Source organism: Euprymna scolopes, chromosome 39, assembly GCF_053919585.1.
Source record: "Euprymna scolopes isolate OS-2025 chromosome 39, ASM5391958v1, whole genome shotgun sequence".
Taxonomy (NCBI): Eukaryota; Metazoa; Mollusca; class Cephalopoda; order Sepiida; family Sepiolidae; genus Euprymna; species Euprymna scolopes.
Genome location: NC_136520.1, coordinates 31,125,081 through 31,251,846, shown reverse-complemented (window position 1 = coordinate 31,251,846; position 126,766 = coordinate 31,125,081). Strand labels below are relative to the sequence as shown.

Genomic DNA, 126,766 nt, shown 5'->3' with positions numbered 1-126,766 from the left:
TAAAATGGTATAAAAGTTTTAGTATTTTTATATTGTTGTTTTCTTATTTTCTTTATATATATATATATATATATATATATATATATATATATATATATATAATATAAAGCTGAATGTGTGTGTGTGTGTGTGTGTGTGTCTGGTCACGAATAGGCTCCTATATGGTTGACTATTTTAAAAAACTGATTACATATAATGATAGAAGATGTATCGAGACACAGGAAGGGGTATGTTTGATCTGGCAGAATGGTGGTTCATTAAAATTGTGGGGTCTGCGTTCGCGCCTGGTCCAAAAGTATGGAAATAAAAAATTTAAAAATTAAACAAAAAACGTTTACAAGTGTTTTTGATAGAGATGTACATAAAAATACTTTGATAAGTATGTTTCAACTTAAATAGGGATGGTATAATAAAATTGTGGGGTCTGCATTCGCGCCTAGCCTTCATAGAATGGAAAGAGGCACAAACTTTAATAAAGACTTTTCATATCTATCTGCGTAAGTATACTTTGATAATTATGTTTCAGTTTGAAGAAATATGGTATAATAAAATTATGGGGTGTTTGTTTGCGCCTGATCTCCATAGAATGGAAATATGTCACAAAGTTTAACAAGGTTTTTTAATATAGATCCACAGAATATTGTGATAAGTGTTTCAGTGTGAACAGGTATGGTATAATAAATTATGGGGTTTATCTATTTTATTTTTACTTTCATCATATTTTGCTTTGGTTTTGATACCCCCAAACTCGAAGCTATCTCTTTACAACCCTTCCTTTTCATAACCTATCATACTTTCATAAATCAGAGTCCATTTTCTGTAGGCTGTTTTTGAACCCAGTCAACGACAGGTACTTTTGCTAGTATATATATATAGATATATATGACTTAAAAACATTATTACAATGATCCAAACATAATTCTCAATGAAAAACCAAGATACGGAATAATAAAATAATGTTAAAAAATACACATTGTTGGTGACTACTCCCTTATTTAAATATATATATATATATATATATATATATATATATATATATATATATATATATAAAGAGGCAGTATTTCATGTTTTAATGAACGAATATATTGATTTATTTACAATTCAATTAGGTACTTCGTTTAGTTTTCATGTATTGTTATCGTAGGATCAATGTGAGTGTAGATCAATTATACTTCAATATATCTGGTGGCAAGGGAGATATTTTAGGGTACCAAGAGTTATTGCCCTTTAAACATAAACTTAGTTATCCGTCTATAACAGTCCATTAACGATTTAATTTGTTTTTTGTTTTTTTTTTAGCTTCTCTTAAGTTTTGATCCCTGTAATAACTATACAGGAAGCATGCGTATTCCTGTTTACGCATATGAACTAAATCTCAAAGCGTAACCATTCCCAAATTTTAATTTTACCTCTTCAACAATTGTTTCCTTGATCAGGAGAAAGTTACACAAAAAATATGGTAGAAAATTGACTGAAGAACAAATACAAATTTGGTATCTTTAAACTTGTGGGCTGAGTTTCCAATGTCTTTGTGAAAGCAAAAGTATTAATGGGCAATAAGACTAATGTATATTGTTTTTTTTTTTTAATAAAAAAAAATGCTCTTACATAATTGAACACGCTGAAGCAACAATGAGCCTGGCCAGTACTAAATGGGTGACCATGTGGGACTTTCAGGTGCTGTATGTGCTTTCTGCTTTTCTTGGCATTGTTTCCAGTCATCCTGGACTTCTAGCCACTGGACTCAAACAATGCCGATTCAGGAGATGTGTGGTTAGGGTAGTGCAAGCCTTGCCTCACAATCACATGCGCAGCTGCCTCTACAGGGAGCATCCTTTGTCTTTCAAGACGGAACAGAGGCATCGATACATGTATACACATACATAGTCTAAAAAAAGACTTTAGTATTTTATAAAAAAAAATATAAATAAAATTAAAAAAATTTTTAAAACGCAGTTTCATTAAGTTTAGCATATTGCAAGATTTACCACTAGAAAATTTTTAAAAACTTAAATTGTGAAATAGAAAATCGGGATCAGCTATTTAGCATGTACCTATTTTGATGATTTAAAAAGGTACAGCTGTTAAATACCTGGTTCTCTATTGGAAAATATGATTTCCAAACTGTAAAGTATACACACAATCCAGTTAATATTTCACTAATATATAAATTTAAAATTCATATATATGCAGTGATGATCATATTTATTGGCACGGTAAAATAAAAGTTAAATTTTGTCTAATAAATTCTAAAAAAGGGATTAAATTAAAGAAAATAACAAAGTATATTATGTATTTTTAACTGGCCTTTCCGATGCAGCAATCGGATTTTAGAAAAAATAAATAACAAAGGAACAACAAACATAATTGCAAAAAACCCTTGTTCAAAATTATTGGCATGATTTATTTAATAATCAATTGTATAGCCTTTGGCCTTGATTACCTTCCTCAGTCGCTTTTCATAGTTTACAACCAAGTTGTTGCACTCTTCAGTAGTAATTTTAGCCCACTCTTCCTGACAATAATCCTCCAATTGAATAAGATTCTTAGGCTTCCTTTGCATTACCCTCAATTTTAATGTTCTCCATAAATTTTCAATTGGATTAAGGTCTGGGCTTTGTGATGGCCACTCCAAAACATTAATATGATTGTCCTCAAGCCATTTCTTAGTCAGTTTAGCCGAATGCTTTGGGTCATTATCTTGCATGAACCACCAACGACGACCAAGTGAGAGCTCTTTAGCAGAGTCTTTCAGGTTTTCATCCAATATTTTAACATAATCTTCCTTTTTTATGCTACCTGTGACCTTAACAAGTCGCCTTGGTCCAGAGGCAGCAAAGGATCCCCAAAACATCAAACTGCCTCCACCGTGCTTCACTGTGGGTATGGTGTTCTTAGGCAGGAAAGCTTCACCAGATTTTCTGTAAATATAAGACACTTTATTATGGCCAAATAACTCTATTTTCGTTTCGTCAGTCCATAGAACACGTTTCCAGAATGCAACATCTTTATCAATATGACGTTTTGCAAAGGCTAGCCTTGCTTTCAGGTGCATAGGCTTCAATAAGGGAGTCTTTCTCGGACGACATGCTTTTAAACCAGCTCTCTTCAAAACTCTACCAACTGTATGTCGAGATACATTCACTCCAGAGGTGCTCTGTTCATCAACAATCTCCCCAACAGAGATCCTTGGGTTTTGTTTTACTTGTCGAACAATTTTCCGTTCATCTCTTGGGGAAAGAATCCTTTTTCTCCCTCTACCCTCTAAACTCATAACGTGGCCTTGCGATTTGAACTTGTTTATTATGGCTCTAACAGTGGATTTGGGAAGGTTTAGCTTCTTTGAAATCTTATCATAGCCCTCCCCATTGGTATGGCATGCTACAACAAGCTTCCTGACGTCTTCGCTGTGTTCCTTAGTTTTAACCATGGCGATTGAAAATTATAATTTAGTCACTTATAATAGTTTAAATAAATCGCTATCTAAAAAAAATTATTCACTGAATTAGCGTTAAACAAGCATAATATGGCTATAAAAAAGTTCAGAAAGCACGTAAACCGGAAATTGATTGATATTATACTGATACTAAAAGAAAAACAAAGCCGTGCCAATAATTTTGAACAAGGGTTTTTTGCAATTATGTTTGTTGTTCCTTTGTTATTTATTTTTTCTAAAATCCGATTGCTGCATCGGAAAGGCCAGTTAAAAATACATAATATACTTTGTTATTTTCTTTAATTTAATCCCTTTTTTAGAATTTATTAGACAAAATTTAACTTTTATTTTACCGTGCCAATAAATATGATCATCACTGTATATATATATTATTAAAAAAATTTACTCTGTTATATTAATTAACATAAAATTATATAAGAATGAAGAAGCATAAAAAAATAAATAAATAAAAAAAAAAGAAGCTTTCTGAATTTTTTAGATGAGGATTTGTTATCCGTATTATTTGGACTACTGTTCTCATCTTGAGTGTCATCTTGATTTTGATCGATATAACCTCCAACCTTCTTCAGGTGTATCTTGTCGAACACAGAAATGTTTCTGTTGAACTTGGGAATGCTTTATTTACTTTATGGGGATAGTATGTTATCATTTCATCAGCCATGACTCGATAGAGGTTCTAAGTAATTCACAATTGTATTTTTCGGTCGTCCATGTTGAGAATTAAAGCTTGAAGCTTCAGGAGAATATTACTTTTATAATTGAGTTTGACAAGATACACCTGAAGAAGGTCAGAGGTTACATCAACCAAAATGTTAAAATGGCACTCAAGATGAGAACAGTAGTTTGAAGAATCCAAATAATATAATAAAAGCAAAAAAAAAGACTTTCAGTACCTTTGGTATCAGACAGACAAATAGATAAAAGAAAGGAAACCCAATATATAGTCTAAATACACTTTTAGTATTTCCTAAAAATATGAATAAAATTTTTTGTTAGTTCAAGCATACATGTATAATATTATAAGGTGATATATAAAGGGGCTCCTTCAGTCTTTGACAGACTATGGATACCCACGAAGGAGTGCCTGCGCGTGAAATTTTTATGACAGGAGGTACACAATCTCCAACCACACCTTTCCTGAGTCGACATTGCTTAATATCAGTGGCTAGTGAAGTGTGTACAAAAAGACTGGAAACAAATGCCGAGATAAGCGGAGAGCTCATACAGCGTCTAGAATTCCCAAATAATCACTCATCTGATACTAACCAGGCTTGACATTGCTTAACTTCGGTGATCTGATGAGAACCGGTGTGTCAACACAATTATGCTGTATATATATATAAGTGATATCTATTATGCATAGATTTAATATTTACTTCAACAGTGCTCAACATGAGAACAGAGCTTAATAATAAAGTATAAAAATATATTTAGGGCAGTTACTCTGCCAGCATGGAGCACATATGTTTCTATGTAGCTTAAATGCAATATATATATTACTGTCATTGGATACTTTACCTTTCACCAGACTATCCATTAACGTGAAATCACCTTTTTCTTCACCATATTCCCTCTGCTTCACTTTTTGTTATCAAGTAAGATCTTTGACTTACTTGCAGTTTCATCAAATACTTTTGTATGCAAAATCCGACCCCGCATTTTGCTAATTCCTACCCTCTGATGAAAAGGAAAGTATTTCTTCGAAACTCCACAGATTAAGGACTATCCACTTATTAAGTGTTACCTTTTCAGATTAAATATGTTTTTAACTCTTTTTCAAAGTGTTTTTTAACATGTTTTATTAACTATTTGCTCTTATATATATGGCTCGGCTTGTTTTCTGAGTACTTAAAGAAATTTGGTTCTGATGCTATTTGAAAATGTTGCATTATATGACTTAAATAAACATCACTTTGAAACAACTGTAAACAACTTTAATACATTTCTGGTATATTCTTCATTTGGAATATGATTTGAAAATCATATAAATCTTCACAAACACAGATGTGTGTGTGTGTGTGTGTTCGCATGCATGTGTGTATAAATAAATACAAAAATACAAGTACTTTTAAATTAATTTATTCATCATTAATTCGACTTCAGGTTTTCTTGATGTAAAAAACTTTCAAAATGATTTTTCAGAAGTTTAATACTCTTCACCTTCTTCCTCTTCTTCAGCTTCGACTGAATCAATGCCAACCTCTTCATAATCTTTCTCCAAGGCAGCCAAATCTTCACGTGCCTCAGAGAATTCACCTTCCTCCATACCTTCTCCCACATACCAGTGGACGAAAGCACGCTTGGCATACATAAGATCAAATTTATGATCAAGACGAGCCCAGGCCTCGGCAATGGCCGTGGTGTTGCTCAACATGCACACGGCACGTTGTACCTTGGCCAAATCACCACCAGGCACAACGGTTGGCGGCTGATAATTGATGCCAACCTTAAAACCGGTTGGGCACCAGTCGACAAATTGGATTGTGCGCTTTGTCTTGATGGTTGCAATTGCAGCATTGACATCCTTCGGTACTACATCACCACGATACAACATACAGCAGGCCATGTACTTTCCATGACGCGGGTCACATTTTACCATCTGATTAGAAGGCTCGAAACAAGCGTTTGTGACCTCAGAGACTGTAAGCTGCTCGTGGTAAGCTTTTTCAGTAGAAATAATAGGTGCATAAGTAGCCAGTGGAAAGTGAATACGTGGGTAAGGTACCAAATTGGTCTGAAACTCAGTCAGATCCACATTAAGGGCCCCGTCAAATCTCAGAGAAGCTGTGATGGAGCTAACAACCTGAGCAATGAGACGATTCAAGTTTGTGTAGGTTGGACGTTCAATATCGAGATTTCTTCTGCAAATGTCATAGATGGCTTCATTGTCGACCATAAAAGCGCAGTCGGAATGCTCAAGTGTGGTGTGGGTAGTCAGAATTGAATTGTAAGGTTCGACCACAGCCGTTGACACCTGGGGTGCTGGGTAAATAGAGAATTCAAGTTTGGATTTCTTTCCATAATCAACGCTAAGACGTTCCATCAAAAGTGAAGTGAATCCGGATCCGGTTCCACCTCCGAAACTGTGGAAAAGTAAAAATCCTTGAAGGCCTGTGCATTGGTCAGCAAGCTTGCGGATACGGTCAAGGACCAAATCAACAATCTCTTTCCCAATTGTGTAATGACCTCGAGCGTAGTTATTGGCGGCATCTTCCTTCCCAGTGATGAGTTGTTCAGGATGGAACAGCTGTCGATAAGCACCAGTGCGGACTTCATCTGAAAGACAAAAAGGTTTCAGTTATTTTATAAAAATAAAAGCTGAAATACCGATTTGTAACAGTTATACAAATAAGATCTATTTCTTTTGAACTAACATGTAATCTATTGTGCATGGTGATTGGTATATGGTTCAGTTGGACAACACAGGCATGTTCAGACTTGCATAGTGATACATGGGTGATTAGAACACTTGGTGCATACATTGTGCTTAGAAAAACAAAATAAAAAACAGACAAAACTAATCAATAAAAAAACAGACAAAACTAATCAATAAAAAAACAGACAAAACTAATCAATAAAAACAGACAAAACTAATCAATAAAAAAACAGACAAAACTAATCAATAAAAAAACAGACAAAACTAATCAATAAAAAAACAGACAAAACTAATCAATAAAAAAACAGACAAAACTAATCAATAAAAAAACAGACAAAACTAATCAATAAAAAAACAGACAAAACTAATCAATAAAAACAGACAAAACTAATCAATAAAAAAACAGACAAAACTAATCAATAAAAAAACAGACAAAACCAATCAATAAAAAACAGACAAAACTAATCAATAAAAAAACAGACAAAACTAATCAATAAAAACAGACAAAACTAATCAATAAAAAAACAGACAAAACTAATCAATAAAAAAACAGACAAAACTAATCAATAAAAAACAGACAAAACTAATCAATAAAAAACAGACAAAACTAATTAATAAAAAAACAGACAAAACTAATCAATAAAAAAACAGACAAAACCAATCAATAAGAAAACAGACAAAACTAATCAATAAGAAAACAGACAAAACTAATCAATAAAAAAAACAGACAAAACTAATCAATAAAAAAACAGACAAAACTAATCAATAAAAAACAGACAAAACCAATCAATAAAAAAAACAGACAAAACTAATCAATAAAAAAACAGACAAAACTAATCAATAAAAAAACAGACAAAACTAATCAATAAAAAAACACAAAACTAATCAATAAAAAAACAGACAAAACTAATCAATAAAAAACAGACAAAACCAATCAATAAAAAAACAGACAAAACTAATCAATAAAAAAACAGACAAAACTAATCAATAAAAAAAACAGACAAAACTAATCAATAAAAAAACAGACAAAACTAATCAATAAAAAAACAGACAAAACCAATCAATAAAAAAACAGACAAAACTAATCAATAAAAAAACAGACAAAACCAATCAATAAAAAAAACAGACAAAACCAATCAATAAAAAAACAGACAAAACTAATCAATAAAAAAAACAGACAAAACTAATCAATAAAAAAACAGACAAAACTAATCAATAAAAAAAACAGACAAAACCAATCAATAAAAAAAACAGACAAAACCAATCAATAAAAAAACAGACAAAACTAATCAATAAAAAAAAACAGACAAAACTAATCAATAAAAAAACAGACAAAACTAATCAATAAGAAAACAGACAAAACTAATCAATAAAAAAAACAGACAAAACTAATCAATAAAAAAACAGACAAAACTAATCAATAAAAAAACAGACAAAACTAATCAATAAAAAAACAGACAAAACCAATCAATAAAAAAACAGACAAAACTAATCAATAAAAAAACAGACAAAACCAATCAATAAAAAAACAGACAAAACTAATCAATAAAAAACAGACAAAATCAATCAATAAAAAAACAGACAAAACTAATCAATAAAAAAACAGACAAAACTAAGCCTCTAAAAACTCTGATTAAAGAAGGAACAGGCCGATTTTGACTAAAGTTAACGCAGCTTAACATCATACGTTCATTTTAGAAGTTTTATCATTGCACAAACAAAAAATCAACAGTATGTTCTTTGATAAGGCAGAGGCGTGTTCGAAATGAATGTTTCTGTTTAGAGCACAATTGAACCTTGATACTTTACTTTTGCATTTTAAACTTTGCCATCATATAAAAATAATTTTATAAAATCAATATTAGGTTCTCTACAGTGCAATGTAGACTACAAAGTATTGTGGACTAAGTCACTTCGAGGAGGTATGTGAAGCTTTCTCTTGGTGCACCACAGTGGGTCCCCAACTAACAGTCAATCTATTTGATTAAAAACAATGGGTGATTTCACCAAGCTGGTGGAGGAAGACCCCAAAAAACATAAAAGGAATTAATAAAGAGGGATAAATAAAGACTTGACCAGAGATAAGTTAATTTGGAAGCCAATTTCTAAAAGCTGTCCAACACATGTCAGCAGGTAAAATGGACATTGAACAAAACATTGATAAAAGAATGGATTAGAATCCTTGTATTACAGTTTAGATTGCACGGCCAATTGGCAGGCATTAAGCCAAATATAGAGATAGTCACTTAGCTTCAACCAATGAAAATGCTCTTTGACTCCCCCACTCCTTCTCTGGGCTATATATTAAGAAAAAAAAAAAAAACTGTCTGAAGGAACAGTTACTAATTAATTATGTGCCAATGTCAAGGTCGAATCACCAGTGTTAGTTGAAATGTGCGCCGGTCACCGCCAGGCGGTGGCGTCTGCTACAGGGTATCTATTCTTTACTTGATCCTAATATTTTAACTACAAAATTGATTTGCTTATCTAACTATAAATTAATTATACTTAAGCTCATATTTTGTTTCAGTAATTAGTAACTGTCCATTAAGATTTGACAAACAATAACAAGCAAATTTTATGTCTACACATTTATGAGCAATAAAATTTCCAGTAATTCTAGCAAGGTTTCGTAGTCGAATGGTATGGCCACCAGACAATGAGTAACTGTGATCACAGTTTGTAATTTTGCCAAAATTAATTTAGCCATACTGAAGAGCTGTAAATGACAAAACGTACGTCCATGGATAAGTATTTTATATAGATATATATTTCACAATTTCCCATGTCATCCCATACTGATGATTGCGTAAATTTCCCATGCCATCCCATACTGATGATTGCATAAGAATGAAATACTAGTGTCTGTTGGATAAAGAAATTAAGTCATAAAAATGTACCTGAAAAACTGTTGCGTTGAGAAAATAAATTATAGTACAAATAACTTAAAAATATATATTTTAACTTTATTCTTGCTCTATATTGCATCAAGCTCATTACACAATCTCCTACCAAAAACACTCCGCCCTTCACAGATCCATATATATATATATACATATATATATATACATATATATATATATATATATATATATATATATATATATATATATATCTCACAGATCTAATATATATATATATATATATATATATATATATATATATATATATATATATATATATATCACAGATCCAACATATACTAATATATCACAGATCCAACATATACTAATATATCACAGATCCAACATATACTAATATATCACAGATCCAACATATACTAATATATATATATATATATATATATATATGAACAAATGATTAATAAAACATGTTAAAAAAAACATCTTGAAAAAGAGTTAAAAACATATTTAATTTTAAAAAAGAAGCACAAGATAAGTGGATAGTCCTTAATCCGCGGTGTTTTATTTATATATATATATATCAATCACAGATCCAACATATATATATATATATATATATATATATATATATATATATATATATATATAAGCGAGATAAGACACAGATTAAAAATTCGATGAAAAATCCTGATAGATATTACTAGAGGTAAATACTTTCAGGGTGATCTTAGCCAAAAAGGAAAAGCTCAATATTTAAGAATAGAGCAATATATAAGTTTAGTGGTTAAATTTAAATTCTGAAAATAAAAATATGGACACATATATTCGAGTTAAGAATTTATTGTTTGACGAAAGGAATATATTGGTTAAAAACATTATATTAATATAACCCCTTCTATATATTCCTTTTGCCAAACAATAAATTTTTAACTCGAATATATGTGTCATATTTTGATTTTCAGAATTTAAATTTAACCACTAAACTAATATAATTTTGTCATCCACATACAGTACTATTTCGTTGTATCACAATTCATCAGTGTGGCTAGACATACACCTTTCCCCAGCCGTGGATCGAACCTACAACCGTCACATTGACAGTCGGCAGCTCTCACCATCAGTCCACGAATCAGTGCCGTAAATATTTCTCCTCGAGTGTGTATTAAATCTCCACCCACCTGTTGCAGACAGTGCTCTAACCATCAGCTTGTTTACAATCAAATTAATAGTGGGCTTCGCTTAATTGCTTGAATATGCGTTGGGTGAAAATATATTTACAAAGTGCTCAACCCAAAGAGGGGGGGGGGCTTTAATTGTCATCCACATACAGTACTGTTTCATTGTATCACAACTCATCAGTGCGGCTAGACATACACCTTTCCCCAGCCGTGGATCGAACCTACAACCGTCGCATTGACAGTCTGCAGCTCTCATCATCAGGCCACGAATCAGTGCCGTAAATATTTCTCATCGAGTATGTATTAAATCCACACCTGCTTGTTGCAACAGTGCTCTAACCATCAGCTTGTTTACAAACAAATTAATAGTGGGCTTTGCTTAATAGCTTATATATATATATATATATATATATATATATATATATATATATATATATATGACTGAGTTTGAATCTGATTACCAGCAAGAATTGTTACTCTACACTGATAATTGCATAAGCATGAAACACTAGTGTCTGTCGGTATAAATGAATAATTATTATTTACTTATAATTATCAAGCCGCTTTTAGAATGCTTAAGAATGGGCACTATCTGCAGAATTATAACCAAGGCAGTTTACTAGCGTCTATGCAATGTTCACGACTTTTGCTCGTGTGAACACTCTAGATTGTCATTGAATTCAGTGTTTAATAGTTCTTAATTCCCTTCTTTCCGGTGACAGTTGTTTGAGGTAGAGGCTTGACAGATGGAGCAAAATGCGATTTTGTGGTTGGGTTCGAATCTCATGACTGGCAGGAATTGTTACCCTACACTGTTGATTGCGTAAGCATGAAACACTAGTGTCTGTAGGTATAAATGAATAATTATTATTTAATTATATATATGTATAAGACATATAGAAACAAGAAAAACTGGTAATGAAAATAAAATTGAATAAATTGCAATATTTATTGATCCATCAAAACTTCAAACAAGGAATTATAATAATGAAAAATCCTTAACACATGGATTTTCAAAGATAAGCTCTTAGTAGAGAAACATTAATCTATATTATAAATCTCACCTGTCTGTTTAAATGTATGTATGTATGTATGTCTAAAACTTTTGACAGAGATGACAGATTTTCATGAGATCAGTATCGTTTTGAAGCTTGACCCTTCGAACGACAAATATTGAAAAATTGGTTAAAAATATTAATTCCTTCACTCTCAACTGGGCACTTTTCTACAGGGAGGGGTCGTTTTCTTTGCAGATATTTTCGAAAGTCATCCCTCTTTTTGATTGACTAGCCTTAATTTAAATCTTCGTTACTTCCGGTTTGGCATTTTTTTAACGTTCTTTTCCTCCTTCGAAGTATGGATTCGAGCCTGCCTGACTATTATCACTTTTTTTTTTTTTTTTTTGCTCAGCACACACCTTTAAACACCCGGGCATAAGTAATAAATATTTTAAGATAATATTTATCCTTATAATTGTAGTTATTTATTTATTTATTTTTTTAGACAGTGGTCACCACTTATCAAGGCCCGGAAGCCACTCAGGGATAAGGGTTATTGCAAGTACAGTACGTTAGTGTAGAGTTTATATGTATAACATCAATTTCATGCACTTAGCCTGACGATTTCCTAGTTTTTTTTTTAAATCATATTTTTTGTATCTTCCAATGGCTCTGCTCTTACCAAACAGAAACATATGGACTCCACTACTAGGCTTCAAACTAAAGATGTAATTTTATATTATCAATGAAAATACTTAAAGATGACAACTTACCAACGACTGTTGGTTCAAGATCAACAAAGACCGCCCTGGGAACATGTTTGCCTGCTCCAGTTTCCCTGAAGAATGTATTAAAAGAATCGTCACCACCAGGCATCAGTATATCTGTTGGCATCTGACCGTTGGGCTGTATGCCGTGTTCCAGACAGTACAACTCCCAACAGGCGTTTCCAATCTGGACACCAGCCTGGCCAACATGGATACTGATGCATTCACGCTGAAATATACAAAAAAGATAATTAAATAGGTTTTATAAAATAAAAGTAAAAAAAAAAGATATCCTAAATTAAAATAAGTAATATGATTAATAATAGATATTCTGAAATCCTATTTTACATTTCAGTTTAAGATTCAAAATGTATTTCAAAGGATTTCCGAGTTTGATAAAAACACTCTCCGAGTTCGGCAGAAAGATTCTCCGAGTTCAGCAGACGATTCTCAGAGTTCAGCAGAAAGATTCCCCAAATAATACGAAACAAGTGCTATTTCAAAGTTATGCGTAATGGACAAAATAAATGCTATTTCCAAAAATATTACTTCAAACATAATTGTAATAGAACTAATATTCCAGTTTCTGTCTGTTTATTAACAATCGAAGATAATATTAGATTTGGATTGATTTTCGGGTTATTTAATGCCAAATCCATTAATTTTGGAAAAGCAGTTCTATGCTTCAAGTTATTTATATCTTCAAATATTTATTCATGGTGTTTAGTTTGGTTGAGTTTCACAAAAAAATTGTTTTGATTTTGGCTTTGAAGAACAGGAGTAAGTTTTGCTAGGGAAAGGAAAAAAAAACCCATCAATGTTTATTGTATTTAAGTCAGAGAAGCCAATATCTTCAGACAGTATGATTTAGTAGCAGCAAATATAGGAAGTATCACAAACCGGCTAGCTTAGTGTGCAAAAAATGGGTAAATATAGTGGAATTTCCTTCAATTTATATTTATTTTTGGGGTTATTTTGATAAAATTTAGATGTGAACAAAATTTAATCTTTTCTCTTTATAAATGTACAATTTTTCTCTTGTGTCATTGATAGTCCCCCACCCCAAGTTAAGTTATTTCCAGTCACTGACGATTTATTTTTTAATACTGATGCTTTCATCAGTATTTCATATATATATATATATATATATATATATATATATATATATATATATATATATATATATATATATATATATATAATGACTACTTCATTTAATCACATAAATTAATATACGAAAGTATAATTTTATGCATAAACTAAGTATTTACTTCAATAGTGCTCAATACATAGGTAGATCTAGGTAGTAAGTTAGAATGGCATATCTATATATCTATAAAAGTGAAAGTGTCTGTCTGTCTGTGTATCTGTGTGTGTACATTTCCCTACGCAATAACTGTCAATTTTAAGTCTACAGACTCGAAATTTGATATACAGGGTACTGAGATTTGGGAAAATTGATATGATCAGTTTTCGACCAGAAATTTGGTGATTAAGGGGTCAAAGATCAACGATTTGATCTTTGAGAACTCTACCAAACTCCTCCGACAATTTTGGGTCTAAACACTTGAAATTTTAGATATAGGTTCATTGGAAATGGATCTAACTTAATAACTTGATTCGAGCCCAAAACAATAAATTTTAAGGAGTCATAATAGGAGTCAAAGTTAAAAAAATTAACCACTTTTTTTTTTTTTTTGCTCAACATACATCTCCAAATACCTGGCCAATGTCGGGCACCCATGCTAGTAAATATATATATATATATGACAGGCTTGCTGCAAATGAGAAACATTAAACTTGTAGCGCAATCACACAAGAAATTGGAAATGTGTGCAATTTTCAGGTTGACCATCCAGAATTTGATTTGTTCACTTGAAAAAATAATTGTTCTACAGATATGAGGTTCCCTGCTGTGATTATGATCCACCCTAGGGTCTTCCAAATGTAACATGAAACTAGTAAAGCAGTAATTTTTGTTATGTGCATAAATAAGGTTGACCATTATCTCAAGTGGTCTTTTTTGGTTGGTTCCAATGATATATATAATCTAGCAAATGGGCAGGGGTAATTAGTTGGTTCTTTGGGCATCAGCATGGTCAAGTTGAGGTTTGTGTGCCTCTCAGAAAGCGAGAGAGAAAAAGAGAGGCCATTGAACTAGGAGCTAATGAATTATTTTCAGTTAGACTGTGTTTTGATTTGGTCAGGCTAAGAATTCTCATTGGCAGTCTGTTTAGAAGAGGAAAAACGAGTATCATTGTGACCTCCAAAAACATAAAACTTTGTTTCTTGTGCAGTGTCGGAGTTTGTGAGCAGAATGTTCATTTTTAAAAGACTATCACAATAGCACCAGCTTCACTAATTACTAGTGTTGAGACGATTAATAGGAATCAGAATTTAAAAAAAAAAAAAACAAACAAAAAAAAAACAGAACTTTTTAGGTTATCAAAATTGGTATTGGAAAAATTTTGTGCCTATTTTTAGATGCCCAAAACGATCCTTTTTATTAGTTTTATTTCTTTGTATTTGTTTAAAACTTAATTTTCCATGGCTCGTATTAATGATGAAATGATATTTTTTTTTCTTATTTTTACCACAGGAATCACCACTTATCAAGGCCCGAAGGCCACTCGAGGATAAGGGTTAATGGGTATACATTTGTCAATGTGATTATAACATAGTAAACATAAGTAGTGGGAATTTTGTAAATTGGATTACTTAGGGGGACGGTTCATCAAGAACGTGTTTACATTGGACTTGAAGACAATCAGATTGTAGTCAGCTGGAAAGCAGGCAATCGGAAGAGAGTTCCATAGGCATGCAAGAAAGAAGATTTGTTCATGGAATCTACATTTAGGTTTAGGCACAGATAAAGAATGTGGGAAATTATTGATAGTGGTTTTGGCTAGATGAGTGTTTTTCGTGAAAGTTTGGCAAGCTGAGCATTTGCCATAAAAACTAAAATCTGGAGGTCACACCCATGAGTGTATTTTTACATTTATGAAAATATATGCATATTAGCAGGCTGCCCGGCATTACCTGGTTGTAAAATACGCTATGATATTTTGATTAATGCAGATTTCGTAATTATTATATTATATTGGACCCAATATATAATAATAATGTAAAAAGTTACCACAAAAATGACTCATGCGCCACCACCAAGAATTGAAACCAAAACGTTTAGCTTACGATTTACTTTTTCCTTTGACGTTAATGCCTGAACTATGAAGACATGTTTGCTGCAAGGCTAAAAATTAAAACATGAACCAACAGTTATTACGTTACGCATGCATATGTAATGCTGTCATTCGACCTTGACCTGGCAAATTCCATTTTTTTTAATTTTCACTTTTGCACCGATTTTCCTCGGCTAAAACCCAAATATAAAGTTTTGTATAGGTTCGAATACCCTATATATTAAGTTTCATGTCTAAAGACCAAAAACTGACAGAAGAGTTTGGTAGGAAACATTTAAAAAAAATATATATATATATGCATACAGAAATATATATAGAAAGAGTTTTTTGTTTCCTATAAACTTTTTATGCAACTATTATGCAAGTATAAATCATGTAGACAATCTGCATGAATATAATTACATGTAATAGTTAACTAAAGATGATCATCCCATAAGAAAACTGAAAAAACTAATAGGGAATTAATTAAAATGAATGTTTAAAAAAATATGCAAATTAGCTAGATCGTTTGTCAAATGAAGGCAATTCCATAATCCATATATAACAAAGTTGTATTTTCTTTTTAAATAAATAGTAAAAAAGAGTTTTTAATATGAATATTAATACACAAAAAAAAAATAACAAATGTATAGGAGTATAGATATAACATGGTTACCCCCCCCCCAAAAAAAAAAACAAAACATCTTTATATATAAAAATTTATAAAGAACCAGAATTGGAATCAGTAATTGTCTCAGAGTTTGGGGAAAATATTGAAATCGTCCCATCACTATTAATTATTCTTTTCCTTCATAAGATTCTTTTGTTTTGGATATTTATTTTTTTGTCCAGATGTAAACATGTACTATGCAGTTGCAGGTTTAGTGAAATGCATATGAATAACAGACTTCCTACAAGTGAGAGATGTTTGGCTAAGAGAAAAAAAAAGCTACACAAGAAATTGAAAATATTTCTGATTTTGGATTTGATTACCCAGAATTTGATTTCTCTTTGAAGAAAAGTTTCTCTTTAAACCGGAGTTCATACTGAGAGTTAAAACTCCCAAAAAGTAATGGGTTTTCAGATAAAGAAGTTCCCTATTGTGGTTATGACCGAACAAAGGACTTCCAAATTTAATGGTTGTCTAGAAACGAAACCTCTAGGCAGTAGTGGTCAGTTTCTGGGTGGTCAGATGGGATGACTGAGAAAAAGATAGGACATCTGGGATTTCCAGTCAAAAGTATCTATATTCAAATAGGTGAACAGGGGAGGCTAGTAAAAGATGCCCCTCCCCCTCTCCCGGGAGTGGGGTGTCATACTGTCAGTTTTGGTTTTCTGAGGTCTAACAGTCAGTTGGTTTTCAGTGGCCCTCGGCAGCAGATGCTCTGTGTTCACCTGAACTTATATTTGGATTTGTTCCGATTAAGAATTCTCATTCACAAGTTAGTTATACAGTAGAGGAAAACCTTTGTAATCATCAGAAGTAGAAAACTTTTTTATTTTAATTGTTTACTGCAAATAATGACTGTGACTCTCTGGGTATTGGATTTTTTGATATTCACAGATAAGGCTGGATATTATCTCAAATAGTTAGTTTCTGGGTAGTCGAATGAGATGATTGAGAAAAAAAAAACCAAAAAAAAAAAAAAACCCGGACATTTAGGATTTCCAGTCGAAAGTGCATATTTCAGCAGACGGGCACGGAAGGTCAGTGTGAGGTTGTTTTTTCTGGAGGTCTGACAGTCAGTTGGGTTCTAACATAGCACGGATGCATGCAAAATGACGTCATCAGTAGAGAAAAATAAAGACTTTAAAAAGATCATGTTAGAGATGGAAATAATGTGAATGATGCTCGAAAAGACACTAATGTGAGAGACATCATAGCGGTAACGAGAAAATGAGGTAATAAATGTTGTTGTACAACAAAAAAAAATGCAACTTTAAGTTCTTTTATATTCTTGATCTCTCCTGAGCTTGAGGTTTACAGGATCTGTGTGTCTCTCAGAATGATGGGCAATTAGGCTCTTGAACTTAGTGGTCAGGGTGAGACTTATTTGCAGATCGTTGTTCAAAGAACGAGTACTTTTGTAACTTACAAAAAATTAATCTCGGTCACATGTTTTAAATTGGCGTGTTGGTTTTATTTGGAGGGTCAATTCTTCCGTTGCAGCACTGACTAAAACAACAAAGCTAACACTGCAAGTGAACAATCACAGCCTGAGCAGTGAACGTACACAGAGCTCATCCACACTAGCATTAGGAATGTTAGTTCCTTCTTTAATGCCTTATTCTATGATATGGTCAGACTATCCATAACATAAAACGCAACTTAAGATGATAAAACAAAATTTAAAAAAAAATGAAATTTAAAATAATAAAATGAAATTTAAAATAATAAAATAAAATAAAATTTAATGATGAAATAAAATTTAAGATTATAAAATAAAATTTAAACAGATAAAATTTAACATGATGAAACAAAATTTAAAATGATGAAACTAAATTTAAAATGCTAAAATAAAATAAATTTTGATATGATGAAATAACATTTTAAAATGATAAAATAAAATTTAAACCGTTAAAATTTAACATGATCAACCAGAGTTTAAAATGAAACTAAATTTAAAATGATGAAATAAAATCTAAAATGATACAATGAAATTTAAAATAATAAAATAAAATAAATTTTCATATGATGAAATAAAATAAATTTTAATATGATGAAATAAAATTTAAGTATAATAAATGTTGGACTATTCGTTTTACTCTTGGACCGTATTAACATATGCTGTAGCTGATCCAAAAACCATAGTCTCCCTAGTAAATCCCCTCGCAAGTCTTCGGTGCCCTAGGCGGTCCTATTTATGATCTTAAACTGTATTTGGTGGTGACAACTCAATCTGGAAAGTGTAGCATCATTCTTTAATTATTATCCTTCCTAGGTCCACTTCAATGTTAAGTCGAAATACTTAAGTGGAAGGTTAAGGGTCCCATCTATGGGACATTTAAAAAATCTATTGTTTACAGACCACTTTTTACAAATTATACTCCTGGCCAGTGTGAGTTGAGGATATTGCATTGCATGGAGAGAAATGATATGAGAATGATGCGTTGAATGTGTAATGCGAGTCTTAAAAACAGGCTCAGATCTGATGACCTCAGAGGAAGATTAAGTGTGGACAGTATAAGGAGATTTGTGCAGGTTTTTTTTTTTTTTTCACACAGGCATCACTACATTATCAAGGCCAAGAGGCCACTCGAGTATAAGGGTTAAAGAGTGTACAGTAGAAATTGGACAATATAGTAATCATTAGTAATGGAAATTCGGTAAATTTGTTAACTTATATGGAACGGCTCATCAAGAACTTGTTTACGTTAGACTTGAAGACAACCATATTGTACTCAGTCGGAAAGCAGGAAAACGGAAGACAATTCCATAGGCGTGCAGTTCTAAGAAAGAAGCTTTGTTCATGGAATCTATGTTTAGGTTTAGGCACAGATAAAGAGTGGGGGGAATTATTGATAGTGTTTTCAGCTAGACGAGTGTTTCTTGTGAAAGTTTGGTGAGGGGGGACCATAGACTGAAGCTCAGTTGAACACTTTCCATGAAAATAACGATACATCAGAGACAAACTCGCAACATCTCTTCTGTGAGATAGAGGTTGTAGGTTGTATAGTAGGTACTTGACTGAGTTCAAACACTTGATACCCCCATAAAACATTCACAGCAAGAACTCGCCTGACCTTAATTGCAGGAGAGAAATTTCCTTTTCCTTTCTCTTTATTAAAAACCAAAAGAAACCTCTATGAATAAAGGATACCACGAGCCTGCTGCCCAATCGATTTCTAGTGGGGCCGGTTATCTCAATATTCTACAAGAATCTATCCCTTAGTGATACAAGCACCAAGTGAAGATTGTTTCAGCAATCTGCTCCACTATTTAGCATGATCATCTTAAAGCCAGTTGTTAAGCTGTCCCCTTTGGATAATTCAATTCCTCTTAAGTAATATGTGTTACTGTAAATGTTTTTGCTGTCCTGTTTATTATTTATTTATTACTATTATTATTAAACGTTTCTGTTTCTAATCGTTCTACTTTTACTTGTTACTATCTTTTTACGATCGCTTTTACTTTTACGGGTCTGTGTGTTTATCACCGTTCTTACATATACAGGTGTATGTGTGTATGCTCTTACGTATGTTACATGCAGTTCACTGTTATATGTGTGTGTGTGTGTGCTCTTATCCTTACACCGTTTCTTGCCTTGAAAATCTTCGAGACGTGTACGTGCCATGTATAATGCGTACATACCTGGTTGCCTTGGCCAGCGGATGATATCTTCTGGTCGCTGGTCTGCCATCTCGTTGGGAAGTGGTCACTGCACACAGATGCATCGATAAACAACAAGATGGATTTGAAGCTTCAATCTTTTATTTCAAGGCAAGCCTATCATCTCGGACCCTGATTGTCGGGAGAGACCTGAAATCTCCGATCTGCTTCCTCTGCTGCCTAAACCACTCTCTCCCATGTGGTTGTCAACCAGAAGCCTACAACCACAATTCCCGTGTCACCCTTAATTTCCGGTGCATTCTCTTTAGGTTGATACCTGTCAAACCTAACCTTTTGTGACCCTGCCAACTCGCTGATGGAAAATGAAAATATACTTACATAACTTTCTATTTCTAATATAGCAATTAAGCTGGGATTCCCAATACGACATATGCTCGAATGGTTTTTGGCTTTGATAAACGGTGAACACTTTAGTAACAATAAAAATATCAATTGCACAATGATTATGTTTTGGTAAAACCATCACTTTGTCATTGATATATAGGGAATAAAAGAACAACATGAGAAAAAGTGAAAAGAATGATTTTGAGAGAAAGAGGGATGAACAAAGACCTGGGCAGAGATAGTTTAGTTTAGAAGTAAACTTCTAAAAGCCGTTCAACATATGCCAGCATGTAAAACCGATGTTATGATGAAAATGATGATGAGGATAATGATGACAGTTCATCATCATAGCCTCCATTCAATCTCCAGAGACAGTGGATACTCCTGTAATGGTGGCTGTCATGTAATTGTAAAGCAGAGGTTACACAATCTCCAACCACACCATTCGAGTGGGCACTGCCTGATTCCAGTGGCAAGGAGCAGTTCCAGACGACTGGAAATAATAATAATAATAAGTGGAAAGCACATACAGCACCTGGTATTCAAAATAGTCACCTATTTTAGTACTGACCAGGCTCAAGCTTGCTTAACTTTGGTGATCTAACAAGAACCGGTGTGTCAATGTGGTTATGCCGAGGACTAGAAGACAAATTAATCTACAAACCATTTGTATGTGATATGAAAAGAGAGAGATAGAGTAGTATGAAAAGATTATATATATATATATATGAGCAAACAGTTAATAAAATATGTTAAAAACACTTTGAAATGAGTTAAAAACATTTAATCTGAAAAGGAAACACTTGATAAGTGGATAGTCCTTAATCCGCAGAGTTTCAAATAAATATTTTCCTTCTCATCAGAGGGTAGGAATTAGCAAAATGCGGGATCGGATTTTGCATGCAGAAGTATTTGATGAAGCAACAAGTAAGTCAAAGAACTTACTTGAAAACAAAAAAAGTGAAGCAGAGGGAATATAGTGAAGAAAAAGGTGATTACACATGAATCTGGTGGAAAATAAAAAATCCAGTGATGGTAAAATCCAAATGTAAAACTTCAAGAAAGTTAAAAGAATTTCCATTATATATATATATATATATATATATATATATATATATATATATATATATATATATATATATATATAGAGAGAGAGAGAGAGAGAGAGAGAGAGAGAGAGAGAGACAGACAGACATATATATATATATATATATATATATATATATATATATATATATATGGAGAGAGAAAGATATATATGGAAAGAGAGATATGGAGACAGAGAAAGAGATATGGAGAGAGAGAGAGAGAGAGAGAGAGAGAGAGAGAGAGAAAGAGGAGTGAAGAAAAGGAAAAAATGAGAGAGAGAAAGAGAGAACATTTTCTCTCATAAAGTTCCAACATCCTCCTAATCTCCTGAACACGAGCCAAATTTAAAAAATAAATAGAAAAGATAAAAACATCTAAGCAAATTATGTACCAAAAAACATTAGAACTAAAGCTGTTTCTTGTTTTCTTTTAAATAATTGCAGAATATCCATGCCCCACCCCTGCTAGTTGCCCCCCCCCAAAAAAAAACAGCAATACAAATCAAAAGTAAAAAAAAATCCAATATTGAAGTAGGGGCGAGGATAGTCTCCTCCCCACTACACACAGACTGCAGATTCCTATGGAATCAACTCTTAACAGTTCATTCATTACTTTAGTGTGTGTGTGTGCGGGTGGTGGGGAGTCACTTTCCATATTTCTTGTAGAAAAAGCTACCTACCCAAAATAGGCAAAAAAGCTATGAGTCAACCCATAGAATAACCTACCCCTAAAACATTTATTAGTCAGCCTTTTACAAAACTGGTAAACACGAGCATCTCTTAGAGCTGTTGCCATCGGCGACAGACTGGGATGAAAGGCTAATTATTATGCATAAAACGAAATGGAAGATCACCTTTGTTATTAAAAGTTAGCAAGCCCTGCCTCCATAGTTACCAAGCGGTTGCGGATCAGGAGAGAGAGGGGGCTGTACAAATGGTTAAACTAAACTGTCTGTCTGCTTGGGTATCTTGATTGAACTAGGTAACTCCACAAAATTATACTTTAACAATCGCGACAATCGGTAAACAAGACCGTGTTCAGAATTCCACCTATATCAAAGGAAAACAAAAATAAAGATAAAATCTGTATGATGCATGTTACATACGACGAAAAGAAAATATCATACACCAAAAATCATGTAAATTGATCAAGTAGTTTTATTTTTTATAAAGAAAATCATTTGTAATCAAATTTGAATTTTTCTGGTGTCCTTATGTTAAAATCTCACTAGTTTGAATTAGTTGGAGTTCTGTCTCCTGTTTTCAAGATGGCGCTGTGACATCACTGTTCACTTAATTACAAAATTTGGTTTTCTTCAATTTTTGCTTTTAATATATAGGGGAATTCTGGACAGGCACCATTAATAAAATGAATAGAATGTACAAGGATTCAAGAAAAGGAAAAAATGTATAGTAATCGATGTTTACACATCGACATAAATCAAAATGCATAAACTCATTTACATGCATATCGTCTGTGCATACACTATCCTAAATAAAAAACAAATAATTATATTTTGGACCAATAGGGACTGCCAAAATTCACCACAGAATTACCCCACCCTATATGTAACATGATTTAACTTTATAATAAATCAATATTATCAGTAATAACTTTTGTACCATTTAAAAGAAGAAGGGCAAAATAAACCAGCAATAATTAAAAAAAATTTTTTTCATTCAGCGAAAATAATGAAATTGCGAGATGAAAATCGTGTTTACATAATTGGTGCTTTAAAATAACGTTCCCATGTAGTAAACATTCTGAACGTGAAAACATACCCGTGTTTAATAAATCTAGCAAAAATCAACTAATGGTCAGATTTTCGTGAAATTTTCGATACTTATTCATTTTAGAATGCAAAAATGCAGTTTTCGTAAAATATACGAGGGGAAATATTTTTTTAGTGCGTGTCCCCACCCCCCATATTTATTTTTTTTCGAAATTTGAACAAAATATATTTAAATCTATCGAAATTTCTATTTATTATGAAATATAAGAGTTCAAATAAGTAAAAAATATTTATTTTTTTAAATTTAAATACACATATTGAACAAAAATTTACCTTGAAGTTGCAATTAAAAAATTGATATAAACTTAATATTATGTTTTTTTTTTTTAAATAGCGTTTTTTACGAATTAATATATACTATAGTCAGTTGAATTGCCAAGAAAAAGAAACTTCGTAAACATTAATTCATTTTTAAAAGATTAAAACGATTAAAATTCCATTATTTCAAAATGTTCCGTTACAACATAGATTTTTGATTAATTGTGTTTAATTTTTTTTTAAACATTAAGTTTTAATATAAACATGACTCTTGTCACCTATTTTATCGCCAGATTAAAATCAATTTGAAAATATTATTGCACAAATATTAAGCATTTTGTAGCCCCCCCCTCATATTTTGTTTGTCTCTTTTTACCGAACAAAATATGGAACCCCGTAGGTAACCAGATAAACATTCAGTAAAACCGTATTTCATATTTAATATACAAATGTTTATAATATTATTAATCGTTAAACTGTAAATTTTAAAACCTAACAAAATTATAACCAAGATTAATTATTAATTGCAGTTTGAAGAAGATAAACAAAGGTATTAAAAAGTCATTAAGTCGCTTCTGCTTTTCCATAGTTCGTATAGTTAACAAATCTGACGTCACGGAAACATGCGGTCCATTTTTCACAATCGTTTGGCAGACCCTATGGACCAATCAGAAAACTTTCTGAATTTATTTGAAATGGTCTCTTTGGGAGCTACATATAAAAGCCAAACTTTTCTTCATCAAACCAGTAGAACTCAGTTGACTTGAATCTACCAGTGTCGCTGGGCGCTCCACTATGGGCGCGCATCTCTGCAGCATCTCTTTCGACTCAAACATAGACATAACTCATGGTCTCATTATCGTCTGCCAATCTGTATAAACTATTTATTGAAACATTTCTAAACTTTCTCACTGAAATATCTGAATACAAAAACAAATGAACATTGACTCTTATAAACAACTTTTAATAAATCATAATTTATAAAATGAGCAGAGAAGTTTTGAAAGCAATTTTCCTGAACCCCGAAACTCACAGCTCTTAATTCATTGATCAAGACTTCTTTTAATGTCTCAGGTAATGAACATCCCTTGTTTTTACAAGAACTCTAAAAATATTTGCGAACATTGTTTTTATTATTGCTCTAAATCTTCCATTTTAAACATTTATAAAACGTCTCTTTTGCTTTTATAACTCACTAGTGCGGGTACCCGGCATTTCCCGGGTGTTTGGAGGTGTAAAAGAAAAAACAAAGTTCTTGTAGGTAGGTAGGCACAAACCCGAAGCCTTGGAGTAAATAGCCTGATAACTTACCACCATGCTACGCAGGCAGAGAACTGAGAATGGGTGAAATTAAACGATTAAAAAGTCAAACGATTAAAAAGTTATGTGACAGGTGTGTAAATTTAATGAGGTCAATCATCATGCCATAGGGGAAATGATATCCCGCACTTAACTTTGGCTGCGAGGCAGTTTTTTTGGTTCCCCCAAGTTGTAGGGCGAAAACCAGCTCCCCATAAAAAGGGGAAGTGTCCAAATGAATAGCAATTATCTGATATAACAGTTTTCACTGCATTGATCAAAGCTGATTTGCTTTCTGGACGTCCCCAGCACAAAAGCCGAGGAAGAGTGTCATCGTTTCAATTTAGTTTCACTTTATTTATACTAAAAAGCTGAACAAACATGTGACACAGTGAAATAGTGCAAATTTTATAAAAGTCAATCAAAATAAATCTAGATATAACGTCCTTTCGCAAATCGTAGATATTATTATCTAGGGGGTATATAAACAGTTCTAAGAAATAGTACCCCCCCCAACGAAAAAAGCCTTTGCTGGACATACAAAAATGCGTGCGCCGCTTTTGTCTTTCATATATATATATATATATATATATATATATATATATATATATATTTCCTGTCTCGGTCATTTTGACATTTGTTTTTCTATTTTATATTTAATTCTATCACCATTTAATTTTTTTTTCCTCCTTCTTCTTCCCTGATCCTTCTTATTTATATTTATGTCTTAGCAGCAGTGATAAAAGCATATCTTATTTTTCGTTTATTAATATTATTGAAATTTTTCTCCTTTTCCCTTGTACATATTTGTGAATTATTCCATGGATTTCGGCCTTTGGATTATTTTGGACCATCTTCCAATTATGGGATTCCCTTGGATTTTACTTGTGCGAATGGAAATTCAATTAACTTTCTTGAAGTTATATTTTTGGATTTTACCGTCATTGGATTATTTATCTTTCACCAGACTATCCATTCACCTGCAATCACATTTTTCTTCACCATATTCCCTCTGCTTCACTTTTTTGTTATCAAGTAAGATCTTTGACTTACTTGTTGTTTCATCAAATACTTTTGTATGCAAAATCCGATCCCGCATTTTGCTAATTCCTACCCTCTGATGAGAAGGAAAGTATTTCTTCGAAACTCCGCGGATTAAGGACTATCCACTTACCAAGTGTTTCCTTTTCAGATTATGTTTTTAACTCTTTTTCAAAGTGTTTTTAACATGTTTTATTAACTGTTTGCTCATATATATATATATATATATATATATATATATATATATATATATATATATATATATATATTATTTTGTTTTCTTTATGACTATGTCTCTCGTATTCTCACTTTGCTTTGTTTATAAATCCTGCAACCTTTTTCACTGAAAACATTTTCTCTGAATCCATCTCATCACTCCCCCCAAAAAACAAAAAAAAAACTTCTCCCATTATAAACACCTGAAAATAAAACCTCAAAACTGGCGTGAACATATCCCTAAAAACTACTGACTGCCTCCCATAAATGAATCAATTAAAACAAGATTTATTTATGCAATTCCATAAAACTAATGTGAAAAAATAACCATGTGAAAAAGAAAACATAGAAAAGAGTTCAATATTGTCTCAATTGATACAATATTAATATTAACTCTAAGGAATCCTAAAAAAAAAGAAAAGGAGACTTTGTTAGTTTGGTCACATTGGAAGAACGGCGGAGAATGCTAGGGTTAATAGATATAGAATATCAACTCTTTGATCCAAAGGGGATATGTTTATCGTTTAATACCCGGGAGGCTGGTTGCTGTGTCCAGGACATAACAGCTGTTCCAGAAATATCACTCTCCGGAAAACAATTTTATCATAATATTGAAAGAATGGATGAGAGTATTAGGGTTAATAGATATACAATAGTTGAGGTAGCAGAGTCAGTTGACCAGGGAAGGTCAAGAAAAAAATATAGGAGGAAGTGTTAAGGATGGACTTGATAGAAAGACGGATAAATGACTAGAGATAGATTAGTGTGGAAGTCAATTTCTAAAAGCTATCCAACATATAGCAGCCTGTAAAACAGATGTTAAAATAATGATGATGATGAATGACGATGACGAGGATAATGATGACGACGATGATGATGATGATGATGATGATGATGATGATTGAGCTTGAGGCAAACCAAACATCTTTTGTGTTTGTTGTTTATTTTGTCTGCAAGGATCCATGGTGTAACAGAAAAAGTGCTAGGTAAAATTCAATTGTAAGTGACACTCTTTTGGAGGTTGAAGGTTTAATTTTCAGTGCAAGCGATAAAATTGAAAATTTCTTAAGGCTTCTACCCGATCATGGCTGATGGAAAAAGAGCATACTACCACTGTGGGTTAAATAAAGGGTTGCATTCAAAATTCTGTAAAGATTTTCCTAGTTTGACAGAAAGATTCCCGAGTTTGACCTGAAGAAAGCAGGGTGGGGAGAGTTAAATGAGCTGAAACGTTTTGTGAATAACATGCAAGATGAAAACAATAACCCAAATAATTGGATTCTCACTTTTTGTTATGAATCATTTTCAGTGCATGTACCTTCATATGTGGCCAACTAAAAGAAAGTGAACTGAATTCAAACATGGCTTGATAAATGTTTTTTTTTTTTTTACAAGGAGGGGGGGGGTCATCACTTATCAAGGCACAAAGGCCACTCGAGGATAAGAGTTAATAAGTGTACGGTAGTCATCAGAAAAACAGTATAGTAATCGTTACCAATGGAAATTTGGTATAATTTGATTATTGAAGAGGACAACTCAACAAGAACTTGTTTACATTGGACATGAAGACCATATTATAGTCAGCTGGAAAGCAGGCCAGCAGAACAGAGTTCCATGGGCGGGCAGTTCTAGGAAAGAAGCTTAGTTCATGGAATCCACATTTAAATCTAGGCACAAGCAGAGAGTGGGGGCAATTGTTGATAGTAGTCTTAGCTAGACGAGTGTTTTTTGTGAAAGTTGGACAAGGCTGGGGGAACTATAGATTAAAACTCAGACAAGCAGTTGCCATGAAAATAACTTGTGATGTTAGGCTGTGAAACTTTGGTCAAAACCGTCTGTTCTTTTTTTCATTGGATTATTTTGATTCTTTATACTTATTGAAGACATTCTGATACAAAAACTATCTAAGAACACCGCCGGGCAGATGAAGTATCTTTGTGTGAAATTTCATAGAAATCTGCCCAGCCGTTTTAGAGTCCATAGGGAACAAACTCACACAGTAACAAAGTTCCTTTTACTTAAAGATATCATAATGTACAAATCTGTGTACTGCATGATTGCTTGTATGCATAAAATACAGGTGAGACAGTAGATAGCTATCTAGGAGATATGCTGAGTGCAGGTGGTAGATATAAACTCGATTCAACTACAAGATATTTTAAATTAAGGCAGTAGTTAAATCCGGTTTAATTACAAGATATTTTGAATAAAGGCAGCAGTTAAACCCGGTTCATTTACAACATATCTATAATATAAATCTCACCTGTCTATTTAAATATATGTATGTATGTATGTTTGTATGTCTGCTTAAAACTTTCAACACAGGCGATGGATTTTCATGAGATTGGTATCCTTTTGAAGCCCGATCCTTCAGACAACAAATATTGAAAAATTAGCCAAAAACATTAATTCCTTCACACTCAACTGGGCAGTTTTCTACAATGAGGGTCGTTTTTTTTCGCTGACATTTTTGCTAGTCATTCAAACCTTACGTCAACGCCGTCACAGAAAAGACGTTATTTCGACCGCCCGTGACGTCACAATCGCGGTAGGTGCATTGATAAGACCGTTTTTTTTTACACCTCTTTTTCCTCTGGCGCGTTACGTATTCGAGCCTGCTTACTACTCCTATTTTTTTTTTTTTTTTGCTCAACCAACACCCTTACAAACACCTCCACTTTCTTTTCCGCCTTCGCATTAAGGGTTCGAACCTGCCTGCCTACTACAACGTTTTTTTGTTCAACACACACCTACAAACACCCAGGCAAGTTTTAAATAAAGGCAGCAGTTCAATTACAAGATATTTTAAATAAAGCCAGTAGTTTGGGCCAAATTTTGTGAGCTGTTGCCTCTGATAACATTGTGAACTGGTCCTCTCTATATCCAGGTTAAGTAGTATAGAAGCTATGTCAGCAACGTTGTGTTATATGGCAGCGAAAAGATAACGAAATACCATGGTTTTATATATGACATGAAAAGAAACTGAAATCTTAGGAAGATTTCTATCATTCCAGTAATTATAGAAGCAACTGGACTCAGGAAAACGAATTTAAAAAAACTATGTGGCAAATATATCCGGTTAACCAAATGCAAGAGAGATTCAAACAATTGCACTGAAAGGAATTGTCAGAATCGTAAAAAGATCTCTTGGTTGGAATATATAAGATAGTGGGTGAATGTTTGGCATCCGATAGGATACCCCATCACCAGATGGAGCAAACTGATAAGAAAATTGAAAAAAAAAAAAAAAAAAAAAAAAAAAAAAACTGACCAAAGCCAACACATTAAGTTGGAGGATTTGCTGAAAGTACTACATTTGCGTAGCATAAGTTATTACGAGGGTGAATCTGTTATGCTGGTATGGTCATGTGAAGTATTGATCCTTTTGAATAAACTGTTGTAGACATGAACATCTTGAACTGCAGGAAGGCAAACTGCATTTCTGCTCCTAGCCCTAAACCATATATTACCTTTTCTTCTTTATTTACATCTTATTTTTCTTTCCTTATGCTTTTACTACTACTACTACTACTACTACTACTACTTTAGACCTTTCTTTTTCTTTATGTTATTCATATATTTATATCATCTCTTACTCTCTTTCTCTTATACTTCTGCTGCTGCTACTAAAAAATTTTTCTTCTTTATTTATGTCATTCTCTTACTCTCCTTTTCTTACACCTCTGTTGCTACGTCCTCTATTATCCTCCTTCTGCCATTTCTCATCTCATTTGCTCTTCCTTCCATCTTCTATGTGAAAAAACAAAAAACAAAAAACAAAAAAAAAAACAACAACAATAACAAATAACCAACAGAAAATTATCCCAATTTCAGTAATTATATCATGTCATTCTGTACCACAAGCCAACCAGACTGAAATTCCATAAAGCGATTTGTAAAAGGAAGATTAAATCTGGACAGTATAGGGAGGTGTGCAGAACAGAAGACTAACGTGATTCGGGATGTTAGCCTCTTTTCATCCCCCCTTTCTTACTAATCAAGGCCAAAAACTATTTAAGGATAAGGGTTTATGAGGTATATAGATTGTCAGTTGAATTATCAATATTATGAGAGGATTGAAAATAATATATAGAATGAATAAAATTATGAAGACAGATTATGAAAAAAAGATTACCTCCCTTTTACTCTTAAAATAATTATCTCCCTTTGTCTACTGTGGCAACAAACTTTCTCCCTTGTATTCTCCTTGATCAATCAGCAGACACTTATATTGGCAGAGAAAGCCTTTGCCCAGTTTTGAATACAGCCTCTGTTAAGATAAGATGCAAAAGGAAGAACTTACTCTTTCCCTGAATTTTGAATCGGACACATTTGGAGAGCCGTCGGGTTCAGGCTTAAATGAACACATTTTTTCAATAGTTGGTTTTTTAAGTTGTAAACACTTAGTTTTGCAAAAGACATTTTGCACCTCATATGCCAATCACAAATAGAAATTTTGTTACTGCACAGCCCCCGCCCCACTCTCAAAGAGGAGGTAATGCCTGGAAAGATGGTCTCATGACAGCAGAATATATACTACACTATTCCTTTTGAAGGAGAATGTAATGCATGAGAGGATGGTATCATGATTAACGAACATATACTACACTACCCTCCCATAAAGGAGGAGATAATACTTGGGAGGATGGTATTATAACAGAACAGATACTATACCCCCCACCCCACCCCACACACACCCATCAAAGGAAGGGATACTGCTCTGAGGGATTGTATTTTGTTTAATTCTCTCCCACAACAAGAGACACCAGGGGCGGAAGTGCCTCAGGCGACGAACAATAAACTAACCCCTTTTCAAAGAGACAAGGAAAGGCCTGATAGGATGGACCTCCTAGAACTGCATAAAACTAAACTCCCACTGCCATCATGGAGGCATCCAATATTATAGGTATGAGCATAGTTACCAAAGCATGCAACTCATTTCACGCCCACCTTGAGATGTTCTCCACCGGCAGAGTTCATGAGCTTTTTGGCTAGGAACAAAGTGTAGTATCTGTTCTGATACTATATTTCACCTTTTCAACAGAGACCGGATCATTACAGGAATGCTCTAATCTCTTGATTTTGGAGACCCAGGATAAAAAGGATTGTATTATGACAAATTAATGGAAAAAATAGCATGGGACAAACATTAAACAGAAAAGACTTGACATTTCTTGTATCATAATTTCAGTACACATATTCTCATTTGTAGCAAAAAAAAAAATATATATATATATAAGGTTTAAAAGCCTGACAATTGTCTGTCACACAAAAGGTACAGTTTTGTTACCACTACTCAAAGTTAGAAAAGTGGAACAAGAAGACATTAAATGAAATCCTGGCCGAGAAGATCTTGTGTCTTCTTCTCTACCATTTATTCCAGCTTTCTTTCAATGTTTGGCAGGCAATAAGCAAATTATTCTTCATTTCAAGTTCATCCTTATCATTTACTCCCATATTTTAATTAGCTTTCCTCTGTCAACTGACTTGCTACTTCAACTGCCTTTCAATATGACCACACCAAAAGTCTCCTGTTCCACATTTATCTATACTTTTCAGATTTAATCTTCCTTTTTATTATGGGGACCTACTCATTCACTCATAATGGACTCTACTAACCATTATATAAATTACAAGGTTAATACTCTCGTGGGGGAAAAATATTGCAACATTGCATGAGACCACAGACTGTCTAACTGTCAGAAATACAGACAATCTTATTTACTTTTTTGTACAATACATTCGTTTTACCTAAACCTGTTGTTCAAGTTTCCCTTGTATAACCCTTCTTTAGGACCACAACACTTTTACAAATCGCTTTTTGGAATTTCAATCTGACTGATAATTATATATCAAAAATGGTGTACGGTCTTTTCATCACCAACATTACATCACCTGACTATTAATCACGTTTTTTCATTACGTGAACATTTAATCACAGCGAGACATTTCATCACTTGGTGATTTCCGAAAGCGCATAAAAGGTATTATTTTTTCAACACATTATATTTGTCTATTTTTGTAAATAAAATAGTTATTTAAAAAAGTTTATTTCATAATATTCTGTATTGTTTTTTTTAAGTTCGGTATTGTTTTTTAACATTAAGTAAAAAAAAAAAAAGAAAATGAAACTATTTGCACAAGTTTGTTTACATTTTTAAATGAAAAATAAATTAATTAAAATAAATGTTTATTGTTTATTTGTTAAAAAGTTTTTGAAAAAGAGGGTGATATTTACTTCAAGCGAACAGATAGCCCCTCCTCTAACCCATTGCATGATTGACGGGGAGGGGGGAAGTTTTACCCTATAGATTTTAATCTCTCATAAAAATAACCCCAAAATTGTCAAAGGGGTTAAAAATTTAACGTAATGAAAACATAATCACATAACATTATTATATAAATAATTTTTTTTTTCCTTGGGAGGTGATTAATAGTATCGATGTTGAGTGATTAAGTATCCACGTGATGAAAAAAACCATGTCATTAAATATCTAATGATTATATGTCCGTGATTAATAGTCGGGTGATTAAATGTCAGGTGATGAAATATCGGTAAACCATTAAAAATTACATTCAAAACTGATCTGTCATCTTAAAATTAAACACTAAGCTTTAAAATGAAATCATTAGTAGATGTGTGCACATTCTTTTTTTTAAATTAGTTCCACTTTTTAAGTAAATATTTCGACACTATTGTTGCATACACATTTTTCTGAGATGATTCAATAGAAGAATAAAACAATTTTTACTTTGGGCCTAAATTATTGTTGACTTACTCCTAACCCCAGCTTCCTTTATTGATATTTTGAATAGAGAAAAAACATGTTTTTTCTCAATATGTTTGGCACTCAGGCAGTAGTCCCTTAACTCTCCACACTTAACATAAAGTAAACGAAATACCAAAAGATGCTGAGAAGTGTGGTGAAACCCTGGATGGATAAGATTAACATCCGCCTTTACATCTTCCAGCAGAACTCTGCTCTTGCACATGACCAGTATCATCCAGGTGTGGCTGCTCAATAAGGTTTCTCACCACTGGTCATTAAACTAAATCCCCCTGACTATTTCTTCTGAGGCATGGTTGAGGTCAAGCCCAACAAGCATGCCCACAATATGGTAGACACTTTGGCTGCCTTCATGGAGGCATCCACTATTATAGATATAAACATGGTCACCAAAGACTGTAACTCATTTCATACCCGCCTTGAGATGGTCTCCACCGGCAGATTTCTTGAGCTTTTGGCTAGGAACAAAGTGTAGTATCTGTTCTGATACTATACTTCACATTTTTTGTCCTTGATCAGTGGAGACAAAAATCATTCAAGTTCCTATCAAAAGAGCCCCTTTTTGAGGAGCTGGATTTTCCTCCACATTAAAAACTGACCTTATGTTTAACTTTGCCCTCGTGGGGAGGCAAGGAAAATTGGAACTCTAAATATAAATGTAGTATTTAATGTTAAATAAACTATTGGATCTCTGGGTGTACAGCTGTTGTTTTTATTCGTTATTTCGTTTTTTTTTTATTATTATTATCATGTGTTGGATTGTGCTGCAACAATGTATATATGAAGGTAGGTATTGTAATTAAGCTTCCAAACAAATGAACACATATCTAAGGAAATAACAGAAACACTAGAGGATGATCTCCATTCTGTAGTGGAATAGGGACAAAAATGGATGGTCACATTCAATGCTGCCAAGACTAAGCTTGTTTCCTTCAATAACTATAAGAAACCTTCTCTACCACCAATAGCAATAGCCAAGAACACATTGCCTGAAAGCACTTCTTTTAAATTCCTCGGCCTAACGTTTACAGGGAACATGAACTGGAATATATACATTGAGAGCATTGCCAAGGCTGCTGCAAAGAAGGTGGGCTCTCTCTACCGTGCTAGAAAATTACTTACACCTGAAAGTATTCTGTACCTCTATAAGGCCACCATTCGCCCATGTATGGAGTACTGTTGTCACATTTGGGCTGGTGCATCTGCTGCTTGTCTCTCACTCCTGGACAGGGTTCAAAAGAGAGTTGCCAACCTGATAGGTCCTGAACTGTCACCTAGGCTTCAGCATCTGTCCCATCAACGAAATGTTGCATCCCTCTGCCTGTTCTACAAACACTTTAATGGTGAATGCTCTGACGAACTGCAAGCACTTGTACCTCCTCGATGTGACTACCCCCGACAAACCCGACAAGCAACTAAGTCCCACCCCTTTACAGTAGAGATCCCTAGGTGTAAGAAAGCCTTTTACTCCAATAGCTTATCCCCAGAACTGCAAGTTTTTGGAACTCCCTTCCGGGATTCTGCTTTCCCAACTGTACTGATATGCAGAAGTTCAAGTGTAATGTGAACAAACATCTTTCTACTCATCTCCCTTCATAATGCCCCTGCAAATTATGTCCCCGATAGTAGCCCCCTACTTCAAAGTGGCACTGTGCCTTGTTTGGGGTGAAAATTGAATTTAAAAAAAAAAAAAAAAAATAAAAAAAAAGAAAGTTTTATGTTTCTGTATTTTTAGGATAAGGATTAACATTTGTACAATGATCAATGTAACCTTCGACCTTCTCCACGTGTATCTTGTCGAACTCTGGAATCTCTGTTGAACTCGAGAATCTGTACGGAATTTCAAACAGAACCCTTATTTAATCTATGGGTGATAGCATGATCTCGTTCCATGACTAGGTAGAAGTCCTAAGTAATTTGAAGGACCCATGATGTAAGAGATAAAATAGATGCAATCGTCTGGATAAAGTACTTGATAAAATTTAGTTGTAACAGACACTCTTCTGGAAGTTGAAGGTTCAATCTTCAGTGTGGGCAATACTTAGAATACAATTATGAATTACTTAACACTTCTATCTGATCATGACAGACAGAATGAGGGCATGGTAGCCCTCTGGATTAAATAAAGGGTTCCATTCGAAATTCCGAGCAGATTCCAGAGTTTGACCAGATAAATCTGAAGAAGGTCAGAGGTTACAATTGTCGGAAATGTGAAAATAACACTTGAGAACAGTAGTCCAAATAATTACGTTATTTTGTTTCTGAAATTTTGAGATGAGGATTAATAATCTAAATATTAATTTACTTGTCTGTATGTACAGTGTCAAAAAAAAAAAAAATCTTTGCAAACATTAATTAGAAACGAATTACCTCCCTTTATAGTTGCTTTTTATCAGTTAAAAATCATTAAAACCATTTCCTCTCCAAAAATTAAAAAAAACAAAACAAAAACCATGGCTGTCTGTTTACGGTTTCAAATTGCCTATTTTATTATATAATGTTTTAAAACGTCATGTTGAGAGAAGACTAAGATTTTTTATTATAGCTTATTTTTTTAATAAAAAAAAAAACGTGTAAGTGAATTGACATCTGTTCCTTCATAATTTATATAAAAAATATTCAGAAAAAAACAAAACAAAAAAACAATGTATTGTGTGTTGAATTTTCATTCAAAAGAAATCTAAATTTTTTAAATAAATTATTTTAGTTTTAAAAGGTTACAACAATTTGCTAAAAAAAAAAAATGGCTGTAAATTCATAGTGATTCGTTTTATTTTATTTTTCATTCATTTTATTTATAATATGTTTGAAAAATTTTCAACTACCATGGAATTTCTACATGTTCTGCTAGTTTATTTTATATTATTCTTACAGTGAAATAATAATTAATGTACATGAAAAAATAGAAGGCAGATGGTAGATTTGAGACCATTTATTGTGAAGGTTTTAGCTCTCAACTCCATCTTTCAATTTGGTACCATGTTGCTAGCAGAAGATCTGAACTTGCACCAGTCAAGAACGTTCAATAATACTCTAGAGTTTGTAAATGAAAAATTCTTTTCACATCCCCTTCCCCGTTCATGCTTGTGTGTTTACTTGAAATATTGTTGTAGTACAGACCCCACTTTCTTCCTTTTTCTGATTAAGTGAGAACTGTCTGAAAAGATGTGTGCGTGCATAAGCTGAACAGACATTGGATATTTTTTGTCATGTTGCCAAAAGACACCCGTCCTTCTCTTAATAAAAAAAAAGTGAGATAAAAAGAAAAGGCATTGAATATTTGCTTTGTTGCCAAAAAAAAAAAAAAAAAAAAAGATAAATATAAAAGATATATAAAAGAGGAAAAAGAAAAGGGCGGAAAGGAAGAAAAAGAAAAAAAAAACGACAGATAGGAAAAAGATAAAAGAATATGAAAATAAAACGATGGGAAAGTACAGGGGAAAAAAAGAAAAAAGAAAATAAAGAATGAAATAAGCAAAGAAACAACATATATAAAGAGATAGAAAGGAGATGAGTGATGGACGGAAGGGATAAATAAAGAGAGGGGAGAATGAGAGAGAGAGAGAGAGAGAGAGAGAGAGAGAGAGAGAGAGAGAGATTTGTGGAATTCTGACTCTCATGTTTTGGGAATATTTGTTTTTTGCTGATAATGTGAAGAAGTTCTTTCTAGCGAAATAAGATACTTCCAAACTTAGTTATGGCGGCAGAAAATTTGCAAACAGCGAAAGGGAAAACATTCGACAAAATTCTTAATTCACAGAGAAGTCAATCCACAATATATATATATATATATATATATATATATATATATATATATATATATATATATATATATATATATATATATATATAAAGATATATTATTGTAAATTATAAAACAGCTTCAAAAGGATGAATAAACAAAATCAAATTGAAACTTATTCATAATTTACAATTATCAATCTTTTTACCCAATATTAATATAGCTCTAGGATAAATATATTGAGCTTATTATATATCTACAGTACTATGAGCTCTGTCCTTTTAAAGTATTAATACATTAAAATAAACTTTGCTCTTTAGACTCCAGGTCTAATTCCCTCTATAAAATATGAAAAAAAAAAAAATGTAACATATATATATATATATATATATATATATATATATATACACACACACACACACACACACACACACACACACACGGTGAAACAATAAAATTGTCAGCCTAGAAAAGACATCATTCAATTTCAGTTTGATGAAAACCGGTTTTCTATTGTTGCAGAATATCTACTAGTTGGCTAGTTGTGTACAAATCCCAAGAGCGATAGGAGCCTTGCTCAATATATGTTACTGTGACATGGGCTGACATATATTCGGTGGGTTTTTAAACAGTATTTTGTATAGTTTTTTATTTTTAACTCATTTTCCCAAACTTAACGTGTTCAGCAGAAAGTTCAGTGCCATTTTAATTTTCCCAATACAACGGTAAACACTGTTTTTTGAGCTGAATAAACATGTTACATTAAATAAAAACACTAAAAAATTATCCAGTTAGGTAGAAAAGTAACTTATCTTACCTTTGATAACATTTATTTGTCATATATTTGTTTTTTGACAACTTTTTCGAATCTATGTGTATAGTAATACAAACCCAACTTTTTTTTTCTAAACAACCTTTTTAATGAACAGTCTCTTTAAGAAAATTCTAAAACGAATGAAAGTTGTTATTATATGAAAATGCATGACTTTTAAATAAAAATCCCCCCCCCCCCCCAAAAAAAAATCAAACATGAAAATAATCATTATTGGAAAGTGTGCAATGTGAATTGTCTCCCCTGTTCTGCTGGAGTTCTTCAAAAATGAATTATCCACAATAACTAAAATTAGAGAGCGGAATGGGTTGGGCAAAGAAAAATGGAACTAATCTCCTAGAGGGCGTTGCTTTCAAATAATGCCCGGTATTAAACGTAACGTTAAATTCCTTGAAAAAAAACAAAGTAAAAAAAGCAGAAAGAAACTGAGACATGCGCATGCAAGTATTATGTTTTTTTTTTAAACAGTTAACTTCTTGTAAGTAAAAAAAAAATACTCAAGCTGAGATCAAAACTTAAAGACAGTGAATAAAGTATGATAACCATTAGGTCAGCATGACACGATCTTTAAAAAGTATTTTCAACCTACTTATTCTTAACCTAATGTGAACGATTCATGCATGGGTAGTCGTGAAATAGTTGACAAATAGATAAAAATCTGATGATCCCCCAAATTCCAATTTTGACCTCTTAACAGCCCTTTTTTTCCGGATGAAAACTGATTAAAAAGTTTTCCACATGTGTGAATACTCTATATACCAATATTTCAAGTCTGTAGATCAAAAATTTGTTGAGTATATAGGTTGAGAAGTGTCCTCACACACATGCATATTCTCACTTTTATAAATATATAGAATTTCATCGATTAGGACTTGGGGTACTGAAAATAACCAATAATTACCGAAAAAGAAATGAAACTCAATAAAATGCTAAGTGTGGTGGTTAGTAAGACTCTCGCAAATCTAAATCACTCTTTTCGAAGTTGTTTAAAAAGCTAAAAACAAGCAAGTAGTTTTAAAGTGGAACTATTGATAAAAAGAAAAAAAATCTAGATGGGTTTTTTTATGTCACATCTCCCTGAAGTCGTAGGGTTTTGTTGCAGACCATCTACTAGTTGACCAGTTGTGTACAAATCCCAAGAGCGATAGAAGCTTTCTATCATGTCTGAAAGTGCCACAATGTTCAACAAGTGAAATCAGAGACGCGACACTGTACAATGCATGCTCTCTATCGATCCAAGTTATGACAACAGGACCATTGCCAGCACCCTCAAAACGCAAATCTGGATTGTTCAATGCTTGAGGGCACAGCTCAACGAAGTTTCCAGCCACAGTTATGGTCTTTGGTATGGTTTCAAGTGAGGGCCACATCATGCCACCTCACATTTTCGAAGTCTGCTTGAAAGTCAACACCAAAGTGTACTTGAATATACTGAAAAATGTGGAAATCCCCTGGTGCAATCAGGTGGCCGCTGGCAGACCCTAGGTGCGGCAGCCTACAAGTCTAAAGAAACCCAGACTTGGCTTTAGAAGGAGCGCTACGACTTTGTACCCTTCTCTCACTATCCCTCCTCCTCCCTTGACATAAACCTGCTGGACTATTCCGTTTGGTCATACATTGAGAACATCACTAATATGACCTCCCACAACACTAAAGCTAGCCTGATCGCTGCCATCTGCTGAGTATTTGCTGAGCTTCTGCTGGCACTTGTGGAAAAGGCATGCTCCCAGTTCCGGACCCGTATCAAGGTGGTGATCGAGGCTGAAGGCATGTACTGCATAATCAAGTTACCTGAATTGATTTTTTTTAAATAAAAGTTTTAAAATTAAGTTGTAGAGTTGTTTTCTTTAGGGCGACACTTATCCTTCCACCCTGTAAACTGAATGAACCCTTCTCAAAAGGAGAAACAAAGACTGGAAGAATAGACCTTAAAGAACTATATATATATATATTATTTTATAGCGAGAGTTAGACCTGGAGTCTAAAGAGCAGAGTTTATTTTATTTTAATGCATTAATAAATGTATTAATACTTTTAATAGACCAGTGCCCATAGCACTGTAGATATATAATAAGCTCAATAGGTATATGTATCCTAGAGCTATATTAATATTGAGTAAAAAGATTAATAAATGAGTTTCAAAAGGAAAAACAAACAAAATCATGATGTTGTTTGTTTCTTTCATTTTGAAACTCATTTATAATTCACAATTATTAATCTTTTTACTAAATATATATATATATATATATATATATATATATATATATATATATATATATATAATCTTCTTTATTTGTTTTTGTTTTTGCAGTATGTTTTGAATAAATTCAATTATTTATACGAAAGTGCATTTTTACCTAAATGCGAGTTGGGAATAATTTTCCCTTTTACCAATTTGGTACCCCCCAATGGGGAGCGGCATATATATTGTTTTTAAAATATAATTATCCATCTCACACGTCCAGTGGTAGGAGTTTAGGCTTCTTACCATGGGGTCCCGATTTCGAATCTTGCTAGATTCAGCCACTTTGATGAGTCGTAGACGATGAAACACGTGTCAGTGGATAATTATATTTTAATGAATGAAAAGGATATTGAACTTCATATCCAAATTGTATAGTAAATCCTGAAGTGCGAGTTTTTGGTAGCAGTAAAAAGATCATTCTGAACCAATATCTAATTTCCCTTATTCTAAAACATTAAAAACTTTTAATTATGATTTTCTATGTTTATTGTATTTAGCAAATTAGGTATAAACCATTTATAATATTTGCTAATATTTTTTCCTCTGAGGAGATGGGTAGACATCGAAAACCTATAGGTTAAGGAGATATACTTATTGACATGTCTTCTTTGTCATGCATATAATAAAATTTCTAGATTTGAAATTTAACCGTTTCTACACCATAAAATTTAAAATCACTAAATTGTGATTTATTTGCTCTATCTGGTATATTGAGCAATTTTCATTTAGTTGGGATTTTTACCTTTTCTCCACGTTAAAAAACGACCCTGGTGTCTAACTCTGTCCTGTGGGGAGGCATAGTAAACAGGTACATTATTCTGAAAAACGACCCTGGTGTCTAACTCTGCCCCGTGGGGAGGCATAGTAAATAGGTACATTATTCTGAAGTGGCCTTCGGGACAAGATCAAAGTGTAGTATCTGTTCCGGCAGATGCTGCAAGCTATGACTAGCTATGACTAGCAAAGACCAGATGTGGGGGCAACCCCACATGCCTGACCTTTAACCAGCTCCCATTTCCCACCTCTCGGGAGCTGGCCCCCTTTTTCCCTTCCCCCTCCCTTCACTCCTCACATTAAAAATTGGCCTTGTGCCTAATTTGCTCGGTGGGGGAGCAAATAAATACCATCTGTTCTTCAGATGCTGCACTTTTATTTCTTGTTCTCTTTCAGTGGAGGAGAAATCCTTCACAACTGAGACAATTTTTATTTTTGTACCTTTTCTCCACGTTAAAAAACAACCCTGGTGTCAAACTCTGTCCCGTGGGGAGGCATAGTAAATAGGTACATTATTCTGAAGTGTGTGTGTGTGTGTGTGTGTGTGTGTGTGTGTGTGTGTGTACATATATATATATATATATATATATATATATATATATATATATAAGTAGGTTGTAGTTTGCTTGAAGCATTGTTGAAGAAAATTATAAGATAAAATTAAAAGCCAAGAACAATGCGAGATTTTTTTTTTAGATAGAGTAAAATTAAATGCAAACAAAAGAAATAAATTTCTTTTTTTTTTGTTGTTTGTTTTTTCTTTTTCACACAAATTTTAACTCTAAACAACAGTAATTTTTTTTTTTCTGTTTACAACAACTACAACACCATTGAATACAACAGAAAAAAAAAATTACTGTTGTTTAGAGTTAAAATTTGTGTGAAAAAGAAAAAACAAACAACAAAAAAAAAAAGAAATTTATTTCTTTTGTTTGCATTTAATTTTACTCTATATATAAAAAAAAAATCTCGCATTGTTCTTGGCTTTTAATTTTATCTTATAATATATATATATATAAACAAAAGTAATCCAAACTAGATGTTTATCAAAATAAAATCCGTGAAGAGTATCCTGTGAGCTGCATATGAGGCCAATGATAAAAACAATCTTTGGTGAGTCTTGAATTGAGATATCGTTAATAGAATCTTGCGGATTAGCAATTTAACCATTAGATGTGGATATGTACGTTTATATATCAGTGTGAAAAAGTATGCAATAGATGATACATAACAAAACAAAAAGCTGGATTTTTGAGATGAGGATTAGTTATTCGTATCATTTGGATTCTTCAGACTACTGTTCTCATCTTGAGTGTCATTTTCACATATTCCCGAGTTTGACCCGAAGAAAGTCAGTGGTTACATCGACTGGAACGTTGTGAAAATCACATTCAAGATGAGAACAGTAGTCCAAAGAATTCAAATACAAAAAAAAAAAAAAAAGCTGAGCAGTGAGCACATAAAATTGTGATTCCATAAAGTTTTGTTAATTCAGAAAGGGATTGTCCAAGAGTTCGAGTTATATATCCAACTCACAACGGATTGAAAAATGAAATGAAATAAAGGATCCAAACGGGTAGCAGTTAGTATTTTTTTTTTTTTTTTTTTTTAAATTTAGGCAAGTGATTCCCAAGATAGAAGTTACCATGCGACAAAATATCCGGATGTGAAATTATGCGAAATAGAAAAATATTAGAGAAATTAAGATAAAGTTTGTTTGCTTAAGGATTATTTGTATCTTTATCAAGTTTATTTATTATGTGTGTGTGTGTGTGTGTGTGTGTGTGTGTGTGTGTGTGTGTGTGTGTGTGTGATGTTGGTGCGTTACTTACGGAAAAACGGTTAATTAAACTGCAGAAGCACTTGTTATAAACTATACAACTTCTATAATTGATTTCTCGACTTTATTTCTTACTAGCTGGGCGCCCGGCGTTGCCCCGTCGTACAATACGCTTAAACATGATATTTTAATTTATGCAGATTTCATATGAATTATCATAGAATCAATCCTCTATTGATTATTATATAATAGCAGCGGTGGGGGGTACGGCGCACAGCTTTGTCCAGTTGTAAAATACGCTTAAATATGATATTTTAATTTGATTAGATTTCGTATACGTTATTATAGTCATGATTTCGATAGTAAAAAAAAAAAGAAGGTATTTGGGTGCCATCAGCTAGAATCAAAACCGAAAGCAAACCTAGCATTCAAAGTTGGTGACGTTACCACTGTACCAAACTGACACACAGATGAACTGATTAAAAATTTTAAATCATAAATAAACTAAGATGAATGTACAAAATATAAAACGATTTTTATCAATTTTGATTTCTTAAAAACTATTTTAACCAGCTAAATACCTATAAAAGAACGGTCCATAAAAAATACAATCATTTGAGGCCCCTAGCAGCACTCTGCGACTTAGTTTCGGAAGAGATAGGGTTTAAAAATATGAAGACAGACAGACAGAGATTATGCCTTTTTATATATTAGATTATGAGGAATAATTTTCTCGATGGATTAATTTCTAAAAAATAAAAATAAATTAAAATAATAATGTTGTTCATCAAATTCCATCTGCGTTTGTTTACAATATCACGTCAGCTAATATTTGGATTTGACGATGAATGCCCTAGAAAGTCATTTCTGATTAATGTTTACTTTTAAAATATGCAAATGAAGAAACGATTTGCGGCGACTTTGAATGGTAGCTCTTCTTTTATAGTAAATTGAACTCATTAATAAGAAAAAATTAAAATGGTGAGGTACACCCGGGCTTGAACAGGGGATCATTCGATCTGTAGTCGAATACTCTACCACTGAGCTATATTTTTAGATGTCGATAATTCTGTTTTTTTTTGTGTTTTTTTTTAAGAAGAAATGATTTGTTTGGATTTTATTATCTCCCTTGCCAGTGTAACGTAAAATATTACCATGTAAAAATTCTTTTTATCTATAAGAAAGACTTTTTAGGTTTGGATATTTTCGATTTTTGATACTTATCGAATGAATTTCCATACAAAACATATCTAAGAACACTGCCAAACAAATAAATTACATTTGCGTGAAATTTGCAAAAGATAGGCTCAGCCGTTTCAGAACCCATGAGGAACGAACTCATACAAAGTGACTTTTATATAATAGTAGAGATTGCTAAAAGTATTTCATGTGATTTTAATGATAAGTTTCCAGTAAATGTGATATTCTAATATTTCCGTTGTACACATGAAAGTGGAAATATTTATTTCATATAATCTTGAATGCAGAGATTTTCTTTTGGTCCCCTGACAAAAGGAGGGTGGACCTGTAAATTCACCCTTGTCCGTTTATCTGTCCGCATTTTTCTCAATAACTATGCCTTGGAATTTTTTGAAATTTTTCACAAACATTAAACATGATATGAGTAAAAAGGTAACAGAATGGATTTTCCAGCAAAACTAGGGATGCCTTTCGGATTAAAATGGCTAAAATTGACACTTTTGTGCTTTTTAAAAAAAATTGATGCCTTGGATTTTTATAAAACTTTCTATTTCTATATAATTTTATTTGTCTATACTTCGCGATAACTCTTGGGTGTGCCTCAGGGGCTCTTTTAGGGTTAATAAAAACACTCCATTTTTTGGACTATTTTACCATATATGCCCAAAATTTTCTGTGTAGGTCTATTTAGCATGGTGCAGAACTCAAATTTAGAAGTCTGTATAGAGCCGTGCGTTGTATCTGGCGGTTGTATTTTGAATTGCTGAAATATCTGATTGGAGAGGTTGTCGCCTACTTCTTTTTTTTGGGGGGGGGGGGTGATTCCGTTCTTTTATTTTTGAAATTGTTGTGGGGATAACGATAAAAGTGCTCAATATCTGTAGTATAGCAGGTCAGGTGTGTCCAAACTGAACTTCATGTCCACCCAGGTAACGCCGGGTATCCATGCTAAATACTTTCGACAGCCACATTGGACTGGACCGAAACCGGTACTATCTGAAAGAGCAATGCCTTAGATGAATATGTGAAATAAAAGAAAAAAGATTAATTCTGTAGTGGTTAACTGGACCATTTTTTGGAAAGGGGGAGACGTCAGTTTTCGTGTCGCGATTTTCATAAGTCACACACACGTAACAAACTGAAATTATATTTAAAAACGTTATTTTGTAGTGTCATGACGTCATAAGTTTTTGTGGCCGTGACAGCTAGTGCGTTAGCCAGTAACTTTTTCTGTTCTTTTCCTCTTTCACATTTCAGGTTCAAACCCAGCTGCCGTGGTTCATTTTTTTTTTTTTTTTCCTCAGTCACATGGGTACTCGCTGCTATTTTGATTGAAAGAAAAAAATGTGTTGATTCATATATATATATATATATATATATATATATATATATATATATATATATATATATGTTTTTTTTTTTAAGTTGGGGGGGGGGGATCTGGAGAATAGCTACTTCTCTGCCGAAATATTTGATCGGGAGGTTGTTCTCTTTTTGTGCGATACCATTCTTTTGTGGAGGTATTGATGAAAGTGCTCAATATCATTATCATGGCAGCTGTGTCAAAACTGAACTTCATGTCCATTCTGGCAACGCCAGGTTTCCATGCTAGTACCTATATAAAGTCAAGGAAATCTTTGGAAGTAATTTTCCTCAAATTATATTTACAAAATATTTTTGGTAATAAACAAAAAAAAAAAGATCGGGCACTAATGGGTTAATATAGCCGTTGGGCCTTTTTATTTTTTTTTGAAAATAGTTGACAGGGGAGGGGGGGGGCTTACTACCCAAAGAGATAGAATCGGTACTCGTTTACGATGAGTAATACTTCGGTATGTATTCAGGTCGTAGGTAATAATCACGTGCTTGTCTTTCTATCCCCCAAAGGTACCCATTTTGCTGTCAGACGTGGCCTTCTTTCTCTTGTAATAACACCCTTACTTTCGAAGTTAGATAATTTAAATTTTCTTCTTTTTTAAGTTGCCCCCCCCCCCTCATTCCCGCCTCTAAGCATTTGTCGGCGCCAGTATCCTCACGTATAAGCCAATAAGTTAAAAAAAAAAAAAAAAAAAAGCAGTACCGAGTGGGTGGAATGGGAAGCTTCATATATATCAAGAAATTGAAATTATTTATATTTGTCAAAACGAATACCACACACGGGGCCAACAAAATTCCATATATTTAAGGTACGAGGCTTAATTTGGTACTAAAGAAATTCATGCATAAAGACATCATACATTAATTTTTGCCCCCCCCCCTAAAAGAAGGGTGGACATGTAAATTCACCCTTGTCCGTTTGTCTGTTCGTTCGTTTGTCCGCACTTTTTTTTTTTTTTAATAATCACGTCTTGGAATTTTTTGAAATTTTGCACAAACATTAAACATGATACGAGTAAAAAAATAACAGAACAGATTTTCCGGGAAAACTCCGGTTGCCCCCCCCCCTAGGGGTGCTTTTCAGGTTAAAATGGCTAAAATTGACACTTTTGTACTTATTAAAAAAAAAATTGATACCTTGGATTTTTATAAAACTTTCTGAAAAGTTGTAACTAACTGATTTCTATATAATTTTGTTTGTCTATACTTCGCGATAACTCTTGAGTGTGTCCCAGGGGCTCTTTTAGGGCTAACAAAAACACTCCATTTCTGGGACATTTACCATATTTGTCCAAAATTTTCTGTGTATGTTTATTTAGTAGTTTTGGATTGGTGCTCAACTCAAATTTAAATATGTTAAGGCCTTGGGGACTTTTGGGGCTAAATGGGGAGAGGGGCAAATGATGGACTTAATCATTTCTATTGTTTGCATGGTGCAGAACTCAAATTTACATATGTTACGGCCTAAAACTGCACCGTTTGTTCATTTTCACCAGGATTTGACGTCCCCTGGGGACTTTGGGGGCTAAATGTGTGTGTGTGTGTGGGGGGCAAATGCTGACCTTAATCATTTTTTTTATGCTTTGTTCACTTTGCACTCACGGGAGACCATGCATGCTTCACTTGTTAAACTAGCAGGGAGACCCAACGTTGCTCGAGATTGAACGAGGATCAACGAATGTTTCATCCCATATTTTTATTGTCATTGAAATTGATGAAATAATCCATTTTTCAATCAAATCCATTGATTACCTGCTCTAGTTGGGGACCCATCGTGGTGCATCGGGAGGAAGCTTAACATACCTCACTGCAGTGACTTAGTCCACAATACATTGTAGTCCGCATTGCACTGTAGAGAACTTACTATGGATTTTATAAAATTATTTATATGTATAATGGCTTGAATTAAAGTTTAAAATGTAAAAGTCAAGTATCATGCTTCAATTGTGCTCTAAACAGAAACATTTATTTTGAACATGCCCCTGTCATATCAAAGAACCCACTGTTGATTTTATATATCGAGTCTTTCGGTTTGTATGGTAATAAAACTTCTCAAATGCACTTGTGATGTTGAGTTGTGTACTGCAAGGTCTTTGGTCAAAATCGCCTGTTCTTTTTTTCATTGAATTATTTGGATTATCGATACTTATCGAAGATATTCAGATACAAAACCTATTTAAGAACACTGTCAGGCACATAAAGTATTTTCATGTGAAATTTCATAAAAATCGGCCCAACCGTTTCAACGATTTAACAGTTTCAGTTACTGCTTATTTTAAAAGTGTTTAAGTTGTCTTCAGATACCTTACGCACCCTGTATATTACAGGGCTCTACATTGCAAGTGAAACAGTCGCATTTTGGACTTATTTTTCAAAGTGGCGACTAGAAATAATGAAACGCTTATCTTTTGTCGATTGCATTTCTTTCACTGACAATCTTCCAAAGCTCACTACCGAGTGAAAAATATCTTTTTAACTTTTTTTTTAATAAAACGAACAAAGTTACATTATTAAAACAAAAGTTTAATAGAATAATATACTCTTTTTTTTTTAACAAAAAAAAAAAAAACATCTGAAGAAATCAAAATGTTTATACTTTCAAGTATCAACATAAAATTTGCTGTATATTTAGAATTACACTTATTAAAAAAAAATACAGAAAAATATTTATGATGTACATACTCGTCACAGAACGAAGATGTCATATTCTAAAAATCATGTGGGTTTGACTAGTAACTTTTCTATTTGGCTAGTAAACGAAAATATTTCGTTGTCAAAGGTCAACTAAAGAAATTTGTCCGTATCCGTAGAGCCCTGATATTAATTATTTTTACCTACAGACGCTAGTGTTTTATGCTAACACAATTTTCAGTGTAGAAAGTGATAATTACTGCTGGTCGAAGTCACAAAGTCACTTTCAATTCTTCAACCCAAAATTCAAGTTTTCGGCCATCAAGAATGATCATAGGAAAGAGAATTAAATTCTATATATAACATCGAGGCAAGTGGACAAATACAGAAAGTTAGTCAAACTGTGTTCAACAGCAGATACTGGAACATTACATTATGCTAAGGTTAACAGCTTATAACTCTTAAAATGAGGCCGAATCCTGTTTGAAGAGTGACGTAATGAAACAAAAGTAAAGTTACAAACTTTACAAGTTTATTATAAATAATCAAATGTTTAAATAAGGAATAAAATATGTAACTTTACTTTTGTTTGTCATTTTTTCTATAATAATGCTCTATCCTCAATATCGAACATATTTCTATCACAATACGATCTAATAGAAAGCATTTATTCCATAAGACACACACACACACATATATATCAGCCCTTTAAGAACTCGGTTCTTATTGTTCAGCACTTTAAGTTGAAGTTAAAAGTCGGTCACTTCAGCTTACATGCACAGATCATGTCATAATCATCTTGAAATTTAAAAAATGTTTAAATTTCAACTGTATTTCTCGTGATTAACGGTGGCCGTATGGGTTTGTTTCTTGCTAATGGAGTCAAAGATGGCTTCGTTGCCGGGTTCAAATCGCCTGACCGGCAGTAATCATAATACCCTGCACTGATGATTCCTGAAAGGATGAAACACTAGTGTCTGTTGGTATCAAAAAAAATAATTATAGTAATATTTATATATATATATATATATATATATATATATATATATATATATATATATATATACTCGATACTTTCTAGTTCTTATTCTCTTTATAATAACCATTTATATCTTTTTTCTTTTCTTCTCCATATCATATATATATATATATATATATATATATATATATATATATATAGCCAGTAGAGTTTAGTTTCCTAGAAGTACATCCAATGAAACAACACGTGTCTACCAAAATAGTGCTCAATGAGTGAACAGAGCAGGTATATTAATTTTATTTATACAAACATGTATGCACATATGTAGCCATTAATGTTTGTATATATATATATATATATATATATATATATATATATTTTCTCTCTTCTTTTTCTCTCTATTTTGTTTTCTCTCTATTTTCTTTCTCTATTTCTGTCTCTATTCCTTTTTTTCTCTTCTCAATCACTCTCTCCCCATTGTAATCTTTTAACTTTATTTAAATTGCCTCTCCCTTTTTACTTTTTTATTTAATTAAAGTTCTGTGTTTTAAGTTTTTTAACTCCAACTTCTAAAGAGTTCCTACCTAAAATAAAAATCCATTATTCATCGAACTTTTAAATAGTCAAGTCGCTGCCTGATGATATCTGTTGTTTGATTGAAACAAGTGGCTATTTGTAGCAGCGGGATGTGAGCATGTTTATATAACAATAAACAAGTATATATATATATATATATATATATATATATATATATATATATATATATATATATATATATATATATATAAATAAGGTAGATCAACGTTAAAAGATTTTCATATCAGGACTTTCAAATGAATCTTGCAGATTTTGAGATTCATTTGGGAGTCCTGATGATGACATGAAAATGTTGAAACGTTGATTAATCCACAGAGTCCTTATAATTTTATTCATAAAATGTCTACACATGTACTGAGCACTTTTGTAAGATCAATTAATTTCAATTCTAAACTTAAAACCAGATAAAACTCCAATAAAATTTGAAAATACTGTTTATAGAATATTGTTAACCTTAAAATTAAAGAATAATCTTTATAAACTGATTATTGAATGGCTAGATACGAAACTACCATTAGTTTGGGAGGTTACTAAACATGCCATGTGCTCTCTATAGCTTAGATTTTTGTGTAATCACTATGTAAATAACCCCAACCTTGAACAAATATGTAACAGATATTCTACCAAAATTAAGCTTACGATCGTAGATAATAAGATTTTCCCGAATTTGGAGACTTGGGTAGAAAGAACCAGTCAAGAATCCATTCTGGACAATCAGCCAGACAGGTTATGGGCCAGGAACTGACCCAGTACCTGTTAGACTGAGGTACGCTGCCTGAGTATTACCTCAGAGGTCCACCCTTCCAAGCCTTGCCACCTGACTTTCGGGTGGGGTAAGTTTATTGCTTGCTGCCTGAGGCGCCCCGACCAGAGAATGCCGATGGGAATGCCCAGGCATCAGTAGCAGATGCACTAGCCCAAATGTGACAACAATACTCCTTACATGGGCGAATGGTGGCTTTGTAGAGATACACTTTCACTCAATAAGTAACTTTCTAGCTCGGTAAAGAGAGTCCACCTTCCTCGCAGTGGTCCTGGCAATGCTCCCAATGTACCTGTTCCAACTCATGTTCCCTGTGAACGTTAAGCCGAGGAGTTTGAAAGAAGTACTTTCAGGTAGTGTATCCTAAGCCATAGCTTTGGCTTATTACATGTGCAGGTAATTTTTGCTAGGCAAGAGCGCCCCTCTTTTCGGGGAGCTTGCTTAACAGTCTCACTTTCTCGAACATGCGTCACATCTTGCTGAGGTGGGCAGAAAGTTATTATCTATCCTCAAGTAAATATCTACCCTCTCATTATATCAAAAATATTGCAACATCCTTCCTTTTTTTTTTTTTTTTTCAATTTCCACTAATTTTTATTAAAAAAGAAGAAAAAATTCTTACTATTTTCTACCAATTATTTCCAATTCAATTGAATTCCTATATGTATGTTGCCAGGTCATCTATAACCCCCCCCTCCAGAACAACTACTTGGAATAGATTGTTACTCTTAGAAATTTCTCTCCATTAGTCATCTATATCACTACCGATCTCCACTAAACATTTGCCCATTAAGCCGGCCCTGTCGGTGGGGCATTAGAATACGCCAACTGCCCTCCTGCAGAGGGTAAAAGTCCCTCAATGGGGGTCCTGGATATGACCTTAAACTATATCCAGTGGTGAGGCCCCAGCTTGTGGGCTTTGGGGAGTGTGGAGCCACCCTTTAATTACCATTGCTCCCAGGTCCACTCTGACCCGCAGTGGTAGTACCTGTTAGGGTCCCAACTATGGGTTAAATAGAAACCGACGTGAAAACAACAAATATATTCTATTAAATAAAATTTTTCTTCAAAATCTTTGGATTCGGCATTAAATAACCCGAAAAGGGTTGATATGCCGTAAAACAAAAACAACCAACCAACCAAACAATCAACATTTGCCCATTAAGCTGTGCCTTAATGAAGTAAAGCATTTTCATTGATGTTGTACCAATTTATTCAAACCCTTCCAATGTAAACCATTCTTAATCTATGTTCTTCATTTTTAACTAACTGTTTTTAACCCTCTCCCTCAACCAACCAACATGTAGTTTATTTTGATCACTTGAAAGATTGGTAATTGTTTTGGATACAGCGTTTCCAATGTAACCCAATCATATTATCTATTTAATTGGGAGGAAATATACTACAACCGCCTCTACCTCACTGAAAAAAAATACCCTAAAACTAATCCCCTTTTTTCCTTAGGATGTAGAGTATGCTATTAAGCATTTAACCTATCTTACTAATCTCTATGTTGCCGTTCTGCATCGCCCCTGGAAAAATTTTTTAGATATTATATAACTATACCCTACTGGATATCAGTTTATGTTTACATAAAAAAAAAATCCATTATTATCTATGCATTTAAATTATTTAAAACTTTTTTACAATTTGTAATTTAATGAAGTCATTTGACAACTTCACTTAAAAATTAATGGATGTGGATTAAAACTTCGAACCCCCTTCAAGCTATTAATTACAATTTGGTAAATTAAAATGAAAAACTGTCCTTCCATAGTGATCTCATTTTATCCTTCTAATGCAAATTATCCCAACAAAGTATCTATCGGGTTAAGCACAATCGAAAACAACCCATCTTAAATTATATAATATCTTAATTATATCACTCATGCTAATTAGATAATTGAAGCAGGCGATAGTAATACCTCTTTATGGTGGATATCTTAGTAGTACAAATCAACTATTTGGAAATCGACACTGCACTGAATATGTATTAGTTCTAAATTTAGTTGTATTTGTTCTATTTAATTCTCTAATTGAGGGTAATTTTAACTTATTTTTGTAACGTTTAATAAGAAATAAAGTGAGAGAGCATATACCTATTTTGTTGCTGACAATTTTGTAGAATTTCCTGTCTTCGGTTTAATATATTATACTTAGATGTCACTAATCTTACTCAATTGCCTTTTTTAAAATTTTATTGAATCGGGAAATATTCATTAAAAAGTACACATACACACTCACAAAGTTGTCGCTAAATTTTATGTATACAGAAATATCTGGCCTTGTCAGTTCGCTATATTTTTTGCAAACATTAATTTAAAATAAAACATTTCATTCATAACTTTGTTGTAAACGCAAAACAAAATTTTTCTTATTTATGCATATAAATTGATAACCGTTAATATTTTAATAATTTCCATACCCTTTTATTTATTTTTAAAATGTGACCGTAAAAGAAAGGTGGAAAAAAAGAAAGAAATCAATGTACTTTTTCATCATTTCATTTCAATTCAGAAATAGACCGAAACTTTATAAAAATCAAGTAAGTCCCTCTAAAGAAATGAACACAAATGCTAAATATTTCTTTGGGAATTAAAACAATATTGTGAAACAGAACTATTTGTTATATTAAAATCAAAACGATTATTGAAAAATAACAAATGATAATTAATAAAATGTCCTTTTTCAAAACCATTATGTTAAAATTAGTTAACCTTGCAACTGATATTGCATATACATAAGATAAAATGCATAAAATGAAATGCCGCATAAAGGAAAAGGTTTATTGATCTGAATGAAACTGGTAAATCTCGAATTTTTATGATTTCTTTAAATGTTTAATTTTTTTTCTTAATTTCAATTTCAGACATGAGCACTATATAATAAAGTGGTGCAAAATAGAATGCGCTCATGCAAAAACAAACATGGCCACCAGTGAAAACAATAGGAAATACATCGGATAATGAAGATCTTAATATCATAAAAACTGCTTGTCGCCGACAATTTTAAATATGATATATGTTCAAAACAATTTGGAATACCCCTAAAAAAAATTCAACCTTTTAAAGGTGAGTCTTTAGTTAGTATTTTAGCGTATATTGACCAAAAATTATTTTATTTTTCTAAAATAAAGATATAAAGGAATAAATAAATCTACATTTCTATAAAAGTGAAATTGTGTGTATGTGTGTACATTTCCCTACCAAACAACTGTCAATTTTCAGTCTAGACTCGATATTTGACATAAGGAGTATTGCGATTTGGGAAAATCTTTTTAATCAATTTTCAGCTAGAAAACCGGCTGTCAAGGGGTCAAAGTTCCACGATTTTACCGTTGAAAACTCTACCAAACTCCTCAGTCAATTTTGGGTCTAAACGCTTGAAATTTTAGATGTAGGTTACTTGGATATGTATCAAACTTTTTAATTTGATTTGAGCACAAAACAATAAATGTTAAGGGGTTAAAATTGAGGTCAAAGTTTAAAAAAAATTTGCCTTCAGCGGTCTCTACCAAATTACTCAGCCAATTTTTGGTCTAAAATTTGAAATTTTACATAAAGTGTATTCAGACATAGGGCAAGCTTTTTAATCGTTTTTTTTGGGCCAAAATTTGGCTGCCAAGGGGTCAAAGTTCAAAAGATTTGACCTTTGTGGTCTCTAGCAAACTATTCAGCCAATTTTGAGTCTAAACATTTGAAATTTTACATAAAGGGTATTTGAATATGCAGCAAGCTTTTTAATTAGTTTTTGGGCGAAAATTTGGTTGCTAATAAGTCAAAGCTCAAAGAGTTGACCTTTGCAGATTCTACCAAAGTCCTCCGCCAATTTTAGGTCTAAACACTTGAAATTTTATATGTAGGTTACCTGGACACCAGTCAAACTTTTTAATACAGGGTGACCCCCAAAAAACGGGCCTCAACTCTAATTAGGCCCTGTTTCTTAGTGTTTTGTCCGAATGAAATTAAACTTTGGTTATAACTAGTTTATTATATTCAAAACATCACATCAAAACAATAGGGTCTTTGGCCTTTTTTCTCCGTTCTACAGCATATGTTCTAGATGGCCTCCATTTAGCTTTTGTTTTTTTTTTTGGTCACCCTGCATATATATATATATATATATATATATATATATATATATATATATATATATATATATATATATATGATTAGTTTTTTTTGGAAAAAGAATTCCAGCAGAGTGCTCAATTAAAAGGAAAATCCAAATTTTAAGAGCGTACTTATATTTTGTGTACAGAAAGTTGTTAGTTGAGACGAATATTGGCTGAAGAGAGCTTGATAAGGATACCTTAAACGGGCCTTATTATCGGGCTTGAAACCGACGGTACCAATGACCTGTCTCAACTAACAACTTTCTGTACACAATATATATATATATATATATATATATATATATATATATATATATATATATATATGTACATAAAGTTATGACCAGTACATAGGGCCCGAGCAAAGCCGGGCTGAACTGCTAGTATTTCATAGAGAAGTATTTGTTTTATAATACTAAAAACAAATTCAAAACACTGGAACAATAGCATTTTATTTTATGCAAAAAATAATTAGTTATAATGTGAATATTTCATCTGCCAATGTTTTCTGCAGACTTAGAGTCGCCTATTTTTTGTCATCACTACTACTACTTAGAATTCAACTTAAAGAAACAAAAATACAGAAACATCTTTATGGTGTACGTACCTGTCACGGAACGAAGATGTCATATTCCAAAAATCGATAATGTAGTTTTATTTTTAATTAATAAATCAAATTTTATGAGTAAGCAAAAAGGGACCATTTCGCGTTGTTATCTTGAAAGAAAAAAAGCAGATAAGTCTACAATAATTAAAACTTGAGAGATCAGCCTTATGAGCTCAAAATCGCTTGAAATTGTTTTAGAATGGTAAAAAAAAAAAAATTAAATTACTTGATCAATTTACATGGTATTTGGAATATGATTTTTTTTCGTTTCATAACGGGCACATACATCATAAAGATTTTTTGTATGTTTTTTTTTTTTTTTTTAAATTAGATTGAATTTTAAATAACCAAAAACTTAAGTTACGATTAATGTGGGAATTTTAACAATATCCAACAGATCGAAAAAGCGGTGAACAAAAGCCAACAAATATTACCAAAGGCAAGACAAGTTGCTCTTCTATACTTTTATACCCGGCATACGGATAGTTTTTCGAGTATTTTAAGTTATTTTTTAACAGGTTTTAGTTCGGTTCTACTGTAGCTGATGTCTCCCTGATTCTACTTTCGCTTTTCTTGCTCACATTCCCCTATTCCGCATTCGCAGCACTCAGCAGTGATATCAGTGGACATTTTTTTTTTTATACCAAAACTGTCATTAAAAATGTTTTTGCATTTTTTATGTTTAACATATTTCAAAATGATATAATCGCACAAATTAAAACAAATCCTTTTTCTTATTTTGAAATATTTAATTAAGTAAAAATTCCATTGTTTACTGGATTACTAAATTTTAAAAAGTTATTGGCACTCATTGGGCGTTGAGTGCCATGGCTACCAGCAGAAAAATTTAATGGGTAACCACCAATACAATTTGAAATAATTCGAAATAAGAAAAATTATTTTTTGTTTTAATTTAATTATTTTTACTGTGCAATCAGTTTGAAATATATTAAACATTAAAAAAAAACAACAACATTGTTCCACTGCTACCGGCCTGCTGCTACGAATTCGGAATAGGGCATGTGAGCAAGAAAAAGCGAAAGTAGAATCATGGAGACATCAACTACAAGAGAATCAATCACTATTAACGTGACATGTCTGTTGTAGGTGTTTTAGAAAGAGATGCGACAAATCGATTTTAAAATATGCCTTTTTAAGCAAAAGCAATATTACTTACTTACTTCATATGTCCAAAATAGTAATATATCCCAAAATTACGAAAATTCATCAACTGTTTTTAGTGAAAAAAAAAAATCTATCGCCTAAACATGTTGGACGCCAGTACGATGTAATTTAAAATATGCATTCTGAGTTATGTCCTGTTTTTGCAATCTTCACGGTCTACGAAAAATGCAATTTTCCCCAATTTTCAGTAATCATTATTTTTAATTATTTATCAAACGTCTAAATAATGATTTTTTTGTGTTTTATTTTTGATAATCTGGTAGATTAGTGTCCAATCGATAATAATTCGCTGAAAAAAATTTAAAAAAAAAAAACGAAAAGAAAAAAAGGCGCTTCAAAAGAATTTGGACGAGATTTTGTAGTCGATAAATGGAGTTTTCAGATAAAAAAACAATCGTTTCAACTGATTTTTTTTGTCAATTCTAATAAGTTACAATCGTAGCTTCCAAATTATGCAGTCGAAATTAACTGAATATTACTGAATTATTAAGCAAAACAACTTTAATCGTGTTAGCATGTGAAAATTGCCACCATCTTGTTTAAATCAAAACGGAAAATTACCTCCTTTTTGAATTCTTCTGTGTTTTACGATCGTTTTCATCAAATTTTAGTTTTTATATTTTTTTAATAAGTAATTTCTACCTTATCGATTTTCGTAATTTTTAGATAGAATCAATCATCTTAATACGAGGAATGCCTGTTTTCACGTGAAATTCAGTATTACGATTTCCGAAATTTCGTCCCAATAGTGTAGAAGCACCGAAAAAATATTATTGTACACGTCCGCCATAAATAACTTTCTACTCGATTAATTTTTGGATATATTACTATTTTCGACATGACAATTAAATATTTTCTTAAATATTATTTTAAATTGATCTGTCGCCTCTTTGTACCAAGCGAAGCGAAGCAAGCGCCGTAAAGAAAATGCCCCAAAACACAATTTGAGACAAGTAATCGATTTCACCTTCAAAAATGAAGCGCCCGTCCCCACCCCCGAAAAAAAAACGAATTTGGGGTGATATTACAAATGGCCCTATAGTATAAAAAAAAAAAAAAAAAGGCTCTTTCTTCAGAAAGGTACAAGTGCATGGCACTGCATGGCTAAAATTAGAAGAAAAAAAGAAGGAAATTACTTACCATGATGAACTTGGAATATTTGAACTTAAAACTAAAATGGAGTGAATCTGAATCGGTACTTCACAAAAAAACGGATTTATTTGGTAAAAGGGGGCGATTTTTTTTTCTTTTAAACCAACCCCTGACAGAATTTTTTTAGGGAACTCTGCTCACTGGAATGTAAGGGATCCGCCGTGAGTCTCGCTCTACGTTGGTGAAGGAAGAGATGTATTTGCAGTTCTATGAGAGTCGGTCTGGGGGAACCCGGCTTTTATACCCGGCATACGGGTAACAGATTGACCTCATCTCTTTCTCTTCTCAGCTTTCATCGCCCGAGAATAACTTTTTTCCCCTGTTTCCCTCTTTTTTTTTTTTTTTTTTTTTTTTTTTTTTTTTACTCCTCCCCTGTCTCTATAATTACAGAGTTACAATATAATAGTCTAGAAGTTTTGTTAGTAAATTTATTATTAAGTTTTTATTTTTAATGTTAGAAATTGTGGCAAAAGGGTATTTACGCAGCGTGTTGAAAAAATAACGTTATTATTTCGAAATCCATTTTAACATGGGGAGGAAGGGCGTTTTGTGACTTTTCTGTACTTTCACCTAACAATTTAATAAACAAAAGATACTATAAAAATTGATTTAACTCTAATTTTACGCGCTTTTTTTATCGGAATCTTTACTCATTGTTTTAAGGAAGGTAACTCTATTTTGGTAAATTTATACGACGTGCCCCAGCGTATTATAAACACCCTAACCTTCCCATGTTAAGAACGGCTTTCGGAATAACCTCCCTCCCAACCTCGAAAGCCGTTCTTAACATGGTTGGTTGGGGGGGGGGGTTATACTACGTTGAGGCAGGGCGTAAAAAATACCTCTATTTTAGTAAGAATTGTAAAAAAAAAAAAAAATTAAAAAAAAAAAAAAAATTCCACTATTTCATTTAATATAACAAAGTTTGGCGGACGTTTAGGAAATTGACCCCCAGCTCTAAGTTCCACAATTTACACTTTTATAAAAATAAATTTTCACGTTAATTTCATTGTTTTTTGTTTTTATCATTCAATTTCCACCCCAAACAAGGCACAGTGCCACTTTGAAGTAGGGGGTTAGTATCGGGGACGTAAGTTGCAGGAGTATTATGAAGGGAGATGAGTAGCAAGATGCCTGTTCATATTACATTTGAACTTCTGCATGTCAGTCCAGTTGGAAAAGCAAAATCCCGGAAGGGAGTTCCACAGTCTAGCAGTTCTGGGGAAGAAACTATTGGTCGGGGGTAGTCATATTGAGGAGGTACAAGTGCTTGCAGTTCGTCAGAGCATTCACCATTAAAGTATTTGTAGAACAGGCAGAAGGATGCAACATTTCGTCGATGGGACAGATGCTGAAGCCTGGATGACAGTTCAGGACCTATCAGGTTGGCGACTCTCTTTTGAACCCTGTCCAAGAGTGAGAGACAAGTAGCAGATGCATCAGCCCAAATGTGACAACAGTACTCCATACATGGGTGGCCTTATAGAGGTACAGAATACTTTCAAGCGTAAGTAATTTTTGCAGCAGTCTTGGCAATGCTCTCAATGTATCTATTCCAGTTCATGTTCTCTGTAAACGTTAGGCTGAGGAGTTTAAAGGATAAAGTTTCGGGTAATGTGTTCTTGGCTATTGCTATTGGTGGTAGAGAAGGTTTCTTGTAATTTTTGAAAGAAACAAGCTTAGCATTGAATGTGACCATCCATTTTTGTCCCCATTCCACTACAGATTGGAGGTCATCCTCTAGTGTTTCTGCCATTTCTTTAGATATGTGTTCATTTGTTTTCCCCTCGTGCCTGTTATAGAGAGTGGTGTCATCAACAAATATACCCATCTCACAAACAATTTTATCAGGGAGGTCATTTATGAATATCAGGAATAATAAAGGTTCAAGGATAGATACCTGAGGTACTCCCGCATTTATATCATATTGTTTAGATGTACGACTGTCAAGGACAACCTGGATTTTTCTCTTACTTAAGAAGGATTTAATTACATTATGTATTCTTCCAGTGATACCATCTGATCTAATTTTCCTTAGAAGACCATCTTGCCGTACCCTGTCAAAAGCCTTAGATATATCGAGGGCTATCGCTCTACCCTCCCCTGTTTTGTCCAGCGAACGGTATATACCTGCAGATATTACAGTTAGGATATCTGCTGTGGAACAGCCTTGTCTAAATCCATATTGTTTGTCGGTCAGGAGTTTATCAGGTGTAAGCTAATGGACTAGAGCTTGATTAATTAAGGACCCAAATATTTTGGTGAAAAGTATGAGAAGGCTAATGGGGCAATAATTTTAATGGGTCAGTTCTTTCGCCAAAATTCTTGAAAACTGGTACCACAGAAGCGGTTTTCCAACAGTCAGGAAAGCAATATTCGTTAAGACTACAAACTTAACTTTCAGATTAAAAAAAATTGAAAACATATGTTTTTTATGACTTTTATCGTCGGGAATCAGTTTTCAATTGTAACTTTCTACTAAATTGAACACGCACTTTGTGACTATCATCAAGAAAAATATTGCGACTCTCTCATGTGACCGGTGATTATTCCCGTCCAAAAAAGGGGTTAGGAAGGGAACTTTCTTAACCCACTTCTACCCCTCCTTTCTCTCTCATCTTTCTTTTCTATTTCATCTGCGTCGTCTCACTTGAAAGTATCCTAACTATAGCAAAATGTCCACTCCAAGAATGGACCTTTTGCAAAATTTTATGGGAATTTTTAATTTCCTTCCTTTGAAGATTGTAATGTTTGGTATGAGGCAGCCAAACCAGCTGCCAACATTGTCCTGAAACCAACCGAGAGATCATTTTAGTATCCTCATTGTTCCCTTAAGTGCAATTGTTTGAATCGCTTTTGCACTTGGTTCACCAGGAATATTAGTTAGGTAGGACTTCAGGTTCTTCTTCATAAGCTCTGTGGCATCTATAATAACTGGTATGATTGATTCTGGCTTTGCGCAAGCAAAAACAAAGGAAGTCGTCTAACCCCGTCGTCTACGGAAGCCCAAAATGTCAGAAAGTCAAAAGGCTGTCTGAAAATGATATCAAGTAGTTGGAGGGAGGTAGGGAGTGCTGGTTTTCTTTCGTTTATCTTTTTTTCCCCCCAGATGTGCATCTGTACATACCTATCATGAACGTTTGTATAATATAATTTTTACCATTTTTAAATTTAATTATTTTTCTTTATTCCTACTATTAAATTAAAAAGTTTTTTTTTTATGTTTCAACATTATATAAAAATTATGTTACGCTGAAAGTTACACGTTCATTCAGGCAAGGAAAATATTAGAATCTTACATATAAAAATGACACGAAAAGTATAATCTAAAAAAAGAGGAACTTTTTTTCAATTATAATTTTTTGTGTGAAACTATTAAATAAACAATGCTTTATTCAATGACAATATCGGTAGTTCGAGAAATCAATTTTTCTTTAAGTTATATCGAATTCATTAATACGGACTTTAGGGCTTTTTCGTAATGTTCTGAAAAAATTAATTTCATTGTTACAATTTACAATGCTTTATTTCCATTAAAAAAAAACAAATTTATTCATTTTTTTTTTACTACTGAAAACCATAGTTTTAGTAAAGGTGCCTTTTTTTTGTTTTGTTTAAACAAAGTAATACATTTCCACTAAGGTTCAAATAAAAATAATGTGTCCATTATATTCCGTTTAATAAATACTGAAAATTTCATTAAAATTGATTAATTTCCTGATTTTTTGGTGAATTTTTAAGTAAAGGGAGGGGTCAAATGTTTATACATCGGCTATTCATTTTGCACGTACCTATATATTACTATTTTTGACATGACAATTAAGTACGTAATATTGTTTTTGCTAAAAATCACATATAAAAAAAATTGATTTGTCACTCTATCTTAATAAGGACCAAATTTCTGTTAAGCCTAACCCTAAACTAACCTAACCCTTCGCAGTGATTTTTCTTTCACAACAAACGTAAAAAAAATACAAGTATTTTTGAGACTGGCTAGGTATTCTCCGTCAATGAATTTAGGAAAACTCGTACCCGGAAAACTCGCCCCTTTTTGCTAGGTAGGAAAACTGGTTCCTTATTGAATAAATATCGATTGAAAACACATTTTATGACCGTTCTTGAAAGAGATATTGTTTTTAAAACAGACTATACCCCCCCCCCATAATATTCTTTCTTTAAATATTTTTACTTGTTTACTGTTGTTTAAAAAAAATAAAATCTATTTTCTAAGTGTCCGTTTCCTACCTAACTGGATAAGTTGATAGTGGTTTCACTTATTTTAAAGCATTTATTTTCTTATACTTATTTATTGTTGTTTTTAAAGGGCAAAATCGATTATTTTACCGAGCTGGCTAAGCTGTTAGTGGTTTATTTCAGTGAAAAAAAAAAAAAAGTAGCGTTGAGTGTTACATGAGAACGAGTAACAATGTCCGACATGAGGGGATCACATCTTAGGGGTCTTGATAATCGCTAAATAATAGAAAATTAAAGAAAATACTGAGGGAGATTTAGTTTTAAAAAGAGCTCCCACCCTCCAAAAGAAAATAAATTTTAATATCTCCCTCAAAAAACAAAACGATAAACAACAACAACAACAACAACAACAACAAAAAATGAAATTAAAAAGATTCTTGATAAACAGTAGAGGAGTTTTCGATAAAATAGATTAATAAATTTCAATTCTGAATAAATAAACGCTTTAAAATAAGTGAAACCATTAACAATTAGCCAATTAGGTAGAAAACAGACACTTAGAAAATCGATTTTATTTTTTTAAAAACAACAGTAAACAAGTAAAAATATATATATATTTTTAAATATTATAGGAGGGTATAGTCTCTTTTAAAAACAATATCTCCTTCAAGAACGATCATAAAATGTGTTTTCAATCGATATTTATTCAATAAGGAATCAGTTTTCCGACCTAGCAAAAATGGACGAGTTTTCCAGGGACGAGATTTCCTAAATTCATTCTCCGTCAATACGTGGAACTGAAATCCTAGCAAAGGTACATTATAGTTAATTAGAAAAAAATAAGCGAAACAAAAACAAATGTTCAACAAATAACTGTTCCTAAAAGCAATAAATTACTTTCTACCTATCTGCATTTCTTTTTGTATTTTTAAGTTTTTGAAAGCATTTTTTATATCAATTTCATACTTCGTTCAAAACCGATATTGTTAGACAGAATCCAAAATGGCTGACTCTACTTTCTAGAAATCACTTACTTTTTCTTTATTTTTCGTCATTTTCCCTTTTATATTAGGTAGAAAAAGTAGAATTTTTTTAACAGTTAGTTGGATATTATTTATTTTATTTTATTTTTTATTCAAATGACAAAAAATATACATCAAACTTCTGTGATGTTCACCAAAGCTGTCCGTCGGCCATTTTGGATGATTTCTCTCATGAAAGACTTGAAGATTGGGCGCTTCTACACTAACAGAACGAAATTTCGGAAATCATAAAACTGAATTTCACATGAAAAGAATGGTATCTACGTATTCCTCGTATTTTTAAGACGATTATACCAACAAATTACGAACATCGATACGATAGAAAATTATTTTTTAAAGAAAATAGAAAATAGAATTTGAAGAAAACGATCGTATTTGCTTATGTATGAGAGAACATAGGAGAGTTTAAAATGGAGGTAATTTTCTGTTTAGATTTAAACAAGATGGCCGCAATTGTTTACCCGCTAACATGATTAAAGTTGTTTTTTGTTTTTGTTTTTTTGATAATTCAGTAATATTTAGGTAATTTCGACTGCATAATTTGGAAGCTAACATTGTAATTTATTCAAATTGATAAAAAAAAAAATCAGTTGAAACCATTGTTTTGTTGGTTTTTATCTGAAAACTCCATTTATCGACTACAAAATTTCGTTCTGATAGTGTAGAAGCGCCGAATACTGAAATGAAAAACGTTTTCAAACATTTTAAAATGCACAAAAATATGCAGGTAAACAGAAAAATAACTTTTCTTGCGTTTTGGTAACATGTTGAATATTTGCTTTGTTTTATTTCACCTCTTTTTTCTTTTTTTTCGCTGTTGACTATAGTACATTTTTGCAGAAATCAGGATGCACACTCCTTACAAACATCCAAAAATGAAAGTAAAAAAACTCCCGGCTACCCTGTTTTTAAATGAAAGGGAACTCCTGTTAAACGATCTGTCTGTCGGTAGCCATTTTAACGATATAATTTTATGCTGTGTACGTGCGATGAAAATTCAGCGGGAAGAAAAAAAAAGATGAGTTTTTTTTTGGGGGGGGGGGGGGCTAAAAATCAGCATAAAAATCTTTTACTTTTAGTATAGCAATAATTACAGTGTCTACACATCCACAACAATTTCAATGGAGTGGGTAGAAATAGTTGCTTAAACATTTAGTAAAGTATTCATGTATTTATTTTAATTATGTATTTAAATTTATCATTATAAGCAAAAACATGCATGCTCCTCCTTCTAGTCGCATTTTGGGCGTTTTTTTATAATAGCCAACAAAACAAAAAAGTTGTGAAAAATAAATATACAAAAACAAATAAATGTTACCACAGGCAAGCTAATGACTTTTCTACCTACCTGGATAAGATTTTTGTGTTTTAACTTATTTTACAGTGTTTTTTTTTGTGTTTTTTTTACTTCAAAATCAAAGTAGTGTAAAGTTTGTAGAGTTCGAACGACAGAACAAAAAAAAGTGTCTTGAAGCTTTGATAATCGCTTAAAAATAGAAAATTAAACAAAATACTAGTAAAACGTTACATTTTTGCACGATTGATGATATTTAATGGATAGATTTCTACTTGCTTAATAATCGATTTTTTTTTTACCGATTATTAAGGATCCAAAGCCTTTAAAAAAAACTAAAAAAAAATTCCTTTCCTTAAAAGTAAATATCTGTTTCCCTTTCATATTATTTGGATTCTTCGAACTACTATTCTTATCTTGAGTGTTTTTTTCACAATGTTTTGATCAATGTAATCTTTGACCTTCTTCAGGTGTATCTTGTTGAACTCAGGAATCTATCTCTCAAACTCGAATCTGTCTGTTTAAATGTATGTATGTATGTCTGCCTACAACTTTCGACAGAGGCAACGGATTTTCACGAGATCGGTATCGTTTTGAAGCTCGACCCTTTGGGCGACAAATATCGAAAAATTGGCTAAAAACATTAATTCCTTCACCCTCAACTGGGCACTTTTTTACAGGGAGGGCTTGCTTTTTTCACCAACATTTTGGAAAGTCATCCGCTATATTCGATTGACTAGTCTTAATTTAAACTTTCGCCACTTCCAGTTTGGCGATGGACGCTACGGCAAAGACGTCACGTTTTTTTTTTTTTTTTCACATCCTTTTTCTCCTTCATGGTACGGGTTAGAACCTGCCTACCTTCCTACTACCACTTTTTTATTTATTTATTTATTTTTTTGCTCAATACGCACCTCCCAACACCCGGGTAACGCTGGGCACCCAGGCTAGTCTGCATATAAATTTCAAACGAAATCCTTTATTTAATCCACTGAGGTAGCATGATCTTGTTCCATCAGCCATGACTCGGTGGACGTCCTGAGTAATATGACAAGTGTATTTTGAGTATCGTCCGTATTAAGAACTTCTACTCAGTCATGACTGATGGAACAAGAGTATGCTACTCTTGTGAATTAAATAAAGGGTTCAATTAAAAAGTTATGTGTAGATTCCCGAGTTCAACAAAAAGATTCCCGAGTTCAACAAAAAGATTCCTGAGTTTAATAAGATACACCTGAAGCAGGTCAGAGGTTACATTGACTGAAACGTTGTGAAAATAACATCCAAGATGAGAACAATAGTCTGAAGAATCTAAAGGATACGAATAATCAATCCTCATCTCAAAAATTCAAAAACTGTTTTCCTTTCTTTATCAAATTATCAAACCCCAGAAATACCGGCTCTTATATTTATTTAAAAAAAAAAAATGTGTTTAAATTCTGTCACCAAATTGTAAGCACTCAAAATATCAACATCTTCTTCACTTTTTCCTTTGAGCCTAGTGTTGTATTGTTGGGAGTTTTGTATAACATGGAGGGATGTATATATTATGTATATGCGTGTCTTGTATATATATATATATATATATATATATATATATATATATATATATATATATATATATATATATATATATATATATATATATATATATATATATATATATGATGTATACACATGTCTAAATTCGTGTATCGTCCAGTGGTATAAAATGTTCTAATGACTGTCTGTATACAAAGTGTATATACGTTTGTATATACGTCATTTTTTTTTCTTTCTTTGAAGATTGTAATGCTAGGTATGGAGCAGCCAAACCAGCTGCCAACATTGCTCTGTTTTTTTTATTGAAACTAACCGAGAGCTCTTTTTAGTATCCTCACTGTTCCCTTAAGTGCAATTGTCTGGATCTCTTTTGCACTTAGTTCACCAGGAATATTAGTTAGGTAGGACTTCAGGTTCTTCTTCATAAGCCTTGTGGCACCTATAATTACTAGTATGATTGATATCTTCCTAAGAGTCCAGTTTCTTTTTATATACACTAGCGGGGGATACCCGGCGTTGCCCGGGTGTTTAGAGGTGTGTGTTCTCAGGTGGGGTGTTAATCAAAACATAAGAATAAGCGAAGTAAATATTTTAAAACTCTAAAAAAATAACGTAAGGCAAACAAACAATGTTTAAAAAAAGAAAACAGAAAAATGAACGCTAAAACTGCTTTAAAAAATCTGAAAAATAAAAACAAAAAAACACGTGAAAATCACTTAAATAACCCCAGGGGGGGTACCCGGCGTTGCCCGGGTGTTTTTGGGTGTGTGTGATCGGGCGGGGGTGGGGGGTGTGGTGTTAATGAAAACCTAAGAATAAGCGAAGTAAAAAAAAAAACAGAAAAACGAATGTTAAAAAAATCTGAAAAACATGTGAAAAATGGCTTAAATAACCCTGCTTCAATATTAAAATTAAAAAAAAAAGACATCTCACACCATGATTTGAACCTAAAACCTTTAGACAATGAGGCCGCGCTCTAAGAAACTGAGCTAAGACGACGTCGCCGAAATTGTTTCGCTTTTTCAAATATTTAAAGTAAATCAGGTTACAACGTCATATGATGCATGCGTAAAAGTAGACTCGCCATGAGAGAACGGTTTTGCTGACCCCCCCCCCCTGTAGAAAACTACTGATTTCAGGATGAAGCAATTAACGTTTTTGGGCAAGTTTTCGATATTTGTCGGGCGAAGTTTGGAAGTTTAAAATGATACCAATCTGGCGAAAATCCGTGACCCACGTGGAAAGTTTTTGCGAGACATACAAACACACATACATACATACAAACAAACACACATGCATACATGCAAACACACATTTTCGCTTTTATATATATAGATGAAACCTTGCACAGACACCTATATGTATATACATGTGTTTGTCTAATCTAGTTTTTTCTATTGTTCATTGAATTGATGTGTGTACAATATTTCTGACAATGTTGATATATTAACAGATATAGTTTAACAACGGACATGTAACATTTACAACAGAAAGGGACAAATAACAGTGCTCTGGAGTTTTAACATTGGGCCAATCAGAGAAACATACCTGGTCATCTTTGGTCTTTATTTGACGGATCCTTGGAAAAGCTGCAATGAAGATTCGTATAACTTGAAGTCCTGATGGTAATTACAGCAGCTTTATTTACCAATGTTTCCTCGATTAGAAAGGTGCAACACTGGTCCCAGACTATTGCCATTTCTAATCCCTTCTACTAAGAGCCATCACCGCCCGTGGACCATCTTTCTTTCCCTGGCCAACAACTTGGTCTGCTCTCTCTCTCACTCCCAACTCTTGACTACTAAAATTATATGTGTCTTTTTCAAGGTCTACCTAAAATCTACCTCACTTTAAGTGACCTCTACGTAATGCTATGTCAGACTGTAAAGGTCAACCTAATTTTTAATTATTGTTTGTGTTCTAACATTCTTTTCTATTACACATCTTAACAAATAATTTTATCTGTATTGCCTGGCCAATATCTAACACCAGCAAAGGCCTCCACCTCCCAAAAAACACTAAATGACCCAAACTCATTTTGACAGGGTTGTTCAAAGCCTTCCCCTTCCCTGCTTCCCAAAAGAAATCTTAACAATTTTATATATAAAGAACTTGATCATTTTGGACGATACATGTATCAAACTTCAAAAATAAAAAAATCATGCACAGGTGAATCTCTTTTCTAAAAAAGGTCCTTTCGGACCTTTCTTACTGAAACCAAAAACCATCAACAGAAAACCCATACATGATATAGTTACTCACGTTATAAGAAATTAGCAGGATCTCAAACGGTTTTGCTAATTGTTATAAGGGACATAATTACGGATAGCACCGGATACGAAACGGTGTATAAAAGAGCGTCTGGTATTGTCTTGGGGTCAGTTCAGTGGTACGCACTAGCCCGACCGTCTCGCGTCTTACACTCTCCAAGTGTAGTCAGGATTAACCAAGCTCCCAGGACGAGCGTTCCGCTCACACACGTTAAGTTACCTTTTTCCTTTACCTTCATTTACGCGTATATCAACTTCAAGGCGAGCAGCCATTTTGTATTGTGTATTATTCGAAGTACGAATAAACCTTTTTGTTACGCATTCCACTCGGCGTATTTTGTCATGTTATTATATACCGTCAAAACGGGATATAACAGTTGGCGACAAGGATGATTCTTATCTCTTAACAGAGATAAATTACCGTACTAATAGGACTGTGTACTATTCAAATTTACAAGGATTTCGTTACTGAACACGTACAACAAAGAACTATTCGAAATTGTCTTACATAAAGTACGGATTTCTCCGATATGAACTCACGGAAAGGTAATAAAATTGTACTTGAAAGATATTGACAAGGTAAAGTGAACTTTATTTATATTTTTTGAAGAAAAAAATATGTGAGGAACGCAGGCGGAATTCGAACCCGGCACCTTTGGATTACGTTTTTGGAAGAAAAGAAAGAACTTTTACGATTTTTTTTCTCTAAATTAAACAGACTATTGTTATAATTTAATTTTTTTTTTCTTTCGTGCAACCGTATTTTTGTTGAAAAACAGTTTGCTCATTTTCGGGCATTATTCGTTGTGTAAATTTGAAAAGTATTATTGTGTAAAATTACGTTTAGGCAGAATTACTATTGCTAAATTGTATGAACTGTGTGGAAACATTTATTCTTGCAAGACTTGTTGCTAATTGGCGAAAAACGTATATTTACGAAATTTTGTGGAATCATTGTTGTAAATTTTAGAAAGACATTTTTTTTTAAATATGGAACAATTGGCTGAGTTGACGAAAGTGCTAACTCTTAGCGTTCAGGAACAGTCAAAAATGACACAACAATTCTTAGTGCAACAACAACAGCTGCAACAACAACAGCAAGAAATGACACAAAAAACTTTAGAGGCACAACAAGAACAAACAAAAATACTGCAACGCCAAATGTCGACTCAACAAAAGAATTTGGAAAAATTAATTAAAACCTCGACAACTGAAAAAAAAAACGAATTTTTCTGCAGAAGGTATTTCAAATTCTTTGTCGGAATTTCACTACTCTCCCGATACTGGCGTTACATTTCCAGCATACTATAGAAGGTATGAAACAGTTTTTACAAAGAGGTGTTCGGATTGGACCGACGAAGAAAAAGTCACGTTGTTGCTCTAAAAACTGGGTACTGACGAAAACACTAAGTACGCTAACTTAATTTTACCCAAAAAACCAGAGGAAGTGTCCTTTGAAGAGACAATTAATACGTTGTCTAGAATATTTGATAAAAGAGATAGCCTTTTCCACTCTAGATATAAATGTTTGAATTTACAGAAATCGGAATCTGAAGACTATTTAGAGTATGCTTGTATTGTAAATTGCTTATGTGAATCATTTGAATTAAATGAAATTTCTGCGGATTTATTTAAATGTTTAATCTTTGTACAGGGACTCACAGAACCCAGGGACAAAGATATCAGATCCCGGATCCTGACAATTATGGAGTCGGACCCAAATATAACTTTACAAAAAGTTACCGAGGAATGTCAACGTCTCATTAATATCAAGAGAGACAAACAACACCCGCATTGAAGAAAAAAGCGTTTACAAGGTACAACATGTAAAAAGACAAAGGACCCCTAGAACGTACAAGACCCAAGAACAAAGGACCCCTAGAATGCACAAGTACCAAAATTGTGAATGTTGCGGAAGTACAAGACACACCAAAAAGACCTGCTGGTTCAGGAATAAGATATGTTACGAATGTGGGTTCAAAGGCCACAAGGGAACGTACTGTGACCAGAAGAAAAAACGAAAGACTGACAAAGTGAATGCGCTTCGCACAAGGAAAGAGAAAAGTTGCCAAAGGCGTAAGTATGTCAGTGTTCACATAAATGGACATCCTGTAACATTACTCCTGGATAATGGTTCGGACATCAGCATCATAGATGAAGATATCTGGAGAAGGATCGGTCGACCCGAACTAATGGAAACCAGCAAGATGGCGAGGAGTGTGTGCGGCAAAAAGTTGGAATTTAAAGAACTGAGGTGCAACGTGAAATTTGATGGTCAGACACGCACGTCCAAAGTGTACGTAGTTCCAGGAAGGAACACAAGTCTGTTTGGAGTGGATTGGTTTGTCCTGTTTAACTTATGGGAGCGACCAGTTAATTCTTTTTGTAATAGGTTGAACACAGAGAAAGCAAACCAAGTGGAAGACTTTCTGGACGATGTAAAAGCAGAATTTCCAAGGGTTTTTGCTGAAGGACTTGGACATTGTGTGAAAGTAGAAGCCAAATTTGAAGTGAAGAAAGATGCCACCCCAGTGTTCAAACCTAAAAGAAATGTACCGTTTTCATCGATGGACGCAATCGAGAAGGAGTTGGAAAGACTTCAACAGTTAGAGGTTATTGAAAAAGTTGACCATACGGATTGGGCCAGCCCGACGGTATATGTGAAGAAAAAAAATAACAAAATAAGGGTCTGTGCGGACTTCTCAACAGGCCTTAATGACTGTTTAAAGGACCACAATTATCCCCTTCCGTCGGCAGAAGATCTATTCTCAAAACTAAACGGAGGAAAAAATTTTTCCAAGATAGACCTCTCAGACGCGTACTTGCAAATCAAGGTCAATGATGAATGTTCAAAGTACTTGTGCATTAATACGCACAAGGGTATCTTCAAGCTAAAGAGGCTTCCTTTTGGCTTAAAGGTCGCCCCTGCTTTGTTTCAACAGATAATGGATACGATGCTCGCAGGGTTGGAATTTGCGATGGCATACCTTGACGATATCTTGATAAAGAGCAGTAATTTGCAAGAACATAAGAAGCACGTCAGAGAAGTACTTAAGAGAATAGAGGGGTTTGGTTTCAGATTGAGTCCGGAGAAATGTGATTTCTTCATGAAAAGGATCAAATACCTGGGTCAAATAATTGACGAAGATGGACGAAGGCCAGATCCACAACGGACCGAAGCAATTGATAAGATGCCTGCCCCAGACTCAGTATCAAAACTACAGTCATTTCTGGGATTGGTACAATACTATGCGATATACATCCCTAATGTACATAATTTGAGAGCTCCTCTTAACGAGCTACTAAAAAAAGGCAGTAGATGGAATTGGACAAAGGAATGTGAATCTGCTTTCCAGAAAATTAAGAAATGTTTACTATCAGATCTGGCATTAGCACATTTCGATCCAGAGAAAGAGATTGTACTAGCAACGGACGCCAGTGATTACGGAGTTGGTGCTGCATTACTCCACAAGTATGAGGATGGAACAACAAAAGCAATCTCTCACGCGTCAAGAACTTTGATTGCAGCTGAGAAAAACTACAGCCAGATTGAAAAGGAGGCTCTCTCAATAATATTTGGAGTCAAAAAGTTTAACCGTTTTCTCCATGGACGAAACTTCATATTACAGACGGATCATAAACCACTAATCACGATATTTGGATCAAAGAAAGGCATCCCTACGCATACCGCAAATCGACTACAGCGATGGGCTGTAACTCTCTTAAACTATCGGTTTAAGATGGAGCATGTGTCATCAAAAAAGTTAGGACACGCGGATGCACTGTCAAGGTTGATTTCAAAAAGAAATGAAAGTTTCGAAGAGACGGTAATTGCAGATCTTAAAGATGAAAGCGAATGCTCAAATTCAATATGCAATATGATCCGTGAACTCCCGGTAACTCTAGAAGAAATTAAAAGAGAAGCTGCAAAAGACGTTTTTATAAAGCAAATGAAAAATCAAGTAGGACGGACGGAAAGAAATAAGATGGCAAGAGAAATTACACCTTTTTCCATTTGCGAAGATGTGCTTATGTATGCCAATAGAATCGTAATTCCACAGGTATTACGAAAACGAATGCTAAACGAATTTCACACAGGTCATCCTGGCATTTCAAGGATGAAATCCCTAATTAGAGGTTACGTGTATTGGCCTGGTATGGATAAAGAGGTGGAAAACTGTGTCAAAGCGTGCAAAGGATGTCAGTTAGCATCCCGAGATCCGCCTGTAAAAACGACCCCGTGGCCAAAGACGGACTTGCCCTGGTCACGACTGCATATTGATTATGCCGGACCCCTAAAAGGTTTTTTTTACTTAATTGTAGTGGACTCTTTCTCCAAATGGCCGGAGATATTCAAGATCAGACATCCAACAGCAAGGAACACTGTAAGTGCACTAGACGAAATTTTCAGCCGGTTTGGTGTACCAAAGACCATAGTGAGTGACAATGGTACAGCATTCACAGGTTACGAATTTAGAGAATTCTGCAACTCACTGGATATACAGCACATCACGACGCCTATTTACCATCCTAGGTCGAATGGGTTGGCAGAAAAATTTGTGGACATGTTTAAGCGGGCATTAAGGAAAAACATGAACATTGACACAGATGAGCGGACAATACAAACATTTCTAGCGATCTACAAAGTAACCCCAAATCCAAACAATGATGTAAATTCATCCCCTGCAGAACTTATGTTCGCCAGAAAAATTAGATCCATTTTCGATAGATTTCTACCGGATAAAAAGAAAGTTACCAGAAAAGAAAACTTTAATGTAAAGTGCTATTCCCCAGGAGATAAAGTTTATTTTAAAAAATTTCAGAATGGAAAAAATCATTGGGTGGACGGTATTGTTAAGAAAAGAATTGGGAACATGGTCTATACTATTCAAGGTCCCAGTTTTGTCTGTAAAAGACATGTTAATCAAATCCGTTCCAGAATTTCGGAAAATACAGAGGAAATCCCAATGGAAACGCTGTGCGACACATTTGACATTCCAAAACCGGTGGGTATACATGGACCCATGAATGTATCTCCTGAACATACCGCACGGGCTGAACAGAATTCTTTACCAAAGGAAACTCTGACCAAAAGGAAGAGCACACGTAAAAGGAAAGTCGTCAGGCGTTTAAGTCCTGATCCTAAACGGAAGCGATATTAAAGCTAAAATCGGGAAGATTTCAGCTTCAGGGGGGGGGGGTGTTATAAGGGACATAATTACGGATAACACCGGATACGAAACGGTGTATAAAAGAGCGTCTGGTATTGTCTTGGGGTCAGTTCAGTGGTACGCACTAGCCCGACCGTCTCGCGTCTTACACTCTCCAAGTGTAGTCAGGATTAACCAAGCTCCCAGGACGAGCGTTCCGCTCACACACGTTAAGTTACCTTTTTCCTTTACCTTCATTTACGCGTATATCAACTTCAAGGCGAGCAGCCATTTTTTATTGTGTATTATTTTCGAAGTACGAATAAACCTTTTTGTTACACATTCCACTCGGCGTATTTTGTCATGTTATTATATACCGTCAAAACGGGATATAACACTAATATACTTTGAACTGAAATTTAGAATATTTTCACCTAACAAAATTGTAGTGTCACCCGATCCAAAAAGGGAAGGATAAAGAAAAAGAGGAGCAGTTCAATCAAAAAATTCATGATTTGAACACGGATGATAAGTAATGTCCTCTTAACATGTGATTAACTAGTTATGTCTCTTTCTCACTCTCTGATCAGTGATTGAGAACAAACGATCCCAAACGAATAAACCTCCTCTTGTCTTCAACTATTGTCTCTTCGTCTTTTTAGGACTATGTATGAATTTGTTTGTAGACTGTGTTTCCTTAGCAGTATTATGTAAAAAAGGGACACGAGCTGGAAAGAATGTCCAGCAAGGTATGTTATGAATGTTTATGTATTTTAATTGATTTTGACTTGTGAGATATTAGACCTCCTCTCATAGAGGAAGAAGAAGCATATGTAAAAGGCACAAGGTACAGTAAAAATATATATCTATAAATTTGGGTTGACAGATTAGATAGCAAAGAGACATCTGTATGTTATTGGACTATGGTGACAAACGTTTTTACAACAGGTTATGGAGATAGGAGACCAGAACCTTTTCCATCAAGGCCTGAGGGCTGACATTGGCTAGCCTCTATGTTTTTTTTTAATTTTTATTATTAAAAGCTTCCCTATTAATAGAGGGGGTGCTCCTATCTGTAACCTGGGAGAGATGTGCTGAATGGTTTGAGGTCAAAGCACACCATTTTTTATTTTTTTTGCATATGTAATTAGAGTTTACTTCAAAATCCACATGTCAGGGCTCTGACAAACATCTATATAGAGAAACTGAAAGCATCTGAGGTTGGTGTCTAGTAGGCATTCAAGTTCTCTCCATTCTATAATAAAGATCTATGTACATTTATACATACATAAATAAATATAAATTTGTCCTGGCATATAAAATTTAGCAAGAAAAAGGTACCCTTTTCTAGGTCTGAAATTACTTCAAGTGGTTAGAGAAAGCTAAATAGCAAATAGTAAGTCAAACAATCTTCATCGCTTGAAATGAATTTGGAAAAAAATCTACCATTCTATATTGTGTTTCTTTAGGTTATCAGAATATATATATCAGATTGTTTATTTATTTTTTATAAGCGATTCTGTGGTGTTTTTTTTTTTTTCACTCCTCAGGTGCTTTAAAGGCAGAGGTTATCTGTCTTTTGTTTATATTCTCGTCGCCCCTACATTTTTGGGACATATTATTTGTAATTAATTTATTATTTAAATATTTATTTAAATATTTTCTACGTGCATAAAATTATTTTCTACATGCATAAAATTAAGTTAATAAAATTAAGTTATATATATATATATATATATATATATATATATATATATATATACAGGGTGTTCGGGATAAATTTGACGGTTTCGTAAGGAAAAAGATAAAGTACTATGTAACTACAAAATTTAATGAATTGAAAAAAAAATTAACAGACACAGAAATTACACTACTGTCAACAAGTTTTATTCAAAATAACCACCATTAGCATCGATCACAGCCTCAATCCTGCTTCGGAACCTGGAACAAGCTGATGCTACAGTCTCCCTTTGAAGAGCCTCAAAAACTAGCTTAATTTTATCCATTAACTGAGCTTTTGTATTACTGGCACAGTGATTGGTGTCTTTCTCAACTGCGCCCCATATAAAATAATCCATGGGGTTAAGATCTGGGGAGTTTGGAGGCCAAACATTTGGACTGGTGAAGTCATAAAAATTTTCAGACAACCATTTTTGACTTTTCCCAGAGGTGTGGCAAGGGGCCGAATCCTGCTGCCATACATACGGCCCACCATTGGCTATTCTTGTTATCCAGGGCTTGACTACAGTGTTTAGCAATTCCATGTAGCCATCTGAATTCAATCAGAGGCCCTCTCTGAAAAAATGAGGAGGCATCACATCACCCTCAGAGGACACACATCCGAAAACCATCACGGTTTGGGGACATTTAGTTTGCATTACACGAGGAATTTCCTTTGGATTGTATGCAAGCCATCTGTTATTCTGTGTGTTGTGTTTTTGATTCTGGCAAAAGTTTTTTTCATCGGAAAAGAACCAGATTGTTTGTGGTTCAGCAGGATGTTTCACTTTACTCAGAAGTTTCTTTGCCTTTGTCAAACGATTTTCACGGACTTTTTCTGTGAGCAGCTGACCTTTGCGTCGCTTGTATGATTAGTAGCGAAGGTCTTCATTGAGTGCAAGCTTCATGGTAGAGGTTGAAACATTCATTTCACGGGCCAAAGCCCGAATTCCAATGCCAGGGTTTCTCAACACTTTTTCCTGCAGATCTTCGAGAAATTCTGTTGTGCGAACGCAATCTGATCGCCTGTTATGGATCTTTCTTTTTGCTACAGCCTCGTAGTCTCCATTGCAAGTCTCTAGTTCATGCCTGATTGTTTTTACAGTGTTCAGGGAGCATTGGGCAGCAATCATGATATCCTTATTTTGCTGACCGGCACGAATCATCATGATGCAAGTTATTCTCTTCCATGATTCAGGTGGGTTCCAGTTATCTATCCTCTCTGACATCTTGTATATGGATGAAGAAGGGTTCAAGCTGTAAAATGATGAGAAATGTGGGTTAATATATGTAAACTGCAGAAAAACGTAACCAAATATAAATATGTCAAATTTATCCCGAACACCCTATATATATATATATATATATATATATATATATATATATATATATATATATATATATATATATATAGAGAGAGAGAGAGAGAGAGAGAGAGAGATGTATTAGGGATGTACCGATTAGCAAATTAGCTGATTATCGATTAATTGGCCTTTAATGTTTTCTAATAGTGATCTATTAGCAAATTTTGTTGTCATAAATGATGCTAATATTAATTAAATTATATTGTAAACGAGGACAAATTAACTCCCTCTTTTGCTTGCCAGTGAAAATTTATCAAAGAGACATGCATCATCTACACCATATTATCAAATAACAGGCATGATATGATGTTAATATGTACTTCTACAGTTGCACTAAATTTGAGGCAAATAGATGTAAGCATATGGAAAATTTTCCTCTTTTCTCTTCCTATCAGATTAGCATTATCATTTTGTACTTTAAATTACTGTCAAAGAAAATTATTGCTTCATCTTTCAGTTTTTATGTTGAGGAATTGTACAGTAAATTATGACAAAGTGCGTATCGTAAATAAAGCATTCTTCATCAGTCATACTCTTGTTCCTCATTTTTGCATACATTTTTACATACATATTTTTTATTTTTCTGGTTTAGATAATGTATATTTTATTGAGGTAAATTATTAATTAGATATCAGACATAAGTAATTTAAATTCATAAAAAATTAACTAAATATTGACAACAACCTTCAACTATTATTGGCAACCAGTTTCTGCTCAAAGTATTTTGATGTCAATGCCATGATTAAGAATACAGCTGTATGCTGTTATATCAAACCATCACACTAAAGGGTGGCAAATCAGCAAAAACTTTTATGACTAATAGGTTAAACAATCTTAGATTCACCCAAAAGAAGCACAAGTTGCAGATAAGATAAAGAAGCACTATGAATATTCAGGGATAGACATTCCAGGAACAAGTGGCAGCAACTACGAGCCTCCAGCGAAACACCAAACTACTATAGAATCAATATTGGCCAAGCAAAAAACTTGGGATATTAATGACCACCGGTCACAAAAAATCCACTATCTTATAAGAGAAATGATTTCTGTTGATATTCAACCATATTTTGTAACATCTGACATTGGATTTAATAAGCTTACTGCAAATCTTTGTTCTGATAACAACATTCTATCAAAAAGTACTTCTGCAAAATAATTTTCCATATATTTGTTTAAAACAAAAATTCAATTGTCTCTTGCTGGAATTAGCAGCATTTCATGGACTACAGACATTTGAACAGCTACAACAGATAATGCTCTTGTAATGTATGCTGTTGATAATAAGATTCCTACCTTAGAAATTTACTAATAGGGACCTGTTCAAAATTTGTCCAGTTACTGAGTCCATTTGAAGAAATCACCAAAGAAGCAAGTCACAGAAGTACAACCATATCGATGATAATACCTACAGTTTTAGCTTTGAGATTATTTCTTTCAAAAGCTGTCCAATCAACTTCTAATATTTCTGACTTTAGTGGAATCCTTACCACTGCTGAACAATTCATTGAATCAATGGAAACAAAATTTTCATCCTATCTAAATGATAAAACTTGTGCGTATCTATTTCCTAGATTCAAGATTAAAATTTAAATTTCAAAAGAATGACATGGAAAATACTATTAAGAATTGGATTCTACTTCTACTTTCTACTGATGATAATGAAGCAGAATCAGCAAGATACAAGGTGTCTTCAATAAGTTCCCAGACTTTTTTTGTACAGACATTTGAAATTGTTGTAGACACTTAAAAATTCAGTATGTTATTGCTATACATCTTATGAGATGACTGACCAATTTTTTTATGATTTTAGGTTCAAATGTACAGCTACAGCAGGGATTGGAATATACCCTACTAAAGCCTGATTGTCATAACTGATGAATTTCTGGGTGTGAGAACACTTTAGAAGAATGGTATGCAATAAAATTCTGTTTTTAACTTGGAAAAAATGCTTCAAATAGCTTTTGGACCAACAGTCTTCTTTGTATCAACACTGAAAGTCTCAGACAGTAAACAGAAAAAAAAAAAAAATGATTTCATCATTTAATAAAATTTTCCTCTGCATTTTCTGGTTTTCAAATAATTTTTAATTTACCTACAGAATGTCTTCTAAGATGTAACAACAAGTCTTCTATTTTTAAAATTCACGCAACCAGCATAATGTGTGCATCAATTCAGACTACAATCGTTAATAATAACAGACGTTTTTTCTTCATGAGGATTTAATCTCTAAGGACTTTAACATCTAAAATGGCGGGAGAGGGGGGGACTAAAAGCAACAGTTTTTTCTTTGATAAGGGTGTGTGTCGACACCAGAAGTTTCAGACAATAAAAAAAAATGATTTTATCATTTAATAAAATGTTCCTTGGAATTTTCTAGTCTTCAAATAATTTTAATTTACCTACGAAATGTCTTGAGCACTTTCAGTTGAATTAAAGTCGGTCAATCTAGCTCTTATGCGCAGATCATCATATAATGATAAGATCATTCTGATAGACGTTAAAAAAAGCATTTAAAAAATAAATGTTTCAAATTCAACAGCATTTCTCGTGGTTAACATTAGCTGAATGGATTAAGTCCTTGCTAATGAAGCCAGAGATGGCTTCTGTCGCCGAGTTCGAATCTAATGATGATTCTCGAAAGGATGAAACATTAGTGTCTGTCGGTATTTAATAATTATTATAGTAAATAATTATATATATATATATATATATATATATATATATATATAGTTTTATTTGTAGTATTCCAAATTTTACTGGGTTTATATAATTCAGTAATCGTTCATATACCAATAAATTTTTAGCTAAAAAGGTGAGATGACTGAAATTGTAAGCTACAAATTTATCATATTTCATAATTGAGCATTCATATACTGTTTTAACAAAAATCAAGACTTCAAAGAATGGATTGATAGCAACAAAAAGTGTATTTCATTGTTAGTTACAATTGTTTCAAGACCATTTGGACAAATTCAAACATTATGGCATTTGAAAATTTTCACATGAACAGCCTTTCTTCAAACTTATTGAATAAAAAAATTTTAATTTAAAAAAATACCTTGCAAGGATGCGACAGTGGTAAAATAGTTTCGCTTGTTTTCTTTTCTTTTTAAGCGAAATGTTTTTCCATAATGTTCTATTGTTAAAGTGTTTTTTTTTTTTTGTTAAAACAGTATGTTGGGGTAATTGTGCCAAGTCCAGGGTAATTGTACCAGCTAAAAGTGCTCTTTTGGCAACCACGCATATAAAGAGCACTTTTTTTTTAGTTGTTACAATTACCCCTGGCTTTGGCGCAATTATCCCAAAGTACGGTATATGTTTATGGGGAAAATATGCTTATTCAATTTTCTTTCACCCTTTATTCATACCAATCCTTTTATTTATGAAGATCAGTGTATGTTAAATATAAGTACAGAGCATATACAAATAAATTACATAATATTGTGAGATCTGCAATCATGCTAAAATTACATTTTAGTTTATTTGGTTTTATTTATAAATTGGAAACTGTAGAAATTAAAAAATAAGAATAGAAATATCAATAAGGGATTCAGTGTAGAGCTGTCTTGTGGTCATGTGGTCGACAGTTAAAAAAAATTCTTTTTTTTTTTCTCTCCATGAAAACTTGGATTACTATGCATTCAAAAACACATCTACAAATCTCTAAAATTTTTATTGAAATTTCTAGATTTTTAATAAAATCTTCACAAAATGTTTGGTATAAAGATTATTAAATATTTAAAAATGTTTACATTTTCAAATTGTTTTTTGAAATCTTCAGAATTTTTTTGTGAAATCTCGAGATATTTGGTAAAATATTTAGACATTTGGTTGAAATTTCCAGAGTTTTTATGAAATCTCAATAATTTTAACGAAATTTCCACATTTTTTAAGAAATCTTTAAATTTTGGCAAAATTTCCTTATTTTTAATGAAATCTCTAAATTTTTCTAGAAATATCAATAATTTTGACAAAATCTCATTATTACTATTATCGAAATCATCAAATATTTCCTAAAATCTCCAATTTTTTCTGAAATCTTTTGCAAAATCTCCAAATTTTTAATGAAATCTCAATTTTTCTGAAATCTCAGTAATTTAGACAGAATCCCCAAATGATTTTTCAAAATTTCAAAATTTTTCATAAAATCTTAATAATTTAGGTGAAATCTCAAATTTTTTTTACAAAATCTTAACATTTTTCATGAAATGTCAATAATTTTAATGAAATCTCCAAATTTTTTTTTTTAGGAAATTTTCATATTCATTTATAAAAGCTCAACATTTCTCTAAAATCTCCAAATTTATAATGGAAGCAAAAAAATCTTTAATGTAATCTCCAAATTTCTGATAAAATTTTAAAATCTTTGCACTTCAGTATTCTATTCATGCTTGTTAAAACATACAAAATGGATAAAAGATTCAGTGGGAACTCCACTCTGACCCTATAACTCATCTTGTATCCTATTACACACCATAAATTTTTGGGCCACAAGAGGTAGCCATTACTATTCTAATCACTTACATAGAGTGTGCAATAAATTAAGACTTTGTGACAAGAGAATACTGACACAACACCATTCTTTGAAGTTCTTTCTTTATTTCCAAAAAGAACGAACATAATTAATGACAATGGCTACAATGCTATCAGTTACACTAGAATTAAGCTGATATTAATGAAAAAGCTAAAGCTGTAGAAAATAAATCTAATACTTCAATTATATGGTTTGTATCAGAGAAACAGCTAGAGGTAGGTCCAAGTTTGCCTTTTCCTAAGTAAGGAATAGTTTAAACAGTGCCCTGGAGGTCTCCATAGATTTTTTTTCTCCTGCTTACTTAAAATTATGCAGGTTCGGTAAAGAATTTCATTCTGAAACGTTTTTTAATAAATTATGTTTTTTTTATTTATTTATTTGCAGCCTATTGTTGTTTCACCACATTTCGGCCAACTATTCCTCTGGCCTTCTTCAGGTAGTTAACCACAACGGGATAGGAATGCTGAGTCTCTTAACTGTATTCTCAATAATTACTGAAGATGAGAATAACAGTGCGCAAATAAACAAATATACAAATTACTCATCTCAAAGGATTAAAAAAAAAAAAAAATAACATATACAATATGTGTTTTTTGTTTTGTTATTTCTTTATGAGTTCTTGAGTGTTAACTATTCTGTACTTTTACCATGTTTTATGCATCACAGTTTTTCAGATTGTTTAAAAAGATATTTGAAAAAGTAACTTATTTGATAGTTATACATAAAATGAGTGCTGCCTACATCTGCGGTGTGTGGGGATATAAGATATGGCTTCAGTAGTGCTCTGTAGGCCTCCTTTGTTTTTTTGTATCTTTGCTTTAAATCAGTCATGTTTAACATTAAAAAAAATAACAAGGAGAGTAGAAAGTGGACCTTGGATTTATTTTCGGCAGCTCTGTAACAAACTCCCCCCCCTCCTTTTTTTTTTAATAAATAGCTTCATAAAAGTCCTTTCCATCCTTCTGTAGGTTTATCATACTTAAGTTTGAAATGACATTTTTAGTGTCAGCATTTTTGGGGGTCTATCATGCTTAAATTTGAAATAATATTTTTAGTGTCAGCGTTTTTTTGGGGGGAGAGGGTCTGTCATGCTTAAGTTTAAAATAACGTTTTTAGTGTCAGCATTTTTTGGGGGGTCTGTCATGCTTAAGTTTGAAATAAAATTTTTAGTGCCAGCATTTTTTTTTGGGGGGTCTGTCATGCTTAAGTTTGAAATATTTTTAGTGTCAGCATTTTTTGGGAGGTCTGTCATGCTTAAGTTTGAAATAACATTTTTAGTGTCAGCATTTTTTGGGGGGTCTGTCATGCTTAAGTTTGAAATAACATTTTTAGTGTCAGCATTTTTGGGGGGTCAGTCATGCATACATTTAAAATAACATTTTTAATGTCAGCATATTTTTTTTTGGGGGGGGGTCTGTTATGCTTAAGTTTGAAATAACGTTTTTGGTGCCTGCTACATAAATTCTCAAATAAAATTTGTTTTTAAAATAGCTTTATAAGAGTCCTTTGCATTTTTCTATAGATCCATCATGCATAAGTTGGAAATAACATTATCATGACTGAATGAGTAGGACGACATTGATTGGACATATCTGAAGAATATTCTCTTTTTTTTTTAATTTTAAATATTTTTCAAGTGAATAAATGGAAATGTGCATTTTATGGTCAGTCAAGTTTATGTTTAGTCATTTGGTGAATAGGAAAAATTTTCTTTTTTTTCTTTCTTAATAGGAAGTGAAGAGTGACGTTAAGAATGCCTTGGGAATGGTCAATGTTGTTAATTTCCTGTGGTTCTCAAACCGGAAACCGGATATCAAACATTCAAATTATATTTGCAGTGTCATTAAACACAATATTAGCTCCAACTTTTTAACTGAATATTTGAACATCTTTCATAGAACTGTGCACATTGAGGTTTTTCTGGTCTTTCTTTCACAAACGTAACTACTTAATTGAGAAGGAGCCATTTGGGATTTTTTCCCCCAGGAAAAGGGAGACAACAAGTACTGATTTTTGAACACGCCAAATCAGATTCAATATTGTTTATCAATTTTGGATAAATTATGTTTTTTTTAAACTGATAAATACAAAAATGTAATAAACTCTCTCTCTCTCTCTCTCTCTCTCTCTCTCTCTCTCTCTCTCTCTCTCTCTCTGTGAAAGACTGCATGTGTGGCCACTTATAACTATGACAATTATTTAGTTTTAGCTTATCTGTTTTAGAACACATCGTAATGTGTGCTACATTTAGTTTAATTTATTTTACTTCAAAAGAGGTGAAGAGGGAATAGAAACTTTTTCTGATTATTAAGATACCCCTGATTTTTGTGAAGTTTTGACAATGGGTTTCAGACATCAATTAATATGAGCACACCTTCTCATTTGAAAATTCAAATATGTGACCAAAGTATATACGACAAAGGACACATAGTCTCATGACAATGGAACAGATATTGTACCCCAACCCCACAAAAAAGAAAACGGTAATCCCTAGGAGAATAGTATTATAATCAGAGAACAGATACTGCCCCACCATTACCACAAAAAACAATTGGTAATCTCTGCAAACATAGCATTATGACAAAATAACATATACTGCACTACCCCCTCCCAAATAAAAAATAGAGAAGATAATCCCTCAGAGGATGGTATCATGATAGCAGAACAGATACTACACTATTTCCCCTCCCCAAATAAAGGAGGAGGTAATGCCTGGAAGAATGGTATCATAACAGAACAGATACTACCTCATCCCCAAATAATGGAGGAGGTAATGCCTAGGAGAATGTATCATAACAGAACAGATACTACACTACCCCCCCTCCCCAAATAACAGAGGAGGTAATGTCTGGAAGAATTATATCATGGCAATAGAACAGATAGTATTCTATTACGGCACCCCCTGAATTGAGTGTCAAAAGATAGTACATTTTCTGAAATAGTAGAGTAAACTGAATTGAGTATTGAAATAGAGTAATAGTATAGGTTCCGTTTCAGACTAACAGATACCAAATCTCCATTAGTAAGTAATAGATATCTATATATACTAGCTGTATATACCCGGTGTTGCATGGTTGAAGCATATTACCGGGCGGAGGGATTAGTCACATACTATTTAAAATGCATTGAATATTCTAACTTGCTACAAAAAGTGACATGTTGGATTTAGGGAAACATAAAACATATCCATCCTGGTCTATGAAAATCAAATGCGAAGTAACTCTCATAACTTAAAGGGGAAATAACTCTCATAGCTTAAATAAACTAATTCCGGTTTTAAACCTAACTGATGTCAGATATTAATAATTAGATATAAATTAAATTAAAAATTAAATTAAAAATAAATTAAATAAATCAACTTTAAATAATATTTTTAACTAGGACAATTAAAACGATTCTATTACAACAAACAATAACATCAAGCTAATTATTAAAATAGATTTTCTTTAATGTAATATGCAAATGAGGTTATTCCTTGAATGTAGATTTCTTTTGAATAAATAGTATGTGTTTAGACTAGGTATTTATTTGCTCCCCCACCGAGCAAATTAGGCACAAGGCCGATTTTTAATGTGAGGAGTGAAGGGGAAATGGGGACCAACTCCCCGGGGAGTAGGGGAGCTGGATAGTGACAATTGGTATGAAGGGTTGCCCCTATATTGACCAAGGTTTTATATGTGGGGTTTCCCCCACATATGGTCTTTGCTTGCAGTATCTGCCGAAACAGATACTACACTTTGAGGTATTTATTTGCTCCCCCACTGAGCAAATTAGGCACAAGGCCAATTTTTAAAGTGAGGAGTGAAGGGAAAATGGGAACCCACTCCCCGGGGAGTAGGCGAGTAGGGGAGCTGGATAGTGACAATTGGCATGAAGGGTTGCCCCTACATTGACCAAGATCTTATATGTGGGATTGCTCCCACATATGGTCTTTGCTTGCAGTATCTGCTGGAACAGATGGTATTTATTTGCTCCCCCACCGAGCAAATTAGGCACAAGGCCAATTTTTAATGTGAGGAGTGAAGGGAGGGGGAAGGGAAAGGGGGGACCAGCTCCCGAGAGGTGGGAAATGGGAGCTGGTTAAAGGTCAGGCATGTGGGGTTGCCCCCACATCTGGTCTTTGCTAGTCATAGCTAGTCCTAGCTAGTCATAGCTTGCAGTATCTGTTGGAACAGATGGTATTTATTTGCTCCCCCACCGAGCAAATTAGGCACAAGGCCAATTTTTAATGTGAGGAGTGAAGGGAGGGGGAAGGGAAAAAGGGGACCAGCTCCCGAGAGGTGGAAAATGGGAGCTGGTTAAAGGTCAGGCATGTGGGGTTGCCCCCACATCTGGTCTTTGCTAGTCATAGCTTGCAGTATCTGTCGGAACAGATACTACACTTTGATCTTAGCTCGAAGGCCACAAAGGTGGCCTATTCGCAATGTGTTTAGACTAGCACATTGCCTAGTGTTGCCTGGTCATAAAATACCAAAACATTAAGTTCTCTAGTGATATTTGATACGATCTGCGCTTACAATACATGCATATCAAAACTTGACAAATTAATGCAGTTAAACATATAAATGTATATTTGTGCATGCATATTATGTCAAAACGAAAATATTTAGCTATCTAACGGCATGCACATTACGTTGAAACCCAAACATTTAGCTCTCTAGCAGTATTCACTACCATCTGAGCTAACGACACGTGCATATTAAAACTTGACAAATTAATCATGCTAGAACAAAAGTCTATATAAGTCCGTTTTCAGTATGAAAATTAATTTGTGAAACAGTGTAGCTTTTGTATATATTAATTGTGAACGAACACACAGACAGGAATATGACTTTATTATAATAGATATAAAAGTGAGCTTGTCTGTTTATCTGTTGTTAGATATTTATCTAACTACTTTTTGCTCCAAGACAGTGGCAAAATAAGAAACACAAGGCCTACTTTAAAATTCAATACAAATTTTATTAGATCCTCGGTTGCAAAAAGGAATGGCTGTTTTCGCTTCTGTAAATAGACCTGCTAAAAATTTCGAAAAGTGATAGTCCTTTATCTTCAATAGGAACTAGTAGCTGGTTCATCTGTCTTCAGAGATTTGAGTTTGCAACCATTGAAAGGGTCAATATGATGCCTTTTGATGTAAAAAGATTCAGCCCTTGCACTGAGAGGATATTGTAGAAGTTCATAATTAATGTTCATGTAGGAAAAGTCCTTGGTATCAGGTCGGCAATTCATACCTAAAAAAAGTCTCTAGTGAACTCAAATAATAATTAATGAGCCTAATTATTTAAGCTTGAAATAAAAGTCTCAAAGAGACGAAAGTTGGCGGTTCCATTATGCCTCATGTGGAGGGGGAGTTTCAAAACATCCTTCTTCCATGACTGACTTGATGAAACTCAAAAAAAAACAACAAAAAAAAAAACAGGCATGCAATACAAAAACCCTGTGAAAGCGAAATGCGCCACAGTAAATACAATCGACAGATTTGATTGGTCCAAAAGGAATACGATGGGAGGGATGATGTAATTGTCAAATTTCTAACACTGTGTGCAAAATGGTCTCTACCAGTGTCAATTTTTGGTTAACAGACTTGAAACTTGATATATAGGAAATTTGAACCTGTGGAAAAAAATTTTATTTGTTTTTTAGCCGGTAAAAATAGCTGCTAAGGTGTCAACGTTGAAAAAAATTGAACTTGGCAGGCGTAAGTTGACTAAACGTTAATTCTACACATGCATAAATATACATTTATACATTTAACAACGTTATTTTTTAAAGTTTTGTTATGTGTATGGACTTAACTCAAATGATAACAACAAATGCTGGAGAGCTATATGTTTTGATTTCGATTCTAGCTGATGATATTCAAGTCATATTTAAAAAAATGTTTTAAATATTTTTAAATCACTACTATATATTGAGTACAATCGATAGTATAATCGATAGAGAATTGGTCCTATAATAATAAATACGAAATCTGCAATTATAAATAAAATATTATATTTAAGCATATTTTACGATCGGGCAACGCCGGGTGGCTCGCTCGTCTTAGATAAAAAAAAAAAAAAAAAAAATCAGAATGGTAAATACGTTATTGCGTAAGGAGATCATTAACCTTAAGTTTTGTGAGAAGGTTGGTAGTTGACAGGATACAGTGCATTGAATGACCGAGGGCAAAGAAAGGTTTAATTCCATACAATTACAAATAAGATAACAAGGAGAGAATGAGAACAAACATAGTGGACGTAAGATGCAGACAACCTTGAAAAATAGTTCTATTCGTTTCGTTGGAAAGATTATTTATTCTGTACAAATGGCCCTGCTAAACTCTTAGGAAAAAAAAAAAAAAAAAATGGTATTATTCTAAACAAGCTACAAACTGTATTAATATTTGAATTATTTGGGCTATAGTTTTCATCTCGAGTTTTTTTGTTTTTTTTCAAAGGAGTGACCACTTATCAAGGCCCGAAGGCCACTCGAGGATAAGGGTTAATGAATGTAAGGTAGTAGTGTATTAATCGTTAATGGTGTAGATTGGGTAGAATTTGGATTATTTAAGGGGATGGCTTAACAAGAACTTGTTTACATTGGACTTGAAGGCTACCATATTGTCATTGGCCTGGAAGCAGGCCAATGGAATGGGCAGCTCTAAGAAAGAAGCTTTGTTCATGGATTTAGGCACAGATAAAGAGTGTTGAAAATTGTTGAAAGTGATTGTAGGTAGTTGGGTGTTTTTTGTAAAAATTTGGCAAAAGGGGACCATTGATTGGAGCTTAGGCGAGCACTTGCTATGAAAATAACGATAGTGCAGAGACAGGTTTGCAACGTCTCTTCTGTGAGAAAGAGGTTGCAGGAAAGAGAAAAGGGCATCACCTACTAGGTTTCAAAACTAATTTTAAACTCTATCAAAGCTGGATAGGACGCGTTGACCAGCTCCTGCCCAGATGGGGCAACAGTACTTCATTTTTTGGCATACTTGGCTCTCATACAGACAGAAAATTGCATCGGCAGTGAGATACCTACTGGAACCGTAGAATGATCCAACTATTTTCCCAGCGATCTTGGCAACAGATTTGATGTGTGTTCCATTTCAGATCAGGAGTGAAGGTCAGTCCCAGAATGCTTGTCGAGATGATGCTTCCCCAAGACAAGAGCCATTCATCTAAATTGGTGCCAAATGGGGTTCAGAGCGATTATGATGAAAAAAGAGAAGCTTGGTTTTTGAAAAGTCAATGGCTTTAATTGCCACCGTTTTCCTTTCTGCACTTCTTCACTATTGCACCACGAGTGTCATTCGCACAACGTTTCAGCTGATGTACAAATTTTCGAGTTCGCCAGAGAGATTTCTGAGTTTAACAGAAAAATTCCCAAGTTCAACAAGATACACCTCAAGAAGGTGGGAGGTTACATCGGCCGATGCCTTTTCTCTTTTAGAAAGGGTTAGTTTATTGCTAATCACCTGAGGCGCCCTTACCGGGGAATGTCCTAAGATATTAAATTAAATTTTAAAAAAACTCCTTGTTTGTACAAAAAAAAAAAAAAAAAAAAAATTAACTAGCCCTCAAAAAGCAAGTAATTTACCGTTCCTCAAAAATGCAACAAACTAAAAAAATGTAAACACGATTATAAGGAAGCCCAAAATTTCAGCCAATCGAAACGCTGTTTCAAAATGAAGTCATGATAGTAAAAGGAGGTAGGGGTGTCAGATTTCTTCTTTTTTTCCCCCAGACGTGCATCCATACATTCCTATTCTGAAATTTGTGGTGGTGGTTCTTGTTGAGAATCATTTATTCATTAATTTTGAATGAATCAGATGCTTATTGTTGGCATTCGTTTCCGGGATAACTTTCTAGTTAAAATTTTTTCTAGAAAGACATTGGATGCTTACAGAAGGGACTATATGAAGGTTGTCAACACTCCTAAAATGAAAGTGTTTTTCTGGAACAAATTGGATTCAAAACCTGGCACACCCAGATTTTCAGTCCGTGACTTTGACCATGTAGCCACCATCACTTCTCTGATGATGAAGATGAAGAAGAAGCAACTTGCTGGATAAAAATAATGCAAAAATAATGCAAGTTTCAGTTTGGTGGCGCTTGTGTTGTTTTATTGTTTGTGCATTGACTGAATAAAACTTCACTGGTTTCTGTTCTTATTGTATCCTACTGCAATACTCTGTCAGATATGACCGTCTGATCCACCCATATAACTGTCCCAAAATCACCTCATTGCACCTGAAAAAAAAAAAAAAAATCGGGTTATTAATTAAAACCATGAATTTATTTATTTCATAAGGGAAGTTAACAATTTGTATTATTTGAATTATTCGGACTACTGTTCTCATCTTATATATGGCATAATCACGTTGACATACCAGTTCTCGCCAGGTCATCACCGAAGTTAAGCAATGTTGAGCCTAGCCAGTACCAGATGGATGACCATTTGAGAAGGTGAGTCGCTGTATGTACTGCGAGGTAAAACACCAGATTGAGAAATTGGCGCGGTCTATTTTTCTCTCAAGGGTAGATGGGACTCGCTAAATCCATGGTAGGCACCCCATCTAGTGATGGCGTCATGATAAAAAATACCCTTGATAGTACATCAAGTATTCAGCTACCGACAAGATTTGAATTACACTACAAACTCGTGAAGAGAGTTCAATCTCAGCTACAGCCACACTGGATGGATGGATGTTTCTCATCTTGAGTGTTATTTTCACAACGTTTCGGTCGATGTAACCGTAACAGTGTAGAAGTAGTCCAAATAATCCATATAATCCAAATTATCAATCCTCATCTCCAAAATTCAGAAATAGAAGTTAACAAATTTTGAATAAAAAATATAACATAGTATCAAAAAACAAAATGAATAAATAAATGGTCGCAATACGTAAAAATTGACATAAATTGTGTACATGTTAACATATTGTAATCTTGTGGCAATGTGTCCTGCGGATGGGAAATTCTTCGAAAATAATGTTCATGGAAATTCCGTTTGATGACTTACAAGGGAGTCACTATTTATCAAGGCTTGAACGCTACTCGAGGATAAGAGGGTTTTATGGGTGGTCAGTGCTCCTGACATATAAAAAGCATTCGGTAGGGTTTAGCATAAAGGTCTACTTCCACAAGATTTTTTATCTATGGAATATCTGGAAATGTCTTCTCAAAAATCGAATCCTTTCTTTTTGATAGAATTATACAAGTAGCCATCAATGGTCAGAAGTTCAAAGCTCAATGTTGACATGCCTCAAGGATTCATCCTGGGTCCAACTCTCTTCCTGATCTTCATCCATGATCTTTCAAATCACATTTGTTGACATTTGAATGCCTCCCAGACACTGCCCTCGAGTATCAAAGGCCTCTCTGTACAGGGATTTCATTCTGACTTTGTTAATGCAATTCACATTCGACCACCCAGAGGCTGACAACTCAAGACATCCACCAAAGATAATATCCAGACCATATTTATTCATGGGGGCTTATCTGCAGATTTTTTTAAATTGCATTTTCACGCCAAACAAGGCACATTGCCACTTTGGCAGCCTTAGCAATGCTCTCAATGTATCTTTTTTTTTTCATGGAGGTCACGAATTATCAAGGCCCAGAAGTCACTCGGGGATAAGGATTATTGCGCGTACAGTAATCAATGGAATAGTATTGTAGTAATAGTTAGTATTGGAGATTTGATAAGGTGTCTTACTTAAGGGGGCGATTCATCAGGAATTTATTTATGTTAGACTTGAAGACATCCAAGTTGTAGTCAGGTGGGAAACAGGCAAACGGAAGAGAATTCCACAGGTGTGCACTTCTAAGAAAGAAGCTTTGTTCATGGAATCTACGTTTTGATTTAGGCACAGATAAAGAGTGGGAGAAATTACTGGCAGTGGTTTCAGCTAGACAGGTGCTTTTCATGAAAGATAGGCGAGGGGAGACCAGAGATTGGAGCTCGGACGAGCACTTGTCATGGAAATAACGATAAAACAAAGACAGGCTCGCAACGTCTCTTCTGTGGGAGAGAGGTTGCAGGGAAGAGAAAAGGGCATCCCCCACTACGCCACAAAGTCTATTTTGTACTCTGTCAAGGCAGGATAGGCTGTTTTTAGCAGCTCCAGCCCAGATGTGGCAGCAGTACTCTATCCTTGGACGTACTTGGCTTTTATACAGATAGAGAATTGCATCAGTAGTGAGATATCTGTTCTAACTCATGTTCTCTATAAACGTTAAGCGAAGGAGTTTAAACAAATTTCTTTCAGGTAATGTATCATTAGCCAAGGCTTTAAGTAGGTGAGAAGGTTTTTTGTAATTATTAAAGGAAAGAAGCTTAGTCTTGGTAGCACTGAATGTTACCATCCATTTTTGCCCCCAGTCCACTACAGACTGGAGGCCTTCTCTAGGATTTCCGCCATTGTCTTGGATATGTGTTCATTCATTTTCCTCTCATATCTATTATAGAGCATCGTGTCATCAGTAAATATTCCTATCTCAGAGACAATTTTATCAGGAAAGTTATTTATGAATATCAGGAATAATAAAGGTCCAAGGATTGACCCCTGAGGTACATCCGCATTTATATAATATTGTTTTGACGCATGACAATCAAGGACAACCTGGATTCTTCTCTTATTTAAGAAGGATTTAATTATGTTAAGTATTCATCCAGTAATACCATATGATCTGATTTTCATGAGAAGATCATTGTGCTACATTGCTTCATTCACAGCGACCAGTCTAAGCATGACTTTCTGATCCTAAAGGCATTTTTTTTAAACAAAGAGAATATCTCTTGGGTGGTTGGACTCTGGTCAGAAATATTTTCAGCTGTCTGTGCCCCCCCCCCCTTATCCTTTGGCCAAGCACCTGCAACGTCTGCCATCCATATACACCAACAAAACATGCTGCACAGCACATGTTTACACTCTCTATCCTGTCCCTGTTCACTGGATGTTCAAGCATCAACTATCTTTACCTAAAACAACTGCTGACAGACGTTTTGAGGCCCAAAGAATTTTCTATCTTTCCTTTCTTCACTTGGACATTGTCTAACTTTCTTCCACTTATACCAATAGGCAATAGAAGTAACTGTTACATTTTGGCGAATAGACAGCGGATCTAATTCAAGCAGATCATATAATCTAGAGGGAATAGGATCGCAGTAGGAAATATGTAGTACATATCTGATGGTATGACGCTGTAGATGCTTAAAAGAATCAGAGAGCAACTTGCTAACTCCGGTGAACACTAGGGACCCATAACCTAAGGTGGTGGTGGTGGTGGTGGTGGTGATGATGATGATGATGATGATGATGATGATGATGATGATGATGATGGTGGTGGTGGTGGTGGTGGTGGTGATCCAACTCCTGAACTTTAAGTTAATCAACTCTGACTCCTTAAAACAATGAATTTTCCAAGACTTCTCAACTCCAGTTCCATAGATCTCGTAGCTTACAGTAACATTTTTCATCATTATGACTGACGAGAGTTGAGGAAGTTTATGTTCAGAAAAAAAGGTGCTTGTTTACATTGGTAATGTTTTAAACCAACGCATTTCAGGTGAAAACATTACTATGTACTTATCTGTTCTGTCGAAATTAGTATAAATTCCAAAAATTACGAAAAATAATCAAGTAGAAGATGTATTAGATGTATTTTTAACAAAAGAAAAATCATCCACGATTACATTCTGTTTAAAAATGGCGGATCCTTAATTTAAATCAATTTAAATCAAAGTCAAGGGAGATAAGTCAGTTTGTCATACTGAATTGGACGCACAACTCTTCCACATTAAAATATATGATAAAACTAAAAAATTTGATAAACTTTATTTTTTATTTGTATTATTTTTCTACTGGATCATATTTCACAATTTTTGGAATTCACCCTACTACTCGACAAAACACATAATAATGTTTTCACCTGATATGTGTTGTTTAAAAAGATCACCAATTTACACAAGTACTAAAAAACAAAAAACAAAAAAAAAAAAACAAATGAAGAAGTACTAAAAAGACACCAATAGAAGGGAAATAATCAACAGATAGTTCTTGCAAGAATTATCTCCCCTACACAGTTATCTTTTTCTTTTTTTTTTTTTAATTATCTTTATCTCAATCACAAAAAAAGTTTGTTTTCTTTGTTTTTTAATGAAAATCATTCCAGACTAAGAACGAAGTCACATGATGTAAGGAGCTAAAAAATATAATAAATTAAAAAAACAAAAAAACGAAAAATAAACAAAATATCTTCAAAGTGAAAACAAATGATAGCTGTTAGATGAATAGCTTCAACCCAGAAAACAGCAATTTTTCCCCTTTTGCCAGAAATATCGCTTATGATATGCGAGGACTAAAGGACAAAATAAAGGAAGTTTGAGTTACGAGTCTGCCGGAAACAAATCCAGCGTAAACTTTTTACTCCCCTTAAGAAATTATTTAAGAATAGTCTCAAAACAGAATTGGGAGATGGGGTAGCTATTCCCTGCTAACCAGAATGATTATGAAAGCATGACTTCGCATCATCATTGCAAGAACCATTCTGTTTGGCGAGGCTCATTCTGCCAATTTTCCCAATGAATATTTTGATGTTCCTAGGACTTTTTTGGCATACTTACTCCCAAGTAACCCAACTAACAGCAAAATCCCACCCCTTCACTGATGAGGTCCCTAAATGTCGAAACGTCTTTTATTCTAATGGTTTCTTCCCCCAGACTGCTACACTTTAGAATTCACTCTCTGTTTCCTGCTTTCCCGGCCTGTATTAATCTGCAGAAGTTTAAACATAATGTGAACAAATATCTCGATGCTCAACTCCCTACACTCCTTTGTGAAACGTGATCCCAATATTCCTTGTTTTGGGTGAAAAAAACAAAAATTTTAAAGTCTAAAATGAACACTTACATCCAATCTGTTGGCAAGTTTGCTGAAAAAAATTATTGATCATATCATTCTAAAACGTATCTGACTTCTAATACAAAGCTCCTTCATTCTTTCACAGACTACGGATACCCATGAAGGGTGCCTGCGCGTGAAATTTTTGTGGCAGGAAGTGCACCCCGGCAGGCTGCTAAATCCCACCCCCACACTGTAGAGATCCCTAGATGTAAAAGATCTTTTTACTCCAATAGTTTCTTCCCCAGAATCGCTAGACTCTGGAATTCCATTCCAGGTCCCTGCTTCCCCAACAGTACTGACGTGCAGAAGTTCAAGTGTAACGTGAACCGACACCTTGCTGCCCAAATCCCTACATAGTACCCCAGTAGTTGTTGCCCCTGATAGTAGCCCCCTACACCAAAGTGGCAATTTGCCTTGTTTGGGGTAAAAAAAAAAAAAAAATACCAGTGGCAGGTGAATTACAGGACGACTGGAAACAAATGCCGAGATAAACGGAGAGCACATACATCTCCTAGAATTCTCAAATGGTCACCCATCTGGTACTAACCAGGCTCAATGTTGCTTAACTTTGGTGATCTGACAAGAACCGGTGTGTACAACGCGATTATGCCAGCTTCTAATACAACCCTTTATTATATATCCAAGAACCAGATACAACCTTAGACCGAGTAAGGCTGCCATATCTGTTTCTCTGTCCATCTATATGTCTGTCTTAGGCTCTCCCACATGTACGTGAGTCTTTCTTATCTATATATTAATAGGATAGCGTGTGTGTTATTTATTTTGTGTGTCATGCTAACATCCAAGTTATTTGTTATGGACTTCCATTTCTTGTAATAAATAATTTTACCAAGAATTCTTCAGAAGTTTTGGTTTCGGTTTTGATTATAGCTGATGGCACTCTAGTTGTAACTGCCGACCACTTCAAGGAAAAGAAAACGCCTCGACTGATGTTAATAAATTTATTGAACACCGTGAAAACTGAAAAGGAAAATATAGTATTGAACAAATGAAACAAAATGAATACATTTCAATATCAAATTAACAAGGAAGTTCAGTGAGTTTTTGGAATGAAGTGAGAGTGTCACATACCATGTTGTCTCTCCGGGGTCGGCAGTCAAAAGGGGTCTGAAGTAGTTTTTTGCCCCTTTCCTCACTACCGCCTGAGTCCGCAGTAAATAAGGGGACGGCAACAATTGGTCAATAAAGGATTGGAGAAGGGGCTATTAGCGGCAGCTACACTAGTAATCTATTTGTTTTTATAAATAATTTATCAATAATTCTTCATAAGTTTTGGTTTAAGTTTAGCTGAAGGAACTACAGTTATATATATATATATATATATATATATATATATATATTTAATTTTTTTTTAATAAGTTTGGGTTTCGATTCAAGCTGATGCACCCAAGTCATATGGATATATTTTTTATTTTTGAAATCGCAACTTTATAATATATAAAAATCGATAGAACATTAACTCTATAATGATATACACGAAATCTGCAAGAATTAAAATATCATATTTAAGCGTACTTTATGACTGCTAGCTTAGATAAATACTTTTGCAGTTGTAACAAAAGAGCTACAATAATATCAGAGCATCTCCATTTACGCAGAAATCTACAGAATGCCAACATCATATATATCATATATTACATATGAATGAGTCCTCTGTGGAATTTCCACAGGCCCCACTATTAAATACTATTATGACATTCTTCAGAATTGTCTGATCTATTTCCTGCTTTCTTTGTTCCAGCTCGTTTGACTCATTGGTCTGATAGTCTCCATCAATTCGCTGTTTTAATACCTTACTGTAATACAGCTTACTATTTCAGCAGTTTCTTTCTAAGGACTGCAAGCTTATGAAACACTCTTTCTGCTTACTGTTTTCCTCCTACCTACAGCTTTGATCTTTTCAAGACTAAGGTTAATAGGCATCTCCTGTCTTTGTAATAATCATCTTTTTTTTTTTTTATTAGCTCCTCCTTACATCAAGTGGCTTCATGCCTTGTCTCGAGTGATTTCCATAAAAAAATCGATCCTTCTGATGTTTTTTTATGACTATTGTGCTTTTCAAATAAACCTTTTTTTTTTTTTATAAATCAACATCAACGTCTGAGTGATTTTGTATACACAGACAAAGAAGAATCTGAGTTCGACGACGACAACACAGATGTATAATGGGTTCATACACGCACCACTAAGCGAAAATATAACATATGGAGATATCAATTTGTTACTTTTTTTTACTGATGAGTGATCAAGAAAAACAATAAAAGTTTTTATACATGTATGTGCATTCTATACTACATCTCTTTTTTACAATCATTTCTTCTCGTCATCATTTTATGATCACCGTTTCATGAGTGGCCATGTTATTTAGTGGTCATTGATCACCTCGCCTGTTTGACTTGGATGAACAAAACTTCTCATGCATGAAAGGTGCAAGGAAATTTTACTGAGTTCTTTAAAGCTTCATTAGAGAGAATGAACTTACGTAGGAGAGAGAGACTATATAACTAAAATTATTTACTTCTTAATTTCCTTACTTTTAAGCAATGAGTTGTGCAGACGGACAGAGCCTCAAGGTAACATTCAGCTTAGATTATTTTTATATTATTGGATGCCTTCTGCTTACAATGTTTCCAACGAAACAATGATTCTCTCGCTCCAAAAATGTGACGTACATATCATATCGGGATGTTTTAACTTCTTTTTTGCTTACGGAGTTTAACTTCTTACCCACTACAAATTTGTGTCACCTATCTCTGGGTACAATTCCATTTGCAGATAGGTTATCATGACCCTCGTCAAAATTTGCACCAACTAACTTAATCATTACTTACTAGTGTAGGTTGTTTCATGCACAAAGAAATTTTGTTCATCTAAGTTAAACAGATGAGGGGACTGACAACCACTAAATAACTGCGCCAATGTTTTGGCTGATGTAACTTCCGATTTCTTAAAACTAAGATAGGAAATTTAGAAGTAAATAATTTTAGTTATATAGGCTCTCTTTCTCCCCTAAGTTCATTCACCCTAATAAACACTCAAAGATCTCAGCAAAATATCCTTGTGCCATTCAAGTTTTGTTTGTCTAAGTTAAACAAATGGAAACAACCACTAAATAAAATGGCCACTCACAAAACAACGATTATGAAATAACGATGAGAAGAAATGGCTATAAAAAACATGCATGTGTGCATAAAAATTTTATTTTATTGGGGTTTTATTCGTAATGGGACGATTACATTATTTTTCCCAATTCCGATTCAATTACTGATTCTGTACTAAATTCCTGATTTTGATACGATTACTGATTCCAATTCTTTAAAAATCTCTAAATATTTAACCACTAGCAGTTCAGCCCAGCTTTGCTCGGGCCCTATGTACTGATCATAACTTTATGTGCATATATATATATATATATATATATATATATATATATATATATATATATATATATATATATATTAAAAAGTTTGACCCATGTCCAGGTAAACTACATCTAAAATTTCAAGTGTTTAGATTCAAAATTGGCAGAGAAATTTGGTCAACTCTTTCAACTTTGACCTCTTGGCAGCCAAATTTTCGCCCAAAAACTGATTAAAAAGCTTACTGCATGTCTGAATACCTTTTATGTAAAATTTCAAATGTTTAGACCAAAAATTGGTTGAATAGTTTGCTAGAGACCACAAAGGTAAAATCTTTGAACCAAATTTTCAGCCAAAAACCGATAGAAAAAAATATCCCTTTTTTAAGAGATGGAATCCCCCGATCATCGAAGACAAGATTCGAACAAGGACGCAAGGTCCACAAATTTTTATAATTATAAAGATATAGATATGTGACAAATTGATCTGCAATTAGAACTCCCTTCCCAAACAATATTTAACCAACCCATTCATGTGCAACACCTTGTGTCCTACTAACTGTATATTCCTATTATAAATATGTGTGGTGCAGTATGTTGGTGCATGTGAGTAGCAGATGCTGTAATGATAGATACTTAACCAAAGTAAGATGGGGATAGCAAAGAGCTGAAAATATCTCTGGCTAAGTCAAACCACCTAAGAGATATTCTCTTTGTTTAAAAAAGTAAGTGTCTCATTAGATGGGAAAGTCATGCTGGAATTAGCCTTGTTTCAGATAGGCTCTATATAAAACCTCTTTGTATAAAGACACTCCTATGCAGTATTCAGTGAATGTCTGGAGAATCCAACGCCTGGAAAATGAACAGTGACCACTAACAAAAGACCAGAACCAGCCAAGACAGAATAGAAAGAAAGAGAGGCTGTTATAGCCAGCTGCCACCAGGAGGAAGAGTGAACTTTGTGAGGCAGTTGGTTTTGGCGAGAGCTACAGAGCAGCTCGGCTACTGCACCTTACTAACCAGGTCCTTTTCAGGTTCTCAGCCAAGGGACTCTGTAATGGGATTTATGTATGTCAGTCTGGTCTAAGTCAAACCACCTAAGAGATATTCTATTTGTTCAAAAAATTAAGTGCTTCATTTGATGGAAAAGTCATGCTGAGATCGGCATTGGTTTTCCTATCTGCTCCAGATAAAACCTCTATGAATAGAGACAGTACTACACAGTCTTTCTGGCTCTCAGCCAAGGGACTCTGTAATGGGATTTATGGTTTCACAATATATGGAAGTGGACAGATTCCGGTAATTAGAGAAACAAAGTAAATAGGTTTAAAAATAATATTTATTAAAGGAAAAGGCTAGAATCGAACCCAGTATTCAAGAGTTGAAAAGAATACATATTGCAATTTAGATGTGATGATAGAATGTGGAGCATTGTCCATTGTGTTAGGAATAATGATACAACTAGTTAGGTCAGAGATTGGACAATTTAAATTAGGGAATGTCTTTGTTTTGCCAAAAACGTGTTGGAAACATATGTCTGTAAATCCTCATGAGGAGACAATCACATGGTTGAGCACGTTGACCTCTTCCGGAAGCGAACCAGAAAAGTGGGGCAAAACAATGTAATTCTGCAAGGCAATTGAATCCCTGATCATTCTCACCCAGCTGGAATAAATACCATTATGTAATTTCTAAGCCTTGTCTTCATCATCATTTCGGCTGAAAGGTAATGTGTTTTTGTGATTCGTCTTGTAAAAGAACTTTGTATGAAACCCCACTTCCAAAGCATTAATGGTATCCCCTCATAAATAATGAATATTCTCCGTGTTAAAAAGAACTGTCCACCTCACATCTTTCTCAGCCTTCTATTATAAATATAAAGCCCCCAAGAATTGTCATCATTGTTGTCACTGTGTACTCTGTTCTATAAATGTCTCATCCTCCTTATATGTCATCCCTGATATGTACACCACACTACACAACAAAAGGGTCCTAGATATGACCTTAAACTATATCCGATGGTGAGGCCTCAGCTTGCGGGCTTTGGGGAGTATGGAGCCACCCTTTAATTGCCATTGCTTCCAGGTCCACTCTGACCCGGAGTGGTAGTACCTGCTAGGGTCCCAACTATGGGTTAAATAGAAACCGACTTAATAAAAACAAATATATTCTATTAAAATTTTTTCTTAAAAAGCACTGGATTCAGCATTAAGTAACCTGAAAAAGGTTGATATGCCGTAAAACAAAAACAACCAACCAACTAACACAACAAAAGATTTGCAGGCCTGTAATTCATTAGTGAAACAAATGTCATTTATCCAAAATAATAAGCATTATTATTGTTTTGTATATTTTTGAAATGAGGATTGATAAATATTTTTTGTATTATTTGAATTGTTTGAACTATTGTTCTCATTTTTCATTATTCATCAATGACATCCAACAACTAGCGATAACCATATTAGGAACGAAATAATAGGGTGTATGTAAGGTAGGAGGTAAACAGTATAAATGTAAAGGGAGGAAAATAGGAGAGCTACATTGATTAAGGTGATGTAGGACGAAATTATGATGATCACATAATGAATATAAGAAGTATGTAATGGGGTTAGCGGTTTTGCCATGGTAGGTTAGGGGGTATGAGTTCAATATATAGGTCATATGTGAAGATGTATATTTAACATTGAGAAACAGTAGGGGAAGCAAGTGATAGAAGGTAATGGTAGAGGCTCTTATAAACATAAGGAATTAGTGGGTATAATTATAGAGGGTGGGTGGGTCTTAAAATAGAGAACGGAAATTAAGTCACTATATGCCAGAAAGAGCATATAAGTACAAGAGAGTATCAAACAAAGTATAAATTATAAGATAATAAAAATTATAGGGAGACACCCCATTATTTCATTCCTAATGTAGTTATCACTAGACATCATATTTTTCTTTTTTTCTTTTTTTTTTTTTACAAAGGAGCTATCACTTATCAAGGCCTAGAAGGCACTCGAGGATAAGAGTTAATGAGTGTACGGTAGTAAATGGGGCAATATTGTAGTAATCGTTAGTCATGGAAATTTGATAAATTGGATTACTTAAGGGGACGGCTCATCAAGAACTTGTTTATATTGAACTTGAAGAAGACGATATTGTAGTCAGCTGGAAGTCAGGCAAACAGAAGAGAGTTCCACAGGAGTGCAGTTCTAAGAAAGAAGCTTAGGCACAGATATAGTGTGGAAAGTTATTGATAGTGGTTTCAGATAGACGAGTATTTTTCGTGAAAGTTTGGTGAAGGGGGCATAGATTGGAGCTCAGACGAGCACTTGCCATGAAAATAACGAGAGGCTTGCAATGTCTCTTCAGTTCCAGGGAAGAGAAAAGAGCATCCCCTACTAAACTACAAACTCTATTTTGAACTCTGTCAAGGCAGTATAGTACACTGGTTCTTTTCTAGATCACTGAAATTAATCAATGTGGAGCCTTGCCAGTAAGAGATGGGAGATCATTTGGAAATACCAGATGTATGCTGGAAGGTAACGAAATCTTTCTACAAAATAAAAATAAAAGAAAAATATGCAAACTTAAAGGTGACCCGAAAATAGCTTTCGAGACGCTCTGAAAATGCAACCATAAAGATGTCCCGAAAATAGACCTAAAAAAATACAGCCCTAAAGATGTCCTAAAATACAGCCTTAAAGGTACTTCAGTATAGACTGTTGATCCATACGTGTTTAACACAATGGAACAAGTGCCTCTTCTGCAGAACTTCTGTTTTGAATCATGCGATGAAGCTCTCCAGAAAGAGAGAGAGAGAGAGAGAGAGAGAGAGTATGCTATTGTTTTATTTTAATCTCCATTTACTTGCTGTTCCATGTAACAAAGGTAGACACAATGTCGATTTTTAAAAGTATTGGGATGATTAATAGGAAGTTTTCGAGGTGAGAGCTATAAGGTAATTCAACAAGGTAACTTTCATACACACTCATAAGCAAAAAAAAAAAAAAAATGGGCCAAGAGTGAAAGAAGGAAGAAATCGATTTTTGCAATATTTTTCCATGAATTTTGGTTAATTTTAACTGAAAATTTCTATTTTGCAGATCATTATTATTATAGCATATAATAATAAATGGAAAAATTAATCCTAAATATGGTAGGACCGCATCTTGGCAAGGATATAAAAAACCGAATTGTAGGATTAAGGCAGTCCAAAATGACTAACAAGCAGATTTTTGATATTTTAAGAAAAGAAAAAGTGAAATCATCTCTTTCTGTAGTGAACTGAAGTGGTCAAAGGTTCGATGTCGAATACTTAGTAAAAGGGAAATCTGGATCTGGTCGCCTTTGAAGGACGACTACAGGCTTAAATTAACTGTTTTGAAGGATTGAAAGAAAACTTATGTTGATCATAGCAAAGAATTCAAAAAAGGGGCTCGAAATTCTCTTTCTAGACGAATGAAAGAAATGGGATTTTCTTCTAAAAGGTGTGCAAAGAAGTTAAGAAGAGCATCAATGATAGAAAGAGATTTTTCTCGTATTATGGCAAGAAAGATACAGACTGGTTCAGGAATGTTTTCTGGTTGATGAATCAAGATTTTGTCTTGTTATTGATGCTCTCGATGCTCCCAAATGGTGCAATTGAAGAACTGGAGAAAGATTTTCACCAAGTTGCATGAAAACGACAGTTAAACATGGGAATGGAGAGATAATGGTATGGGGAACTTTTACTGCAGCAGGAGTTGGGAAACTTATTAGATGTGAGAAGTCAATCAATGCAAAGGAATACATTCGAATATTAGAAACAGAACTGTTACCAAGTATCCAGAAGCTGGAAATATCTCAGAACATTATTTTTCAACACGATAATACTCCCGCATACACTGCTAAAATCACAAAAAATAGTTTTCTGATAATTCAATTAATGTGATATTTTGGCCAGGTCAAAGCCCTGATTTAAACCCAATCGAGAATATTTGGTCCATAATATCTCGTGCATTGGATGCAAAAACCTTTTCGAACAATGACAAACTATGGAAAGCTGTGCAAAGCGAATGGAATAGCATCTCCTCTTCACAGTGTTCCACTTTGGTTGAGAGCATGTCTAAAAGGATTGATCTTTTAAAGAAATCAAAAGGAAATGCGATTCCATCCTAAGCATTTATTAAAGTAAATGTCTCGTTCTGTGTTATTAGTCTCGTTTAAGTTTCCTTGTTGAATTGTTCTTTGTTCAATATAGCTTTTAGTGCAATAAAATGTATAAAATTTGCTTGGCCCATTTTTTGTGCTCACGTGTGTATATAGAGACTAGCAGGGGTGCCCGGCGTTTCCCGGGTGTTTGGAGGTGTAAAAGAAAAAAAAGTGGTAGTAGGCAGGCAGGCTCGAACTCGTGATGTGAAGGCGGAAAAGAAAGTAAAAAAGAATTTGACATCTTACTGCTAAGCCATGACATAGACGGATGTATAAAGAGTTCAAATTTAGTGATGTCAAGCATTTCATCACAGCGGATAGCGAAATGAATGAGAAATCTGGCTGTAGGCCAGTTAAGCTTTCAGCTTTCTGCCATATTTGTTTCCCCATGATGTTTAGGAAAACCAGCTCTCCCAAAAAGAAGGAGTTCTGGCAGTGTCCAAATGAATAGCAATTGTCTCATATGAAAGGTTTCCCTCACATTGATCAAAGCTAATTACCTTTCTAGACATCCCGGCCTAGAAGGCCAGGAGGTGCTGGTGTTTACTTCGATCAGTTTTGCTTTTACACGAAAAAGACAAACAAGCACTGGAAACCAGGGATTTTTTAAAAACTTGATTAAATAAAAGATAGAGACTATGTCCGTTCACAAATCGGAGATATTAAGATCTAGGGAGTATAAGGAAACTTCTCCACAATAGTGGTAGGAAGGTAGGCTGGAACCTGAAGCATTGATATGAAGGTGGAAAAGAAAGGGGGGAAAAAAACTGGCATCTTACCGCTCGGCCAGGACGGGAGAGAAACTGAAAAGTGTTTTAATTTAATGATTATAAAGTTAGGTGACAAGTGCGTGAATTTATTGAGGTCAAATATCACAGGACTTAACTTTGGCGCTGCAAGCCAGTTTCTATGTATTTGTTTGTTAAACAGCTCCCCTAAAATGGGGAGTGTCCAAATGAATAGCAATTGTCTGATATGGCGGGGTTTTTTCCCCACATTGATCAAACCTCATTGCTTTCTGGACGTCTCGTCGGCATGAAAGGCCGAGAACAAACTTCGCTTTCACAGTTTTGCTTTTTTTATACGGAAAAGCAAAACAAACACACGGTGAGTTAAAAAGATCTCGAAAATAGCATGTAGAAGTCGCCCAAATTATAAATATACGCCAGCTCGTTTCATAAATCTTAGATATTATAACACGCACACATTTTCGCTTTTATATAATAAACTAGCAGGGGTACCCGGCATTGCCCGGGTGTTTAGAGGTGTGTGTTGGGGGGTAAATCAAAACAAAAGAATAAGCAAAGTAATAACCCTGTTTAAATATTATTAAAAAGAAAACAATAAATGAACATGATGCAAACGAACGATGTTAAAATTTCTTAAAATCAGAAAAACAAAAACTAAAAAAGAAAACGCGAACGTGATGGAAAAAACCCCCCGAATGCGATGTAAACTGAATGATGTTAAAATTTCTTAAAAAAATCTGAAAAATAAAAAGAAAAAACAGCGAACGTGAAAAATGGCATAAATAACCCTGTTTCAGTTGACAGAGGGGTAGATGGAAACTAAAAGTAATAACCTGTTTGAATATTAAAAAAAACGAACAAAACAAAAAAAAAAACAGCAAAAAAGTTTTGGGTGGGAAGTAGACTCGAACCCGAAGCCTTGAAGTTAAAAGTCTGACGAGATAGCATTACACCACAAAGGCAGGGACTTTAAAAAGAGTCGAAAATAAGCTTTTAAAAACGAAGGTGGTTTTCTAGGTTAAATATGACACCATAGCAGCAGCAAGAGCAGGAGCAGAAAAAAACGAATTCACAGCACGAATTTTGTTGTAAAAGTGGCCGAAATAAAAGAAATTTACGATGTTGTTTCATAAGTGTTAGATATTATGATCTCGGTAGCATATAAAAAGTTATAAGAATGAGCGAGCAAGCCGAGAAGCAGCCGGAAAAAAACCTTTGGTGGACATACAGAAAAAATGCACACACACACACACACACACACACACACACACACACACACACACATACACACACATTTTCACTTTTATATATAGACTAGCGGGGGATACCCGGCATTGTCCGGGTGTTTGGAGCTGTGTGTGGTTTTGGGTAAATCAAAACTCCGGGGGGGGGGGGGGTAAAATAAAAAAAAAGTTTTGGTAGGTAAGTATGAGGATCGAACCTGAACCCTTTAGGCAAAGTTGGAAATTAAAGTGTGAAAAAAAACATGCGATGTTAACCATTGGGCCACCGCTAAATACTAATGGAAACACGTTTGAATATATTTAACTATTTAGAATTGGCAGGTGCACGTTTCAATGAGGTCACCTTTGACTGCGGGGTAGTATTTCATTTACTGTTGGGACGCTTTTTATTTTTATTTTCCCAAGATGTTGGGGGGGGGACCAGCTCCCCATAACAAGGGGATTTTTCAAATCGAATAGCAATTGTCTGATACAAGGAAAATTTCCACATTGATCAAATCTGATTGCTTTCGGACATTTTTGGCGATCGCGATCGGAAAAAAATACCGGCAGAATTAGTGTCACTTTTATTATACGAAAAAGCCTAATCCACATGCGGCGAGCGAAAAATATTGAATATTTATTTTTTCAAAGTCGAGCAAATTAAATAGACAGGTGAGCTCCGTTGTTAACTCGTAGATATTATGATTTATATGTGATATAAAAAGTTTTAAGAAGCTGTGAGCCGACCGACCGCTTCTTGGAAAAAGCCTTTCTTTGACATACACAAAAAGCAAACATACATACACGCATTTTCGCTTTTTTATATATAGACTAGCGGGGGGGGGTACCTGGCGTTGCTCGGGTGTTTGTAGGTGTGTGTGTATGGGTTGGGGGTGGGGGTAAGTAATAAACCTGTTTAAAAAATCGGAAAAACCAAAACAAAAAGAAAAAACAGCGAAAAAAAAAATCAGAAAAAAAAAGTGCAATAAACAAAAATTAAGCAAAAGAAAAAGCCCGGTGTTTAGAGGTGTAAAAGAAAAAAAAAGTTTTGGTCGGAAGGTGGGCTTGAACCTGAATCCTCGAGGCTAAGGAGGAAAAAAAAAGCTCAATGCGTTATGCGTACGCCAAAGAGACAAACAACCAAGTAGTGACAAAATGAAACATTTAAAAAACCAGCACGGTAAACTAACATGAACGTTTTCTAGGTCAAACATGACGTCATGGTCGCAGTAGTCGTGGAAAAAGCAAAATAAAGGAACGATTTCTTTGCTACACCCTCCCTGTACAAAATCCGTGGCCCATATTGAAAGTTTTTGCGAGACATACAAACGCACACACACACACACACACACACACACACACACACACACACACACACACACACACACACACACACACAAACATTTTTGCTTTTATATATATAGAAGATATGTAACAAATTGATCCGAAATTAGTACTCCCTTCCTAAATAATGTCGAACCAACCCATCCATGCACAACACTTTGTCTTCTAAGAATTATATTTATTTTTGATACAAACATGCTGTGCTGATGCATGCAAGTAGCAGATGTTGCAATGATAGATGCTTGGCCAAAGAAAATGTGTTTCAGAATCAGAAAGACTCCCGAGTTTGATCAGATACACCTGAAGAAAGTCGGAAGTTACATCAGCTGAGCGTTGTACAACTCACATTTAAGATGAGAACAGTAGTCTAAATAATCCAAATTATCAATCCTCATCTCAAAAATGCATCAATGTAGTTAGGGTTAACCTAATTCAAAACATATTCAGTTTATTTTATAGAGCGATTCTTGTATCTCATTGGTTTATTCTTATTTTGTCTGGTTATAAGTAGAATCGCCTAAATCTTTGTGGGCATCAAGTAGTTTATTTTATATAGTACTAGAAAGTGTACAGGCGTTGCTTGGTATTAAACGTAATGTCAAATTCCTTACCAAAGATGAAAAAAAAAAAAAAAGAAACTGGGACATGGTCATGCGAGTATTATATTTTTTCCAAACAGTTCATTTCTTGTAAGTAAAAAAAAAAATTCTCAAACTAAGATCGAAACCGAAATCTGAAGACAATGAGTCAAGTATGATAACCATTAGACCAGCGTAACATGATCTTCAAAGGCGTTATCAAACTACTTATTCTTAACATTAGTAATCTGTAATGTGAACTATTCACACATGCACATTCATGAAACAACAAACAGATAAAAATCCGAGACGTACCAATTTTTCAATTTTGACTCCTTAGCAGCACTTTTTTTCCAGATTAAAGCAGATAAACAAGTTTTCCACATGTCTTAATATCCTATATATCAAATTTAAGGACTGTAGATCAAACATTCGTTGAGTATATAGGTTGAGAAGTGTCCACACACACACATTCTCACTTTTGTAGATATATAGACTAGCAGGGACACATATAACCAACTGGACCATAATATATATGTATATATATATATGAAAATTGTTTTGGAGGTACAAATATAGACCAATTAACATGATGATTAAAAAAATTAAAAAATGAAAAAAGGCCAGCTAATCAGGTTTCATTCCTTGCTCAACCGAGGTAAATCGAGGAAAATTGCGCTTAAAAAAATTGCCATGAATATGTCTTACAAGTCAAAAATTTCAAGATAGCCTTAACACATAGGGCTTTGATGATTTGTTCTGAAGCTAATCTAGATGGCAAGCTTAAATTCATTACTAAGACTCTTTGCAACAACCCTTAAACATTGTTGAATCTACTATTAATAAGAAAGTTTCCAATTTTTACAAATCTAAAGAAACTTTAGTTAATAGATGTCCTATTTACCTTCAGCTACCTTGGCTAGGTAATATCAGTGACCGATTTGCTATGCAAATCTTTTTATCTGTACAACGGTGTTATTTTGCATCAAACCCACGTGCTGTTTTTTAATTAGACCTATGTTGTCATCCATTTGCAAACATGGTCTCCCCCCCCCATAATAATTCTATTATTTATTCATTCAAATGTAGTTGCAGTGCACACTATGTTGGGCAGACATCGCAAGGATTGGATTTTCGTTTCAAACAACATGTGTCATCAAAGATTCGTTATGCAAATTTTTCACCTTTGGATGTTCTGAGTAATACGTAGGGTTCTTCGGTTTGCAAGCACTTTATAAATAACCATGCATGTGCCATGAATTTCAGTGCTGACATGTTTACGATCTTGAGTAAGTTGCACTCACCCTTTGATCTAAAAATCGTAGAAACCACTTTTATTAAGTTCTTGAGACCTTCTCTTTGCAAGCAAAAAGAAAATCTTTTAATTTGATTTCTATGTGATTTCCCCCCCCCCCAATTATTTTTAAAATTTATGTTTCTTTTTTATTATATTAATTTTTTCTCTACTATATTTTATATTAAAACTCCTCTAAGTCTGCCTCTCTCCCTCTCTTTCCTCATTCCTTGTTTTTCCATATCTAACCTGAATTCTTATGTTAGGGTTAGGGTTAGATAACATATTGGCTTGGAAACAAATCGGTAGATCCACATATTGGGTTATAAACCATTCGGTAGATCACGTATTGGAAGAGCACTTATTTCCGTCTCATTAATTATTATCTCTGGTACGCTTTTTGCCTTGATAAGTAGTGACTCCAAAAGTAAAAGAAGAAGAAAAAAATCGGTACATGTTTGGAATAAGTTTGGAATTGAAAGCCATGTTTAATTCCAGAAGAATTTCCAATGGGAAGCTATTCTGTAAAAATCCTGGGGATAAAAAAAACTTTTTGGTGGGTAGCTGTTCTGTATAATTATCAGACTTTAAAATTTTGCAGGCAAAGAGCAAAACATCTTTCTTGTGAGGGAATGCTAAAAGATTCAATATTTTTATGGAGCAATTCCAGTTTGTAATTAGTTGCTAGCAGAATGTGGCTCCATTTAATTTGTCAGTTCCTATTGCCAGTGTTATAAGTAGAACCTTCCAATTTTTTTTTAAATCATACCCTGCCTTTATATCATATCAAAAATATTGCAACAATGAGAATGAAAATTGAAAGTCATAAAATTGAATTTCCATTAAAATCTAATGTTATTTACTTAATTGTCATGCTACAATTAGTAACATATTACTGCATTATTACTTAAATCATATATTTTGATGATTTCACGATCCATTGAGCAGCCATTATTATTTTTGGAAATGTAATTTAAACACGAGAAGTAATTCATAATTTAGAATCTGTTTACCATTAAATATAACTTGTAATTTCTTTCGAAAAATTATTTTCATTAATATTTAATTTTTTACTATATCGCTTTTTGTAAATTTTGGATGTGCTACTACTTCGACATGACAATTAAGTAGATACTATTCATTTTAATTGAAATTCATATTTCGGCTTTCGATTTTCGTTCTTATTTGAAACAAGCGACAAAAAATGTTAAAGATATGTTCTCAAAATAAAACAATGAATCATCTTCTAGTATGCCAACACCGCCATCAACATGATGCACCTATCTCATTAATGACTGTTTTATCTTGAAAACATCTGCCACTAATTACCACCTCTTCTGCACGATGACGGAGTGTAACAAAGGGTCGGTTTTAATGTCGGTAATATCCACCTCTCCAAAAAGAGGTATTCAGGATGGGTTCAAAATAAAAATTGCCTCAGTCGAGGATTTCTCCTCCTCCTGACTGAGGACAGAACAGATACTACACTTTGATCCTGAAGAATAGGCAGTTCATTTACATCTATCCCCACCCCCAGCCGAAGAAGTAAACACAAAATCAGTTTATGGTTTTTACATATATATATATTTTCTTTCTTCTTCATTGGTTAATCATTTATCCTTTTTTCCATTTTTCCCTTGGTTAAAATTAAAGGATAAATAAATATATATATATATATATATATATATATATATATATATATATATATATATATATATATATATATATTGGCTGAATGAGTTTGAAACCGACGGTACCAATGACTTGTCTCATCTAAAAACTTTCTGTAAACAAAATATAAATACGCTCTTATTTTCGGATTTTCCTTATAATTGAGCACCCTGCTGGATTTCTTTTTCCAAAGAAAACTAATTATATATATATATATATATATATATATATATATATATATATATATATATATATATATATATATATATATATATATATATATATATATATTATAAAATAATTTCATTTATACATGTATATAACAAATCAATTCATGTATATTTATTTATATATATATTTATATATTTATTTTATTTTATCTATAATTTCTTTCTATATTTATGTTTCACCCTCATATGTTGAACTTCTTATATTAGGTTGGTGCAAAAGTAATGTCGTTTTTATCATATATATATATATATATATATATATATATATATATATATATATATGTCAAAAAACGACATCATTTTTTAACCAACCTAATATCTTGAAAAGTCGCTATAAAAAGAATCCATCCATATTCTTTAATCCAACCAATTTGATCCTTTGTCAAACAATAAATTTTGCTGCAATTCTACATAATTTAACTCAGAATTTCCATTGATATATATATATATATATATATATATATATATATATTGTTGTTTTTAAAATATAATTATCCGCTGACACGTGTTTTGTCGCCTACGACTCATCAGAGTAGCTGAATCTATATATAAGCTGCTCCCCATTTGAGAGTACCAAACTGGTAAAGGAAGAAATTATTCCCAACTCACATTAAAGTAAAAATGCACTTTCGTATAAACCATTGAATTCATTCAAAACATATCACAAATGTCAGCCCCTTTAAGAAACTCGTTTCTTATCGTTGTGCACTTTCAGTTGAAATAAAAGTCGGTCAATTTTTCTCATAAGCACAGATCATCATATAATGATTAGATCACTCTGACAGACGTTAAAGACATTTATTATATATATGAGATGATGGGGAGTGGGGCAAACTGAAATACACCCAAAAAGAAAGAGAAGGAAAGAACTGAATAAAATGCCTATGGGGGAGGGGTAGTAAGGCCTTCCCTACCTATCTCTAAGTGTAGAACACCCACTGTTCCAACAAAAGTCGAAAACAAGCATGTCGTTCCCTAATGGGGAGTGGAAGACCTAAGGATAATTTTTCAAAAAACGGTACTCCTGCAGTATTTTACCCACCGATTTCACGATCTTAGCCGAGCGTTGATCGACATCCGTCGGAAAACGCCGGAACATGGCGAGCGGTACGATACTCTATCAGCCAATCAGGGCGCTTCAAACGAACGCGCAGCAGACGAATAATTTTCATTGAAATTACACACATAGCGTTTCATTTCAGTTATTTTATTGTTCAAAGTAAAAATACACAGCCTTTCATTTCAGCTATTTAATTTAGCGATAATAATAAAAAAAAAACCCGGGAGCTGTTGGAAACATATTTATGCGAATTTATGTGGAGACAAAAATTTGGACACAACCCTTTTGTCTCCATAATAAATCAAATCGCGGAAGGCTACCCGGTTTGGGAAGGAGCTTCTTTCCACATCCTCTGAAAACCCTTTGCTCCCTACTTTGCCTCTCTACAGTCAGTAGAAAATCTTCCAGTCGGAACTAAAGATAAACAGTAATTGTTGTCCCCCCCCCTACAAACATTACTGAAAAAAAAAACAAAACAAAACATTGTTGTTACTGTTTAATAACGTTTTGTTAAAAACAAACAAACAAAACAAAAAACATTGAAGTGTTTATTACTGTTGCTTACCCCCCCCAAAAAAAAAAGCTATCGGAAAACAAAATGAACCAAAAAAAAAAAAAAATATTCAACAAAATAAATTTATTTTACTTAAAAAAAACTTACGGTAAGTGTTTGTGGTTTATTTTATCCAAATTTTTTGTATTAATTTTATCCATTTTGTTGTGTGTGTGTGTGTAATATCTTTTCCTTGTAATGTTGTTGCTATTCACATACTTTTAGCGTTCTTCTTGCACCGTAGCTCCGAATTCTCGGCTTTCGTCGGCGTTAACGCCGAAAGCGTTCGTCAACGCTCGGCTAAGATCGTGAAATCGGTGGGTAAAATACTGCAGGAGTACCCAAAAAACAAATTAGATCAGGATGAGAATATAGGGAATGGATGGTGTCTTCCAAAATAACTGTATGTATAGGGGCAGCAGACCGGGGACAAAACAAAGGGTGGAATGGGAATCTTTGTAAGCTCTCCTAGTACTAATAGAAAATAAAACATGGTCAGGAACAACTATCATACTTACCTAGTCTAGAGCCTATAAAATTCCACTCTTAGTGGTTAATCAACTTACTCTATCCTACTCTAAAATGATCAGGACTGGGTTCTGCAGAACCTAGTACTGCATGTGCCATAGCTAGGGCAGGAACGTGTACTTGTTGTACCTAGCACCTCGTCGATGCACAAACTAGTGTTGTGTTCCCATCTCCTATCAAAGTCCATGCAATGTAATCTTTTCCAATCACATTTGATTTTTACTTTAAGTTGGTGCTTAACATAGACAATCGGATCATGATCAGAAATAAATCCAACCCCATGGACCACGTCAAGACGTGTAGTCCACGTCATTAATCTAGCTACTGCTAGGATCATGAGAAAAACCATCCTTTTCTCCTTAGTAAAAAGCGCAAGTCTATGTTGTTGACAATGTATGCTAAATCAGGGGGTACTAACTGCTTGTGGTCAATGTGAGCCGTTACCTCTCTGACATGCTCTCAGAGACTCCAAAGTCTACTGCAAAGGAAGAATGCGTGATCCGTGGTCTCATCTTTATTTTTGTGCAGCATGAACAGAGGAGTAGCTCGTCATCCTTTCCTCTGACTCTGGTGAGTCTGTCATAGAGTGGCAGTGCATCCCAGACAAGTTGCTTCATTAAAGAAAATTCTGAATTGTTTAGATAGCTCCGACCTGGCACCCAATTCCACTAAGAGCAAACCTGCACCTCCGACATATATAGTTGCTCCACCAGCGGATTCTTTGTGGTACCCTCCACTAAGTCCCTATGTAGTTATTTTTAGACCAAGCAAGATCACTGGACTGTGGCAATGCCTAAGGGTGGCCCAGCATTCAGTGGAGAATGGCGTTTCCTGATCTGGTCATTGACGACCTTCCATGAAGTGGTTGGGTATGAGGTGAGGAAAGGAGTACTCAACTGCAGGGACCCATGGAGAATCTTTGAGCAGAGTCCGACTCAGGAAAGCCAACCTTTCAGCATGTCGATGACACTCCAGATTGGGCATCAAAACATATCACAAATCAAAAACAAATATATATATATATATATATATATATATATATATACCTCTCTTGTAAGTGGCGCAAGTTCCAAGTTCCTATAGACGATTCGACCAATTTTTTCCCAGCTGGAAACCAGGTCATCTGACCAGTCGAAATCACCTGGAAATGTGAGCCTCTTCCCCCTTGACCAGGCTCCCAATCACAGATTAACAGACTTGCTATGATTGACAATGGCCTCTGCAACGTTTTCATACTCAGCAAGTGCCTGAGTCACTGCTTCGATGTCATTATGGCTCAACACACATAGTGATATCATCGGCGTACATGGACACCCTGGCACACACTCCACCAGGAAGAGCAATGCCACGTAGGGCTTGTCCCTTAATTTGTGAAGGAAGAGCTCCAACACCAGAACATAAAGCAGAGGCAACAGTGGACAAGCCTGATGCACCAACTGAGAGACCCCAATTGATTCCAAGAGCCTACCATTAACTTGCACTGCTACCGTTGGTCTGCGATACAGAACAATACAATACAGAGACCCACTTGTGGAAGTCCAGACTAAAACCAGCAGTCTCTTTAACAGATTCTAATAAACCATGGTCAACCCTATTGAAAGCTTTGGACTGATCTAAATTGATCAATGCAGCTTCTGTGTTATCTTCAATCCCCTCTAAGATCGTGTGTACCAAGTACAAGTTGTTTTGAATTGTTCTCTCCTTCACAGTGTAATTCTGATCTGGTTCAACCAAGTCGCTGATAATACCCTGCAGTCGGTTTGCAAAAACTCATGCCAAAATCTTCAACTCTGTGTTTCGCAAAGTGATAGGCCTATAGTCATCTTAATCCTCCCCACCATGTTGATATCTTTTCTTCTGTAATGTGACCACTCCTTTGGTAACCTGTTCTGGGATGGATTCCTGAACAGACCAGTGGTTAAACACATCCTTCAGAAGAGGAAAAAACATGGGTGACAGCCTCCAAATACATCTAGTACAGCAGACCATCGAGTCCTGAAGATTTGTTATAGCCAACCTGCTTCAACGCAGTAATGATCTCATGCTCTGTAACCATCCCATCACAGCTAGCCGCTTGGGCCACAGTAAGGCGAGGCAAGCCAGCTAAATAGCTGCCAAACTCCTAGCCCCTAAGTCTAGGTAGTTGGGTGAAACCTTTCACAAATTTCACAAGTCGATATGTCCTTCCAAGTTTTTCACTTTCCGAATTGACCCGTCCGAGCCACGGCGTAAAGCTGCCTTAGCTCAACAGTGTCAATGTTAACAGCTTTGTTAGAGACCCTTTATAACCTAGCCCTAATTAGTTGACCTTCATATCGCTCTCTAGCCAAGTGATTGAGGTCCTCATTAACGCTACCTCTAGAGGATCTTTCCAGCCACAGCCCAGGTCAGCTTACCTTCTACATGCTTTTTCATCCAAGCCCTAGTTACAGCAAGGCATTGGCTATACTGGGTGCAAAAGCATCAAATTGTGGCCTTAAGTTTAACTCATTAGCTACTCCTGATAACCACCCCCACTAACTCCTGCTGAATTAGTGATGTTAGCTGCTCCTGGAAGTTGACCATCTCCAGCAGGGTTGCATTCAATTTTCAATACCCAACCAATCTAAGCCTATTGCTTAACATCAAACGGGCTATTGTTAATTTATGGTCAAATGACCTAGCCAGTAGAACATGGGACAAGATCAAAAATCTATGTCACCCCTTCTAACTAACATTCTGTCCAAGTAAGTACTCAAACAGAAGGCAGCATTAGTATGTCACATCCACATCTCTCTCCCTGAGTGAGCCAGACGAAACTTGTCAACAAGATCGCACGAGGCTATCAGATCAGACAGACTGCTTTCACACCTTGACCCTCTATCCCCCACCCCTCGACCTTATCTACCTTGGGGTCTAGAATGGGATTCCAGTCCCCCACTAAATCACTTGTTCCTGACCCGAGAGAAACACCTCCACATGCCGAAAAAAGGAAACCCTCTTGCTAGTGATATTGGGCATGTAAACCGTGACGATCAAAAACTTACTGCTTTTAACAGCAACATCAACCATGACCAACATTCCCTGAGCATTAGCATGAGCTACATTTACCGTTGCAAATAAAGTGCAACTGACTAGCAAAGATACCCCACAACTACAAAGATTGTTATATGCTGAGTAAACATCAAAGTCGTCTGTCAACACACCGCAATCCCCATATGAAATGAAGTGAGTCTCTTAGAGAGCAGCTATATCTATTTCAAAGGCCATGAGATCCCTCAACATGTGAGCAGCCTTGCTTCAGGATCTCATGCCTCTCATGTTCAAACTAGCTAGGTTCAAGTTCATTGTTGTTCTCTACCTAACTAGTGTCACAAATGGGTCTAAAGTCTTTTGAGGTAAGGACATTGAAGATCTGGCCAAGACTGCTGGTGAGCAGATCGAATGTAACCTGTCTGTCTCTTGATATGCCTCCCATGTTCAAGGGAAAAGTTAGCTTTAGTGCCCTAAAAAACAAGGGGTGAACATAAAGTGAGACACTCCCATCACATCTAACTGCTTTTTTCCGGCTTCCACCATTCTCCATTTGCTTTCCCTCCTTAGTTCACTCTCACAAACGTGATGATCCTAGGGACATCTTTGAAATTCTTGGGTTATGGTATTTTTTTTCCATCGACTTCCTCAAATCCCTCCAAGCTCTTGAGATATCTCCTCTGGCGACTGTTGAGATCTCTAATCACCTGGTTGCTGTTCGCTTCGCAGAGTCTCTCCCTGGGCAAAAATAGAAACTTTCTAGTTTTTTCCCATCTAAGACCTGCGGGGAGGGGGAAGGGGAGGGGGGAGGAGATTTTTCTTCTACTACATTTGGCACTGGAGCCTCTTCCAGCTCCTCCATTGTAGTGGCGGGAGAGTTGAATAGAGGAGGGGTAGGTCGTTCTTCTGATTGTACTAGAGTCTGTACTGGAAGTTCTTCGTCTTTGCTCGCTGTATTTTCCTTCTTCTCCTTCTTGTCTTTTAGTCTCATTACAGGGGTCTCATTTTTCCCCTTGAACTCTGAGAAGAGCACCTTAAGCTTTCTCTTATTTACCACTACCATTCTTCTGGCTATTTCCCCCCCCCCTTTTTGGTGGTGACCTTACTCGACTTGGTCTCTTCCTTTTTCCTTTCCTCCTCTGTCCTCTTTTGTGCTCCTTGCTCTGCTGGCTTTACCTGGGCTTTTTGTGGACATGCCCTAGATATGTGCCCGGGTTTCTGGCAATGCCAGCAATGCAGCCTCCTTTCTTCCACTATTATGCCCAATGACCAGCCCTCACAATTTAACTGCGCCGGGATGCTGTCAACTCTTATTTGGAGCTTATAATCTCCCTTGATTATGTTCCTTGGCCCTCTAAGTGGATTTATCGCCTCCACTTCTCAATATTGAGACATTATTGCTCCAATATATTCCTCACAGATAAAGCAGAGGACTCTGAAGATTGTGACTAATGTTTGCCTGTATATTTTTGGTAATTACTGTTGAAAAGATATTTGTAGTACTGAGGGACTTCTTTTGTTGAGGACCATAACTTGCCGATGGTCTTTCTTCCCTTTTCTTTGGGCTGCTCTTCTGAGGGCGGCTCTTCTTCAGCGTCCTTTGGGCTTCTGTTATTGGAGAATCGAAAATTACAAGGGCTGGCCAACCCTCCATCTGTTGGTTCCTTGACTCCCCCCCCCCCGGCTCTACCTGGGTTTTCCTCCACCCACTTTATTCAGGCTAATTTTTCCTCTTCCTGACTAACTGCTTCTCTTGTGTTCCCTCCCAATGCCCATGGGTTTAGAAAGTCAAGTGAGATTTCTAACCCATCACTCAATGCTGAGTTTCCCGGATCTATCTTGCCGTTGGGCTTGGCAACCTCTTCTCCTTCTGGAACAGAAATGCCTCCAGCTGTGGCAATAGGCTACCTTGGAACTTTGAAGCCTGGAACTTTGGGCATGGCTAATGTCTCTCCTGGAATTTTACTGCTTCCAGGTATGGCATTACTTCCTCCCGAAACTCTGCCTTTGGGCATGGCCGTGATTTCCCCTGGAACTTTGCCTCTGGGTGCAGCGTCCTCTCCCAGAACTATGCTTCCGGGTGTGGCAAAGGGTGCTCCCAGAACATGTATGCCACTGAGCATGACATACAAAGCTCCTTGAACTCTGCCTCCAAGCATAGCAATAGACACTGGAGTGTCACTGGGTGTGACAACCCCCCAACAGATTCTAAGTTTTATACGTCCCCCAAGATGGGCGATTTGGCTGCCTGATTCATCACTATTTGTCGGCCTCCGATTTGGAGACTGCAAGAATGTCACTTGAAAAAAGCTACATAAGTCTCTCTGAAACCTGCCAGTTACTTAAGTCCTGCTGAATACTAGACTGACTATCTGTAATAAAAAAGAAGTAACAATTAATAATAAAATTGCTCTGATGGGCTAACAAAAACAATCAATGTCCTTAAAGGTCTTGACGCCCAAAGAATGGCATCAGTCCTTGAAGAACAAACCTTTGAACTTTGAACTTAATCAATGGATTAAGTAGGTTTCATAGTGGCCAATATAATTTTAATAGTTTAAAACTTTTTAATGTATTAATTTAAAATATATTAATTGGATAAGAATTTTTTCATTAAACATTATCTAACAAACTTTTCAGAAAAATCTTTCATCTCAAAAAAGGCTAAACTGCTTAAAAAAAGTCTGAATTCACAAAATTTAGCCAAAAAACATTGAGCTCTAAAATGGATGATCACTTTACTAAAATGTTGCATTAGAAACTGAGCACTCCGTACAAATATTTAAATATTGATTTTTTTTCATTATTTTGATAATATGGTAGACTGGCGTTCATCCGATAATTATCTATTGAAAAAATAGAAAATAAAAAAAAAATAGAAAGTGTGTGTGTGTGTGTGTGTGTGTGTGTGTGTGTGTGTGTGTGAGGCGGGGGGGGGCGGGGGTTAAAATTCTTCAGTTTCACTTTGCTATGAAAAAAGTGTCCATTTTATTTTGAATATAGAACTGTTGCGGGGCCGAATGTCAGTGGCAGTCAACCCTACAACTAAAGGACAACACAAGCAAGAAAAAAACGAAAAATGACAATGGCAAAGAAGGGATAACAAACGCAGTGGGTACCGTCATGAACGAATATAAATTCGCTCAGGTTTATTTTTCGTAAAGAAACTAAATAGTGGTAGGAGGTCTCAGGCTGAGGGTTGGAATCCTGCAGGTGTTTGAACTGGCACGGCTACGAGGTCGTCGCTAGTGGCTATGGAAAACATGTGCTGGCTTGAGGACTGCTGAGAATCGAGCATGTTGACGGCGAGTGGTCGCTGCTGCTGCTACTGGGTTCAGCCGTTATCAGGGAGGTAATCTAAACCATTCTGCGTGGTTGTGTTGGACCGCTGATGGGCCCAACCTTGCCGTGCGGCAATCTAGCCACAAGTGACTGCTTGTTGAAAAAAAAATCGCTGTATTTATACTCGTCCGGGGGACGTAGTTGTAGACACCGAGGCTTGCAGTGCTGGTCGTTGTTTTCGTATTGATTTTTGTTTGTTTTTGTGTCTTTAAAGTACTATAGGGAGTCATCTGTTTGAGCTTTGTATTTGTGTGTTGTATCAATTTGAAACTGGGAAAGTTGTGAATATTATTCTAGCGGGAATAGTACTATTCTGAGCTCCACGAGATAATTATTCATGTCGAAATACTTGCCACAAGGTTGTCGGCTGCTGTTTTTACGTTTTGAATTGGGATCCTCTTTTGGTGAGTGGTTTCTTTTGGTGGAAACCGTGACAGAACTGATCCAAATGCGATAAATAAGTACTAATAAATACTCAGAAAGTAATATTGTGCTACATAGATCAATACAAATACTAAAATCACATTGTAACAGACAATCTTTAATTTACTCCTTCAGTCCAGCACCTCTTAGCAGACAATTTTTTTCTTTTTTTTTCTGTATTTCTTTTGAATGTTCCTTTTTTACATAACGTTTTGTGACTTCTTTCTCCAGTGAAGGACTGCTGCATGCCAAAATTATTGAGTTTCTTTCTCACACCATTACAACAATGATCATATATTATTATAATGAAATTTGAAAGTGAGGCTAAATCAAAGGGACATCACTCTCATATTCTTGTCCAGAGTTGCTGGATTGGCCCCTTTAAAACAAAATTTTACAAATTTTACTTTTTTATAGGCAGTTTGGCCTTCAAAATTTTTATTTGTCCTCTTATATATATATATATATATATATATATATATATACATATATATATATATATATATATATATATATATATATATATATATAAAAGGACAAATAATATATATATATAAAAATAGATCTTAAAATTTCAACGATATTTCTCATGTTTGAGATTGGCTGTGAGGTTTTTGTCTCTTGCTAATGGAGTCAGAGATGGCTTTGTGGCCAAGTTCGAATCTCCCGACCAGTAGTAATCATGTCACCCTGCACTGATGATTCCTGAAAGGATGAAACACTAGTGCCTGTAGGTATTAAAAATTATTGTAATAATTTTAGGCAATCGGGTTTCCATCCTGGCTTGAGATAGTTGCTTGTCTAGCCGCATTGAGAGCTGTGAAACAGCGAAACAGTACTTATGTGGATGACTATAATGCTCCCTATCAGGTTGAGCTTGGGAAGTGATATACAAATTACCATTAGCATATGAAGCGATACTTTTTGTGTAAACAAATTGAGCTTAGGTGCTTTCGACAATGTCAAAAGCTTGTTAATTCACTGCCTGCACAGCAGCAGCGATATAGCGCAACAGTTAGAAGCTCCGACTGTCATTTGGCTGATCGGGTTTTGATTCTGGCTTGAAGTAGTTGCTTGTCTAGCCGCACTGATAAGCTGTGAAACAGCAAAACATTACTGTATGTGGATAACTATGTATATATATATATATATATATATATATATATATATATATATATATATAAAAGTGAACGTGTCTGTGTATCTGTGTGTCTGTGTGTCTGTGTACATTTCCCTATGCAATAACTCTGTCAATTTTAAGCCTACAGATTCGAAATTTGATATACAGGGTACTGAGATTTGGGAAAATCGAAATGATTGGTTTTCGGACAGTAATTTGGTGATTAAGGGGTCAAAGTTCAACGATTTGACCTTTGAGAACTCTACCAAACTCCTCCTACAATTTTGGGTCTAAACATGTGAAATTTTAGATATAGGTTCCTTGGGTATGGATCTAACTTAATAACTTGATTTGAGCCCAAAACAATAAATGTTAACAGATCAAAAAAGGGGTCAAAGTTTTAAAAAAATTGACCTCTGCGATCTCTTCCAAATTACTCAGACAATTTCTGGTCTAAATATTTGAAATTTTACATAAAGGGTATTCAGAGATAGGGCAAGCTTTTTCATCAGTTTGGGTCGAAAATTTTTAGTTACCAATATATAAATGTATGTATGTATGTTTGCATGTCTGCCGCAAGCTTTCAATAGAGGCGATGGATTTTACCAAGATCAGTATCGTTTTAAAGTTCGACCTTTCATACGACAAATATAAAAAAATTGGCTACAAACATTAATATCTTCCCCTTCAACTAGGTACTTTTCTACAGGGGGGGGGGTCACTTTTTTTGCCGATATTTTTAAAAGTTATCCTCTCCTTTAGATTGTCTAGCCTTAAATTACAAAATGTCACTTCCGGTTTGGTGGTGGTCGTAACAGCATAGACGTTAAGTTTTTACCCCATTCTTTTCCTCCTTCGTGGTACGGGTTCGAGCCTGCCTTTCTACTTCCACATTTTTTTTTTTGTTCAACAGACACATCCAAATACCCGGGCAACGCCGGGCTGAAATGCTAGTATATCTATAAAAGTGAACGTGTCTGTGTGTGTGTGTCTGTGTACATTTTCCTTTGCAATAACTTTGTCAATTTTACATCTACAGACTCGAAATTTGATATACAGGGTACTGAGATTTGGGAAAATCGACCTGATTGGTTTTCGGCCAAAAAGTTGGCAGTTAAGGGGTCAAAATTCAACGATTTGACCTTTGAGAACTCTACCAAACTCCTCCCACAATTTGGGGTCTAAACACTTGAAATTTTAGATATAGGTTCCTTGGACATAGATCTAACTTAATAACTCGATTTGAACCCAAAAAAATAAATGTTAAGGGGTCATAATAAGGGTCAAATTTAAAAAAATTGACCGTTTTTTTTTTCTTTTTTTTTGTTCAGCGCACACCTCCAAACACCCGGGCAACGCTGGGCTAAAAGGCTAGTATATATATATGTGAACGTGTCTATCTGTGTACATTTCCCTATGCAATAACTCTGTCAATTTTAAGTCTACAGACTCGAAATTTGATATACAGGGTACTGAGATTTGGGAAAATCTTTGTAATCAATTTTCGGCCAGAAATTTGGCTTGTTAAGGGGTCAAAGTTCAACGATTTGACCTTTGAGAACTCTACCAAACTCCTCCGCCAATTTTGGGTATAAACACTTGAAATTTTAGATATAGGTTCCTTGGACATGAATCTAACTTAATAACTTGATTTGAGCCCAAAACAATAAATGTTAAGGGATCATAATAGGGGTTAAAGTTTTTTAAAAAAATTAACCGCTTTTTTTTTTTCTCAACATACACCTCAAAACACCCGGGCAACGCCGGGCTGAAATGCTAGTATATAAATAAAAGGAAACTCACTGTTTGAACCACTCAATAATAATTTAAGATTTAACGGTTAGAAAGACCAGACGAGGTTAAAACATAACAATATTTATTACAAACAATTTCACTCTCGTCTGGTCTTTCTAATCGTTAAATCTTAAATTATTATTGAGTGTTTCAAACAGTGGGTTTTCGGGACAAGATCAAAGTGTAGTATCTGTTGTTCAGATGCTGCACTTCAATTTCTTGTTCTCTGTCAGTGGAGGAGAAATCCTTCACGACTGAGGCAATTTTTATTTTTGTTCCTTTTCTCCACATTAAAAAACGACCCTGGTGTCTAACTCTGTCCCGTGTGGAGGCATTGTAAATAGGAACAGTGGGTTTCTTTTTCTTACACATGCATTCGACAGACGCCAAAAACTGTAATCGGACATATAAACATCATTTTGACTTAACTCCAAGCACATGAAATCATGCCAGGACTTGACATATAAGAGGAAGAAAAGCAAAAAGCAAAAAAAAAAACAAAAACAAAAAACAAAAAAACAACCGTCCAATTTCCTGAAGATGAATATTTTATTATTTGAAAATTTGTAAAAAAAAAATTTCAATTTTATTTTTAATAAATAGCAATATTTATTAAAGACAATATATATATTATTACCGGAGGACCCACTTATCAAGGCCCAAGGGCCACTTGACTATAAGGGTTAATGATGAGTGTCAAGTAGATTGTGAGACAATACCGTGATGATCAGTAATGGTGGAACTTGGGTAGAGTTTGATTATTTAAGAGAACAGCTCAACAAGAACTTACATTAGATTTAAAAGCGGCCATGTTATAGTCAGCTGGGAAGCAGTCCCATAGTATTGTATACCACAGACTGACAGTTCTAGGAAAAAAGACTTTAATCATAGTATTTCCGTTTAGTTTTAGGCACTGATAGAGAGTAAGGGAAATTATTGACAGTTGTTGCAGATAGACGAGTACTGTAACATTTTGAAAACGTTAAGCAAGTAAACTATTCGCACATGTCATTCCTAACAAACACGTAGGAATGAACACGCGCTTTATTGCCTATGGGCAATCAAAAAGCAATCAGCAAAACAAAGTCATTTTACATATGTTCACGGTCGCTGGTTTTTCATTCTTTTTAACATTGCTTTTCACTATGTGAGTCATGACCCGTTCTAGCCGTTGACATTCTGTTTAAATCAAAACTCATGTATGGAACACAATGGAGACTTGTTTGCTTTCAAAGGTTATATTTTGAGAATGGTTTTCCATGGAAGGAGAAACCTATCTAATTCTGATTACTTCTTTACTTGTTTTTTTTTTTTTTTTTTTTTTAACTTAGTCTTAAGATGGTTGACACACGGGCAGAGTCTTGAAGCAATATTTACTTAGATTCTCTCTATATTTTCAGATAGAGTTCAAAATAGACTTCATAGCTTAGTGGGGGATCGATTTTCTCTTCCCTGCAACCTCTTTCCCACAGAAGAAACGTTGTGAACCTATGTCTGCTTTACCATTATTTTCATGGCAAGAGCTCGTCTAAGCTCCAATCTATGGCCCTCTTTCCTGACTTTCATGAAAAACACTCATTTAGCTGAAATCACTATTTTTCTAAAAATTTTCCCCCACTCTTTATCTGTGCCTAAACCTAAACGTAGATTCCATGAACAAAGCTTCTTTCTTAGAACTGTATGCCTGTGGAACTCTTATCCGTTTCCCTGCTTTCCAGATAACTACAATATGGTTGTCTCCAAGTTCAACATAAACAAGTTCTTGATGAGCCGTCCCCTTAAGTAATCTAATTTACCAAACTTACACTTCTAACGATTACTATGATATTGTCCCATTGACTACTGTACACTCATCAACACTTATCTAGAAACTACGTTCTGTCCTCCAAACATGTAATGTAATCTGTATGTCATATCGTTCAACACCTGCATTTCTAGCACATTTTGTCTAGAGAGCTAACCTTTGAATCACCGACTTAAGCATGCTAGCTGCAGGTGGTCTATTTATGTTTGCCATTGTAATACAAAAGAAAGAAGGAAAAAAAAGGAATAAAAAAAGGCAAGACAATCAGTCACATGCAACAAATCTCCAAGGATTCCCATACAACTGTCTCCAAGGATTCTGGTCACTGACCGCCTCCATTTCCTCCCATGGCCCCCTTTTATGTAGCTGACCAGCGAGATTTTGCACACAAGCTGTGAGACTTTCCGTTACTTTATAAAACTGACCAGTTATAAAAGCTGTGGGCGGTACCATCTTGATTCCTTCCTCCCTCCCCTCAACAGTTCGACTCCACATAATGTCCATATGTGCAGACGCTTTAATGGTAAGCCACAATTTTCCCTACAGCCACCAAGTTATCCTGGAATGTACTATGAAACGATTGCCGAAATTCATACTTGTTAATATAATTTCTTCTTACTGGTGTAAGGTCTCAATATATAACGGTATTTGTTGTGAATGTTTTGTAGGGTACGCTAACCATAGATTGAAGCTCAGTTGAGCACCTGCCACAAAATAATCATAGAGCAGAGATATACTCACAGCGTCTCTTCTGTGAGAAAGAAGAAATAGGAAACCGAAAAAGCCGTTGCCTGCTAGATTTCGAAGACGATTTTGTACCCTGATAAGGCAGGAAAGGGTGCTTTAAGCAATTCCTTCTCAGATGTGACAACTGGATCTTAGAACGTATTTGGCTTTTATATAGCTAGAAAGTTGCATTGGAAGTCAAATAGTTTTTGGAGCATTAGAATGATCCGACTATTTTTCCAGCGGCTTTGGTAATGGATCTGATGTAGGTCTTTCATATTAATTCTTTTGCTGTATTTTATCATCAAATCGAGCGGGTTGCCGGACCAAATTGACTCTTTTCCTCCACAAGTCTCTATCTTCCATGGCCTTGGGAAGATCTTCAAATTGTAAGCCAGTGTCTTCTGTCAATAATTTTGTATACGTCTTGACAGGTTTTCATACTTTAGCGGTTCCGTGTTTGGGATCCCACAGTACCACATAATTGACGATCTCATCTTTTCTTCTGTATAATGTCTGGCATATTGTGTTTTTTCTCTTATAACTGAAGAGATCCTGGGAACTGACCATACAGACGCTTAATGGTTGGGTGTGTTTTCCAGTTTAAGTTTAACATTGCCCGCAGCATTCTAGTGTCAGTTCCATCTAACTTACTTTCACGTTTTTTTTTTTTACTGAGAGTCCATACTGAGGAACCATAAAGCAGCACCATCTCCGCTACAGCTCTAAAAAAATTTTCGTTGTCTGTTTTAAGAGGGCAGATTTCCATATAACTTTCAGCCGATTAAGTTCGCTGTATATATATAAAGGATAAGCATAATAAATAAATCAAGGGAGCAAATTTAGAAAAATTTAGGGTTAGGGTTAAGATTTATATATTTTGCTTTTTAAATGTAGATATAATTTTCTTTTTTATTTGACAAACTTTTAAATGTTTTCCTTTATATATTGTACCCTAAATTTTGATAAACTTATGGTAACGTTTTTTATCTATAAATAATAAAAAGTTTACTGTTTAAAGCACTGTTGATATGGAATGCAAAATTCCAAATTTAACGGTTTAAAGACCAAAACAAGTGCAGAATTTGTTTTTAATAAATAAACATATTTATTTATTAAAATTAAATTCAATATTTCGATTCATAACAAAATCTTAATCAGGAAATTTTTTTTTTTCTTTTTTACGTACCATGATGGTGATGGTGATGGTGATGCCTGGCACATTTTCCTTCAGATGTTGGTGAAGTGTAATGTTCAAATGTCCGATATAGTAGAAAACGTTGGTCTAGCATGCTAACAAGGTAGCCCACTTAAAAGTAGCACAGAAAAATATAGAAAGGAGGAACATTCTTTTATTATTTAAATTACCTGTAGCATCGTTTAAATTACCTGTAGTGTTAAAAGATGCTGGAAGTGCTCCCCGTTGACATCTATGCATTTCTGGGCACGTTTAGCAACATTTGCAGATACTGCCTGTAAATCTTCTCTGGTGATTCTCCTGATAACGTTGGTAATGTTCTCCTTTAGTTGGTCTAGATTGTAAGGATTATTTGCATAAACTTTTTGTTTTAAAGTCCCCCAAAGATAAAAATCACATGACGACAAGTCTATGGAACGTGGTGGCCATAACATTTTGCTTATTTTTCTCTCTTCCGTAAGCATGTCATGAGTTTGTGTCAGTGATCTGTGAGACGTGTGGTATGTAGTGCCATCTTGTTGAAAAAAGAATTGCATTTTGCCTTGTGGTGTCAGTTGGTCATTAAGAGAAAGATTAGAGATGATAGGCTACTTCAAGTGGGCCATCCTGGAGAAAGTACTGTTTAAAGCACTGTTGATATGGAATGCAAATTTCAAAATTTAACGGTTTAAAGACCTTCGTTTTCTACTATATTGAACATTTGAACATTACACTTCACCAACCTCAGAAGAAAAACAGGCCAGGCATTACCATCACCATCATGGTACGTAAAAAAAAACTATATTTTCTGATTAAGATTCTTTTATGATACGAAATATCAAATTTAATTTTAATAAATATGTTTATTTATTGCAAAAAATTCTGCACTTGTTTTGGTCTTTAAACTGTTAAATTTTGAATTTTTTTATATTTTATCTGTGTGTCATTTTTTCCCAATTTATTCGCTTGCATCATTTTTATTAATTTTTACCTGTGCCATTATTATCTAAATTCCGGCCACAAACCACTCTCTTCAAGACCCTTCTTGCTACTAAGAATGAAGGTAGTTTTAACGTTGGGGAATCAATTCAACTCTCCTAAAAAAAAGAGACTCACTCTGGATGATTGCAAAATTTGCAGTGATTGGCATTTCTTGGTGGATCTGATCGGCAATTAACCAAACGAGGAAGTAATACTTGGGAGGATGGCTCCTAGGGCCAAACAACAACAGCACAAAGTTAAGTTTTATAGTGGAAATCTAGCCCCCCCCCCTCTCACAAAAAGGGGCGTTATGGCACAATGAAACAAAAATGTAGTAGGCAAAAAAAATAAATGTTCTGTCAGCAACAGTACAACTTCAAAATAGTCAATATCGCCCACCTCTAGAAGAGAGGGAATTCCTGTCCGTGATAACCGTGGTAAAAGAAGACACACTCCAATCGCCAGAAACACTCACACACACAATTTGCAGGACACTGCCGACTCGTCTCTAGCCTCCTGCTTTTATAGTGGCCGGGAATTATCCATTTGCATAATCACATGAGAAAGAAACGTGATTTTCCGAGAGTTGCATGGGGTAAACGCTAATAAAAACCCCCGGACGCCATCTTGGAATTCTCTTTTTCCCCCAACTGGTGACACAACAGACGTACCCGAGGTAAGCTCTTTTTCCCCTCATTTTAGTTATTGCTACTTCTGCTACACTCCCCCCTGATCTCATGATCACAAATGGGGCAGGGGGGCAGTCGTCTCTGTCTGGTACTTCTCCGAAGAACCGGAGGCAGCACTTCCTCCCTGCCATCCTCCTCATCGCCATTATTGCCACCAGTCTGCTCCATAGGCGGTGTTTCACAATCAGGGCAGGGGGGCAGTATTCGTCTCTGTCGGTTACTCCTTCTAAAAGGCAAGACGGGTGGTCCTTCCTCCGCTTCTTCAGTATGTACATTATATGGCTCAAAATCCTCTCCGTCGTCCTGAATCATACTCTCTGTCTTTTCAGAAGACATCATACTGTCTGAGTCTCCCTCTTCCTCCGATGTAACAACATAATGGCGAGGGCGCAAATCCTTCACGCGACGAGGCACACCGTCCACGAAAATCGACTGAGAGCTGATCACCTTGGTCACCTCACCCTTGCCGAACCTCGTGGTACATCGATTTTGCGGTCTTTTGACCCATACGCGATCTCCAACCTGGTAAAAGCTGTTCTTGGGACCTGGGGACGCAGTTGCGAGATTGGTCTCCTTTACTCGAACTTCGTATTGATAAATCCTGTTGGCAGGCGCAGTGGAGGGAGATGTGTCGTCTCTTGGTGTGATGTTATACCAGTAGACAGCCTCCTGTATGGGACAACACATTCTAGCCGCTATTCGTTTCACTGTGCGGTGACATCGCTCCGCTATGCCATTCCCGGCTGGAGCGTATGCACAACGGAATCGCAAGTGAACTCCCCATTTACATGCAAATGCTTGGAACATATTGCTGCAGAAAGCTGTGTCATTGTCTAAAAGGAGTTCATGCGGCACGCCACGCTCGAGGAACACTGACTCCAACTGATGAATCACGCTTGCCGAGTCCTGCCTTGCCAATTTCCTCCAAATGGAGAAACGCGATGGACCACAGTC

General features: G+C 34.5%; 1 protein-coding gene across 2 annotated transcripts; it reads right to left on the bottom strand.

Moving 5' to 3' along the window:
• Positions 1-5,523: 5,523 nt before the first annotated feature.
• On the bottom strand, positions 5,524-87,105 carry LOC145263706 (tubulin alpha chain-like). 2 transcript variants are annotated; one of them, XM_080120658.1, is made up of 3 exons: positions 87,089-87,105; positions 12,650-12,872; positions 5,524-6,736 (listed from the first exon to the last, which is right to left on the bottom strand). In XM_080120658.1, the coding sequence occupies exons 2-3, from the start codon at positions 12,768-12,770 to the stop codon at positions 5,607-5,609; spliced, it is 1,251 nt and encodes a 416-aa protein (XP_079976784.1). In that variant the 5' UTR covers positions 12,771-12,872; positions 87,089-87,105; the 3' UTR covers positions 5,524-5,606. The 2 variants fall into 2 exon arrangements, with proteins under 2 accessions (XP_079976784.1, XP_079976783.1); XM_080120657.1 differs by lacking the exon at positions 87,089-87,105 and adding an exon at positions 56,947-57,250.
• Positions 87,106-126,766: the final 39,661 nt, after the last annotated feature.

Bases quoted from the DNA above. Each gene is read 5' to 3' on its own strand.
- LOC145263706 (XM_080120657.1), bottom strand. The intron at 6,737-12,649 runs GTAAGTTGTCAT...TTTGTCTTTCAG, and splicing joins TCTTGAACCAACAGTCGTTG to ATGAAGTCCGCACTGGTGCT.